The 124,777-nt window shown below is 40.4% G+C and overlaps 4 protein-coding genes across 15 annotated transcripts; 1 reads left to right on the forward strand and 3 right to left on the reverse strand.

Annotated features, from left to right (window-relative positions):
* The first annotated feature begins 251 nt into the window (after window positions 1-251).
* Window positions 252-18,827, forward strand: lyrm2 (LYR motif containing 2). Of its 3 annotated transcripts, XR_011239322.1 has the most exons (5): window positions 252-406; window positions 1,914-2,054; window positions 3,328-3,586; window positions 11,485-11,615; window positions 15,877-18,827. XR_011239322.1 is itself a non-coding variant. In XM_020091826.2 (3 exons), the coding sequence occupies exons 1-3, from the start codon at window positions 362-364 to the stop codon at window positions 3,406-3,408; spliced, it is 267 nt and encodes an 88-aa protein (XP_019947385.1). In that variant the 5' UTR covers window positions 252-361; the 3' UTR covers window positions 3,409-3,675. The 3 variants fall into 3 exon arrangements, 1 of the variants encoding a protein (XP_019947385.1); XR_011239321.1 differs by lacking the exon at window positions 11,485-11,615; XM_020091826.2 differs by lacking the exons at window positions 11,485-11,615; window positions 15,877-18,827 and having other exon boundaries at window positions 3,328-3,675.
* On the reverse strand, window positions 3,667-39,817 carry ankrd6b (ankyrin repeat domain 6b). 9 transcript variants are annotated; one of them, XM_069514851.1, is made up of 19 exons: window positions 39,678-39,817; window positions 26,714-26,807; window positions 23,943-24,269; window positions 17,830-17,928; window positions 17,359-17,647; window positions 15,883-15,981; window positions 15,142-15,240; window positions 14,535-14,633; window positions 13,966-14,064; window positions 13,567-13,665; window positions 12,907-12,984; window positions 12,552-12,626; window positions 11,478-11,582; window positions 11,097-11,210; window positions 10,784-10,954; window positions 9,648-9,800; window positions 7,816-7,929; window positions 6,456-6,756; window positions 3,667-5,925 (listed from the first exon to the last, which is right to left on the reverse strand). In XM_069514851.1, the coding sequence occupies exons 4-19, from the start codon at window positions 17,925-17,927 to the stop codon at window positions 5,339-5,341; spliced, it is 2,580 nt and encodes an 859-aa protein (XP_069370952.1). In that variant the 5' UTR covers window position 17,928; window positions 23,943-24,269; window positions 26,714-26,807; window positions 39,678-39,817; the 3' UTR covers window positions 3,667-5,338. The 9 variants fall into 9 exon arrangements, with proteins under 9 accessions (XP_069370952.1, XP_069370956.1, XP_019947384.1 ...); XM_069514855.1 differs by lacking the exon at window positions 17,359-17,647; XM_020091825.2 differs by lacking the exons at window positions 12,552-12,626; window positions 17,359-17,647 and having other exon boundaries at window positions 6,456-6,753.
* Window positions 39,818-51,503: 11,686 nt separating this feature from the next.
* LOC109632360 (gamma-aminobutyric acid receptor subunit rho-2-like) lies at window positions 51,504-74,609 on the reverse strand. 2 transcript variants are annotated; one of them, XM_069514737.1, is made up of 9 exons: window positions 73,958-74,609; window positions 70,549-70,655; window positions 62,403-62,470; window positions 60,383-60,606; window positions 60,166-60,248; window positions 58,812-58,952; window positions 56,489-56,641; window positions 55,395-55,603; window positions 51,504-55,300 (listed from the first exon to the last, which is right to left on the reverse strand). In XM_069514737.1, exons 1-9 carry the CDS (start codon window positions 74,518-74,520, stop codon window positions 54,992-54,994), a joined length of 1,857 nt encoding a protein of 618 aa, XP_069370838.1. In that variant the 5' UTR covers window positions 74,521-74,609; the 3' UTR covers window positions 51,504-54,991. The 2 variants fall into 2 exon arrangements, with proteins under 2 accessions (XP_069370838.1, XP_069370839.1); XM_069514738.1 differs by lacking the exon at window positions 73,958-74,609 and adding an exon at window positions 71,322-71,434.
* A 2,878-nt stretch (window positions 74,610-77,487) lies between these two features.
* ube2j1 (ubiquitin-conjugating enzyme E2, J1) lies at window positions 77,488-111,668 on the reverse strand. Its single transcript, XM_069514739.1, has 8 exons — window positions 111,314-111,668; window positions 98,850-98,923; window positions 97,567-97,698; window positions 96,954-97,038; window positions 91,723-91,828; window positions 85,029-85,158; window positions 84,067-84,195; window positions 77,488-80,372 (listed from the first exon to the last, which is right to left on the reverse strand). Exons 1-8 carry the CDS (start codon window positions 111,342-111,344, stop codon window positions 80,094-80,096), a joined length of 966 nt encoding a protein of 321 aa, XP_069370840.1. The 5' UTR covers window positions 111,345-111,668; the 3' UTR covers window positions 77,488-80,093.
* Between the last annotated feature and the right edge of the window lie 13,109 nt (window positions 111,669-124,777).

A 124,777-nucleotide genomic window follows, 5' to 3' on the forward strand; every position in this document is an offset into this window, starting at 1 on the left:
ATCTCTGACAGACTAGTTGTTATAATGAAAACAATAAGAGTGACAATTATGGATGTAAACATGTTATTAATGATAGCAACAACAATTCATATAATATAATAATAGTGGTCTGCATCCTGCAGCTCTGGAGTCACAGATAGAGAGAGACACAGGGAGAAACTACAAGTCAATCAGTCAATCAGTCAATATTCAATCCAAACCTGATGCATCTGAATATTCTGTGGTCACTTCTCTTGTCATTGCTCAGCCTGTTGCAGAGTTCTGCTGCTGCTCTCCTCCGCTCCACTAGAGGGCGCTGAACACCGACTTAAGCAGTAGGTTACCGTCATCACAACATCCGCCCGTATCCACACGCTCAAAGATGGCGGGTCCCAGGTTGCCTTTAGCTGCCCTCTCTCTGAAACAGGTGAGTTTAACGTGTTTACCATGAACGGTGATTATTTCCCGCATGTAAGGTTAGAAAACAGATCCTGACACAGCTCCCGGTGACATGTCAGCGACCACACTCTTCTTTTTGTCCGCGTGAGCTCTGAACATTTAACCCTCGCGTGACCTGATGATTGATCCATGTGGTCAGAGTAACAACTGAGACATCGCCCTGCAGCTCTGATCTGCAGCCGCCCTTTAAATCCAACTGTCTCACCTTCGTGTTTAATGCGTGCGCTCTGATCTGACGTTCTCATGTCCTGGTTCTCATCACAAGACAACTGATTTCACTGTCAGATGCGATGTTTGTCCAGGACATGAGGAGAAGTCTCTTCTAAACCACCAGTGCTACCATCACTTTAAAGCTCCAGTGTGTCAGATCTAGGTGAAAGGGATCTATTGGCAGAAATGTAATGTAGAATAATCCTCATGATGTTTTCACTAGTTAATTTCATCTAAATTGTATGAACTGTATTTTTCTTTACCCCAGAAAAGGTCCTTTATATTTAAATACTTTATATTTACATGGAGGGGGTCCTCTCTACGGAGGCCGCCATGTTTTTTACATTAGTTCAGACTAGGGTTGCAAAGGAGCTGAAAATTTAATTTAAGGTGGGGAATTTTGGAAATATTCCAAATTGGGAACTTTCCATGAGAAATATGGGAATTTATGGGAATTAACTTACAGTTAATTTGAAATAGGGTAATTTAAACAAACTGGATCATATCCAAATATAAATGTAAGTATTTTCGTTTTGTCATAAGCAGACATCCATGCAAAGTAATACAATTAAAAAACATTTCAACAGATTTATTTGAGTTGAGAACTTTAGTTTTATTTCTTGTATGAACAATTCTTTAATGAACAACAAAAACATGTATGAATGTTGAGTAGCCTCTTAAATGGTCAATGAAATGAAAAGTAGCTTACATTTAGCACCTATTTTTATTTAATATTTCCAAGTTAAACATCAATACTATTATAGATCAAATATATTTACCCCAGAATATTATCAAAACTTACTTGACTTCAGATAGACCTCGGGCTCAAATGTGTGGCTTCAATAGTGTTGAAATCAGATGTGCATGTGCTGGAGGAGTGCACAGTGCATGTAGGGGGTGTGGCCTCAATAGCCCTGCAGTAAGCTGTGTGCATGTGATTGAGGAGTGTATGTGAAGTAAATCTGGTTGTTTTAGCCAAGAGTATGCTGCAATATATTTCCCCAACTATATTTAAGTTCCCTGTTGAGGGCCAACCTCCAATATTGTAAATTTCAGATTTATTCCCGTTAATTCCCATAGAAAGTTTCCAACTTTGAAAATTCCAGGAATTTTGCAACCCTAGTCCAGACTGAACAAACTAAACACCTTTTGAGTTTTATGACAATTAAAGGCAACCACAGGTTCACTAAATTCTACTCACTGTACCTTTAAAGCACATTGTTCATACAGTCAGTGTGGAGAGTGACGTGGTGATTGTTTGTCAGTTCCTCCAGAGGCAGAAGGTGTTGGGGATCTACAGAAACATGCTGAGGACCATACAGCAGGTTCCAGCTGAGGCGGACAGGAAGTACCTGAGAGACTGGGCGAGAGAGGAGTTCAAGAGGAACAAGAACGCCACGGAACAGGTAGAGAGACCAGTCACCTACTGCACAACTGTCCTGATGTGTTACTGTGGAGAGTTCACTGAGAGCAACAGAGGGCTCAGTTTAACTTGACTGTTAGATGTGTTGAAGCCAGAATGTTATTTCAGTTTCAGTCATAAAAAATAAAGTAGGTTAACTTAAAGGTCATGTGGGTAAGATTTAGGTGAAAGGGAACTATCGGCAGACATTTCACAGATTTTACAGGTTTCCCTATAACATCCTGTTACTATGGGGGGGGGGGGGGCTTATTTTGAAAATCCAGGCTCTTGTTACGATGGGGGGGGGGCTCCTGTCCTCACGTTGAACTCTTGACGTTGCATCACTGGTCATGTGATTTAACCTCTCCTCTGGGTGTGTATGTCGTTGCTATGGTTACTCACTGACTTGATTGCATGCATCTGTTATCTGTGGCTCACCCCTCAAACAAATGCTTCTATAAATAACTTAAAGTCCTGTCTGTGAAATAAAACCACCGTGAGAACTCCAAGAGCTCAGAACGTACAGATATAGTTTTTCTTAAGAGTTAAGTAATGTGACCGTGAGAGCGAGTTAGAAAAATTTGACTCTTGTTCTCCTCTCTGACCTTTTTTTATTCCAAATTAACATTACAGCCAATGGAGAGGTGAAAATGGAAAACCTTTTTCAAAAAAATGTTACAGCCAAAAGTATCACAGTGTCTGTGAAGCAAACAAACTCTAATTTATTTTGATCAAAAAATCATCAACCTCAGTTTGCAGCTTTGAGAGCAGTTACTCTGAACACACCAAAAGTAGGTGGTGCGTGCACCAGTAGGCAGCACCCATAGTAAGCCAGAGCAATAATTAATATGAGTGTGATGCATTGCAGGGAATTCACCTAGAGGGTGCCACCTAGTGGTGCACAAGGTGCACATAATAATAAGTAGCACGCAATACCTAAGTGTAAGGAAATATAATACATATGAATGGAATAAAAAAATAATACATGCATTTTAAAACCAGAATAATATGTACAGTGTGAGAATGTGTAGTGAATGAATTGCACATGAATCATTGTATTGCACAGACAGAATGAATATTGCAGTTAACTTCATTTATTCAGTCACATCTGAGGCTGTTTATTCAGACTTCAGACAGTTTTGGTTTCACTCTCTCCTCTTGCCCGACATTTTCTTTCATCCAGCACGAGCGCAATAATCTTTTATGAGACTGTGAACTATGTATTTTCCCAGCATCCTCTGCTCTCTTCAACGCTTTTCCTTTCCCGTTTCCTCCAGGACGCCATCCGGATGATGATCACACAGGCCAACAACCACCTGGAGGAGCTGCAGAGGTCTCTGGCGTTGGCCAGAAGTTAGCGACCCTGAGCCGCTACGAGTCCTTGCTGTGGACTTTACTGAAGAGACTCTGTGATGGAGTAACCATGGAAACAGGGAGCCCCTCCTCCACACCGTAGACCCATCTTTAACTGCTTCTCAATGACGGATGAATGGACGTTATGGACCTGAATGCATCAACCTGTTTCCATCATGAACGGTGAGCCACCTGGGAGCCACACTCTTCTTCATGCCGTACATTATATTATATCTGTTATGTAATAAACAAGGAAGCTGCAGGAGGATTAAGAACAATCTTCTTCTTTTTAATACAAAATAGGTTTTTCTGGCTTCATCATACAGAGTGCATCGAGGTCATATAAAAACAGTCACTACAGCAAATGTACAGCAGACAGTAATACTGCAACTCAACTGTGAGCGTTCTTCATGCAACAGGTTCGGACTAAGTTCAGCGTCAGGATTGTGCTTTACAGGTAAACATGATCGGCAGGGCAGAGGGCATTCTGGGAGAAAAGACTTTAGGTAGTAACAGGATGAGAAGTCAGCTTGTTAAGATCTGCAGGCAGGTTTCAATGTTTCATAATGTTAGTGTCACAAGTGTTGTGATTGTAAACACTTTGTTCCCGCTCACTCTTACTAAGACACTAGAGTTAAAATATCTTTCTACTGTCTATGACACAGTTGATGTGTTGAATGGCGACAGTGTGGGTGGCAGCAGGAGGATTGATAAGACTTTTTAAAAATTGTATTTACTATATGTGACAGCAACTTTTCAGCTTGAATTTAAAGTAGTGCACAGGTTTATAATGTTGAGTGTGGAGTTCACTGTGACACCTGAGTAATAATAAACTTTTACACTTTAGTTAGAATCAAAGTCGTCCCTTCTTTTAGTCTAAATACAGATTTCTAAATTAATGTATATATATTTTCTTTATAACTAAAACTAAGAGGTACAAGCCTGTTTAATATATTTAATACTTGAGTTTAAATAATGGAAACCAATTGTGTATTTAAATTAAAATGTCGATAAACCAATTAAGTTTAAAAATGCAAAATACATTGATTAATCATTTTACTATGAAAAATGTATCTCTGTATTTGAACTAAAACTGAAATGCCTCATTCAGATGTATAGTTATTGCTTATCGGTTTATGATTTAATCATTTCTTTAGGAATTGTTTTTAACACGGTAAAAGTCTGTAATTCTTCCATCGTCACACTCCAGCCTCCGCACAGATCACCACGCAGCAGAATCAGGGATCCATGCAGTTAAAACAAACCTTCACTCTAGTTCTATGTACAGTGTCACTTCAACTACATTCTCATAAATAAACAGCAGGTCGATCTTTTAAATTCACAAGACTGATTCCAGTAAATAGACACCAACAAAAAGCTTATTACACTGTGATTCCCTCCATGCAGGCGGCTGTCACTGTAATCTAATGATACCAGTGTAACACACCAATTACGTCTCATGATAACGTGGTGTCACATGACTCAGTTTTAGTGTGTGGTCGGCCAAATGTGTGAATATGTTTGTGTGTTGATGGTGTTCATCGTGTATCTATTCTATAAATGGCACATTAGTTCAACGTTTGACAACTAGCTTTACATTTACTGGTTTATTTACAACACAGTGCACAAGAGCTGCCCCTGTTTTGATAGTAGTGTTCATACACACCTCAGCATACCAGGCCGCTGCTACCATGACAACCAACAGCTGTGGTTCATGTAAAAATGGGTTGACTGGATTCCAGGAGGACGTGATTTACAGCTGTGAACGTGAACTCAATCTGTCAGTGCTGGATGTGAAGACTCGTCTCAGTTCTGCAAGAAGAAAACATGACAGTTCAGTTTTGTGTCATAAATCTCTGCTGCTGCGAGAGGCTAAGATCCAACCCAACCACATGTGGCTTCTGGTCAGTGTCACAGTGACAGGGGAGCTCAGCGTCAGCACCCGTCGCGCTTGTCAGTCCTCAGCATGCGCAGCTCGTCCTCCAGGTAAGAGATCCTCTCCACCAGAGTGGCTCTGTCGGCCTCGGCCCTCTGAGTGGCCTGCCAGCGAGCCTCCTGCACCTTCCTCTCGTACCAGCGCTCCATCTGTGTCGACACCGCCTCGAAGAAGTACTGCGTCACCTCCAGGGCGTGCATGTTTTCCCTCTCCTGGGCAAAAGAGGGCTCGCTGGGCTGCTCCCCGAAGACCTCCAGGACCTTGGTCCCCGTGGCCCCGCTGGAATTAGTCCTTCCCTGGGATTGCTTTTTACGCAGCTTCCCTCTGTCTCGGCCTCGCTCCCTATCTCTGAGCGCACCGTCAGTCCTGCAGCGGCGTTCTGTGGCGGGGGACAGACTGCTCGCTCTGTGGACTCTGCCCCCAGTCGCACCGTACTCCACTACATCCACGTTCAGCAGGTCCGTGTTCTTCCTCTGGGTGTCAGTGCAGATCACTGAGCGCTCCTTTGGCCGGACCACCTGCACAGATGGCAGCAGCTTCTTGGCTGCAGTAGGAGAGCTGACTTCAGTCTTACGTGCCTTATCATCTGTTAATGTTCAGAAGACATTCAGTGAGCACGTTACATTACACAGACATCAGTTGTTAGCTTATCAGTAGCATGCAGCTTGTCTGAGTTATGAGCAACTCATGATGAGTTGCGTCTGGCAGCAACGTTATTCCTTTCACAGGAAAGGAAAAGTGCACTTTCAGTGAAAAGTCTCTTTTGGCAACAGAGCGGAGTTCATTTTGAGTCATGACAGAATAAGATGATGGGAACCGTTAAACTGAGTTACAGTGAGTTACAGTCTAAACAAGAAATTGATTTCAAATAAAAAAGGTTTCTTTTTACTTGACTTATCAGTGAAATGCTAATAATCACTGTCGGATGGATCCATGGGTGATCCTTGTTTCTTAAGTATAACAGCAATTGTAATGTAATAAAGGTATGGAATGAATGAATGCAGATAAATCCCTGCTCTATATTTATTTATTCATTTACTTATATAAACTTGTAGCATTGATTTCCAGGCTGTAATTTATAGTTAACAATTGACAAATCAATGATATTTATTTTACCTGGAGAGCTCTCCACATGAACCACAAAGTAGTGGTTGGCTGATCCACCCTCTGCCACACTGGGATCCCTGCGGTCAGAGTCCAGGAGCGTGGGGCTGCTGTGCACCTCTGGACAATGGGAGCCACCTTGATCTCCAGCGGGCAGCTCAGTGAGCTCAGCTCCCTCTGCTTCGTCCAGGCCCTCGGTCATGGAGGAGGAGCGCCGCAACTTGGTCCTGCTGGGGTCTCCTGTGAAGAGAACCTCCATGTTCTGCAGTTTTGACAGACACCAGCTCTTCAACTCATTGATCAGAGACGCCTGCTTAAAAGACACATGCAGCCAAACAGAGGAGATGATGTTACATGCATCAAATCTGAAGCTGAACAAATGGAAAGTAAGCTGCATGAAGAGCTCATTGTCTTGGTTTAACATTTCCTGTTTTAGTCTCCAGCAGCAGGCAGATGTTTACATTCTAAATGCTCTGATTAAACCCCCCACACCTTCCCTGACCAGCACAGTTAGAGACGTGGTGAACATGGCTGAAAAGGAAGGTCAATATGAGATTCATCAGAAGTCTGGCTTTAACTCCAGCCATGACAAATGTACATTGTGATACTGTGTCAAATGTGTTCTGCTGCCCTCTAGGTGCCAAACAAATACAATCAATGAATTAATGATTTTTTATGCACTGATGAATTGTTAATATAAGTTCTGACCTAACTAAAAGGAATAACATTTTTGTCCTGCTGACTCTGTTTTCAGTCACAATGGAAGAAACTGATCAGAGATCTGTTTCTTCCATTGTTGATTAAGGAGGATGTCCAGTCCCAAAGAAGTTTGTAATATTAGTTTTATAGGGTGATCTTAATGTTGTTTTGCCAGTAAACCAGGACAGTGAGCAAATGCAGCCATGAATAATGTAATTAATTATAGACAAAGCAAAACTGTGAGAAACGTTTCTAGTGAACATCTAAATGCATCATTCACTTTAAATCTCAATAAATTCCATCAATAGCTTTTATTTGCTTTCTTGACTAGCCAGGTGTAATCAATTTGGCACACCAATTTTCATAGAAACTGATATTTCAGTAACATTTTCTATATGTCATGCTCAAGTTTCATAGCACTCTGTAGCTGCCAGGCCAAAAACAGTTGAGACAGTTGCTGCCCACTGGTTCTAAAGGATTCTTCCTGTTAAAGGGAAGGTTTCTCGCCATAGTCCCCACAGTGTTTGCTTGTGAGAATGTCTCTAATGATTTGGTGCTATACAAATTAAATTGAATTAAATTATTGGTGGTATACAAAGTCACTGATCAATATCATCATCGATATGTGGCTGATTTGATCAGCAGACGAGGGTAATGCTTCGGTGAACGTTACCTGTCTCTTCTCTGCCTCCAGTCGCTCCTGCAGGGCCCGCTGCTCCATCCTCTGCAGACACTCGCTCCTCTCTGCCGACACTCTCTCCACTGTCATCTTATCAAGAGCACAGATCTGATGATGACAAAGAACTTATTAGGAAGGAAACGAGGAAAAGATACACAGATACACAGATACAAGCTGTCTTACACTTTCTATAGAAAGTGTGTTAACATACACATTGTATATAGTAGTATTTATATATATTTTATATATGGTCACTTCAGAAAGAGTTTTCCACACTTAACTGTATGACTACCACCATGAGCAAGTTTTAACAGGGAGCACTGAATCTGATTTCGGGGCTGCTCCTCTGTGTATGACAGAGTCCGTCCAGCACACAGTGTTTTATCAGTCAGGCTCAGTGTAAACATCGTTTGTTTTGTCCCTCGATCTAACATTTGTTGAAATTCCCATGTTCCTCTTTTGTGTTTACCAGCATACCATCTTCTGTTGGTCTGATCTCACTGATAACACATTCTTGCCTATTTTCACTGATGGGTTTTCTCAAGCAGCAGTGATGCTCAGAGTACATGCATGAACGACTACCTGCAATCTAACAGAGGCTTTTATTTAATGCATTGTACAGTATGTTATGGGAGAATGTGTTATGTATTATGAATAGAGAGTCTTCAGGGGAAATGTGGTTGTAGAGGGGCTCGGCTTGATATAACCTCTCTCCCCCTCTGCTCCACCTCCCTGCTATCTCTCTCTCTTCTCCCCCCTCTTTTAAACCCATCTCTCCTCTCTTCCCCATTTTTCCATGCTCACTCCAACCGGTTGAGGCAGATGGCCACCCACATTGAGTTCTGCTACAGGTTTCTTCCAGTTAATGAGGATGTTTTTTCGCCAAAGTGCTGCTCATGTTGGGACCTGTTGGGCTTCTCTAAACTTTTTTAAGGTCTTGACCTTCTAAGTAAAGTGCCTTGATATAATGTTTATTATAATTTGGTGCTTTACAAATAAAACTGAATTGAACTTCATCTAATAGTAAAGTATAACAGAGTTACCTACTGTACGTTAGATGTGCAAAATAAGATTAGAGTGACTCCAGATATTTGATTTGTAATTTGTGCAGTAGTAGTAAACACTGACAACCTACATGTCATAGTGATAAAAATGAAATGAATTTGAGTCTGTGTAAATCTTATTGTATTGTTTTATAAACCCACACAAGTGTTGTGTAGCCTGGTTGTTCCATGACTGTGGGAGGAAGAATGACTGAATCTGGAAATTGTCTCAGGCGCTGTGAGATCAAAGTTTGATTTATTAGCTCAGGAAGGTTCACATGAGAATCTTCACAGTTAAAAAGATTAATTTCCTTTGTAAAACGAAGACAAAGGAGGTGAGAACCTTGCTGATGGACCGATTGCTTAGAATACAGAGTCAAATTGTATAGTATATTGGAGTTCTCATCCATATTAATGCAGATATCAGTCATTTCTTATTAAAAAGTTCCTAAAATGTTTTTACTCATGCTCCAACTATGCAGTAGAGCAGAAGAACCCACTCAATATAAACAGCACTGTGAGAGGACCCTTTTGACTTCCTCTCATTGTCACAATATTCTGTGTGGTGATGAAAAATCAAAGGGAGTGAGTTTAAACAGTCATTTGCCAGAGAAAGGGTTCGTGTAGTGACAAGTCTGTTTCATGTGAAAATATAAAAATGAGGATGTGAAGAAATTATGTATTTTTAAGAAATATAAACTCGAGAGGGAGCTTCAGACTAAATATCTACTGTACTCTGTAGAGCGGCTGAAATGATCTGCTGTGTGTTAGCATGTGTGCTACCTGGTGCTTGTTCTTGCGGTCCAGCTGGCCCATCTTGCTGTTCATCAGGTCTTGGACTGTGTTGATCTCAGTCTTCATCTCCTCTTTAGTGGCCTCCAGCTGGTTCTCCAGTTTAGTGATGAGAGGTTCACAGCGGCAGCCGTTCAGAGGAGCCTGCAACGCAGTCAGCGGTCAAATGAGGTTTGTTCATATTTGCCGTTGGGCAGCACTGAGGGAGGTTCAGGCAGAAAAAGGACAAAGCTAAAAACTGCACGTTTGGAATAATGCATTATAAAGCTTGGACTGCAAATCATTAGGGTGATGGGACGATACTGCATATACTGTAGAGGTAACTGCCTCTCAGCACCAATGCATATAATATTATCACTGAATGACTTGTCCCTTAATGTCCTAATGTAAATTGACTTGACATTTCTATAGGTTTCCTTATCTTTAAACTGTTTCTCAGATTTTTCAGATAATGCACTGTAACACAATATAGTGACATATAAAATAAATAGTGTTGTAGCAGATCTGATAATACCCACTACTATAGGAGGAATTGGAAACTGTGATTTATGTCTGGAGGGAATGTGCACTGTTAATAAATCAGACACACATTGAGGAGTATTTTAATGTGTGAGAGGGAGGCAGAGTCAGTTCAGAGCATGAATTAATATTTTTCACACAATTACTGTAAACGTTTCTCATGGAAACTTTCTGCTTGCATTTGTATTTTTCCCCGACTATATTATAATAATAATAATAATAATCATCATTATATTGAAGCCTATCTTATATAACACTGTGTGCAATGTTTTCTTTATGAGAATTTCCTCATGGCATGGTGTTACATCATTACTGACACATTGCCTTTGGAGGCCTGCTATTGGCTGACACAGTTATACTCAAACCAATCCAAGGCTTATTAAGCAACACATCAATTACAATGCACTCTTGCCCTTTGGTAACTGGTACAAGGTTTAGTATTTGATATTCCTATTAATCTCTGTAGTGCTGCTCTTCAGTTATGGATGATATTCATCTATATATAAGGACAGGGCATTAAGAATGAATTTACAGAACACTACAGAGGAACTACATGAAACTAATCTTTCTTCTTACTCAACTGGGGAGGATTTGTGCTCATTCAGTACCTGCATGATCTTGCCATCCTTGCCGCGGTACAGCGTGTAAAGCTGATAGGCTTTGAAGTTGTGTGGTGGGATGGCTGCATGAGGAGAGACTCCTCGCAGTTTACCCTTCCTCCTATGAATGGCTTCACTGGGTCTGGTCTCTCTGCGGCGAAGTGGTTCAGACAGAAACGGCTGCAACAGCAAAAGCAGTTCAGAATAATAGTCTGTCCAACTCTTACATCAGAAAATAATGTTTATTAGGAGAAGCATGAGCAGGAGACTCGTCCACCTCTTCTGAGCAGCAACGTCTCAAAACTTAAAGGCAGGGATCTACCTTTTCCTTCTGCTTCCTGTTCTTGCCCCTCCTGGTGTTAGTTTCAGTCACTTCAGTGTGTTTGCAGGCAGCTCGGTCACTGCTCTGGGTGTCATCTGCAGCTGAAGCACTGTCCTGCAGGGAATAAGGAGGAAAATCATTCAGAGCAGTGAGTCAATAAGCTGGTTCTGCTCAAAAATAGATTGGACTGTGGTTGAGACAACTCAAACATCCAATTAGTTTCCTCGTCTTTAGAACATCTTTCTTCAGTATTGCTTGACTCTCTCTGCTCTACTCTTCTCACTGCTGCTTCCCACCCACTCATTAAATTTTTTTTACATAGTTTTTCTTACTTTCCTGTTTAAATTCAATAGCTTTGACTCAAAAGTCCAGTTTTTTTACCTTACAGGGCAGCATCTCATCCCTGGGCACCGACTGAGCTCTGCCCTCTGCCTTCAGCTTGTCTCTCCTCTTCCTCACACTCCTGCCACGCACAAAGCTCTGCACCTGAACACACCCAGAGGAGATCATTCATGATTAGCAAGTACAATAAGACAGTTACACAATTCATTTCTAAATACACAAAATACACACATAAGAAAGGCTTAACGTTGATGGTTTCACAATAAAGTGGCTGGATTTTTTAGAAAGGAAATTACTTGTTGAAACAGATTTCTCTCTGGATTTGTTGTCCCTTTGATGTTAAAGCTGCTGTGTATTTTCCACAGCAGACATGTTGGTTGTCATTAGCAGGGAACAGATGAATTTGATAACGTCAAGCAACTGTACTTCTGTGGTACTGCTATTGTGCACCCTGACTCACTGAAACACACCGGACTGAACCCTTGAGGACTGGTACAGTGACTAATGGTTGATCAATAAGAAAGTTGGGACAAAAAATGATAGAAGAATAATACTATGATAATTAAAATGATGTGTTGATCTCAATCAAATGTAATGCTGAAATATGCTGGATAAACCCAGTGTACACAACCTGAAATACACCAGGTCCAGGTAGCACAATGTTATTTTAATATGTCGATAAATGACTTCAAATCAGCAAATTCCCTGCATAGCTTTTTTCGTCTACATTCTCAATGCCAATTTCTAAACAGATATTGTGTTTGAACATCTTTTAAACATACACTTATTCAGATTTCTAGTCGTTATTCACATATATTTGTGGTTGTAACTCTCATCAAAGCAGAGTTAAACTTTCTCTAATGTGATGAGTCCAGGAGATTGAGGTGATCAAAACTCTTAAAGGTAGGGTTGGTCATTTGTTCCTGAAACACTCTCGGTTTTATTTGTTGAAATCCTCTTTATGTTCTTATAGCCATCAATAAATACACTTATCTGGGGGGGAAAAAACAAAAAAGCCAGTGTCTGTGGCCCTCGCAGGACTAAAATAAACCAATCATTTTATTCAGATCGAATGAAATGATTGGCTGGGGTACCTGTCTGTCACTAACCAACCTGCCTGCCTGCGCGCACCCTGCCCGTGCTCTCACTGCGCATGACCAGAGTCTTCAGCCGGGGAGGCATATATCGCTGCAGCAGAGATGATAGCCAGAAGTTAGCGAGTGAGTCAGGGTAAAATCTGCTTCTAGCACTTATCAGTTAGTGCACGCTGATGTGTTTTGGGGGCGTAGCTTTGATGAGAGGGCTGATGGGAGGGGATGGGCTGTATCGGTTGCATTAAGGTGTAGCCTGCTCTTGCAAGCATATCCAGGATTACCAACCCTAGCATTAACACATGTTTAAACAGCCACATATTCATAACAAATGCAGAATCAGTTGTACTGGTCAGACTGGAAGTTACTGGTTTCACCTGTGGAGCTCTGGTCAGGAGAAGAGCCACTTCTGGGTTGTTATGCTCTCTGGCCTTATCCAAAGCTGTTTCACCAGCCTGTGGAAACACACAAATACAAAGACAAATGAGACAAAACCCAACTTAAAGGAATGACCCTGGATTCTAAAACAGCCTCATATTGGAGATAGTGCCTTATTACTATTGCCAGGGTATATATAATAGCATGTCTTCCATGCTTACCTGTTGTCTCAGCGTATTCAGTGGACATTTGTTTCGATTGCACTTTATTTGATTTTAAATTATCAGTACAATAGTATAAATTTGCTACAGCAAAGCATTAAGACTTTAGTGCAATATTTTAACATGCCCAATGTTTCCACTCCATTTTATGTGCAAATGGAAAATCTGCATGAAAGCATGTGGTTGGAAACCCACCTGAAGTAAAATCTCTAAAAAGCAATTATCAGACATTCATGGTCTTCCTTTCCTCATAACGTGGAATGAATGTGATCATGAATTCCCCTAATTCCAATACAGCTTCAAACAGCTGACAGGAAGCTGAGACAGTCAGCTGCTCTAAGAATAACAACTGAGATCTGCTAACTTGAAGATGAAGAAAATGAGCGCTCACTTTATTATTGAAAATTAATGATGCAGAAAGAGACTGCGGGCACTTACATTGTTGCAGATGCGGCTGTCTCCCCCCGCCTCTAGCAGCAAACGTACAGTTTTCTTATGATTCAGAGCAGCTGCAACATGTAGTGGAGTGTCCCCAGCCTGCACAAACACACAAACCAGATCTTTTATCTACTGAGAACTCCAAAAACATCTGTTGTTTGTATAAACACTTTATTCTTACATTTCAACCTGAGGCTTTCGTGCAGAGTAACACGGATTTTTTTTAGTGTGTCATGTTTGCGAGTGAAATTCTGCTCAGAAGATTTCATCAGTTTTATCCCTTAGTTCATAAAAACAGCACCAGTTACATTTACAAACCATCTATGATGACATATGTTAACATTGGTTACGGTAAGTTTTCAGAATGTAGCTGTGATAAGTGTCCAGTTGGTAACTCACCAGGTTCTTCTCTGAAACAGAGCAAAATGCCCCCAGTAGGATGCGGATCATTGACATGTGGTTGTAGCGGGCTGCCACATGCAGACATGAATCCCCCAACTAGAAAAAAAAATATTTAGCAAATTTTCAGAGATTTTGTTTAAAATTGAAGCATTTGCTTAAATTTAAAGACGTGCTGCAGTCAAATGTGAAACTATGCAGGAAATTCTATCATTTTTATAAGCTGGATTCTGTACATTTTAAAAAGGCAATGGAAATTAATGAACTCCTTAATGTGAGAAGTGGGGGAACAACCAGGGCTATTGCTAGAGCTGGTCATTATGAATGTCCTTAATGAAAACCTGCTCCAGAGGCTCAGGACGTCAGACTGAGCCATCTGTCCATCACTACCCATCGAGTTTGCTAAAGCCAGTCAGGTGAAGAGCAAAAACATCTTTTCTAATCAAGAAAAGCCTTTAATGTGTCCTAGCCTGTATCTCTTGTGATCAAGGTGATAACAGTGAAGAGCAACACTCATGAAAATGATGAAGTGATGTTTAAATGTGGGAGGAAGAGGAGGAACAACATACGTGGTTCTTGCTGTCTGGCCTGGAGCCTCCCAGGAGCAGAACCTTGGAGCTCTGAGCGTGACCATTCTGACATGCGAGGTGGAGAGCTGTGTTCCCTGCCTGAGAGAGGAGGAGAGAGGAGGAGAGACCTCATTCAGGTTAGCTGTGCATTAAAGACTGAGCAAGACACAGAGATACATAAACACATTTAATCCTGAAAAAAGAGACAGTGAATAAAGATGAAAGTTTTTATCTCTAACAGTCAGGGCCATTTGCAGTGTAACAAACAACTAGACTAAAATCCTGATAAGTGAAGTATAGTCATTGATTACAGTTTATATACAATAATTTTACTGGTTTAAAATGTAAATCAGTGTTAATAAAACTTTCTCCAAACAAGATAGTAATATTTTTGACATTACGATAGTCACAGAATTTGCACGGGTTGAAAGTTGCAGAAAAGGCTCAGAACTGAACCTTGAGTTAGGATTTTGTGGAGGAACAACCAAGAATGAACTATTTCTACAATTCACATGGTTTAGCTTTTACTCTCTTGTATAAGAAACACTGAGTGAGACCTGAATATTCGAACAGAGCTTCTAGCAAACATATTCCCCAGTAGAATCACCTTGTTTTTTGCATGAACGTTGGCTCCAGCTTTCACTAGCAGTTTGACGGACTGGCTGAAACCGTGCCAGGAGACTTCATGGAGCGCAGTGTTTCCATCCTGAGAGGACAGAAAACAAAAAGCCACATTTACAACATCTAAACTGATAATACGAGCAATTCTGATGATTCTATTCCTTCAAAAACTTTAAAGCTAGTGTCAGTCAACACTACACTTCTGTGGTTGAGCTCGTTTTAAAGGACACATCATGTGATCTTCGATTAAAGATGAAATAATTTCAAAATAAATGATGCTGAACTGCCTGTTATGTCTTAAGGTGGTGAGGAGGATATCTTTCAGAATGTTAATTAGTATTAGTACAAATAATGATCTAAATAGTATTGTAAATATGAAAAAGTCAAGTGACAAACTTGACCAATTCATCTGTTGGCTGTTTTGAGAGCAAAGGGAGGAACTTCCCACAACTGTATAGTGTTCCTAATAAAGGGAGTGTACTGCTGACTGAAAGTTTTTTTTTTTTAATACAGTATTTGTTATAAAAGAATAACTAATCTGTCCTCTCACTGTGACTCTTAATACTCTACATTTCATAGGCAGGAAGAAGGTGAAGCAGATGACAGACGCACTGATTTCTCTATTATCATCAAATGGCTCATAATGACTTTGTTCTTCTGAGCGACTTTGGCAGAGGCAACATTAACTTCTATGTGTGTGTGTTTGTTTCTGTCCTTTCAGCTGCACCTTGTCCTGTCTGTCCAGTGCACACCCTTCCTGGATGAGAGCGCTGATGACGTCACTGTTTCCCACCACGGCAGCCCGATGTAACGCCGTCTGCTCCCCCTGCCAGCAGAGAAACATGCAACACTGACTAACACATGACAACATGACAACATGGCAACAGAACAAGAAAACGATCCACAGAAAGAGCAATTCCACCATGTAGAAATCTTGGAGCACCAATGTGATATTTTTAGTATAATGTTATTTTACAAGTGCTCTTGCAGGATACAAACATTCATAAATCTTTTTCAAAACTTTATTACTTACAAAAAATAATGAATTTTAATGTGAAAAAGATGCATTATAGTGGGAAATGCAATTTCCAAGAAATAGTTTGGTTATTGGGGATTTTGGTTTTATTTCTACTTCCTAGTAGAACAAACACATTGGTGGATGTTCAGCTGAATGAATGCGTTTTAATGGGACCAATACTGCTCAAAAGAAATACACCCTTCAACTTTTACACAGAGGAACAACTGGAACCCATGCCCTAATGTGCTGCTTCTCAAATGGCACACTACTGTGACAGGGGGGTCTGTGAAAAGTAATAACAATTCAGCACATTTGTGGCAAATGGATAAATTGTCTCCATACAATTTAGCTTTTTGCAGAATGCTCAGGGGACCAAGGGGCGGCTGCTCAAACTGCTTCTAACATTTTGAAAATCTCTCATTTTACAGTTAAAACTGATTTACTCTGTAGCATCACTGTGGGAACTTTAGGATCACAGAACCTTTCACGATTAGCTAGAAATCTGGCAGTAAGAAATATCAAGTCCTCAGTGCTACAGAAGGTGGGGTTTCCCATAAGTGAGCAAAGAAGTGACTTCATCCAAGTAACTGGACTAAATTAAGCTAATATTACTGTTAATTTTATATTCAAAACAATACAAAATGCCCCAAAACAAACTATCCCTTTACATGCTGAATGTTTTGTAAGTGTGTCCCAAACCTCTGCAAAGTTATTATTACTTTTGCAATAACAATGTTAAGAAGATCCCAATATAACAGTTATACAAACCACAGCAGATAATGTCAAACAGCTGTATATGCAGTCTATTTGCTGGAGTCCACTGTGGTCCATATAACCATGTGAAAACAGTGAGTGTACAGTCCCAGGAAAAAAGGTTCAGTTCAAAATTATACCCAGTCATAAATGGAATTCCTGCAGACAGAGCAGATTAGTGGTGAATGAGACTTAGCCAGTCAGGTTTGAGAGTGCTAGAAGCAATAAGCAACTATTTCCATGAGAGAAAGAGGGGAAACGGGAGGAAGAGGAGGAGGAGGGGAAGATCATTCCGGGCCAGATAAGAAGTGAGCCGAGTGCAGCAGCAGCAGCAGCAGCAGCAGAGGCATTAGATGAGCGGCATTTGTTCAGGGGAAGGAAGGACGGGGGGGACAGATTTCCACTGGCTCAGTAGGAGCTGTTTTGTCTAACCTCCTTCACTCTCCCTGATCCTCCAGGCTCTTTCCCAGCCCTCCTTCTCTGTCTTCTCCCCTCCTGCTCCTCCTCCTCCTCCTCCTGCCTCAGTGTGCACTTCCTGCTTCCTCCAGTCCTGGAGGATGTATCGCAGCCTGTGGAGCTCACTGACCACAGAGAGGGAATTTGGCAGCGCGATAGATCTGGATTGTCTCTATCTGTGGGGAAGGGGGACTTGCATCCTGAGGGCAATCCCACAAGCGGGAAGTCCAAAGAGTCCCACTCAAGGCCACTAGAGGTCATTAGACTACAGTTGTGATAAAATAATAAAAGTCTAAAATTAAAAAATTATTCCAACATTAACAGCGCGAAAAGCAAAAAAGAGAAGTGGCTGTAGATATCCTCTAATCAGGACTGCAGTGGGAGGTGGAGGTGGATGAAAAGCGGGGTGATGGTCGACGCAGCAATCAGACAGATGATTCTACTCACGTCGTCTTGGATGTCCAGGTCGCATCCAGCTTTGAGCAGGATACGCACAACCTCGATGTGGCCTTTATAGGCAGCCAAGTGCAGCGGGCCTCTGCCATACTGTGAACACAAAACATCAACAACTCAAGCCGCTGAAAAAAAAAAAAACACCACAGTGCACCCAACATACGCAGAAGCAGACTAAGTCAGGGAACCCACCGCTGCTTCCCACACACCAAGTCAGATACTGCTGCAAAGTAACTGTGGTCATAGCTGATGGTACGACTGAAGACTGAGTACAATACATCTCAGTAATGAGTCAACTGAAAGCAAACAAATCCTTAATCCGTGGTTTAAGAGAATAGTGCACAATCTGCACAGCTGTTCATGTTAGCTGGGTGGAGGATAAACTCTGCATCCTGCCAATATAAGGATCTGTGGATAAAAGCAAAAAGGTCTCTTAACGTAGGGGAGGTTAAAAAGGTGTTCACCCAAGCGTGTTTTACTTTTCACTGGCAGATTTATTTAGTTTTATTCAACCATGTCTAAGATTTCTGCTTTTATCCAAATGTAATGGAATTTATTTGGTATTTTTTACAAAACTCCTCAAAGACATTGGAATGTCCAGAGACGTATGTTGCTGTTAAATGTATGAATCTAATTTTTCAATCTTTTCTTATAGATAGAGCTGGATCAGTGATTAGTTATGCTGCTACCAGCCTAGACTGTCGGGGGACCACTATCATTCAGTGATAATACATTGTCATTGCTGCTCCCTTCATCTCTTAAAGACACTTGTCTTTTCTCGTGAATGTTGTAAATATTGTTATTATGTTGATGTGTTACATGTGAAATCTATAAGAGGGATCTGTCACATGCAGCTGTCTCTGAGGTTTCTACATTTGTTTCCTTGTTAAGATTTTTCAAACCCTTTGTTGATAATATCTGTAAACATCTTTCAATATTATCTGACATTTTTTGTCAACATGAATAAATGATAATAAAAAAAAAAAAGAAAAGAATCTGCAATTTATTCAATAATGAAAATATTTGTTAGTCATAATCCATCCCACACAAAATGTGCTCCCTTAAGCGCTGGATAAGCCAATAGGAGGCCTCCAAAGGTTGTGTGCCATGCATTTCATCAATCATCACAGATCCATGCACACTACGATTAATTTGTTTGAATGACAACCCATCATTTATTGTATCTGTGGTTATTTTTGATTTTCTGTCGGCCTAAAAAAGTTTACAAGAAAAAGTCTGTCTATAAGGAGTCAGCATTATTTGTCACGTGCTTTCTTATTTATGGTTGCTTTCTTTGAGCAGTTTTAGCAGCCTGAACCCTGCAAACGCCAGAAAAGAATGAATACAAAACAATTATCAACAGGAAAAAATCATTAGAGTTAAACATATTATACAATGGATTGTATTGGTGTCTTAACACCTAGGCTTAGCAATTTACTGCTGGAGCACTTGCCTGGGTAAATAAAACCAAAACTAAAACATCCCTCAGTGAGTTACCTCCACAACAGACCCTTTATATTTAATCAAGCTGCACCAAATTGAACACAGTCATAGAAATCAGTTTCCTAAATGTGCCTGATTTTTTCATCAAGATCCATGAATTATTCTCTAGGTAAACAACCCTATTTTCACAATGCTAAAGAAAGTGAAACAAAATCTGAACCAGACCAAAATGTAATGGGTTCTTTCCACTAAATTCAGTGGAAATCTGTTCAGTTGTTATTGTGTAATTTTACTTCCAATATAAAAACAATGTGCAAGCCAACCAACAAACAATACCTAAGAAGAAGATATCTTTATATCTTATTTTTGTTTTAGTTGACACTATAATGGACCATAAAGAGAACTGAGATACAAGAATGCTTTGTGTTTTTTGTGGAGGCTGAGCTGACATGAGAGACATTAGCAGCAGGAAATGTCTTTCCAGCTCTAAACACATCCTGAAATTCCAAACATTATATCCAAAATAATGAGCGCTGCTTAACTGCATGGAGACGAATGACAGAGCAGGAAGTCAGTGTGTAGATAAACAGTCAAACTTCAAACACAACATCCACACAATGTCATTTAATCTGGAATTATCCTGAGTAAATACAGTTTAATTACGGATCAAGTGTGTTTCCCACACAACAGCACAAACCACATCACACCCCTGGTATTATCTCTGCCTTTGGAGGTGTGCACTTTATTTGGGAGTGGCTCAGCTCGGCTCTGTATTCATGTGGTCCCCCGGATCGAGTTACGCTGGGCCTGACTTGGAGGGGAGCCACCAAGGGAGCTCAGGTAAACACAGCAAGCCTCAAGCTATCAGGGCGACTCTGTCTCCAGACTGACTGACGGTCTGTTTGTGAGTCTGTGGGCTGGATTGTCAGGGGCAGGTTCACATTTTCAACATAGGTTCAAACATAGTTTGACAGAGTCCTCACTCTCCTCTCTGCAGAAGTGGGATAATAGATTACTGTGACAATACAACCGGTTTATGTTGAAGTCACTGTTTACCCTTTTAATTCAGTCAAATTCATCAAAAAACGAACTCAAACACTGAAAGTTAAGTGACTTTAACCGACTTTGGTGGTGCCTGTAAAAGAACTTCACGAAGAGAGACTGATGTTTCTCATAGTTTACTTCTATCCAACTGATTCACATTCTGTCTTTTCATGAAAGAAAAAAAGAATTTCCATCTTTTGTATAGAAGAATAAAACAGAGAGTTTCACGTTCATGCTGCTGTAACTGTCACCTTATCTTGAATATACAGACAGTGATCGGGCCTGTTATTTCAGGAACCCCGCATCCAACAAAAACAAAAGTTTATTTTCAAACTATAAAACGTCACAACACAACTCTTTTTAAGCCTATAGAGGTATTTTCACCAACTATGTCTTCGTAGATAGTGTCTCTTCTTCCCTCTGTGTTGGTGTGTATATATAGCTTGTGTTTAACATCTCTCTTATTCTCTTGACAGTCATTTGTCAGGATGCTTTGTAAACTGTGTACATGTAAGTCAAGGTCCACTATCTACCTCTCTTGTGGACTGGACTATGTACCTGCTCAAAGGTGGAATTTGAGTTGAGGGTGGGTCACACTATTAAGAATTCGACTAAACAACTTGTAAAATAAATGCAGTTAAAAAATAATTGTTTAAATACTCTCCTGAATTGTTTACAGTCTGTGTTACGTTTGTTGTCACTCGTTTTAAATGAAAGCCTCAATGAGCAGTTTAAACAGATGTCTTCTGAACTCTCCGAATTTTAAACCCAGCGTTGATCAGGCAAAAACATCATCTCCTATCTTTTTTTCCTTTCATTATAAAGCTCATCTGACGCCTTAACGCCCAATCCTTCTTGCCTCCCTTTCTTCATCTGATTTATGATTTTCTATCTCAGTCCCATTCATCATATTACCCATCAAAAAAAAATCCCTGCATTCCTTTTCCTGAGCAGAGGAATGTTTCGTACGAACTCTACCCCCTTTATCCTAGATTAAGCTTCTAAAATGGCGCCTTGCCAAAACACCCAAATGCAGCTGGTTGCAACACAATCGTACGAGCGAGCAGCAGCACATGTAATTTTGTTATAGCTGTTGCAGTTTGATGCCATGTGTTCGTGTTCCCATGGAAAACTGGTTTTGCAGTGCGAGAATAGAAAACGCAAAGCACATGATGCACAACAACAAATCCAGTGTGAAGCGCTAACACATGAAAAGAACTCAGAGCTCTTTTATGCCAGGCATCTGACACAGAGCCTATATTTTAAAAAGTTATTGATTCTACATGTGTGTCAGAAACATCAAAACTAAACAAGACAAAACTTGAACTCACTTTTGTTTCCAGGAAACATGCAGCAAGAACACACCTGTCATTGCCGTTTCTAAGGAAACAAATTTATGATGGCCACCCAGAGAAAAAATGCCAGCGTCTCATTGTACTGTAAGATCATACTGCAGTAACGATATACGTTACGTGGAGATGTACAAGCTTGATCCTGAGTCTCCTCACTGAGGATACTGTTTTCTCTCATGCAGATACAGGCTGTTCACATCAATTCATCTTCTGTTAAATGAAACTGCCTCACATGTAGCTGCGAAAAACAATGTGATGTTACAGCCCTGAAAACTTAAAACATCTAGGGGGTGATGTAGTGGTGCTGTATTATTGTTCCAGACAGGTTCCTGGCAAACTGTAAACCCCCCCCCCACATGGCTAAAGTACCATCACACATACTATACTGTATATTAAAGCCTGAATTGATTTTTTTTTTGGGGGGGGGGGCGATGAAACGGACGTTAGTAGGGAATAAAACATTTCTGATATTGATATATCAGCCAATACAAGTTGTCGTAAAAACCCTTATGACATATTTAGGTCCGTCTGGCAGACTGACAGACGCGCACATATGCTCACACACAAATCAACTGAATGCCTAATTCTCACTCTACTCCAACTCCCATGTAACCTGACGCACCAGATGGTTAATACACAGAACCTGTTAAGAAGAGGGCAGGTGCTTTCAAAATAAAACGTGGCAGGTGATGGAATGAACCATCTGTCTCTCACTGTCTCAGTTGCTGAAGCCAGTCACGAGACGAGTGAAAGCACCTTTTCTATTGAGAAAAGCCGTCAGTGTCGTTCTTTGCTCTTCTTTCAATGAATTACTAAGTTCTGATATAACTGATGCTACAGCAGCATCTACGCTAACCTATTTGTCTGATATAAAGTACTGTAATACAAGTGTTGTTGCCTGTTTGCCTGGGACACGTGAACACACACAAAACACCATATGTGCATATAGACAGCTTGACAGGCATGCTAAGATTAGCTCAAGGGGATGGGGAAAGGGTCGGAGACAGACAAAAGCTTCCCTCCCCACATACAACCACCTGTTATCACATCACTCAAGTTACATAATTGATGAACCCCATAAGATGTAATTAAAAAACTCTGGAAACAGCTAGTGACTGGAGCTTGGAGAAATTATAGTTTGAATGATTAAATATCAAATCAAAGAGTAAGATAATGAATCCGAGCAGCTAATCAATGATGACTTTTAGTAGTAGGGCAAAATTAGTAATTCTCTGCTGCCGAGACCATCTTGATTTGGTTTGATATCCAGCACTGATTGACTACCCATGCAAGAGGTTGCAAGCCTGTTCTCACTGTGCATCATCTAACATCCAGGCCATTATTCTACATGCAGATGAACCACACAGGCACTAAGCGACACAGGCGAGGGTTACATCACATCTTTGTAAAACGACCTCGGAACTTTGCTATGTTTATAGGATACATTAGATCTGGGATGAAAGAATAAAGTAAGGCCTCAGGCGACACTGTGTGTGTGATTGTGTGTGTGTGTGTTCCATCTGATGTTGTTAAACATACAAGTCACTGCCTACTCTTCAGCATGGAGAATAGATGCTGAGTCAACTAATCAGATTGAACTAAATTTGTTTACTTCACTCTCAGCGGATTTAGCCGGTTAAACTCTTTATAATACGACACACAGGGACAATGGAAATGATCAGTGCAAGGATATCAAAATAAAGTTTTCTTCCAATTTCTGATATGCAGGTGAGTGTGAGAGTTTAAAAAAAAAAAAATGTTTTTAATGGGATTGGACCTTTTCTAATATTTTCTGGTGTTTCAGTGTCAAAATGCCTAAACTGAAATCTGTGAACTGATTAAGACTTATAAATGTGGTTGAAAGCTATAGAAAAGCTTATAAATACAAACTGAGTCAAATGTTAATATCTCTTTCTTGTAAGCAACTGAAAAAAGTGTTTTAACCTAAAGGTAAATAATTAGGTATCAAATTGGCACTTATATCACATTATATAGAACAATACAGTCCAGTGGGCCAGTTTTGTAAGTCATGCAGAACAGATGTTCATAGAAGGAAGGCAACTGATTCCTCTGCAAGATCTGCTCTGCTTTCACACAGACAAAAGGCAGGAGATCCAACTTTTACAGCAACCTCGGTCCAGTCATTTTACCTGCACCAGACAGCTTCACCAAACCAAAAAACACTAAGAAATTGTTCTTGTATTATCCAGACATAAACCAAAGTGTGGCGGAAGTTAGACCTGACTGCAGCACAGCACATTGACTCACCTTGGTGACAGCTACTTTTGCACCCTTGTTGATAAGCTGGACCACATTGTCGGCCTGTCCCTTGTGTGAAGCTATGAGGAGGCGCTCGGAGAGTGCGAGGACCTCAGCCGCATCCTGCTGGCTCATGAAGCAGGGCGAGTGATGCTACTGTCTCCAGATGCTGAGGAAGGCAGCTTTGGCAGTGCTCTCTGATGCCCTCTAACTCATGGTGAGCTCCGTGGCAGACAGAGGTGTCAAACAGGAGCTGGACAGGCTGCCAGTGTGTCTGATTCTTCTTTTGCTAAAAACCCCACAAAGCGCCAGGATTCCTCCCCTTCATCCTCTTAGCTGCAGGGAAGAGAACAGGAAACACATGAATGGAGTGAAAACAAGTCAGCATGTGCTCCGCTCATAGTAAGCTGGCAAACAGGAAAACAAGGGAATGGGTAGAGCGGACCTACATCACTACTGTCCAGCCCTTGTGTGATCATGTGAGCTGGACTGAAATAATCTGCAATGAGAGCCACAAAGACGGGTCAAATCTGGTCACTGCTGTACGGCAAAGCAAGCTCTTCACTCACAGTGAGAATGAAAAAAAAAAAAAGCAAAAACATGGTTCTAATCGCTGCAAACATCACACACACACTCCTGTGGTTTGATGAGTTCCTCTGACACACTTCTGTGGTTTTGGTCTAACCACAGGAAAGAGAGAGATAAAAAGTTTAAAAAAAAAGCTGCCGCACCTCAAGAGACTCATCTTATTTCTCATCATCATTAAAATTGACGTTTGACAGACACTGAGCTGTCATGCAGTGTCTCCGTCTCTACAAGCTCAGCGGAAGGCATTGGCGCCTAATAAGGCATTTAATGAATCTCTAAAATAGATTCGGTTCGTTACGTTTTCTGCAACCTTCAGAAAATTGCCTAGGCTGTGAAAATGGATGTCACTGGGAAAATACATGAACTTCTCTTCTCTTAGTAAAATTATTGATTGAGTTATGAAGTTTTACAAGAAATAATTTAAGTTTCCTACTTTTGGGTATTGATTCAATAAGTTATGATCACAAATAGTTGTTCCTCGGATTTAACTACACACAATGTTTAAATTTTAAAAGAGCAGCAAGATGAACACAACATATCTGTCTTCATTAGTAGTTGTGATAAGCCTTAGTTGTCTGACCCAGTTACAAGAGCAAGACCAGCGAACAAGTCTATCTACTGTAGGTGAGGATACTCAGGCCTTAAAATGCTGTATCATTAGCCAAACCTGTTGAAGTGCAGCTACTTTATGTGTGGTGAGTCGTACCAATTAGTAGGACTTTACTTGACTAACAAAGATCACCTTGCATTAAGATCATTGTATTAAATGTATTATCAAATGTATTATTAAATGTATTACATTTTTCCTCTGAGAACAGTTTCAGCTCATCCAAAATGGATACAGCTAGTAGAACCCATCTATGGCAGTGTTGCAGGTTTCCTGAGGTATTGTTACTTTACTGTATATGTATTTGGCCAATATGATAGTTTAAAGTTGCAATATACTAAATTACGTATATATCAAATCACTAGAATCAGATCAAACTTAAAGACACAGCAGCAAAATGTTTATGTGTGAATACAGAATAATAAGTAATGGTTTACTTGTAATGGAGTATTTAAAATTGTTCCCTCATGTACTGAACACCGTTTTATGTCACAGCAGGCATTTTGGCTGTTTATAGCTACACTGCTACACAAAAACATTTGTGATGGAGTAGTTACAGCAATTACTGTCATTCAATTCAGAAAATTAATCACAAAATGTCAGGGTATCCGTAGATTCACTGCACGTTTTGCATCCTGAGATGCCTTCCCAGCAGTGGCTCTGCAACCTTTCAGAAAACCTCTTTCCAAATCACACTGACATTGATAATAATATAAATTAGACAAGCCTAAAATATTAAGTTGCATTGCAAATACCACTTATCTAGAGAAGGGTGGTACATTTTTACAGAATAACACTAAAGCAGCATGGTGAAAAGGATTAGCACCTTGCAACAGATAATTTCCACAGGAACATGACAAGGTCATATACGCACAAACTGGTAACCTGAGATGAACGCAGGATGTGAGAGATGGTGAAAACAACGTTTCCAACTCAACACTGATTATACAGCTCTACGCTGCAGAGGAAGAGGCATGTCCCATCTGATCCCTTGAGTCTAATCTGTGATGACAGTCCCTCTAATGACTGTATTTTTTCATTACTGGAAACACAGCAGAGAATGAGACATGGTGCAGATGACAACAAGACCGATTCATAGCGCCGCAGGCATACATGGCTACATCCAGAGAGAGAACTGGATTATTTCCAAAACATTAACCTTTCATTTCAACTGAACTATGACACCTTGCTGTACAGTTTGACTGCCAAATCATTTTCAATTTTGGAATAGGACTTATAACACCAATTACTCTAAATCTCTGGTAAAACAGGCACCTCTTTTTGTGCACAAGCCCAAAAACTATAAACCCAAAATGTAATGGGTACCTTCCTTAAACAATTTCAATATAGATAATATCTTGATCTCTTTTGAAAAGTAACTCCAGGAGATTGCTTTCACAAAGGCACAGCTAGCCTGTAGAAGTGCATGATGTGTTTGGAAATACAATGGACACATCCTGTTCCAAATGAGGTGAAGACAACACTAAAACCGACCAGTCTTCTATAATCTACATGCAGCTTCCTGCACATAATCTTCTGTAAGGGAGGGTGCACTGTGTCTGTAAATCAATGTGTACATACTTACACAAGCTGTGCATGCGATGGGTGTTGTGGTTGCAGTGGGCTCGGTGGACCAGTATACAGCAAACACAGAGGAAGGTTGATGTTGAAGGAGGAAGCTGGTAAAGACAAAAGTCAAGATTTTTTGGTTAATTTCTGTACACCTGTGTTGTACATCACAAGTTTTGAGTTCCACTTGTTGCTACAGGTCTTCATGAATGCACTCATTATCTGATCACCATTGTATTTAGAAAGAAGGCGGAAAAGAAAGTTGTTATGGAATTTTCATTGACACTGTCCTCTCGGGCATAGTGCAACAGCTGTTGTGTTTGGGAAGTACGAGAGCTTTGCTATGATATGAGACTGCGTAAGCAGGCATGGCTGTCTCCATAACTGGAAAATACATTTGATTGTTTAGGAACGAGCAGACCCGTAGATTAAATGATCTGTTGCTGTTTAAAGTGTGACTGCAGGAAAGCAGACTTCAGAATATGAGAGAGCATCATGCACAGATGTTGTGTGGATGAATTCCGATTTTCTCCTCGGCCGAGCTTCAATAAATATTTCAGCATAAGACATCAAAGGGCTCCTGAACGCTTTCTTCACTGATGAGTCGACCATTGATCAGCAGATTGTCCACAACAAAAGTGATAGGGTGCAGGGTTCACTGCGTATGAAAGCCATACGAAAAATACAAGGAGATCAAACATATTATCTAAAAAGAAACTAAAAGAGACTTAAAGAAACACAGTTACAGCTCGTAAATGCAGGAAGGAGAGCTGGTGGAAAAAAAAATCTATTAGGTGACCACGACATAACAATGAGTGTGAAGAAGAAAAATAACTTGGGGCCATGAGATATGAATCTATTCTTTACTAATGAGACCAGTGGAACTGAACTGAAGAAGCCTCTTGGATGAGAGATGAAACGTTTCACTTAATCACATGATGTAGCTTCTATAATGAGCTTTAGTTTGACACACAGTGTCTGCACTGACTCTGAGGACACACTCTGGTGGAAACATTTGCAAATACTAGTCTAAAAAACATATACCTATTTCCATGTGCCATGGTGCACAGAACCTGACTGCACAACAGAGTAGTGTCACTTTGGTGAGGGCTCTCTGATCAAGTCTCAGAGAGAGAGAGAGAGAGAGAGAGAGTGGAGGAATCTGGGCTGCCACAAGGTGAATCTGTAAACTGTCTATTCTCCATTCCAAACAAATATTTAATTTCATAGAATAAACCTACTTAAAGAGAAGGATAAAAATATAACACTATGACAGGTTATCCCACACCTTACACATTCACTACATCAATATAAGCAAGTCCCACAAATATAGAAACATAGGGCGATGCAGACACTGTGAGCACATCACTCCTACGTGTCAGGTTGGTGTTCGGCTCCAGCAGTTGACAAATATTTATAATTCCCTATAAAGATTCTCATCAGAGAAGGTAAAAAATGTTTCGGTCTCTGTAGACCCTTGTCCTCTTCAGAGACCCTCTAACAATCCACACTGAGCTCCAGGCATCCTCTAAGAACAGTGATGCCATGTTTCAAAGGAATTGATTGGTCAGTGGGCTGTGCTTTTATACTGCTTCATCTTTTATCTCCAACTTAACCTTTTCCAGAGCAGGTTAGCTGTTCAGCATAAGTAACCATGGTGATTTACTGCAATACAAAGTGAACGAGCTTCGTGGGACTGAAAACCCTGAAGTAAACCTGAAATGACCCCAATAACTGCAAATCCTGCTTCGTAGTACAGGCCCCTGTTATGCAAAAGGAGAAAGGTAGGTTGTTTGTATTGTTCTCTGAATTGGTGGTATTGTTTGGACTCACTGAAGCAGGATGGTGGTGATAGAATACAAGGATGGATGGGCTCGTGAGGTGAAAATATTGTGGAGCATAAAGTGATTGAATCTGCCCTTAAAAGGTATCGTATAGAGTTTAAAAAATGTGTGTGTTTTAAGAAGTTGTACAGTATATCTAAAAAAAGAGAGTTAGGTTGCTGTCAAAAAGGCTGCTTGTGATTGAAAGTTTTAAACTCTCTTTGCTCTCTCCCAAATGTGCAGATTAAATGTCCCCTGACAATAAATGAAAAATTGTTCCTTGATTTCCTTGGTAATGCTGGAAAGTATATCATCTATTTTAAAAAAGGTCCAAAACAGTATTAACAGCACAATGAATGTTGTATTCATTCAGAAAGACATGCAGAAGTGACCAGAGGTTTGTGTCTGACTAATTTCATAGAAACGTTCCAAAATGTTTAAATCGGACCACACAAAGTGAGGAGTGGCAGATATGCATGAAAAAACTTTCTGCAAGAAGCGTTTGAATGGCTCCTTCCTGCCAGCAGAAAATGAACAAGATTAAGAAAAGGGGGGGGGATTTCTCTACCCGGCTGCATTCCAGTTGATTCTAAAGAAGATCTTTTTCAGTGAGAGACCCACACACACAAAAGCAGGCCTCGCCGTCACAGTGAGGGTTCTCAAACGCCGCTAGGCAACAAGGCTTTTGTGCAAACTTTTAGGAACTCAGGACTTGGTTCAAAAACAAGAAATGCCAAGCCCTCGCTTTTCACATGGCTCAGGGAGGAGACCCGGGAGAATACTTATTAACCTGCTCGCTCCTGAAAACAACCTCCCTGCCACACTGCTTTGTAGCCGTGTTGGTTCCCACCTGGAACAAGTAGAGCTGGACGGTATTCTGTCGTAAATGATTTACAATCAAATTTGCAGGGACCAAGAACAGAAAAATATGGCAGCAATAGATTGGTTTGTATGTATATGTGTATGTTTTTGTTTCGGTACTGTATGAAGGGTTAGAGTCACAACTGTTTGGGAGAGAAGGGTTCTTCATCAGGGTATTCAGATGAGTCTCATAAAATCAGTATCACAAATTCTGTCCCATAAATTAGTTATCACAAATTTTGGAATTTGAATCATTGAAATTAACTTATTTTTTTATTAAATAGCATGAATAGCATTTAAATGTATTATAATTATAATAACAGCATGAACAACAATCAAGAGGGAGGGAGAGTTGGTTTAAGAGTAGGGCTGGGTGATAATATAAATATTTATCAAAATGTAATTTTCATCTATAGCAATATAACAACAGCAAAAACTATTTCCCTTTGTTTTGCTCAAAAAAAACTAAGCTCGCATGTAAATCGTAACAATAGTGACAATGGTTAACAGTCACAGATATTCTTTTCTCCATCCTCATGGTGATTGAATTCCGAACCCTGTTTATGAGAAAGTGCGGCCAGCCAAGCTAAACTCCTAATATATTGTTTGGTTACACACCAAACAATAACCAAGATGTTAATGCGACAGTGGGAATCATACTTTCTCTAAAATCTTTTGAACTCAACCTAACCACTGAACCACTCAGGTGTTCCACCCACACACAGGGAGCATCTGTAAGTTGAGGACAGAGGTCAGGAACACATCAGCCTGAACTTTATATGGCAGTGAATGGCAGCTTGACTGTGCTCTTCCTAACAATTAAGGCTTAGATGTCCACAGCTAGAATTGCTGAAGATAACTCACAAGCCTTTCAAAGCTGTAATCAGTGTCATGATAAGTGCTGAAGTATTGTGGCAATTTAAGTCAAAAATGACTGGTTTTACAGCTGTTTTAAAGAATACGTCATGTGACCTTGTGACCAGAGAATTGGTCATTCTACACCAGAAAAATGCAAAACTGTCCTCTGTCCCACCGTTTTCACTCCAGCCACAAACAGTGACAACAAAAGCCCTTTGAAATTACCTGATTTACTGTATTAATTAGAGGTCAAATGCGATATGGGGCCTCATTCACTTAACATCCTGCAGCTAGAGGTAAGTGGCCAAGTTAGGGGAAACTCCTGGAAGTAAGGGATGTGTCAGGTCTTACATTATGTGCTGACTGTTTTCAGCATTGATAACTTAGGATATCTCAGCAATCTGTTTGATTTATTCACTAAACTAAAAATGTTCTTCAAACTTTGCTCATTAAATGCAGCAAAACATCAATCTGGGCTTTGTGGCAGACTGTGCCAGATTGAGGCCTATCCTCAATGATAGACACAAGAAAACACTTAAGGAGTCCTAAGGACTCTGGGACTGTGAAAAAAAGATTCTCTGGTGTGGTGAAATACAGACTGAACTGTTTGGCCTCAAGTCAGCAAATCAGGCACCACTCATCATCTGCCTAACGTCACGCAAACGATGAGGCATGGTGGTGGCAGCATCATGCAGTGGGCTTGTTTTTCAGGAGCAGGGACATGGAGATAAGGGAAGTTAAGGGAAAGCTGAACAGAACACAGACAGATATCATGAATGAAAAACTCGGCCAGAGAACTCAGGACCTCACACTGAACCAGAAGGCCAATTTCAAGAATGACAACAATCCTTAACACACAGACAAGACAATGCAGAATTCTGTGAATGTCCCTGAGTGACCTAGCCAGAGCCCTGCATTGAATCCATTCACACACTTCTCAAGAGACCTGTAAATAACTGTCCACCAATGGTCACCATCCAACCTGATAAATGTGGAGAGGATTTGTGGAGAAAAATCCCCAAATCCTGGTATGCAAAGCTTCTTGCACGATACCCAAGAAGAGTGGAGGCTGGAATCACTGCCAAAGGTGCTACACTAAGTACTGAGTCAAATACTAGGTTTTCCCTTTTTAATAAATGTGCAACATTTCTAAAACTCTGTTTTTGCTTGATTATTATGGGGTATTGGCTGGTTTACCATTTAACACTACAATAAACTCCTAGATTTTCCAAATTATAACAATTATCTGTTGACATAATGTAATAATTGGACTGATATAGTGACACAGCCTCTGGTTAGATGCAGTTTCAGAAGTGTACCACTTAAATCAAATTACCATGACAGCCCTGAATAGCACCTCTCAAAACAGTGTTTAGCAGATGAATAATGCTGAGTCAGCAGAACACACCGTGGTTTGAGTTTGGAAGATTACAACATTGTTAGCAAGGACAGACCCTGAAGTGCAATTGATATGTCAAGTATGCCAGGAATTTAACCGCTAGTGCCCATCTGTCAACATCAGCATCCCTGTCCAAAACTTCAATCAGGAAACACTTAATTTAAATGTTAGTGGGTGTGAGATTAAGATCTGACAAACAAGACAGTACTGTGACCAACTGAGTGACCCCAAAAATACCCCAAATTCCTTAAAAACTCAGGGAAGGAATCCAGTGTGGAAATGGAACATATTTATGAATACAGGTAGATGGACAAACTGATCTCATAGAATATGCTGGGGGGATTAAAATCTCCAATACGATATATTGGTCATATTGGCAATAGGCAAAAGGTTCATATCAGCCAATATTCTCAGCCAACTAATATATTGGTCAGGCTCTAGGTAAAAACAAGGCGCTAATTTGGAATTTGGCTTTCTAACTAACCCCCCTTCAAGGAACAAGTAGTGCGTCAAAGGGTCCATCATATGTTTTTCACTGTGCACACTTCAAACTAAATAGTTTATTTTCTATATCTGAATGAAAAAATTCCCTTCAGGGGGACATTAAACTTTAAATGCTCTCAGTTGACTAAAAAAATTAATTTTTCAGGAGATAACAGCACTGCAAATTCAGCCTTAGAAAAAGATATCTTTCACTGCAGGGTGGAACTCTTATCTGGGATGGAAACATTAAAAACTAAATCTGTATTACCTTTGTGCAATGAGCCAGGGTATGAATGCACTATAATTAACTTAAGCGCTCTGAGCTACATCCCTGCCTGCTGTACATTCTCTGTTATGTGGGTCAGCTCTTGTATGTGCTCTCACAGCCCCATAAAGAACACCTTCATGACTTTTCAATTCCATGGTTCACTGCAGGAGCTTTTACCACACTGATGCACTGTAAATTCTCCGACCCAGCCACAACTCTACAGCACATCTCATGTCTTATACATGAAGTGTATAAGCGTTCATCTACCAACATTTTACCAATTTCTGTCTGTTTTTTTCTTTTAATGAAAAAACTTCAAGCGTTAAATGAAAACACAAACACAGCAGCAGTTTTAGGAGAGCCAGTAATGATTAACTAGCTTCATATGGAGCAGTCTCTGTCTTCTGACATCCTTTTCTATGTTACATTACATGAAGAAAAAGTTGGAACCTCACTGCAAGGGCAGTTTAGCACCTAAACAATTTACAGCACCCGAATGCCAGGGTTTTAAAGAGGATGGAGCACTTTCTACTTATTTGTAAAGGCTTATACTCACTAAGGTAACCAAGACAAATCACACTGCACACACATGCTGACAATATTAACAATGATCATGTCAAGAATGTCTCTCCTGATGCTGAGGTTGATTTGCCAATCTTGGCACACGTCCACTCTTGACTGTCCTAGAGCGGAACCCCTCCCAAGGTTTCTCCCTTTAGAAAGTACTTTCCTGTTATCAAAATATCAAATAGGCAGGAGAAGGGGAAAGTTTGTGACATAAGGGGACGAGCAGTGTTCCCCACAGAATTAGATTCATACTGTGGCGATAGAGCTCGCTCTCATGTTACGCATGACAGCACAAAGTTTGCTCTCATGCACAACAGAGGCCCAGTGACAGGTACACAGAAAATGTAGGTGTAAAAACCTAGATCTGCCTGCCTGTTGAGAACTGCCCATCGCAGTAATACAGCTGGAACCATGACGAGGTCTCCCTGCCTGAGAATGAACATTAAAAACCTCCATGAAATTTTTATGGATGTTTTGACAGCCCAAAGACTTGACGATATGATACCAATCCTCAATCTAATTATTACTGAGAGAAAGAAAGAGTATAAAGCACAGTCAAATCAAATATAGAACTCTACAAAATGTATTATGGTCCAGCATTGAATCTGACTGTAAACGACAAACAACAAAGTAAGAGATATACAACATGCAGCTTCCACTCAATGGCTATCAACAGTGCAGCTTTTCACTCAGCAAGAGGGCTTTTCCCATCACAAACATGATTATATGATTTACAAGTGGCCAGAATGGAAGGTCCCCCTCAACCCTTTCCTCTATCCCCGGATTCCACTCAAATCTCAGCCATCTGTCTTTCCTTTCACCAGTCACGGACAGAGTGCCAGAACCAGGTTAAAACAATCCTTTGACCCATTCACTAATCCCGAGATTTGTTTCAGTTATAGCTAGCTCAAAGCAGCAGTGAAGCGGAGAGATCTGTGCCGACTGAAGCGTTTATGACGGACAAAATGGAGCATAAATACTCCAGAGAATGCTGGACAAATATTTACGTCTATATAATCAGTTTAATCACCGTAAAGTACTTTTGCGTTTTGTGCAGAGACATAGGAGGCTGACTTGCTGCTGGCAAATCCTGAGATCCATGCTGGAAATAAACCTTCTGTCATCCATGTGACAGCTGAGCCAGATGTGATAGCCGTCTAAATAACTAGTACAGAGGTCAACTTAAACAAGATAGGGCTAAAAATAGCATTTTGAACATGTAATGTATTTAAGTGCAACTCTAGTATGAATCAAAAAACTTTTTAATTACCATTAAAAATCTGGTCTCTTGGGGTCACACATTTTCAGATTTGATTTTTGATATTTTCAGAGTAAAAAATATATTTTTTTTAGTAAATAAACACAGACATTTCTTACCCTGGTAGCTGCTGAACTGATTTGAACTTTGTAATATTTTCTTTCTCTTCTTTGTTTCTGTTATGTATCTTCATTGTATAATACCTAATTGTATGAAACTGACCTTGTAAAACAAAACACTCCCAGAGGAAGTCAGACCATGGTTTACTTTTGTGGTCAGAGGGACCATTTCTGGCATTTGGAGGATAGTGATAGTTTAAAGGTACAGTGTGTAGAATTTAGTGATATTGAGTGTAGAAGTTTCATGTTGCAGCTGAACACCCCTCACCTCACCCTCTCCTTCCAAACATGAAAAAGAACCTGTGGTAGCCTTTAATTGTCATAAAAACTCAAAAGGTGTTTAGTTTGTCCAGTCTGGACTAATGTAAAAAACATGGCCTCCGTAGAGAGGACCCCCTCCATGTAAATATAAAGTATTTAAATATAAAGGGCCTTTTCTAGGGTAAAGAAAAATACAATTTGTACAATTTAGATGAAACAAACTAGTGAAAACATCATGAGGATTATTCTACATTAAATTTCTGCCAATAGATCCCTTTCATCTAAATCTGACACACTGGACCTTTAAATGGTCCAAAATGAGAAGAGATGTTATCAAAGCTACAGAGTACCGGCTGAACACAGTAAGACACGTTTCAGAAGTCACCCTTACTGTCTAAGCACCCACATGCTGAGAGGGCACTATTTCTCACCAATCACTAATCCTCTCCAAAAGATTCAGACTAAATCATAGTGACCGAAAAACTACGTTGACTCCCCTCTATGGCTCCATATTTGCTATGGCTCCATATTTGCTGCTGCAAATTTCAGAGGTTGGTGTCATTGGGTTTCATCATAATGTGCTCTATTGCACCATTTGTCGCACTGGAGCACAGTTCTGCACACAAAATGGTTCATGTCACTTGTGCTCATTTGAACCAGTGGCTCTGTGTTGCATGTAAACAAGAGGTGAACAAGAACAAGATTAACATTACTGATAACCTCATTCATCCCACAGCATGAGGCAGCAGGGTCCTGGCGTGAAAGAGATTGAATTCAAGCTTAGCGCAGCATCTCTGCCACTGCTGCTGATCATCACCTAATGGAGATTCAAACAGTGACCAAATTCATCTTAATCAATTTGATAATGTGCCGCGAATACACACAACACAAAGATGACGTCTTTTTGCACTTGCACACAGACACATAAATGAGACAAAGACGGTGTAGCTGCTCGCAATGCCACATCTCCTGCTGAGTGTCAGCTGAGAGGGGGCAGATTTTCCTGCACTCCCTCCCTTGGAACACAGACTATTCACTAATTCATCTGCCGTTGTGATATCAGCTTCATATCCGCAGGCAGCTGGTGGCTGCCATTAGCTAAAATGGAATAAACTAGAAACCACACCCTGTTTGCGTGATTCTATGGCCTTACGTCTCATAGAGGGTATTATATCAACAAACACAAACCAACAGCTTAAGTCAATCTATTTTCATTCTATTCCTCTCACAGATACAATCTCTAGATTCACAACAGGAGAGCCTAAAGCAGGCTGACCATCCTGTCACAAAAGTCCCATAAACTGCAGCACAGGACAGTGTAAATAGCTGGAACTCAAGTTATACCCAGTCATTATCTATGTTACTTTTCAACTTAAATACAATTTTTTACATGTTGTTGTAACTAACTTAATGCAAAGCAGAGATTTTGCAACTGATCGAACCCTGAGTGAACCACTTACAAAAAAAAGTACTGCGAGCACTCGCAAATGAACGTGGAAAAGACGCAAATACAGAAATCATTCTTGGCAATGGGTCACTCAAACAAATATTTTTTATCCAGCCCTAGTGTCTACACACCAACAGTTCCCTCCACTTCTTTAATCCTCTGCACACACGTAGAACTTGCCGAAAGCAGGTGCAGTGTCTGAGGGAGAGCAAGTGGCTGTGCACGGCTATAGAGTTCATTGTTTCAAGTCATAAAGACTTTAAGTGGTATTTAGAGCTCCTGCAAGGCAAAGGGCTGAATAAAGCTCCTTTTCTTATGGCTCAGAGATATTCACTTGCGGTGCCTCAGGAAGCAGTACTACGAAAAACTGTGTGCTAATCCCATGATTTGTCCTACTACACTACCACCAGAGGTTAGGCTTAAAATTGTAATGTGTAAATCTGATTACAAAGTGATATTATCTCCTTATACATTTCAGAATCAGTTCAATGAGCACAGTAAAACTTATGTGATGCTTCAACATTGATTTTCACTCACAAAGCAATATGGGAATTGGCAGCCCTCGTCATCTGTATTTGCACTCTGCAGCATCTCACCATCTGACGGACAAATCTAATAATCACCTCTCGTACGGTGTCTAGTTTCTGGATCCTGTACAACGTGGCCCCAAACCAGCCGCCCCCACCCTGTGACCCATTAAACTTATTATGTGTCCATTATACACATGGTGACCTCTGACCTCGCCAGCACTGTGCCGTGCTCATTAGCTCCCCCAGGACAAGAGCAGATGGACACATGGGTGAGGTTGTTGTTCTTACTCTAACTGCGTGGATGCACTCATCAGCTTCACGCAGACCTCACACTGAGAGGCTGCATTACATGTCTCTGTATTTGGGTGGAAATGTCACCTGTCACCTAAGAAAAAAACAGTTCAGGATATTATGCATAGTACAGATTGTAAAATAGCAGATGAGTATTTGAGTAATATAATAAACATCTAACCCAATTTACTCTACATGAGTACATCTCAGCCTTGTATAATTAGTGTGGGGGAGAGTTTAGGAGAGTATCCCCAGGCCCTTGTGCTGTGATTTCCACAATTTGATATTGTTGTTATTGTGTCCCTTTGTGTCAGGATAAACAAGCCAAGTTCACCTGCTTTATCATACAATTATCCAGTCTGCTAATCATGTGGCCGCGGTTCTATAACTAAAATCACGCAGATAAAGGTCAGTAGCTTGTGAATGTGATCTCAGTGACTTCGACCATGACATGATTGTTGGTTTGGGAATTTCAGAAACTGCTGATTTGCTGGGATCTTCACACACATCTGTTTGTCAATTTTCTGACTTTTGACAAAATAAAATCCAGTGAGCAGCTCTGGGAAGGAAACACTTTTTTGACGAGAAAGGTCAGAAGAGAATAGAAGGACTGGTGGGAGCTGACAGAATTGTTAATGTAACTCAGATGACCAATCTTTGTAACTGTGGTGAGTAGAAAAGCATCTCGTGTCTCTGAGCCAAAGACTTCTCAGACCGGTTTCATGAACATGAAAGTGAGTTCAGTGAACGTCTGTGCCCTAAGTGAATCTAACGTCTTTGGGATGTGGTAGAACAGGAGATTGGCAGCATAAATATGCAGCTGCACAAACGATGATGTAGTCATGTCAGAACCTCGAAGGAATGTTTCCAACATCTTATGGAATCCATGCCCTGCCCAGTAAAAGTAGGGCATTCCTGATAATGTGAGAGTATATTAAAGGTGTAAGGAAACAGAAAGTGAACACTCAAGCTCTGCATTCTCAAGCTGTCAGACGTGAACTCTAGAATGTTCACACAATTAGAATTGAGAGTTTCTCCAGGGTTTGCCTTTAACATATGAACGAAGCAGCCGCATTCTCAACAACACAGAAGTCTCCAGTCAACCTCTGTAGAAACTATTCCCTCCAGGCTCCCTGGACCCTGACTTCACCCGTATACGACACTAACAACTCATAAACAAATCCTACACACCACTAGGTGACAACAACCTCTCCTGCCCTCTGGGTGTAAGTTGCTGTACTTAACATATGATCATTATAGCACATTACTGACCAGCTTCTCTTAATAAGCTCATATCCTCAATGGCTAAATACCCTCAATGTGAACCCTTGTAGTCTTAAATATCTAGGTTAAGCCTGAGGGCAAGTTCCGTGCTGCAGAGAGGATTTCACTTAAGCCTCCTTTATTTCACATTTTCCTGGTATTATTTTCCAGAGGCTGTAGCCTAATTTGCATCAGATACAGCACTGGCTAATTTGCATTCATTGTACTAATTCATTTTTCTGCTGCTTAATATTCTGTTGTTCAGATACTTCTCTCACACACGCACGGTTACATTATATTCACACGAGTCCAGGGCAAATCCTTCGGTGTCAATAGTGGCACATTTTTGCAGGATATAATATGTTGTGCAACCGCAGTAACTGAAGTAATGGGGGAATACAGTGAATATAATGAGAACATTGGATAACTTGGTCATCAATAGCGAGCAGCACACAAACGACTACGGCAGCTTTCTTAATGTTTGTTGGAGAGACATTTGAATTTAAATATGAATATATTTTTTAAATGGCATATTTTACAAACAATGGGATTTTAAAATGTGATTTCTATTCAAAGCAGAACTAATATTAGACCCTTTGGGGTATTAGAGAAAAGAGCAATGAGACGTATAGACAAGGTTGATGTAAAAGAACAGACTCTTTATCAAGTCAGTGTTTAAAATTAAAGATTTCGTTGACTTAAACAAAGGGTTATGTGTAAAGCCAGAGGTGGTTACTGCTACCTGAAAAACCAACAGGAGCCGTTTTAACATTGACTGACAAGGATCATAGAAGGAAGTAGAATTTTAAAAATCCATATGCTACGTTAAGCAGTGTGTATTTCTATTTATGGAGTGTAACTTGGGAATTCTCCACAAAATGAATTAAAATGTTGCTCAAATATGATTCAACTGTTGACAAGTGATTGATTTATAATAATTATGGACTCTACACTGTACACATCATTTCTATTCCATTGTTTTTTTTATATTTCCTTCTTTGCTGCTGTAAACACAGCAAATGTCCCCACTGTGGGACTAAGACAGGATTATATGATCTTATTTAACTTTATCTCATCTTAATTGATTTGTTTTGTTGTGTGTCTTAAGAAAGGAAACCAATTTGTATTTCTGTCATTTATAAGAAAGGGTCAGTGGATATAGGATGTTTCTCTCTGTCCATCATGGAATGTGTATAATTGCTTGTTGTGTTCTGACCTGAAACAACCAAAATGAACTTACCTCTAACTAAAATAAAGTCTCCATAGAATCAACATAAAGTCCTCACTCAGGCAAACAAGATGCTGTAATATTGGAGGTGTATTAACGAGACAGAAGAGGGAAAATAAAGATGTCGCAGTGACTGGAAGCCGCAGAGCAGACTCCCAGTGAAGTCGCTGTTAGCTGCGACTATGCTAACACGACCTGGAATTAGCCGAGGTCCCGCCGCCTCCAGCGAACAGAGGCAAGGAGCAGACACACAGAGACACAGAGACACGGTGTTTAGACACAGAGACACGGTGTTTAAACTCACGAGAACAAACAGAGACTCACCGAGTGTCGAGTGGAGTGAAGGCGGAGAGTTAGCTTTAGTCCCTCATGTTAGTGACACACTGAGGAAACTACAAAGTGATCACTCACACACACACACACTCACACTCTCTGCTGCTGTCTTCCACTCCCCTCCTCTTCTTCACCCTCCTCCTCCTCCTCCTCCTCTCCGTGTAATTTGCATGTCAACAGACTGTGTCGCTGCTTTGAAAATGAGGAGGAGGAAGAAGGAGACACACATGGTCAGATGCAGTCCGTCCAACTTTCTCCTCTAATCTGATCCCCAACTTCTCCCACTTGGCTGCTCCACTCAAACGAAACCTAATGGAGCCTATCGTCCTTTACGGCAGGAGATCTGCTGCATGCACCACAGGTGTTGAGCTGACAATTATGAACGGTTCATTTGAAAAGGAAATGTTTTATTATATTTTATTATAGCATCTCAGATAGTGGACATTTCATTAATGCACTAGTCTCTTTGCCCATGCTTTCACATTCCACAATAACTGCACACAGCATGTAACATATGAGAAATAAAGTTGACTTCTTATTCCAGCTCTGCAGCTCCTTCATTCTCATAAAGATTAACCCAAAGTATCTGAAGGAGAGGTGTCGCAGGTCTGTTCTGTGCAATCAGCACATTCCAGTAGTGCACCTTATATATATATACAGTATCTCCCTCAGGTTTTCCAACTAACTTAATTGTCGAATAAAAATTCATATGTGCATTTACCTTGTGTGTATTTTACTATTTCCTTTTTGCTGCTGTAACACTGTAAATTATTTTATCTTTTGCAGTCGTACACAAAAAGCATGGTGTTTGTTTCACTCCACTACAAGGAAACAATGTAATGCATGCACCAACACATCTCAGTCAAAATACAGAGGGCAATGAGATTTGCTTTCCCCCCAAAAATGTTATACTTACGTATTCTTTTTTTCTCATCATCATGTGCTATTGACAGTTTGAATGAGTATACTTTAATTCTGTAATTTTCAAGTTTGGAGTTCAGACTCACAACCTTAGGTTTAGTGTAATGAGGAATTTGGGCACAGCTCTTGAAAATGTCACATGCTTTCCAATACAGATTTGTACTCTCCCTGAGAAGCCATTTTAATGTGTAATGGCTCACTAACTAGTCCTTGGGGACTCCCAGGAGCAGGTCCTTGAAAAGTGAGAAAGGGCGGCACAAGTAAATCTAGGTTTGTGAAATGCAAGATAATGAAAGCCCTTGACAGATATGGACAAAGGCTTTAAATATTTTTACAGAGATTTGGAGATTCGTTGGTGGTCTCCATGACTGATGACAACAAATTATTTTTGTGTGACCACTACATGCCTGAAGTAGAAGGCACTGGTATCTGTTCTACATCCTGCTTTTCTGACAAAATACCATAATTAGCTTGAACTCACTGCTGGTCTCAACTTTTTTTAAGTGATGGAGAAATCTTATTTCATGGGCAGAAATATTTTTAAAAGGTCTAATTAAACAATGGTGACACCCGAGTAAGTCCCTGTCCTGTGACGACTCTCTGTATTTAAAGTACGGACCCCCGAGCCACGGAGACCAGTGTGGGCCCCTGTCCTGAGGAAGAAGGGTGTGTCTGCAGCAGCCTGCATGTTTCATTCCTTCTTTCTTTGTGCTCTCCTTCAACTGCTGTCAGCCTAAGACAATCGCTCCTCAAAGAATGGAAGCAGATATTGGAGTCGTGCGGAATATCTCCAGTGAAACTGTTGCTTCGAGATTCTGCCGTGACGCCCCTGCCCACGCTGACACACTTTCTTCTTCAGCTGTATAGATCATTGTCTGGTACTGTGAGTCAGTGGAATGAGAGCAGATTGAAATTGTGTTGCGCTCACCTTAGGGCTTGTTCTGATCCATCCACAAAGCAAAGAGCCAAGGCCTATAACCTGCACAATATATTTAGCAGGATTGATTTCAGCAGGAGAGGATAAAGCAGAAACTGGAGGATAAGTATATCCTACATGAAGGGAAGAGGGAAGTGTAGATTGTGAGAGCACATGAAGATTAGGATTCTGTAGCAACATTTAAAAAAAGGTCTGTTACAACAATTCAGCTCTTACTTATTACTTATTGTTATTGTCTGTGTGTTTTGTTGGCTTGAATGTACAATAATTATTGACTTTAAACACTAATAAATGCAAAGTAAGAGTACATGCAACTCCTGCACATATCAGTGTCTCTGAGGTGTCTCTAAAATAAAGTTTTATGTGGTTAATGCATCTATGAATTAGAAAGAGCTGCCCTCAGATTACAGAAATACATATGTGTGTGTAAAATGTAAATATATGATACGCAAAATTAGAAAAGTAGATCGAAAAACTGCACATACAGGGGTGGATCCAGGGGTGCACTGGCCCCCAAAGTGTCCCCTGTCCTGTCAGTAGTTTTTTTTAATAAACTAGTCACTTACAAACAGTACTGACAATGAATATGACACTTTGTGCTTTAAAAAGGACACATTTTCAAAAAAAATTCAATGATGTGTGGTTTTACCCCAAACTATAGAGCCAAACATATAATTTAAGGCTGTTCTGAAATGTATTTTAAAGATAATAAATACTTAATTAGACCTCTTGTTAATTCACAAGTCGTTCAAATGTTACTGTACAGCTCTCTTTTGTAAACCAGAGCAGGAAGAAAATTCACCTCCAATGAAAGGAGGAGGGGTTTGTGTTAGGAAGTGGAGAGCCTGTGAGCTGCACTCCCACAGATTTCAGAGCAAAGACCTCTGAAACCTGATCGGCGACATCTTTTTGGCCCGGCAGTCACACATAAAGCCCCGAGTCATTTGTCAGCTGATGTTCGCAGCTTTAGTTCAGTCACAGTAACCTTGATGAGGTAAATCCACCCACTTCACCGCCTCTGACCTCTGATGGTCGGCAGACATTGTTTTCAATTCTCTTGTCTCAATCTGCAGGGCAGAAATCTGACTCCACATTACTCGACAATTGTCAGGTTTACAGGCTCTTTGGTTTTGCCAGAGGAAAAAGTTTTTTGTTTTTTTGCCATTGACGGTACATCACGTCACCCTCTTTGGAATGTGATACATGGTGTGTTTACTGCTTGTCAACAACTCTCTCTAAAGCTTGAAACTGAAGGAAGACAAACAGCCATATGTCATCGTTTCATACTCTGATTGAGCAAACAGGAAGACCTCGCTAACACCGGTTGCTCCTCACTTTGCTCACAGCCTCGCCTCTTCTCGCCATCGATTCCACAATCCGTTGATAAATGCTTATTTTGACTTGGATCAATTCCTCAGATTTGTCAGCTGCACATTCATGCTGCCAATCTCCTGTCGCACCACATCACACAGGTATTGATTCAAGTCTGTGGGGGGGACATGAGTTCCATTAGACCAGGCTGCGTCTTCATCTGTCCAGTGTTGGTGAGTCTGTGTCTCTGCAGCCTCACATTTCTATTCTTAGCTGACATGATTGGAACCTGGAGTGGTCTCTGCTGTTGTAGAACCATCCACCACAAGGTTTAACGTGTTATTGTTCATTCTGAGATGCTTTATTTTAACCACAATTGTAAAAAATTGTTCATCTGAGTTACTGTAGCATTTCTGTCAGCTCCAACCATTCTGCTCTGACCTCTCTCATCAACACAGAACTGCTGCTCTTTGGATGTTTTTTTGTTTTTTGCTTGGTTTAAAAAACACTCTAACCAGCCCGTCTGACACCATTAATCATGCCAAAGTCACTGAGATCAAATTTTCAAATGAACCAAACCTGCGTCTGCAGGGTTTTATTCAAATCAGAGAGCCACAAGAAACATTACAACATTTTCTGCACAGATGTTTGGTGAAAAATTGCTGAATTTATAATTGTTGTTCATTAACTCAAAAAGCCTCAGTTGTCTTCACTGAGTTGTCCTTTGCAGATTTTTTACATGCCAACAGTCAAAGCAAAAACCTTTAAATACCATAGAAACCATGGGAGGGAGCAGATAATATGTCTGGGTCACTCGAAGTCAAAACAGTTAGCATTTTCTAAAGAATGGAGACTCTCTCTCAAAGTTCATTTTATCCCAATGACACAGGATGAAACTCCTCACACGAAACACAGCACATTCAAATCTGATGCATTCCAAGGTTTCCCATACATGAGATGAATATAATAAGTCACAAAATTTCCGACAAAAACCTTTAACAGGGCCAGGAGCTGGAGATATGCATAAACTCCTCTATCATATGGTATATATTATTATATAATACCATATAGATCACAGTTTTCTCCTTTCTGATGTTTGATGTGACCATTAACTGAAGCTCCTGACCTGGATATGCATAGTTTATGAACTGCTGTCACATAATTGGCAATAAGGAGGTTTCTTCCACTACTTACTTTACAAACCAGGTTGATATGACTGTTAAAATTGTGTTACGAGCTTAAGTTATCCCTAAAGGACAAAGGCTGTATGTGTTGGTGTAAAGTGTTTTGTTAGCTTTGAGGACTTGTTGTGGTTTTAAAGCCCAGAACACTCAGGGAAGACACAAAACAGTGAGCTAAACAAGGCTTAAAATCTATGCTAGAGAAGAAGGGATCTGCAGAGATGTTTCATGATCATGATCCGTTGTTGATATAAAAACATTGATGCTATCAAAACATCTGTAGTTCAGTCTAAAAGAATGAACAATGTCCTTTATATCCACCATGACTATCTAATAAGGGCACAAAAGGAAATTAAAGTAAAACACTGAAGGCTACATTAGAATTCAATGTGAGACAAGTTTGAAAACATCTGAAAAAGAAAAATCACACAGCTGGTTTACTGGCTGCAGGGCTTCAATCGGCCACCTACTTTGCCTCTGCCCGAGGGCCAGCTTCTACCTGCATGATGAGGTTCTGTAAATCTGACAGAGCTGCATTTTCTCTTTGAGCTGTGGAATGTTCAGACGATGATTTATGGGGAAATGTGACCAGCAGATTTACTCTAGCCCTGCAGCGCTTATATGTATGTCACCAAGTGTCTTTATTGCTAATTAGTTTGCGTGCAGGCAAAGACGTATCCTCCTGAAACCAAAGTCCTTTTGAAAAGTTTATATTCGTGATACATTTGTAAGAAACAATGTAATTTAAAGTTCCCTGAGGCTGCAGCACAAGGAAATGAATCATTACTATGCAGTGCCGCTATGTGGTGAGATGAGGACATAGCATGATAGAAATAACCTCTTACAGTTTCCTTCCCCTCTGAAGGAGTTGAAGAATAAAGTACCAAAAGCATCAAAATACTCAAGTGAACTTGCCTTAAAACTTTCCCCAAACATTGTATTTAAATATACATTTATTTGAATACGCATCTTTAGCGTCTATACTTTGTATTTATTCAGAAAGAGTCAGATCAGCACATTATTCCTGCAGTTATGAGGTGTGAAGGGAGGGAAAGACAAACCACTTTCATTTGGATCCAAAACCAGCATCTTCTGATGTTTCAGAAAACAACCTGAAAATAACACTCTAACGCTCTGAATCATGGTAAAGTGTCTCTGACAGAAACACTGATGCTTTTTTTTATCACATCACTCAACTGCAGATTTCCTCGCCAGCCTTTCTCAATGCACTGCAACAATAAATGATTGGATGCTTGATGCAGAGTGACTGTTTTATTTTACCATCATGCATTGTGTGGCACAGATCCGCAAACGCTCAGGGACAGAAGATGTTTGCAAAACGTCAAAGGGATGTACTTGTGCTTTCAGCCATGACATTCCACTTCAAAACCTCTTCTTTCAGATTGCCTTTCATACGCTGTTAAAACCATTAAGTGGAAGTATGAAGAGAATGATGTTCAGGTTAAAATGGATGAAGGGGCATGTTTCAATTGATGGTATAAATATAATATATATATATATTGATAAAAAAATATGATCTTATCTGATTCATATTCCTTCAATTTTCACACATTATAGTTATAAACATGCACATGACAGTTTCATGGCAACTGAGCAAACTCAATCTGCTGATGAGGACTGTGAAATACAACTGAAAGATCAGAGAAATGCAAACAAGCCAACCTTGGGTTGAAAGTGTTTTGTCAGATGACTAGACTGCAGACAAGTAGGAAATGAGAACATCAAGAATTACTGACATCCTGAGATCAACACTATTCTACTGACAGTAAATCACTGATTATGCAAGGTCACTAGGTTTTGAAAGACATGCTCCATCCCAGGTACTGTGAAGTATCTGGACTCATCTTGTCACAATGACAACAGGTCTCTGCTGTTCTTACGTAAGACAAAATATAAATGATACAATCTTAGGCAGAGTATGTAAGTGGGGGAGTTTTCTGGCAGTTGTGCAAAGGGATTCAGACAAGAAACAACAAAGAGTCTCAACAAATCCAGCAGGTGTCAGCAGAATGCTACTGTCACTGAGTCATCAGCATGAATGTGGCTGGGTTCAGCATTCAAGGCCTCAACTGTCAGAAATCTTCCAGTTCTAATTTAACTTGTCATGTGTTTCGCTGATGGTGGTATCATCATGGTTCATAGAACAATAATAAGTGTTTTCCACATTATAATTCATATCACAGTATTTAACATTCATTTAAAGGTGGGACCCATGAAACCAGGTAGTCATACAGATAATGATGTTGTTAGTTGTGAACGTCGTCTTTGATCTTTCTCCATTTATCCACAGAGCTCTCTCTAGTTAACAACCTCTAAATTGCTCACCATCTCAAAGCTGCAGGAACCACTGCAACGTCATGGTTAAAGTAATACTGACAATCAAGATGAAGAAGTCATTAATCCACACTCTGGGGGTTCATACACCTTAGGTTATGTTAACTCTAATGGTGACAGTTTCTGAAACAGCAATGGTGTCAGATCAGACCACACGTATATTACTGTATAACTTAGAAGATTTGTTGTGCAGAGAACTATCACCAACTCTGCGGCTCCCTTCAGCTCTGTGGAGCCATCCATCCATTATCTATACCACTTATCCTTTGAGGGCTGGCTCACATTAGGATAGAGGCTGGGTTCACGCTGGTAAGTTTACTATTGTATCACAGGGCCAACATACAGACAAACAACCGTTTGCACTCACATTCATTAAATGAACCAAACCTATCTGCACGGAGGACCTGGTGGCTTTTTAGCATCTTTCAGCTGATTGTTTTGCAACTGTAAAGGGAATCTTTTTTTCTCCACGGTGGCCACGTGTTTGCTCGTGGTGAGAAATGTTTCTGTCAACACATCATATCCACATTTCCTGACAGCATTATTCAGCAAGTGTTTCTCATCTGAAACTTGTCAACACACAGTCCACAGAACCGAGACTTCTCTTAATGACATTTCTGAAACAGCACAATTTCCCCCAGTTTTATTATCTGCAAAAATCAACAGTCATGAAGAAGTTTAATTTTGTGACAATATAAATATTATTACTCACATTCTGTTAGAACAGGTTCACAAATTGAGATAATTGATTAAATTGTATGCCTCCCTTTAGCTATATTACAGGTTGGTGCTTGGTGATACGTGGAAATCAAATGAAACAACAAAACACTTAAGCCTGATAAAGAGATTTGTTTGTATGGGCCTGAGCTCTGGAATGTCCTTGATAATTAAATGTTTTTGTCTCATAGTCTCATAGGGCAGTTTGTGGCAGCTACCATAAATGCATCAATAGACACTTGACAACGTGCAAACACTGAAGGCGTGGGCACTGGAAAATACACTGGGCCTCAGGAGCAGAACAGCCGGCATCGATTTTCAGTGAAAAGGTCCCGATAGACCAAGTGTACACAACCTGCCCAGCACCATGTCTGTTCCTCTCAGGTGCTCACGGAGACTAAAACAATTCTTACTTATCAGCGTGACAAAAACACAGCTCTACATGAACGATAAAGTTTACTAATTACAACTCAAAGGTTCAGTGTGTAGGAATTAGGGGCAAATGGAATACAATATAAATAATCATCAGTGTAAAAACTAAAACTTTGTTGTGTTTTGTGTTTTCATTAACTTGAAATGAGCTCTTGTTATCGACATCAGGAGTGGGTCTTTATTGATAACTGTGTCTCAATTCCGGGGCTAGATGTTTCAAAGGCTGCAATTTAAGACTGATTGTGTCACAGCGGTGCAACTCCACTGTTCCATTTCAAGGCCTTCTTCAAATGCTGCCAACAAATGAATCCCTGAGAAACGAATGGGTGGATCCTTCCAAGCAAGAGGTAATGACACCTGCAAGTAACAAAACGTCCAACATTTGAGGATCACACTTTAACCCAACTGAACAGCTACCAGAACACGTTAAAAAGAAACAAGGGGCTTTCAAACTTTCTCATCGTCTCCAACTTCAGCTCTGTCGCTAGGCAACAGCAATAAGGCAGGATGAGCTGGAGACCCAGATCAAGGAAATCCTCTGTAGACCAGACCGTCTCTTTTCGGCTGGGCCTTCTAGCCCTGCACAGCCCATGAAGACTGCCTTGTACAAGACCTCTGAAGGAGGCAGCCCCTGAATTGAGAACCAGCTAATCTCCACAATGTAGCACCACCGTGTTTCTACAGTCGCCCAGAATGGGGAAACCAAACACTGGACTTGGAGAGGGCCTTTTGTGTTTTAATGTTACCTGAAGGTCTCTGTAGATTCTCTGACACATAAGATTAATACGCTAGTATAAGGTAAAATCTTTTCAGCATATTCTCCCACCAAGTAAATGGTTTGTATTTATAAATGGTTTGTATTTATATAACATTTTTTATAGTCTTGACCACTCAAAATACTTTACAGTACTGTTTTCTATTCACCCATTCACCCAGACATTCATACAGTGCCCTCCACGGCTTTATTATATGAACTTCCCCTTGCTTTCTGGAATAAAAGGACAGGGGATGTTCATATAATAAAGCCGTGGAGGGGGGGAGTGGATAAACCCAGTTACTCTGAAGTAAGGCAAACGATCCCACAATGAGGCAGGGATCATATCAAGAATTTCATTGGTTGACCAGTGGTCAACACGACACCTGGCTTTCTATTGGCTGGGGACTTTTGACAGGGTTGTAACACAAAAAAATCCACGAGCAGAGAAGAAATCTGAGAGCAGACGATTCACGAGCACACAGACAGCAGCCCGAGTGTGGAGAAGGGCTGAAGCTGGAGCTCAGGAAATCCATGCGAGCAACAATATATCTGAGTGCAAGCACACAGTTTGAGCAGAAGCAGAAAGTTCAAGTGCAAACAGGAGCTATATTACTGCAAGGGCAGGGTTTTCATGAAAAGTAATACACAATCTGAACATAAATTCAACAAGTCATGCATTCAAACTGAAAGACCACACTCTTGAATAAAGATAGGAAAAAAAACTCCATAGCTTCACCAGTGAAACAGCATGGATCCTGAACAAGAGACTGAACAAATACCAAAAACTGACAACATCAGCTGTTTGAGAAAGCCACTCTAAAAATCATAGCTTCCAACAGTGTTCAAGAAGAAAAGAGCACAGCTGGAGGAAGCGCAAGGAGGACACTTAGCAATCCAAGATAATGGCAACATTTTGTATGGCTTTACTCTTTTTGCAGTGATGATTGATAGATGATTGTAATAAATCAATTCCTGTTGCTGTAATCAATCAATACTGCTACAAATGACCTCTCCTTACTGAGGTGCTATGATTAATGATTACATTTCGGGAACCAACCTCTTACAGGCCTGATGAAGACAACTTGGGGAAGTTTGTTAACGACAGAACCGCTGAGCAAGCACAAAACTATAAATAAAGCTGTGATCGGTCTGCGAGCTACATTTGAGAGGCTTCTGGGATGTTTGTATGCAGAGGACAAGTTTTCAGTGCAAGTGAGGACATCATTAACATCAAAGTTGTAAGGCCACAGGAGGAGCCGTCTCAGTAGATGCGAGCAGCAGCGGGGCTTGATGTGCTCACTGTCTTCAAAGCTGCTCGTCCTCACTTCTGGCTCTTTGTATCTCTCACATTCAAACTCCAGCTGAGAACAGAGTAGACTCTGTTGGATTTGGCCCATAATTGAATTGACATTCTGTAGAGTAACATCAGGGTACATCACAGTGTGCTCAATTAGCTTTTTTAATTGGTGTATAGGAGGGTCATTTTACAGCACTAGTGCAGTACCCAGTCTGTACAAGTTTGGAATGGGCTGGTGGCTTATCCTTCGTCAATGCTCTTGAGCTACTTGAGAATTACTCCTTGTCATTAGTGAGTCCTCCTCAAACAGTTAAGCTATACTGTAATTATATATTGTTTGTGTGCTGGATGTTGTTCATCCTACCTGGTTAATCAGCAATTAATATTTTATAGTCAATCATAAAATGAAACTGAATTTGCTTTATTATTGTTCATGTGTGTGGTTTCTATATATGTTTATATAAGTATATGACACAATCTTCAGTCCAAACCGATATAAAACATTGCAGCAACAAAGTGAATGTTTTTTTACTCTGAAGACAAATCACCAAACAGGAGGTGATTATGGGAATTGTTTTGCCATGATGGAGATCAGCACCCCTCATGGGTCAGTCCATCTGTGTCTGTTTTTCAGTCCGATATGGTGCAATAAAAAAATCAAATAATTACAATGATCTGGCAGATTTTGAGCTGTGGTTTGACTTAGATGCTGACTACTGAAAGACCAAAAGATTGAAAGTACACCACCAGCCCCCGCTGACTGCTATAGAGCATTGGTCACTTGTTTATTCAATGGTTATTAATGTTGAACATATCATGTGTCCAAATTGGACCAAAATTTAACATTGCACTTCCCTGGGCAATTAAAAAACACACACGCCAAGTGAAACCAATAAAATGAATGGTTATTGAGACTTTGCGTAATTAATAGGTATGAACCTTAAGTTGTTGCAAAGCATTCGCTCCTCTTCAAATGGAGATACAAGTTAATGTTTGTAGATTTCAGAGAGTAAGATATGAAGATTGACATGATTCTCATGTCTGTGTGTTGATGTACGGAGCTGGAGCCGGGACGTGTTCTTTAGCTTTGCATAAGCAGGCGGGAAAGCACCGGTGATGTAAGCCATGAAGCCGTCGCCAGTCATAATCTTTCACTGACATAACTTAACATTCCAGTGAACACTTAATTCCTGTGATGACGGGGGCCTGTATTAGGGTATTAAATAATGGCGTGTACCTCTATAACCCAGATAATGTTGACCGAGCCATGATTTAAAATAACCCTCTCAGATGTGGGTCATGCTGAGTTCACATCAGATCCCTTTCCTTCCTGTTCAAATCCAACCAAACTACCCAGGGGTGCCGGCTTTGCACACACAGGGATTTGTAAAACTATTTATATCATGTCTCCCATTTTTTTTGGCTTTTCAAAGACATATGTGAATATTTCTTAATTTATCCCAGACACAACATATTATATATATGTTATGAGCTACCAAAGACTTCTGTAAAGGACACAGTTCTCAGGGAGCTGCCTTTGGGTAAAGCCAGACATATTAGAAGATGAGTCAGTGTATTACCTTAGGGCAGATGCATTAGAAGCAACACAGATAAGAGTGTGGGGTTGCTTTACTCTAGCATTATGGTTTTAAAAAGTGATGGCATAGGTATCTGAACTGATTTGTTTATTTAGAGATTAGATGTCCCCTGAGTTCTCTCTAAAATCTATATACAATTTAAAAGTGCGTCACACATGAAGATTGTATCTGATAGATTATTCTTGGAGTCAGTAAAGTTGCATCTTAGACAGAGATGGAGGAGCTTAAGGACATTGTCACTTTTCAGATTCTGCATACTGGTGTTCAGGTGTGTGGAAATCTTTAAAGCAAGAAATCAAGACTCGTGTAAATGCATGAAAGAAAGACTTTATTTATGAAATTTGCTCTGAAAGCATTACATTCTGAACATTTTCTCAGGATGAAGGTAAAAGTGATGTCGGTTTGGAAGCTGTAGCGTGCTTGTCTCGTCTTCTTGTTTTGAGTTGTGGGAGAAAGAAAAATGTAATTACATCAAAGTGTGCCTATGCCTCTATTCAGGGGCAGCATCCTTCGGAGAATGTGGTCTACCCAGTCCACAAAGGCTGCGTAGATCATGAAAGCTGAACCGAAATGAAACAGATTTACGCGATCAGGGTCCCCAGCTTGTCCCACCCTTATTGCTGTTGCCAAGCAACAGATCTGAAGTTGGACACAACAAGGAAGTTTTTAATGTTTTAATTTTTTAACATTTGCTCTGTTAGCTGTTTGGTTGGGTTGAATCGTGACACTCAAGCATTGGATGTCTCATCGCTTGCTGGCATCATTACGTCTTTGGAAAACAGTTTGTCACTGAAGTGCAATGAATTCAGGGATGGGTTGGCCCGGAAGGATCCATTCCTGAAGCCTTCACTTCTCAACGATGGAAGGACGCATTTTTCTGCCACATTTTAAGGTGCCTTTGAAACAGTATGACCTAGTTGGGCAACTGTGATGCAACCGGTCTTCAAATGCAGCCTCCTAACGATGCAGCCCCTGATTGAGACATAGCCTAAATCAATTTATTGATGCTTTGAAGCCAAAGCGCAATAATGGTTACTAAAGGTTTAGGTTGAGACCTTCCATTAGAAGAGCAGTCTTGTTTTTTAAGAAATGCAAATTTTTGCTGAGGATGTCATCAAAAGATCGACACCGCTCTCATATCTGTGCAGAATGTACGGATCTAAGGTGATGGTCGCCAAGCTTCGCATTAGGAGAGGGACAGAGCTAGCCTTGCTTGCTGAATCAAATGTCTGGGATTGTGTGGACTGCACTGCCTCCACTGCCTCCAAATATTTGACGAAACTCAAATGTGAGCAGGTCAAATAAGGATGGGGACCCATCTAACTCATCAACTGTGTGGGATGCTATTCAACTTAGCAATAGTAATCGCAATATTGCAATAAGCATATATGAAATGGATACAATTGGACAGTTGTAAGAAAAAAACAAAGATAAATAAAGCAGACAAAAGAGCTAAAAACTTTCTTTCTACGATCGATGTAAAAAAAAACTTTGGTGTGCCGAAATCACCCACTCATGCATCAACCCTTACTCACTATATAGGGTCTTCCATGTAGTAGACTATATAGTGAGCTCATTGGCAAAAGAAAAAAACGCTCTTAGACACTACTCTGGTTCTTAATGAGCCAGTTATTACGTCGTAATGTCAGCCGGTGGAAAAACCCATAGGAAAGTGTGAGAATACTGTCAATGCCTGATGGTATATATTGCCATGGATTGTACACTACCTTTCACAATGCAATGTGTGATACAATGAGTCCACTTTGTAGGGAATAAAACATTTGAACATTCGAGCCCATTCGAACAGCACTATATTGGCAAATTCACTATATAGTGGACTATTCCAGTGATTAGTGAGTGATTTCGGACACAGTCTTTGATTGATTCGAGCAACTACCATGGCTGCCTCAGTGTTCTCCTCAGAGAAATTTAGAGTGGAGTGAAATTTAAAGTGGTTGGTGCAGTTTCCTCTGCTTCCCGTCTTTGTGTGAGGCTAAGCTCACATCCCAATCTAGCTCTGTACTTAAAATGCACAGACATGAAATTAATTTAAAGCTGGATTCATACTTTGTGCAAGAGGTTAATGGTATTCCTTCTGTACTTACATTTTGGAGCAAACCATAGCCTCCAGCGTGACAAGAAGCTAATTTTTCATGTAAAACTATTCATTTCAAAAGTGGATATCTTTTTAAGATAATTTTTTAGAGTTCATTTTTGAAATATTGTCTCATAATAAACTTTTGGGGAATGAAACTGTGATGTCTGAATTCAAACACATCCCAGTGCAGTTAGCCTAAAGCCTATTATTACACCCACATGATTAAATAAAATGTGAAACCAGAATTGAATACTGCTGAGAAAACCTTGAGGTTAACTATTCAGTCACTCATTGTACTCAAACAAACATATTGAACAAAAAAACATCTATTCGAACCATGTTGGTGTATAAAAAAATGTTCACTTAAGGCGGTTCAAGTTGGTTTACATCACTGCTAAAGCTTATCATGTTTTAAACTCCTTTCTTGGAAATATACAACTCAAAAGATACAGTATTGCACGTCTTGCAGCATGCATCAAGCAGTTTTGTACAACCCGTTTCGTGCATCTTTGCCAACTTAAGGTATAATGGCACGTGTATCTATTGACGCTCAAGAAACTAGTAAATAAATATTAAATAAAAGTAAGTCAGTGAATAAAGAAGCTCGCAAATCCATAAATAAATACACACGTCACCAATCAAAAGGATGCCATACAGTGGTAGCATCCTGTTTAGTCCTGGCTTTATCAGTAGCTGTCGTCTGGAGAAAGTCAACAGCAGTCAATGAGTAACACGGGCAAGGAACGCAGACTGTCAGTTGAACTGAAATGTTGTCACTGTAGTTGGAGTGCTGTTCAGAGAAGAAAGCCTGGTATTTAGCTCACTTACTGCCTCATTAAATGTTCAGTAATGTGACTCAGTCAGCTCCAAAGGTTCCACAGACAATAGCAGCCAAACGATATGCTGTTATTATTCTGACAGTTTGATCATGAAAAATAGAGAGCTGCAGAGCGGCGAGTATTATTTAGGGACGTCTAGGCAGAGGCTGGTTGCACAAAGACAATAGTCTGAATATGGCTCAGATCACAACAGTCCATCGTAGACATACAAGTTCCTCAGTTTTCCAAAGCTGGAAAGCTTGGCCAATCAATATTTTCTGTATCAACCATAGATATGATTATATGCAATTAAAGGGAAGAGCTAAAGTGATAAACCCAAAGAGAATTACGACATCACAGAGCTGTTTAGTCTCTTTTAACAAATTGTTTTGGTTTTTTGGCCTATATTCTCTACACTCACCAACCTTGCCAACTTTTTTTTCTTGGGAGATGGTGGAGACCAAAACAGAGAAAAATGAGGGTAAAAAATCTGGTATCTGGCAACACAATCAACAGTGATTGTGTTGCCAGACACCAAATAAATACAATGATGGCAACTGGCATTAGACTGGTACAACAGTATTACTTGTGCAACTAGCCCCACCAGGTTGTTGGAATATGATTGGGGTACCCATGAGCTTGTGATATAATTATATAAAGGAGGAGAAACTGCATTAGTGGTCGAGTCCAGTGGTGACATGAGCGAGAGTTGGTGAAATTCACACCCAGAAGCCTGTGGTATTTTTCAGCCATCTGGCCGCTCCAGTTGCTGCTCCACCTGAGCATGCAGAATAGAAACAACTATCTCTCTTCCAATGTCAATGAAATGGTTTTGCAGTTTTTTTTTCTTTCACTGCTTCAGTTTAGACTGGAACACAAGCACTCAGCAGTACACACACCAGTAGATCAGGTTAAAAAGGATGTAGGCACCAGGGAAAATCATGCGAGAGTAGGTGTCAATGGCGTGGGTGTTCTGGATTATCCGGAAGCCGCGGATGCCCTTTTTCTTGGTCCCCGTGGACTCGTTGTCCAGGGAGAGATGCACCACCATTCGTTCTTGTTTTTCAGACGCGTCCTCAGCCATCATGGAGGCTCTGGTGTACCCTGCCAAGCTGTTAGTGTCTGCCTCGCTGTATGTACCGTCCAGCATCATGGTCCTGGTGTGGGACATGCCACAGGTGCAAGGGAGGTTCTGGGATGGAAAAATGAAAGGGATCAAGACTGAATAAAAAGCTAAAAAAGTTATAAGCAGCATTTGGAAGCATGTGCCATTTCTTAAAAGGTACCTGTTCCGTGACTTTTTCCCTGAGCTTCCGGTCTTTTCCGTCCCTCACTGTTGTCAGGTAGTTGACGGCAGCATATTCAAGCACAGACAGGAAGACAAAGACAAAGCTGACCCAGAGGTAAATGTCCACAGCTTTGATGTAGGAGACCCTGGGCATGGAGGCGTTGACTCCAGTGATGATGGTGGACATGGTGAGCACCGTGGTTATACCTGAAGCACAGAGAAAGCACAATCCTAATTTAGCATGGCGGTTAAAACGTCTTTGGGTGAAATATGAGGAAGTTACTAAATGTGTCAGCGTCTATCTTGGGGTCTTAAAGTCACTAAATCTAGCAATTGTGCTAACTTGGTAACGCTGAGTCTGTTATTCCCAGTAACACCAGAAATCATTATTTTACACTCTGTATTTGTTAAGATGAAATGAGCAAAAAGTCAAAGGGCCTAATTGTATAACTGGAACAAAGTGGCACCAAGCACAACACAAGTGCTTTTGATAGCTTCAAACCAATGCAGCAAATGCACTTCATCTGAGTACCCACGATGCAGCAGAAAGCAAATGTACAATTTACCAACAAAAGCCTGGTCTGAAGTCAATGGCTCAGTCTTTCACTGACATTTAAAGAGTACATTATCCACCCATTCGTCCATCTATTAGCTGTACCACTTATCCTCTGAGGGTTGTGGGTTGTTTTTTAATAACATCAAATAACGAGTTGAAACTAAATTTAGGGAAAAACTTCGCCCACTGAGCGTGCATCAGTGTGCCGAAACGCTTTGGCTTCACAATTGGGGAACAGTCATGTCATCCATAAAACAGAGTCCACAGTGTAAAGTACTGGCTTTAAAATGTTGGTGGATAATTTAAATTTTCTTTTGGACAGAGCAAGGGAAGCTGTTTCCAGTCTTTACATTACACAGTGTATAAGATAATTTTGATCTACTCATCTCATCCTTAGAAAGAAGCAGAAAATTGTTGAACTACTCCTTGACACTAACCCTCTGGGGTACTCCTGTGCTAAGTGAGTTATGCTTTTGAATCACTGTCATGTGCTTTGGACCCATGCAAGACAGTGGTTGTATTGCATATCCTCTGACCTAATGAGACTCTGGCAGGGACGGCCCTGCGGTCGATCCAGAAGGACACCCAGGACAGCATGACCATCAGAGTGGCGGGGAAGTAGGTCTGCAGCAGGAAGAAGAAGATGTGACGCCGCAGAGTGAAGTTGATGTACAGACGGTTGTACCAGCCTGGAGACAAGAGAGGAGGAAGACATAATTAAAGTTCACAAATAGCTTCATTTGTCAGTGGATAAGAAGACGAAGGATGTACTAGACTGGAGTGACATTATAAACAAAGAACAAGGTGAAATTACCAACTAATCTGTATGCCATGCACCTGCCAATCGGCTTTCTTCAAATCGCTCTCTCCCATCCACCTTACACGATTTTCTTTATTGATTCTGTCTCCATGTTGTCCCATCGGTGTTTTTGTATTGAAACCCCCCCACAAAACATCCTCATCTGCACAGGGATGATACAAATCTTGAGGGCATATAAACCAAATAAACAAAACAGCAGCTGAGTAGAAAAGAGGTCATTGTGCTGGATCCAAATATCTATGACAGAAAAACACTACAAGGTAGAAAATGGTGGAATAACAATGTGAAGGAAATTTATGCAGTATATTAAAATATTCCAGTGGCGTGTTTTTCAGAGCAGTGTTCCAGCTCCCGACGTTCAAATATTCTCCAGAGGGAGAGTTTTCTTTCTATACACTGTTAATCTCACTGAAGAAAAGAAGGTTTTCTTTAAACTATGTGAACAGCTTTTACCTCACGTAGAGCTATTTCATATCTTTGGTAAGTTTGGTCTTAAGTCATCAGTGAGTAATCAGGTCATTGTTTTTGGTGAGATAAGTTGCAACTGACCTCAAATTGAATTAAGAACTTATTTACTTCATTCCCTAATGCCATATTTTATTTAATATATTTATATATTAAATAACACAATATTTAAAATTGAAAAAACAGATGTTCAATCTTTAATAATCTGCTCTAGTTAAATCTTAGTGCGTAAAGTGCAACTGTCTGTATTCTCTGCACACTCACGTTGTTAATAACATTAACAAAGTCTCGGTGCTATTCAAGTGTCCCACACAATGCCAGCATCCTGAAGTGGCTAAATAGAATTTTTTTTTTGTTATTTACACCTGTGTGTTTCCTACAGTAATGAAAAAGCCCTGAGATAATGTAGAATACCTGCAGCCAAACCATCTGAGATGTGTGGAAGCATTTTGGATTCACAGATATACAGATACTGTCACAAAACAGATAAGTTGAGGACATTTGCTGACTTTGTAAGAGAATAGTTCTACAATATAGTTTCAGAAAGTTTACCTGGGTTCCGTTAAAACCCCTTTGAAAAAACATTTAACCTGTTAATTCAAGTTCCACAGAGAAAAACAATGACACCTCTCAATTCTCAGGTCTGTGCATAATAATGAAGACCACTTGGGTCAGAAATGAGTTTATGTTTGACCCTTTTGGAGTCAATGTGGTAAAGTACAACTCATGATTTACCAGAAAAGGCATATCATTGGCTAGATCAGAATCTGACTTTAGCTAGTAAATGCCTGATGCTGACTTCTCAGTAGCCTTCATTTTGTCCCTTGGTTTCTGTCATTTTAGGTTCACCTTGCTAGTAAGTGTCTGATCGCTACTTCACAAATACACAGGTGGCAATGTTTGTATTCAGGATATTTTGGCTTCATTTTCTGGATAGTGGGAGGATGTACTCTAGGTATCAGTAACCCCCACTGGGCAGCTAGATGGAGAATTACCTCAACGCCTCACAGCAATTTCCATATATTGTATGTTGTCTTGACATCACAGTATTGTATAGCCTGACCATTCCATTACAGCCAGTCAAACTTCTGCAACATTTACCTCTCTCCTGCCTTGCTGAAAAACTGCCACACCCACAGCTTCACCTCAGCGAGAACATTTTGTGTCTTTATTTTCTATTACTGCTTTTGCCTCTCTTCTGCTGCCATCCTTACAAAATGTAGGTCAGAGGAGACTGTTTTACATGATAAAGGAGATTCTGCAGTGCCAAGTGTAGAATAGGAGATACAAACCCATCAAAATGTTTTACTTATGCATTATGAATATGTACTGTGTGGTCTCGTTCTACCAGCAACTTTTCTTATTATTTAGTAGATTTCGCCACAAGTCCCTTAGACAAAACAGGATAAGACATGGTATAAATGCAGGGGTAATGTGAAGGTTTTAGTTTATATTAATCAGTTCATTCATTGCCACATAGTAAATCTAGAGACTTGGCGGATGTTGCCCGATGGATCTATTCTTTTGAAAGTATCTGTATAAAACTCCACACAGCCTTGGTTTAGTTACTCTACCTGTGCTGCTGTAGAAAGCCAGTCTGGAGGTAGTGTGAAACTTCTGGATGAGGAACTGCGACAGGGAAATTCTGTCGTCGGTGCTCAGAGACTCATCACCGCTTTTCCAGTACAGCATCAGGTCCTCGTCCGTGTAAGCATCTGATGGACAAATAGAATTGAAAATTGCATGAAAAAATACCGAAAATTCTTGAATAAAAAATGGAACCAATGCCTGATTCTAAAGTCAAAGAATAACAAATGGGGGTCAGCTTCTCATGATGCATATAGTGTTACCATCAGTGAAACTGAGCACTTCCTGCAGATGTTTTTTAAAAAGTAAAAGCCTCATGTAATAACAAATGTCTGCATAATGAAATGATGGCTTACAGGTGCAGTAGATCAATTCACTGTCTGTACAGAAACTGTAGAACAGGAACATTGGAAGAAACTGGAAATAATTACTGAATGAAAATATCTATTTCTGTTAAAGAAGAATGTGAGGACCTAACGTATGAGCATGACCTGATTAGTGTATCATGCTGTGCTAATGGGGTTGGTGCTGTATTACAATTGTAGTGTATACTGAATCGACAGGCAAACATGGACAAACCTGTGAGTACATTAAAACCAACAAGCAATAAAATAATCTGAAACGTTCTCTTGAACAGGTGTTTTGGAATGAATTTGGCAGAGCTTAAGGGTGAGATATAGAGACAAAAGGATTGAGAAAAAAGTTGTAATATTAGAAGAATAAAGTCATAATTTTAGACTTTGTGTCATTTTACAGGTTTCACACATAACAAAATGCTTAATCTTTTGTCTCATCAGCTCCATATTGTTAATATATTTATATATTTATATAAAATATATGTATAAAATGATATAATACATCATTAAGCATCTTTATTGGACAGTTGTGCAAGAGACTCTCTATTCAGAAGAGGGATCTACACAGACTTGAAGGAAATTGTCTCTTTTGTGGAGGAGAAAAATGTTTGGTAGTGGGCGAATGTTTGGTAGTTTCCTGGATTGGAAAAAGATAAACTATTTTGTTGTTAAATTAAGACTTTATTCTCGTAATATTATTCTTGAAACCATGCTTCTATTCATGCTGTTTGAACTAAAGGCTGCTTCTCTCCACTATCATGGTAAATTAAGCAACTATTTTAGAAGTGCTAGTAACAAACGGTATCATTTATAAATTCAGTAATTCATACTGTTAGTAAAATACACTAGATTATCATTCACTGCTTCTTACTGATAAATCCCAATTGGATGTTTGTGTACGGTGTCAGGCAACATGCTGCTAAAATGCCATGGGCCATTAGTAATTAGGAGCTAAATATAATGGTCTGCATATATGAATACTTACAGCTCTCCAGCTCCAGCGTGCATGTCTGCGAGTCCAAAGGGAAGCGACTGAAATCCATGTTGCATGCAGCAGTAACTGTGACCCTGGGGAATTATTGCAGAATGTAAATCTCACCAGCTCTACACATAAGGCCACACAAGGTCCTGCCCATCTCATTTAGTTTGTGTGAGAAAAACCCTGCGAGGGCAGATGTCTGCAGGGAGTTTCCTGTCCTCACCTCAGGCTGTACAGGACGTGACCGTCTGGGAAGACCCGCAGCATGATGTTGTCAGTGGTGGTGTCGTGGATGAAAGACCTCTTGGAGTGGACGAAAAACACGTCGGGTACCCAGATTTTCTTCACCAGTCGCCCGTCGAAGGTCATGCTCTTGTTGGTGGAGCTCGGGAAGGCCAGCCTCTCGTCCTTCCAGTAGTGCCTCAGATACAGGGTCATGGTGAAGTCCTGGGGGAGGGGTGACAGAAAACAGACTCTGGATTAAGTCTCACTACAAGGTCTCTCTACTCGCAGAATCTGGTTTATTACATTCCTCTGGGATTACACCACTGCAGCCTGTGGATGCTGGATTATATGGATTGTTTATGACTAAACATTCATGGTCAACTGAAGTGCTGAACATATGTCGGCTAAGCACAGTCCACAGCCTCCATTGGTCTTAGATCACTCTCTTCTTCACGCCTCTGTCCTCCCTGTTGCTATGCAGGCTGGAGCGTCTGCACTACCCCCTGCCACGGGAGATCATCCTCTATCCCATTCTCCTCATGGCATTACATAAGACCAGATCAGTTTATAATAATGGCTGCAGCAACACATTGTACTCTTGGCACTCCCCATCAAAGTACCTTTGATGTTGCGTAAGATGAGTTCAGTCTGAATGGCCCCGGATGAGTAATAACTGTAATGTATTACAAATGTACTAAATAAAAAAGTTGTAGTTTGACCAGAAGCTAATGGTGGCTAATGCTAGAAAACCTTTGCTGTATAGGTGAATAAATGTACAAATAACCTTTACTCTTGTTGCCATTATTATACAGTTAATCATTAATAATAATACTAATAACAATAATTATAATAATATCATCATTATTATTAAATATACTCGTGTTGCCATTATGATACAGTTAATCATTTATAAAATAAATTAATACATACAATAAAATATTATATTATTAAGATAGAGGGTTATTTCTCTGTTAAGATTGAGGGCTTCTCTTCCCCTACTGCCCCAACACGATGAAGCTCAGACAGGGTAGGAAAATCTGAGAGTACAGAGGTGGACTACCATGTTGTTTTTGCTCTCTCTATATAATTAGTTGACTTCAAGAAAAACATAGAATAAGTGTAATTGTATCGTTTAAAATCAAATTTTTCGCAAAAAATATAGTTTGCTGTGTAACTGTTAAGCTTCCTGGAGCTTGTTTAATGACATAATGTCATTAAGGGCACCCGTCCTCTGGAAATCATTTTTGTTCCAAAGCAAATAAAGACACAACCCTGGGATCCAATTGGAATGTAATCCGTGGTCGTCCTTGCAAACAGGAGCTTACACAACATCAGGATGACGGTTTTGGATCTAACTTATGGTTCCTGAACAGAGGGGTGATTTAATTACATTACTCAACATTAATTTATTCTGACTTTGAGCAAAAATAAACAGTTACTGCCATTGAGCCTTCGTAATCTAACTCTGATTATCCAACAGAAAGCATTTTAATGACTATAACTAAAATCAGCCCTCAAATGCCAATGGCAGAGCCAATATAGGCCTTTGCTTTTTATTACTTTTATTAATTAAACTCTGTTTGGCCTCTGGTGTATCCAATTTAAAAAGTTACATTTCTGAGTTTTGTTCACTCTGGTGCTAAAGTGCTGTAGAGGCAATGTAAAATGAATATAACACAGACTTACTAGAGTTAATTCTTCCACCAGTACCATAATCCACTGGAGGAGTAGTTTTAATAATGAAATTATGCTTTTACTTTTACCATAATCTCCTCATTTTCAGTTTCTGTTGGCCTTTGCTTTAAAACCTGATTGAATTCTTAGTTAGAGAGACAGAATAATCCATGTAATTCCATAATTTCCCCCCAGACTGAATCTATTTTAGCTGCTGTTGTTTTCGGTATCTGCAGCAGATTGAAGTTATGTTTTGCAGAATGATTACAGCTTCTTGTAATCCATTTTTACCTACAACCTTACCATTTGTACCATGTGGCATTTAACACATTCAAGCTGCTTACCATGTCGACCTCTGATATGCTGTCCAAGCTCTCCACCTGAACATCCACGCCGACGGGGACAGCAGGACCTGCAGATTTACAGCAGTTAAACAGATTAGAGTTGCATTCTCACTTTTCTCTGGTTTAATATCTGGTTGTGTGTCGTTTGAACATATGTACAGGTGACGATTGAAACTATTGTCCCAGAATATCTCACAAGTAGTGTTATGACCGTCCGATCGGGACAAAATGTTCGGGCACATTCTCCTTTCGTCATGGAGTCGAACATGAAGGAGCCTGTGGTGAACTCCTCTGACACACAGGTTGGTTAATGAGTTACATATAATAGCAGCGATGTTTAGTGGGCCGCATTCTGATTGGTTAATCAAAGGGAATCGTGCTGATTGGCTCGTCAGCTCAAGAGTAAAAATAGGGTCATGGTTTTTACTTGTAGCTCGAGGACTGTAGCTGTAACTTCAGGGTCGCATACATAGATGGGAAACTGGAGTGTCCATCCGTAAGACTGTGAAAACTTGGTTAAAAATATCCCTGCACAAATATGAATAAAATAAAATAAATAGTTCTACAGCTTTTATTCACGCAAAAAGGTGATGTGCAACCACATCATTATTTTACAAGCACAAATGATTAGTGACCCGAATATGATCCCATATTAAAGTGGCAAAAAGCAAAACATGTAACACAACACCCACCCACACTAACAGCTAGATGAAGTGCAAACACTGCAGTGGTATAGAACGTTGGGAGTAGGCAAACCTACTCACAAAAACAAGTCCGAGACAAACTCAGCTGCTGTTATGAAATAGCCGACTACCTCCAGGTAACTGTGTCTGGTCTAGGTCATTAACTTATCATTGTCCCTTGAGGATGTATCTTTATAAAGGCTTGATGACCTTTCCTCCAGCCCCACCAGCAGAACAACATGTTCACTTGCGCTGTGAGGTAAAAGACCAGAAATGCCTGTTTGTGTAATGGTAACTTTGCTCCTTGTGGAAGGTGGAGACAGAACTTGTTGAGTTATACACAAGACATGTCAAGAAAGTGTCACGGACGTTAATGAGCACATTCGTGTTCCACAGAGAATGAAGTCTTTTGGTTTTGGATACAGCATGATTTTTCTTCTGCTGAAATTCTGTCAAATGTATTCACAGGCTGTCTCTTTTCTGAGTATTAGATCGCAATGAAATGTGTTACACAGGGGATGAATGATACTGATTTGAATAATAATATGTTACCCCTCACTTGTTCAGAAATGATAAAAACATTTCAGAATGGTTTTCTTTTTGCTTTAAGAAGAGAAAGAAGAAGAGGGAATGGAGAATCAGTCAGGTTGTCAAATTGGCTTTTTGGGGCGAATGAACTGAGTCTGTTTGATATACAATATGTCTACTCAGATATTCTACCATTACTGACAATAATTCCTCAATTCATTTACCTTCCATCGTGCTACAAACTGTTTACTCTAACCAATGCTGTAAATACTGTTTACTCTACTTTATTTTTCTGATGTTCTCCATTACACGTGGCATCTATGTTCTTTGTCCTCTGTTTAAGTAGTTTTTCCTTGCTCCTCTAGAGGGTTACGGGCAGAAGATGTCCCACCTCGTTAAAGCCCTATGAGACAAATTGTGATTTATGAATATGGGCAAATAAAATTTGATTGATGGATTGAATGAACATGGACTGCATAAACACTGTTATGGGGAAATTGGTGTAAATAAAAAGAGGTGAGAGGAGAATATTTTTTTAAAACATGCACAAGCGGATTTTATGGAGTGTGTTGAACGTGTGATTTCATCCAGGTGATCAATGTGATGAAAGTGTCTTCTAGCTCTGTTTTGGTCTCCACCAGCCCCTGAGAGTAATGCCTGGCTTTTTGGCTGTTCAAAGCTCTTGACGCTGAGCTGGGAGTATTTTTACTTTGAAAACATCTGTCTTCTGCAACTAAATACCGTTACAAGTTAACCAAAATCAAGACTCAAAGTAAAGTTGCAGTAGGACAGCTTAAGATGATCCACTTTACAGCCATTTGACAAAGTTAATAAATAAATAAATAAGTTTGCAAAGAACTTATTTGCAGTCACTGCTGTGATCTGTATCCCTGCCACAGGCCCATCCTCTTTATCACAGTCCCAAAATAACAGCCATAACAAGCTACACCATGACGAGCACCTCCAGTCATTTCATATGATTACTTGTAATAAATAGAAGTCAGTATTTGCATGTGTGATGATATGTGTTTATTTATTTATTTATGTGTATAGTATATATTTAAAGCCATCTTGGGATTTATGGGGATATGGAAGAGGATCCTAATAACCTTATTATCAATGGCAAAAAAAAAAAAACCCTGCACATCCTTCTGTCATTTGTGTATTAAAAGTCACATTGGCTGTGATAGTATTTTTTAATCTGCGCAGCAGTAATGGTGCCAGCCTTACGTAACTTGTGGCATAGCAAAGCTGCTACCTGGAAGAGGGGATATTAATTCGTGCCCAGTCCCAGCTGTCAGCAGAGAGTCCTCCCCAATCCCTCTCACACCATATGCCTCACATCACGTGCCAGACTCGGTAAAAGCCAGAGCACCTGCTGAAAGCGAGGCAGCAGACGTAACACCAGACACCTGCTCAGAGAAAGAAAGTCTGGACCAGTGGTGTCCATGGAGTTGAAATGTCTGTGCCCTCTCTGCAGCTGGGGCACAGGAAGCTGCAACCAGAGCTGAACCTCTCTGTAAGGACATGGCAGAGGAAAAAAGGTCTGTGCTGAGGAGGGATATCACAGTGTCCTAAATTATAGTTTGGAAGCCTATTTTCTCTGCTTTGGTGGTCAAAACGTTGGCTGCAGACTGAGGCTGAAAAAGCGAGGTTAATGTGTTCAGACGGGACAGTCGGGCACTGACGAAATATCCTACGTGTGGTTTTGCCAGAAGATTTCCTTTTGCTATTTTGAGCTTTTGAGCATCAGCGAATGATTCTACGTCACTGATTATCAGATGAGGCCCATGGATGCGTCACGGAGATGCTCCACTTCATAATTCTAGTTGCCCCTCTCACATCCTGCAGTATTCTTCTGTGTGGGCTGCTTTCAAATAGGGCATGAAGGAAGAATGTGTCAGCCAGACATTACAGTCCCACACACAGGAACACCACAACACCGAGTGCCAACGCCACAGAGAAGCAAACACTGGAAGTCAAAGTTCAAACGCATAACTGCCCACTTAATGGGCTCATGCCGCCTGCAGCACAGACATATTGACAGTTTCTCGGTTCTGCCGCCCTGAGTGCTCCACTGAACCAGCAGCTTCATTTAATGCCATGCCTTACTGTTAAAGATGGAATCATTGTCAAGGCATGAGGGAGAAAATACAGACAAAAGTGCCAAAGCAAACATTTTATCAGTTATGTGGGGATTTATGCAGCAACAGATTTTTTACGGCTGGTGATGAGTTTATTTGTTTGCTAAGTATTTGAGTCACTGTGTAGTCAGGCTTGTATTTCTCCCTGTGGAGGAAACTTCTTTAATTAAGAGAGTTTTAATTATAGGCTGAATAATTAAAGGTATAATATATAAATGTTCTCCATTAAAACGTCTAAAAACTATGAGATGTGTGTTACATATGAGATGCATTCTTACGTTATCACACATTTCCAGATATTTTCAAACACAGAAAAATGTGATTTAATCAAGTTAAGTGTCTTTTTCATTTGGTCACCTGTCCATGGGTTTTGCACACACCTCAGTGATGTGTTTGTCTGCCAGAATTATCAAAATTGACTTTTGAACCCTTTTAAAGCCACATTTTCAAATAATAGCTTTTAGGGTTTTAGGGATTTTAATGAGCTTGTAACCTGCCTGTGTAGAATTGGAGTTATGAGAGAAACAAGCTGGGCAGCTCAGCACTGCAGCCCCACACAGAAACACTGATTTTACATTGGAACTAATGTTATTTATTGTTTTAGCTTGATTAAATCACTGGATCCATGTTTCATGCTACTTTACAATGTCACAAACCTCTGTCTTTTGTTAGGGTTTTAATTGAAAGAAATAATCTAAGAGCAGACATTCTCTTAGAAATGAAAAAGGTTTTGATGCATCAGTCCATCTGATCAGTCATGGATATCCATCTAATGTCTTTGTGTTAAGCACAGCTAAGCTTAGCATCAAATCTGGATGCAGAAGCTATACGGCTAGGCCGGCTTTTGTATTGTGTTTGTGCAGCAGGGCCGGCTCAAGCCTAAACAGAATGGGATTTCAGGATCCCCACCTCCTCTGTGCCACCAATACTACTGACTATTGTTATTCTAACACAGCCATTTTTTCAGTTATTTTACTCTGACAGATGTAGTGGGGATTGATTATGTTGTAATTATGTTACAGCCTATTATAATCTGGCCAGTTAATAGAATAGTTAAAAAATAGCTGGCCAATACTATACTAAAAATGTGTTGTATTCATAGTAATACTGTGTTTTTGTATAATATAATATACTATAATAACATTTTAATGTGGGGAATTTCAAGGGATAATGGAGGCCCTCTAGTGGCCACAGAGGGAGTGAGTTATGTTCCGGTGAGTCATGCTGCGTTCACATCTTGTTTTACTTTGAAAAGAAAAGCAATAAAAAATGTAATGGTGACAGGCTGAAACAAAGTAGGATCCAGCACAAATAGAGACCAGCCATAAATTCAGTTAACTGACTCAGTAATGTTGGTATTAAACATCAGATAGATAAGCAGTATATTAAACAAATATAATGATACATGCAGTCTTTCATTCCTTGCGCCGTACAGGATCTGAACCAACATTAACTGCATCAGCAACATTTACTGCTCGGTAAGATTTGCTCCCTGGGTTTATTTAATCTCTTATTCATTTATTCATACAACTTGCTGCTACCTGTCCAATGCACCTTTGTATGATGCAGTATTGTATTTTATATTGTATATTTTGTATATTTTTAATATTCATGTATGTACGCTGTATTTGGGAGAAGCCAAAGCCAAATTTCAACCCATAAAGTGAATCATTCTAAAACAAAACAGTTTTATACTAAAGCATTTAAGGCTTTAGCAGCAAAACCTCTAAGCATACTGAATCGATTAAAGGTACTTTTTTTGTATGTTTCATACTACTTCTTATTTGTTCTTTTCAAAAGTTGCATAATTTGATTTTAAGGGGTATCGGATACATTAATCATGCCATCATCCTCCTCACACGCAACGCAGGGGATCCTGGACCTCGTGTTTAATATAATAATATGAATCAAGGTAAATTACTTCTCAGAAGCTTTTAAAGTAAGTTAAGTTACATATCTCCAGTTACAGCAGCTCTTTGTCTTAGACGTTCATATCCTCAATCACTGTGGCCGTGGCTGAAGGGGTTGAACGGTCATCCTCTAACAGGAAGGTCGGAAGTTCGATTCCCAGTCTTCCCCATCTAAATGCCGAATTGTCCTCAGGCAATATGCTGAACCCCCGAATTGCCCCTCACAGAAAAAAAGAAAGTGCTGCTAAAAGTTGCACTGTGTGAATGGGTGAATGGGTAACTGAACTGTAAAGCGCTTTGAGTGGTCATCAAGACTAGAAAAGCTCTATATAAATACAAACCATTTGCCATTTACACTTCCACTGATCGAACTGTCCTCATGTAAATCCAACACATGTGTTTGAGAATAGAAGTAGAAACCCCCCCCTATCCATTCCGCCTCGTGATACCGGACTGCTCCTCTCTACATGGATTAGCAGCTGTAAATCCACAGCTGGTTGGCCCTGACTAGATTATGCAGCTGGCTCGTCCATTAGGCACCACACTGCTAAGTCTGGAGATATCCCAGTCGGAGGGTGCGTTTTGAGAGAGCGTGCTTCAGAATCCACAGGCTGGGATAAGGGTGAAAACATGCTGCTTCTTTGATGCAAATGTGACTAATGCATGACAGGCCCATCCACCCCATCAAATGTATTTTTTTTCCAAACATGAGGCAGACAGGGAGGTGTAGCTCCATAAATAGATGTACCAAGGAAATCAGAACTAGGTGGGATGACAAATATGCTGTTCCTCTGCCTGTATGTGCCACAGTGGGGGGGACCGCCCAATGGCAACCTGCAAACTATTGATAATACAAACCGCACCCGCTGCTGCTCAGTGAAGCGCATTGTACAAGAGAATGAATCGTAACCAGACAATTAACATCCCCCTATGCATGCTCTTTGTTCTTCGGGATCAAGTTTCACCACAAAGCGGTGTCTTGTGAGCTTTTGGACAATAACATGCTCCGCTGTGAGGATTTGTCTGATTGTAACTCGGGAGTTTGCTCCGTGTCTTCACTGACATCCCCCTAAGAGCCTCATTCTCCGTACTGTTCCCGGCAGCAAACAGGAAGTGGCTGTGTAAGAGGCTTTCATTAGTAACACTGCAGCCGCTCCTTTTGAAGCCCCGGTGGATCCATGGCAGCCGCTGTGCACACTTGCTTCTTTCCTTCTTACACGAGTCAGCTTTTGGTGAAGTTTGATTGAGGCGATCCCATTCTTCTTCTTCTTCTTCTAGCTTCTTTGTCTTGAATCTGCTGCTGCCGCCGCTCCTGCTGACGAGCCTCAACACAAAACAAGTGATTCTCAGTGGGGTCTCGGTCCCATATGTTGCTGCAACTGTGGCCCCAGAGGAGCACGAGACTCCCTGTGGGAGGATTCATTTAGCTCACCGCCTCCTCTTGTATACACATGCAGGGCCTGTTTATGCTAAACACCAGAAAATGCAACTCTTACGTTCAACAAATAAGCTCCTTATTTCTAATTGCCTCCTGAAATCCCAGAGGCAGAGCCATTGTCCTGACATTCAGGGTGGAAAGCAAGGACGCGGCGAGTGCCCTGAAGTTGACTTTTGCTGCTGCCAACACGGCTGATCGGTGTCAGTGCAGGAAAATGCACGCAATCACAGTTGACGAGTAATGGCTTTAAAAACATCTGGCAGAGGAATAAACTCATCAGCAGCCATAATTCTACAGCAGCGGGGGATTTTTATTTTCTAATAGAACCTGCTGAGTATTTCTCTATTTGTTTGTTTCTTTTTTTTCTTTTTTTTTAAGCCTGGGGGCTGCACGCTTTACATCGCTCCTATTTTTGTCTCCATAAAGATTTGGCAGTGGAGTGGAAAAGAAGACAGGTGGGGAAAATAAAGCAGTTTCTCTTCTTTTTCCAGTCACACTCAGGTTCAAGAGAGGGTGCACATCAACAGCGGAGACACAGAGTCAGAGTCTGCTAGTGTGAAATATCAGTCAAAAATAACAAATACCTATTATTCCACAAACGTCTGTCTGTCTGTATGTGGAACGCATATCTCATGAGCTATTCATCTAATCGGCTTCACACTTGGCATGTCTATTGTGAGTTGCCCAAGGACGTGCAGTACTGAGTGTGGAGCGATTTGAAGGTGTGATAGGTTCAATTTTAATAAAGATGTGAGTGAGGCCACAACCAGCGCTCTGTGGCAGTGGTGGTGGTGGGGGGGGGGGGGATTGAACATGTGGTCTTCCAATAATATCTGTACCGCCATGATCATTGGGATTGGATAATTTGATTATTTTTATGTGATCATATCAGACTGAGACACAGACACTAGGTGTGGAACAATTCCTTCCTCTGAAGCAAGTGGTCTTCAAAATAATAGCGAGATTTTCGTTTTATTGCTGTGATGCTTTATATTGAGCTCAATTACAGAGCTTTTATTTTAAAAAGTTGCGAACTTGGGTCTGAAGATTGTGTCAATTGCTTAACAGACTTCTGAAATAGCCGACAATGTCTGAAAACATTAGAACCAGAACAGTAAATCATTCAAAATTGTGTATAAACCACACGTGAACAGTAATTAAACAAATACAGTTTCATTTTATGAAAGACATTCATTATAAAATCTCCACTGCTGATAAACCAGGTAGGATGAACACAAAGTTTTCTAGCTTCACTCTGCAGCATAGACTGTTTATCAAAAGCTCTGTTCACAACATCCAGCACACAGACAATAAAAAGTGACAGTCTATTGCAGACATGCTTGAGGAGGTATAGAACGGACACTGCACTAGTTTTGATTTAAAGACAAAAGAACAATGGACAAATATTCCCTGTGTGTCACCAACATAGCTCAGTGATCTTACCTGCGAAGGCCGGCCTCATCGTGAAATCATGGTCGTCTATGCGCAGGAGGTGGCTGGTCTTCACCTTTCGGGTTTTTGTGCCATCCGAAAGCTTCTTCGTCAGAGGACTGATAACAGACAAGACAGACGGACGGACAGAGAGAAAGTTTTTAAAGCCACGTCAGAGTTTGACCTCAAAGGAGAAGCACTGTTATTCCCTATTTTTGTATTACTGTTAGCAGATTGCATTAAAGGACTAAAACATTTTCTTCTTCTCTCCATCAGCAGAGATTAACAGTGATAATGGAAGATTCTAAACCTCTGAATACATCTAATACATACATCAAACCATGTAAGTATAGTTAAGCTTCAACAACTAAAACACACGGATCAGAGAAAAATGATTGTGGTTATATTCCAAACACATTCACTGCAACACTGTGAGAACACACATGCTTAATTCACACATGCGTGTCAGATGTGTTACAAATATCAATGCGTGTCAAAGTGGGACTCCGAAGAGGAATGGCAGCATCAACCAAACATGGGGGGGCTTCTCTTCGTCCATTATTGTTCCAATTTTTTTTTTTAATGAGCATTCACAGTTTTGCATTCAGAAAAAAAACCCTGAATGGAAACACAGAAAATTCAACAAAATCTTAAACTATCGCAAAAAAAGATTTGAATGCTTGGGAGATGTGGCAAACTTTATCGATAAAACGTAAAAATGAATGAAGTGCAACAGAAACTGATTCAGCGAATAAATGATGGTGTATTGAAATCACATGACTTACATGTCACTCAAGCTCCAGGAGAGAGGAGGGAGAGAGGGAAAATGGCGACAGATAAAACCATTAGCGCCACCTATTGATTACTTCCATGAAAATACTCCTAATATTCACATATAACACTAGTGGATGGAAACGAGCCTAAGAATCACCGTTTTGCATATTTTTGGACAATTTGCAATACATTTGGATGCAGAAACTTATTTTAACCGTGTGCTATGGGGTGCTATCGAACCCAGACCATGATCTTTCCCCAAACCAAACCTTAAAGGTTCAGTGTGTAGAATTTAGTGATATCTAGTGGTGAAAGTTGGATGTTGCAGCTGAACACCCCTCACCTCACCCTCCCCTTCCAAACATGACAGAGAACCTGTGGTAGCCTTTAACTGTCATAAAAACTCAAAAGGTGTTTAGTTTGTAGAGTTTGAACAACTGTAAAAAACATGGCGGCCTCCGTAGAGAGGACCCGCTTGATGTAAATATAAAGTATTTAAATATAAAGGGTCTTTTCTGGGGTAAAGAAATCAACAATTCATGCAATTTAGATGAAACACATTACTGAAAACATCATGAGGATTATTCTACATTCAATTTCAGCCAATAGATCCCTTTCACCTAAATCTTACACACTGGACCTTTAATGATACATTTCCACAATGTTAAACAGATTTATTTCGTTTTGGAAATCTCTGAGAGACAGTGTTCTTCTGCTGATACAGGCAGAAAAAGCAGAAAATGTTTCCATGTGCCCTTTTAGAAAGACTGAACAAGCTATGTATTTTGTCATTAAAAATTGGGAGGACATGCTGCAATATAAACACCCTTCAGGCAAACATGCACTGGCATCGTGAGTTGTGCATCGGCCTGTCACACTGTCTTCCTGACACGCGTCAAATCTCTAGGAAAGCAGCGATTTGAAGATGTTCACCCGAGCAGAGCAGAATAATGCAGTGCTCCATGATGTGGATGATGTAGGCTGTGTTTTGCTTTCCCCCCCTCTCTATATAAGGAGTAGACCTCTAAAGTGGCACTACACGATTCTTTGTAATGGGTGTAAATCACAAAGGAGCAGCATTCTAATGTGGACATATTTCCGTGGATGCAGAGACGGATTCCACAAATGCACTACAGTTTCATTAAAAAGGGACTAAGTCATTTCCACTGGTCATTATAATTCTTCACAAATGCAACACAAACACGAGGAAATAATGCAACAGTTGGGGACTATTTTTAGCGGTGGATTAATCCACATTTGGTTCCCTGGTGACTATTTCAGACAGCAGGATGATGTATGTGGGATTGAGTCCAAATGCACTTCAGTGTATGTTTTCACGGTAATGACAGCACATGTCACCCAATGCAACAGCGATGTGCTTTTAATGATAGTTCTTTGGAACAGCACCATTGACGCAGCGAGGTAACATTATCAGGCTTTAGATACACACTCAACACTCATTAGTAGGAGATTTGTGCCGCTGATTCGGTTCTGCACGAGATTTGCAGGAGAAGAAAATAATGGAACATCACCAGACATGTTTTATCTCTATACTTAAAGGAGGGGGAGGAGGAGGGGAGGGGGGCTAAACACCTGTCCATGTTGCGTAGTGGCTCGGAGAAATGTATCTTGTGGGGGTTTTTTTTGGGGGGGGGGGTTCCTTTGCACTTCATAATAACATATTTGTAAATGTTTGATTGATTTCTAATGGTCCCTGATTTGAATTGTAGGTGATTGTATATTACACTACATATATAGTGTGCAGAAAATATTACAAATTAACAATTTGTATCAATCTTTTGACACATTTCATTCATTTATAATAAAATATGTATAAAACATTCTTCCAGCTTCTCAATAATGAATCTTACAGAAGATTTAAGGGACAGAAGAGACTAAATTTAGGAGGGAAAAAATGGGATGATGGATCATTAATGAAAATTTCAGTTCAGTTTCAGTTTGTTTCAAGATTAAATCCAAGTTTTGCTCTTTCTACCAGTTCATACACTTTATATACCAGAATGAGTGAAGCTGCTGCTGGCTGGATGTTTGATGCTCTCGGGTTAAAATAGGAGCAATACAAAAGGCTTAAAAGGAAATATCCCTCCACTCTGTTCCCCTCACAGCCTCCTCATGACGGACTGTGTATGAAGCTGAAAGAACAGACATCACGCTGTTGCTGTGCTGAGGGATGGATATGATCCGCAGCTGTCACAGGAGACAGAGGGACAGCGATCCCTGCGCTCCGGCTGCGTTTTTACGCACGGTTTGCTCCCGACATATAGAAACCAACAAGCGGCAGTGAGCCCGCTGTGTGATGGTGTCAGTGGTCGTGTTAGTGACCACCGCCTCAGAGAAAACTGATCTGGACCACAGATGATGCGCAGATCGCACAGACTCGCACGGACTAATCTGTGCGTTCTTGGAAATGAAGTGGGGGTGAAATCCGCCGAGCATCTGCCCCATTCTGATTCCCTCACTTTCTTTAGGGCTGAATTGATTCATTTGCTGTCACACTCAGTTCCACAGAGTTGTCAGCTCTTCCAGAGGAGATGGAGAAAGCGCATTCTCCTCCACCTGCTGCTGTTGGATGTCTGAGGATCCCTGAAGGTCAGAGTTCAGTCACATTAAAATCTCCATCACTTACTTGCCCTGCTTGTGAATCTCCGCCGGCGATGACCACGATCGCTTTTTCCTGCTTTTGTGTCTCCTGCACTCCCCGATGAGGATCAGGCAAAGAAGTAGAAGCAGGAACCTGACGTATCCCGGCATGATGAGTTTAAAATTCCCGCAGCGAGTGGATGTGTGACGGCCTGGCTCCGCGTACAGGACGCACTGTGCACGGTACCATCTTCCTCTCAGAGGCAAGAGGACGAGACTGAGAGCCCAGGGACTGTGTGTGTATGTGTGTGTGTATGTGTGTGTGTGTGTGTGTGTGTGTGTGTGTGTGTGTGTGTGTGTGTGTGTGTGTGTGAGAACAAGTGCGTCGGCATGCTTCCCAGAGAGAGAGAGAGAGAGAGAGGGAGTCAGAGAGAAAGAGATTGGGTGGTGAAGTCCGATAAGCTTTCTGATTGGTTTGCTCCAGAGGGCGCGCACAGCATCAGGACCACACACACACACACAAACACACACACACACACACACACACCATAATGTCAACAAACAAACAATCAAATAAACAAATGGATGCGCAAAGATCAACTGTAGCATCTCCTCCAACTACATTTACTGTCGGCATGTGGAGGGCGAGAAAGACAAAGTATACACCGGATTTCACCTTAAAGAACCAGCGTGTAGGATTTAGTGGCATCTAGTGGTTAGTTTGCTGATGGCACCAAAGTGAACAGTGCTGGCTTCAGCCCTCACCTTTCATGTGGGAACCTGGTGGCCTTCAGGTCAGTGGCAGCTCTGAAGCCCTGGGTGTTTTGACTGGGAGAACCACTCAGGAGGCAGAAATCTGCCGAGCACACAAACTAGACCCGGGGCACACAGTCCATCGAGGTTATGTTACCCACACTCCCCGTGTTCCATTGTTCCATTAACGTGGTGTGCCACTGAGAGATAGAAAACATATATGCCGCCCACATATGAACCCAACACAGCTTCAAGTAACATAAAAACGTGCCGGTGTTTGTTCATTCAGGGCTAATGTAGAATCATGTTGGACCCTATGGAAGAGGACCTGCTCCCTCTGCACATACAGACCAAGATAATGGTCACACACTGACTCATTTTCAGGTGATTAATCACAAATGAAAACACAGATATGTATATTACATCCTTATGATATGTATAATCGATCCCACTCAATCCTCCACATGGACCTTTAAAGTCAAAGTCATTTTCTTTTATAATGTTGGCTGGGTGAAGTATTTACCTGATCAAAATGTGTATTTAAAAGGTACAGGACTATCACCGAACACGCCCAAACTCTTCTTTTCCTTCTCACTTTTTGCTACATTCAATCTTTTTGTCATGACAATCCAAATTAAGGGACACGCTGAGATTATGAAAAAAAAGAACGTGACCGTCTTTTGTTCGGCTGCGGGGAGAAGGATGTGAAAAACTAAAGTGCTTCTGAGGATTTGTGTCTGTGCGAGACGTAACTGATTTGCATCACAAAATTAGGCTGAAAAAGTGAAATTATTTCCATCTCACTTGGAAGATTCTCTCATTTCACAGATTGGAAGGCTCCACTCAGATCTTTTTGTCAGGATGAGAAGTAGTTAGAGTGGGACAGTGTCGGGGCGTCATAGTTTTAAAGTGACATCAGGACTTGGATGTCCACATGTGTCTTCTCCTCCCAGTCTGCATGGTATGAAAAGCAGTGGATATGAAATTGCATTAGCAGCCAGTGGAGTATTTCCATCTCAAACTCACTTTGTTCAGGAATAATACTTGGGTTTCCTACAACAGTGAACAGATCCTCTTTTCACTATATGCCCACGGACAAAATGAGATGTTTCTTTTTGTTGTTTTGACCTTCGACCTGCGTCACACAGCTCTGACTCCTTATGGGAGCTCTGACTTTAGTCTTTGTGTGGGCTGAGGAACATTCTGTTCCTCCCGCTTGACAAAGTGCTTTTTATCTCAAAAGATTAAAAGGTATTATCAAGTAAAAATCATGTTTTCTCAACGACTGTGTCCAGTCAGATTAGTTCTGAGCATTCAGCGAGAGTTTCATCAGCATGAAAAGATTTAACTCCTTTTAAAAAAGGAATAAATAGGGCTTTGGGGCTGACGAACCAAACCACAGTTTTACTAATGTGATTTTCTTTCTGTCGAGCCTGATCATTTTATTAAACTTGGGAAAAAGACTTCTCAGAAACGACTTTTAAGGCAATGTAAAGGAAAATGTTGTATCTATAATTTGAATGTGTCTTCTCAGCTATGACTGAAATATTAATTCAGGGAATAATACATTAAAATAATTTATGTGATATAAAAGTTAATTAAACCAGAGTTGATTTTGAGCAGATATGAAACCAAAGTCCGAAGTGTGGGATCAATCAAAAAAGTGCAATCTTGAATTTTGAAGTCTCAAGGTTCCAACTCTTAAAAAGTTGTGAATTAATAAAAAAATAATTCTTGATCCGTTGAAACAAAACAAGACTGAAGTCAGATGTTGAGAGTGTGTTCCAGTTATGTCTTCATTGTTCATAAGCTAATTTCAAGTCTCAGTGTTTATTCAAATTAGACAGAATAGAACATCCTGCTCTCAAAACTATGTTAATCGTGTTTTTTTAGATAGTTATTTCAACTAGAAAATTCCTCCCGGGAAATTCTGAATGTGTGCCTAATGCTTGGTGCCGGTTCCAGAGACAGACTCTCAGTTTGAGAGACACAGAAAGACACATAGAGAGAGAGAGAGAGAGAGAGAGAGAGACCAAGAGAGACAGACAGAAAGAAAGAGAGAGACACAGAAAGACACATAGAGAGAGAGAGAGAGAGAGACCCAGAGAGATAGACAGAAAGAAAGAGAGAGACAAAAAAAGACACAGAGAGAGGACTTTGATTAGTTTATATTAAGCAGCAACAGCAGCAGAAAAAATTAAAAATAAAACTTTTGCCCCGAGCTGGTTTTGAACCCACAACCACTTTTTCATTGTGAAAATCCAGCCTCCTTTCAGGATTCCTGGCAACATCCTGTAACTCTCTAGGGTTTTTTTTTTGTATCATGCTTCTGATTGGGAGATGCAAGGGGAACTGAAGAGGAGGTGGCTGTGACATCACTCCGATGAGATCAAGATGGCTGCGGCTGAGCAGAGCCGGTAGTTGGAACCCCTCTGCAGGTGAAGGCTAATAAAACTCTCTTCAATGGGTTAGGGTTTTTTTTTTGTCTTTTCGTGGGATTTGCTGACATTCATATAGAAGAGTGTCACACTCATGCTTTAGGTAATTCTTGTTTTTGTAGTAGTTTTCCATTGCGGAGCAGAAGGTGAGAGAGGTTTCTTGATGTGTGTTGGGGTCATGGGCCTGAGATCTTTCGCCATGTTAACCTCATGGCTCTGGGGACACAGGGTCTGTTAGTCCACCACTTGCATCCTGATTGAGTTGTGTCAGCAAATAGTTCCATTGCCATTAAACTTGATTAAAACTGACAGTTATGATAACCATAGGGGGAATCCAATATCTGTAGCTATAATTAAGATATCATAAAACTTCACACATTGCAAATACAGTTTATCTTTCGAGTCATTTATTTTCTGTTCATGTCAGTACACCAGCCTAACTGAAGAGGCAGAAACTGAGAGATTGTGAGAAACTCTGCTGCCTTCAAGTAAAACCTGCATGAATATACAGGTCAAAGAAGAAAAACTACCAAGGTATCGAATCCACAGGTAGGTTTCTACGACCACCTATGGATGTTTGTATGGTGTGGTGCTGCTGTAAAATCCATCGGAATGAATTATAAATTGCTTCCCAGTTCCTGTGATTCTCATCAGAGTGGAAAAAAAAAAACCCTACTCAAAGTTTATCAAAGAGGGTAAACGCTAGACAGTGTTCAAGTCTATTTATACAAGCAGGGGGAAATGAGTGTTTGCATACAGCTTCAGAGAATGCCAGTCAAATGAGATTAATGCACAGGGACGTGGAGTGAATACTGCGAAACAGCAGGGGAGAGAGGCAGCAAGGGAGGAGGGATATAAACAAATGGATTTACAGTGTCAGCAGAAAAAAGCCCAGATTCAAATGAAAATAAATAAAAACTGATGTAGGTGTGAAAGCAGAGCCAGGCTACAGATCCGATGAGTCAAACCTCAACTGAACCTGTCAGTTTAATGGTGCGAATAATCCCCTCAAATGATCTCGTCGTAAACGTTGCCATGGGGATAATAGCTATATTTCAGTAGCCAATTCTGGAACAGTTACCTCATCATCCTGACAGGACTGATGGGAATTATAACCCCAGGTGCTGTTATTATACCAGAGCAGACAGTTCGACCACCTTCCCTGGAACACCTTGAAATTTCCTTTTTGAATTCGGTATCCTCGTGTCCGGCTCAGGTGAGGGTTAGAAGACTTTGTGCATTTCGCAGACGAAACGGTCACTCTCACACGCAACTGATCCTGAGTGACAGGTACACAGACTTAAGCGAGAGAACTGCAATGATGATGAACTTTATGGAAGTTACAGACCTCTTATGTTATTCTGAGAAGTGTATTATGAAACTGTGGCGGGAAAAATCTGAATATGGCAGGCCGCCACACTCTAGATCATTAATTTATATATATATCTAAAACATATCTGCATTGCCCACAATGCAACTTGAACACCAACAATTTGGTTGGAGATTTAGGTGTCGTGCTCGTAATGGTCACCCACTACCAAGAAAAATAATAATAATTTTCAGTCTTGAGGCCCATCCCATGACATTTATCAGACTTCACACTGCTCCATACGACCCCAACACCTGCAGACACACTTTGATGTGTGAAGCCGCTGGTGTGACCCTTTAATGTGAGACTGCAGGACATGTTGCAAGGATGCAGCTACACCTCTTACAAGTGTCATTACATGATATTAACATTATTATTCTCTCAAAGCGGGAAGAGACACATGATAATATCTCAACTTCACATATTCTTTATCTCTTACATTTCCAGGTTTTCTATCCCGGGGACAACAGGGTCACATTTTCTCATGGCCTGCGTCAGAAAGCGTGACCTCATATGTGACCGCGCCAGTAGGAAGTGTGATACAACAGCCCTGCAGTCACACATTTGCACCAGGTCACAGAATATGACGTAGCTCATGAACGTTAGTGAATCGGTCCGCAGTGATCCATTAACAACTGTCTGATTCTTAAAGTATGTAATCACAGCTGCAGTATGCTGGATGGAAAATACTTCAGTTCATTAAATCCCTGTCGACGTCTGAAGGCAGCAGGACACAGACTGCGTGTTGATGAAACTTCAGCCTCTGATGTGAAAGGTGCAGCCACACACACACACATACACATCAGACTGGTCAGTAGTAACCCAGCACAGCGTCCACTTACACAGGACACGTCAGATCACCAGGGCTCATCAATGACTGCCTCCTTTCCTTTTGTTTCCAACACACTATAGTGGCATGTCCTGCTTTATTCTTGAACTGCACAGCGCTGCTGTATCAGGTTGGCTACTGCTCAATGATGAGGCCAGTTGCACGGCGAGGAATTAAGACTGAAGTATCACATCAGCTACACCCACATGAGCTAAAATATCACATTAGACTGGATGTTGCACTGTTGAAATAAAGCCCTGTGACGAAGAGGAAGTCAAAGCACATTAAGAACTTTACGGTACATTGTCTGTGCAGATGCTTCCATGATCAAATAACTACTCTGAGACAAAGATTCCCCATAATTCTACATTGTTGGCATATCATATTACAATTTTAATAAAATAAAAGGGAATAAGCGGTAGCCCAAGGAAAGACAGTTACACAGAGGGAGACATTTGGTGAATGTGGCTGCTGAGCCAATCACAAAAGAACAAAACTTCCCATTCTTAAAAATTCATGATACTCTGGAGAGTAGGATTCACATTGACTAAAAGACACCCTGGAGACACTGTGGTAAGTGGAGTGGTTCCCCCCTGAAGGAATGACAGTTCCTGGCTGCACCGTCCGCTGACGGGAACGGATGCCGTTAAGTGTGTCGGCCGCTGCCCTCGGTCTTGCTTCCACTTCAGCTGGTCGAAGTTCAGTTGTGGTGGCGGCAGGAGGGGGCTGACCCGTAGGTTTGGAGGGGGAAGAGGTGGTGGGGGTGGGGGTCGCCTAGTGTGTCTGCGTGTGGTCACAGCTCGTAGTCAAACTTGTATTCTTGTGCCAGGTAGATCCTGCGGAAGATGAGTGCAGCCAGGGCCAGGGTGAGCACCACAATGAGGACGGCTGAGGCCGCGTGGCTCTCATCCTGAGGCTGACGAGGGACCGCGGGGAACGCCGGCCTGCTGTCCCTCTGACCCTGGTGGCTGTGCTGCTGGGAGCGACGCTGCCGGGGACTGAGAGGGCGACCAGTGCTGGGGGCTGTGTGGGTCTGCGATCCCTCTACGCCTGTGGCAGGAGACGCCTCAGGCTGTGGAAGAGGATGAGGAAAACAGCATCGAGACTTATTATCAGTGAGAAAGAAAATGAGGCTGTGGGGGTGTAGACAATTAGTCGATTCGTCAGGTATACGCTTTGTGTCCTGCGGATCCAGCTGCGCAGCTCAGTCGCTGCGATGTTGGAATGCAAATGTATTGTCTAACAGAATCACATTTGTTCTTCAGCAGCCATTTCTGACAGTTTGCATGTTGTATAAACATATATAGCATAAATACATGCTTGCAGCTCATTTAGATTTTTCATAAACCTCCACTAAACAACCTCCTGCCTGAACTATACACTCAATCTTCTATGCCCCTGCCAACCAGTCAAATTTATGATTACATCCATATCTGTCCAGAATTCAAATAACATATGGAGTGAAGATTAAGAACCTTTTTTTTCCCCCACAGCAATAAACTGATTTTAACAACTCACATATATAAAAATACCTCTGCAGAGAATCATAGTAGGGTGCAATACTATTCTATATACAGCTTAAGTAGATCTTGAACCAATCACAGATGGTCACAGATTGACAGATTTGAAGGGGGGGGCTTTTTTATACATCTTCATTGCTTCCATCGTTTGGACTAAGACCCCGTTCAGAACTGGTATTAACATCTGTCCTGAGAGATCTGATCACAAGTCGACAGTGTTAAGCTTGTCGCTGGTACTTAAATTCATCCTGAATGTGTCTCCTCTGACCACTTGTGATTAGATCTCACTTCCCCCGCTCTATATGCAAATAGTCACAACTGTGATTTGTGTTCATGAAGACCAAGTGTTGTTTTTACCCAGTTCAAGTTAACAGATGAGTCTGATGACAATGTTTGTGCGTGTGTGTGCGTGCGTGGGCGTGTGTGTGTGTGCACATGTCTGTTTGACTGGTCCTTACAAATTCAAAGGGTTGTTTGAGGGTTAAGAATTGGTTTTAGGATTGTAAGTATTTGTGGAACTGAGTGAACTATATTTATATATCAGCAATTTCTTTTAATGACATCGGATGCTCACTGGCAGGATTGTAATTCTGTTTGTTTTTAGTTCCCCTTCATTGCTCAAGTTTTAAATCCTTCATCAGACCTTCGCTGTGAGGGGGAAAAAAAACTATTTCTCTATAATGGGCTAAAGAGCGAGAGAGGCAGTTCCCTCCAGATGTTGACTTGCTGCCACACACCAATCATGTGTCTAATCATGGGATTTTTCATCTTGTTTTTTTAAGCTTTGTAACATTAAAACACAATGGATAATCTCCAGCTTCTGTAATGGAGCTGCGATGCTGGAAAGCCATTTTTAGCAAAAGGGAATCGAATTTTCTGGATCAAGCATAAATGTGAATATTTTACCAGTTGTGTTATTCTTTTATGACAGTAAACTGAATATGATTGTGTTCTTAGCTAACAGGATTATTTGACATCAGAGACATCATCCTGGGTTCTAGGAAACCGCGACGAGCATTTTTCACTATTATCTTCTATTTTATGATCCAGGCGACTGATTAAATGAGAAAGTAATCAGTAGATCAAACAATAACTGAAATCATCATCATCAGTTGCAGCCCTACTCTGCATTAATGTGCTCAAACACACAAACACACAAATAGTGTCTGCACAAGCTGTGTGAACCCTGCATTCATCTTTTCCAGATTTTTGTGAGGCGTCGCGTTCCATCCCAGAAATTATGTGTAATTCATGAATTTCCCTGATCAGCACAATTAAAAGTTGCTCCCATTTTCATCATAAATAACTTATGATGCCCATGTTCATTAAATGTGACCAATGCACATGGAATGAGTTGTGAGAATGAGGCTGCGAGGAGGTTGACTAACCAATGAGCTGTGCTCATGGCCTCAGCTTTTTACATGGCAAACACAAAATTCATCCAATTAGAGAATGACTGGAGGGAGCCAGGAGGAACTAGGGGAGGCAATAAGCAGCACACAGTCATCTCAAATCCCTTTGGTACCATGTACAGCAGCAAGGCACTGTGGGATACCATGGGCTGGCTGGCCTATCTTACTCCGTACAAGTCTTTTCCCTCCAAATTCAGCGACAGATGGCAAGTCTAGTTCATCCAAAGTGGAAAAAAACACTAATCTAAGTTCACTGTCAGACTGTCACTGTGGTTGTCTGCAGCTCGCGCCAAAATCAATCCTCTTTGGGCGACCCAACTCTCCCACACCATCTGAAGTGGTGAAAAGAAGCAGGGGAAGCACGGGCTTCGAGCGACCACGACACATTCGCGGTGACGTTAAGAGAGAGCACTGATGTTGGTGCTCGATTTTACACACCAACCCATCATAAATAAAAACACAGCTGGCCTGCAGAGCGATTTCCTCCCATAGAAATTTTAAATGATTTTGGAACTGTGGGGCATCAGCAGGTGATGGAGTGTGCCACCAATTAAAAGGAACAATGTGAAAGTCTGGTTATTGACAGCAAACAGACAGCACCACGTAATCCGTGTGATTGCTCACTGTTGAGCTTCAGAACACCCACTGGTCCGACCATTACTTCTGGTGGAATGAAAAGCAAAACACAGAAAGCTGAATACGGAAGTCTGTTTTTTAATTATGCTAAACATCAGGTGAAGGAATTAGCGAAGACAAACAGACAGCACATATTTTCAGTATGTGAACTCTCTTTCTGTCCTCCAGTAACGACAATGAGGAAACTATTAACACAATGAAATCCCAAATGAAATTTTATGGGCAAACTGGTAGCTTGTCAGTTTTTTTAAACTATATGTACCATATATATAATATCTAATTGTATTAAGACATTGCTGTAAATGAAAGAACTGTAATTAACAGTTTTATTGTTGTCATTGGATTTTATATACGTATTAATAAAGATATGATATCTCCTGGTCTTGCAGAATATTTTAATAATTTCATGTTTTCACTTTTTTCTCATCTGTAACATTTTCTATTTTTGTATGTGCGCTCTAACGCAGTGTGATCTTCAAACTGCTTTTAATAGTTTTCCATTGTTTGCCTTTTTCTAAACTGTTTCCTATAGTTTCTCTTTAATTTTCATAAGCCAGCGTTTTTGACTTGTAAGTACCTTACCTTGTAAGTATGTTTTGAAGGGTGCTATATAAATAAAGTGCATTATTATCCTTATTATAACAGGTATTCAATTTGCTGTATGAGGCGAAGATTGTATAACTTTAGTTTGGTAGATATAGCACCATCATAACTGATTGAAATGATATGATATGATGTTGATGATAGAAAAATATGACCCTGGTTTAAAACAAACCAGAATTACTTTGTTGAGATTCGTTGTTTACTTTGATCCCTATTGGTTGTTACCCAGGCAACGACTACTGCAGTGAGTTGCAGAGTGTAGTGAAATATCTTACAGTCGCAGAGACACGAGACATGATTAGAAGAGTAAACCAACAAAATCTAACTAAACTAAAAATACAACCTTGACAAAAATGATGAACTACTATAGGGAATTACCTATCTCAGTCATACATGAACTAAAATGATTGGCAGGTTAGCAGTGACTGAAACCATGTGACAAAAGTGTGGTTTGTGAAATGGTTGCCAGTCACGTTACATAATTTGTGTGACTGACCACATAAAAATGTTCTAGAACGGTCTGTCCTGCAGGTGCTCTGTTGACTGTAGGCAGGTTACGTGCTGTGGAACCTGAAAGCACCAGAATAACACCCACCTGTTCAGCCTGGGGACAGTCAGCAGCTTCCTGGGCGGCAGAAGTGGAGGTGTCTCCCTGGCTGAGTGAGGATGGATTGCTTTCAGCACCTCCACTCTCACTTGCTGGTCTGGATGAACTTGACTCTGCCTTTATTGACACACAGTGAACGGTAGTCATCACTATGACGCTGGATAGCATGACCTCAAATCTACACCATCATCACATTAACATTGATTATTTCATTTATATCATTTAATTATGATACATCAGTGAACGCCATTTCCTTTTATCGAGAACATCAGATGGGGCTGTTCAAATACCTGAATCTGAAATAAGAGTTTGGTAACCAATCAGGATGTGACCACAGAGAAGCAATTCAAGTAAGCAGCTAAATGAAGGACCGTTTAAAAAAGACTTAAGAAGACAACAGTCATGTCACAATAACAAACAATAACTGCATATTTATATTATGTTTATATAGATGTAAAAGCTAATAAGAAAAAAGAGGGATTATGCTTTTATTGTGAAACTGTCAAATTTTGTTGTAAGGAGCTAAACAGATACTGAAAAACATGTTAAACAATTCAGTATTTCTGTATTGTGACAAGTATTTACTATTAATCATTAAATGTATTAATGTTACTATTTCAGCCCTGCTACTGAATATAGACTGTTTAGATTATTTTGTCAACAGCTGTTTCAAAGGCAAAGAAAGAATTTCAGCCAACCTGCATGAAAAGTCCTTGAAGTGCTCAGAAAAGAAAAGCTGAAAATCTGCCCGTCCATGACAACTGGGCTTAAACAAAAATCCCCACACTCTAAGTGGACCCTGTAGTGGATTATTTTGTTAACTGCTGTTTCCAGAAGAGGATGTGAGAGCCGCAAGGGGGGGTTGAGGATGACACGGCTGTGTTGCTCTTGGAGTTAAATGTCCGACCTAACTGTGAGTGGAACCTCATGTTAATTGCCAGGATCTGTACCTTGAAGTGGATTTGCTGAGCCAGCTCTTTGGCCTTGTGGTCCTCTGCGCTGACGTGGCTGTTGGGAGTCAGAGCCAGGAGAGCAGAGCGCATGGAGCAGCCACACGCCTCACAGCAGAAGTCCTGGGACCTGCCGGAGAACAGGTAGAACACGGCGAGGTCAGTTTGCTCCAAAGGCACCTCTCAAGAGAGTAAATTATTTCACTTTTTTTTAACTGAAGTGTGTCACACCACCTCAATGCAATGATATGGAGGGTAACTCATCACAAAGTGCATGTTTGGTGTAATAACAGACATATTTCACTCCACTGCACAACTGCAACACCTTATCTCAAACACACAATGTCATAGCGGCATGCTTCAAGGTCTATTCTGGTATTTTTCAACCAGGGTATTATTCTCCTTTTTATTTAGCAACATAGAAGCTGTGGTAGTACCTGCCAAGAAAGACAAGTAATTTCAGAGCTTAAGAAAGTCTCTAGGTACACTGACAGTGAGGGCAATGTGGCTGGGTAGCTAGTAAGGTAACCATGAAGGATGATGGCATAGCCCGTTCAAATACAAAACTCTAATTAGGTGACGTGTTTTCCAAATGCTGGCAGACGTCAAAATGAACAAAACATCCTCCATTTGAATCACCATCTAAATAAGATGTGGGCAGCAGTCCACAGATCTGGAAGCAGACGCGAATCTCATTACTTAGGTGAGTGAAGTGATGATCGCCTTAAATGTCCTCACTATGGCAGCACAAATATCACACACACACAAAATTACTATGGAGCAGTGTACTGGGAAGACAGTCATCAGTGTGTTTGATACAGAGCTACAGTGAGAGAGCTTGCCATAGTCGACATGAACAAAGAAAGGGAAACTAGACAAAGAGCTCTAATTTCTCATTTCAAAGTTACATCACACCAAGTTAGTATTGGGTCAGTCATTGATTCATCTGCCAAACAATGTACCATCATCTGGTGCTTGGCCAAATGCGACACCTTGATAATGAAGTTTAAAATATTTATTGAGCTTGCCATACAAGATGAATATTAACCCTGTACAGGCAGATAAAAACTGTTTCAAAAGCTTTGTGCGTTTGCATGTACAAGTTTACGGTATTGGCCTGTTGCCTGCACCTTCAGGGCCCTTTCATCAGTCCTGAAAGTGGGATCCAGCACAGTAATGTAGAAAAAATGTCTCACATAGGATATTTCTGTGGATTTTTCTTCTAAAAGCTAATCTCCCCTAGCAGCAGCTAATAAACAGATGTTATGATAAATCATGCTCTGAGGAACACCACATCTCGACTACACAACTCCTCAGGCAAAAGGTAGCAAAGATAGATTTGGATACATTATGGTATTAAATGATCCATCTTCCTCTGTAGCAAAAAGGAAATTGGTTTCTATCCAAGTGAAGTTAAGATGTAGATGGGGAAGAAGCTGGGCTTAATGGGCATCAGACATTTTGCAAGGCACAGCAAATGTTTTCTTATGCCCCAAGTCATCCCACCACTGGACTATGTTTAGCTTGAACATGACCCTTTTAGACACTGATCATCAAGAACATGTCTCAGCTCAGAGAGAGGCCCAAACTGGATACAATCTGAGAGGCATACTGAGAGGAGTGCATGCAACATGTGTCAAGAAATGGGAGGGTTTTCAAAGGGCAGAACTGTCTAACAGAATCTGAAAGTCATGTTCCACGAAAAAACTATTGGGCAATCTTTGTAATTTTCCAGAACAGGCAATTCAACAGATGTGTGCACACACACAGGTGTTCAGTGGAATCTCTTCTGCTTCTGTCATGTTTTGTGTGGCTTTAAATGTGTTCACTCTCATGATTGCTCACGTCAAGATGACAATGATGCGAAAAAAAAGTGTTCTGGGGGAGAGATTGTGGAGGAAGCAGGATGCAGCCAGGAGGAGGCTGTGATAGCTGGCCTTTGCTTGGCCTTTGAGAGTGGCCTTTCAGAACAATTTGTAACATTTGTTAACGTTAGACTTCCCGTATCTGCTCATCCATTTCACATTAGACACTCCTGGTAGGGAAAGTCTACTGATAAACCTTGCTACTTTTGAGTTAAAAGATACAATTACATTTGTGAATGAGTTCTAAGATTCTATTTTAGCTGATTATAAGATTGTCTCTGCTGAGGCTATTATCAAAACTGGGCTTCCTGGATTGAATTCCATCATCTCAACTATTGCAGTGGCATTTTTTATGCAATGCCATGAACACTAATTAATTTAGACTGTGACAACTGCCCTGCCGGCCCACCACAGGCAAGTCATTATAGTCTATTGCCAGACTATTATTAATAATGCTGCAAGATGCATTTCTTTATGGAAATGTTGACACCATGAAGCAAGGGTAGAGGAAATGATTAAGTACTGAACTGCTGTACATAAACATACTGAATTCAACAAGGGATGAGAGAATACACAATTTGTGAAAGCAGTCTTTCCAATGGGTTGAAAATATCCTTTGTGTGGAGATGCACACAAAATATCTCAGAGTAATCCTTCACATGCTCTTTTTGCACAATCACTTTTAAAATATATATATATTTAAAATATGTACCTGTGGCAGCCTTCAGTTGTCATAATAACTGAAAAGGTGTTTAGTTTGTTCAGTCTGGACTAATGTAAGAGAACAAGGTGGCCTCCGTAGAGAGGGTACCCTTGATGTAAATATAAAGTTATTAAATATAAAGGACCTTTTCTAGGGTAAAGAAAACTACAATTTTTAGATGAACCGAACTAGTGAAAGCATCATGAGGATTATTCTACATTGAATTCCTGCCAATAGTTCCCTTTCACCTAAATCTTACACACTGGACCTTCAAATTATTTAATCAGCAGCAAAGATTTACAGAAATTTCAATATTACCATATAGTAAATAATCATTAGAAAAAGCAGACCAACACTTATGGAGCACTTTATTAGGAGCCTTGTACTAAGTAGGTTCTCAAAACAGCTGCAGTTCTTCATGGCATGAATTCCACATGATGTTGATGAGATGCTGCTCCATGGTGACATGACTGCATCACATCATTTCTGCAGCTTCATGCCCATTTTCTGTTCTGCCACATCACAACAGCGTTTAAACTGGATTCTTATCAGGTGATGGGAGGTCACTTAACTTCACTAACCTCACTAACCTCACTGTCATGTTCATAAAACCAGTGTGAGAGGACCTTTTCTTTGTAACATGATGTGTTAATCAGTTCAATTAGCCCGATGGAAGTAGCCATTAGCAGATGGTAAACCGTGTTCATAAAGGGATGAACATAGTCAGCAACATTGGGACCTGGTCTTCTGTTCACTTTCAATCTGTGAGAGCGAGAAGTCAAATAAGACAATTGCTTACTGTTGCGAGGCAAATCTATTGAACTTTGCACAATACTCAACCCAGCCAGTCTGCCATCAACAATCAGGTCCCAGAGATCACATTTCTTCCCCAATTCTGATGTTTAATGTGACCATTAAGTGAAGCTCCTGACCTGAATCTCCACCACTGAATGCATTTTACTGAGGGATTGGCTCCCTGGTGAATTGCATGAATGAGCAGGTGCACAGGTGTTCCTTATAAAGCGCTTGGTAATTGGATGTATGACATGCAGACATTTAGTTTTGTATTATGCGGTTACGTTTTCAAGACTATTCATGTAATAACTGTATTGCAGCTCAGTGTTTGATGGGAAGAAGATGAAACGCTGATCAATTCTGTCAATGTTGAAAAATGTGTCCTTTCAAAAACTGTGACAAAGGTCCTGTACAGTAGAGAATCCCTAGCCGATGCCCGATCTGTCCTCATACACTGTGCTGTTGCTATGGGACAGGCTACGACAAAAGACAATAAAAAACAGATAAGGGAATTATATCAGTTTGAGCTCAGCTTACCTGAAACCTAAGATTAAAGTAAACTGATCCCCAGACTGTCCTTCACACATCACCTACCTAAACATAGCCCCACCAGATCTTTGCTTCCATCATAAGAGGAAGACGTCTAACTTTCCCTGGAGGCAAACGATAAAAAGTGTGCTGAGTCCTCTGAAAACATTTAATCAAATACTTCACTATCAGATAACGTTGATCATCAATTTTAACAGGTGCAAGTAATGTCAACTGTCTTAGCACATTTGAATCATTTGCACTAATTAGTCAGAAGGAGCCCCCCTCCTTCTGACGTATGTTCTATAGTTAAGATCTTTTTTTAACCACTCAAACATGTGCGGTGTCTGTCTAAGGTGCAGGATGCAGCTACAACATCTTATATTCTTACCACTAAAACCCTGCAGCTAATACCAGAGGGCTCTGAGATCAGACCACAGACCTAACATGGTGACTGAGAGCAGGCAACTTCTAATACAATGAAGGTATGCAGTCAGGGCCTCATTAAAACCAGCCCGCCATATAGTGACAAAAATCCTCTGTTCCCACATATCAGCTTCTGAAGATCTTCATGACATATGCCAAGTTGGCCTCGTTTACATGCAGCAGCCTGTGCAATTATTATCCTTCCTTTTGACGGAGGTTTCAATATAGACCACAATTTTATTCCTTTTTTAGGCTTTTAAAAAGACAATATTACCTCACTGGCTGAAAGTCTTGAAGCTGAGATGAGAAAAGTCTGCCGATAATCATCCAAAACCTCAAAGCAAACCAAACCAAGGTCATTATAACTAAGAGTGGCAAACACTACCCCACTGAGAGCTTTACTAATTTCCTAGCATGCTCACTCACTAATTGCAATAAGCGTTACAATGTTCACAAACTACATTGAAACACTGTGATTAAGTATTAAAAATACCCACATAATGTATACTTTGGAGATCTCAGCCCTGAAGCAGGTAATATTACCTTGCTATGAAAGCTACAGACATAATTACCCACGCTCTCAGCATTCACTGCGTTTATGTAGCTGCATCTCCTTTGTGAATTACCAGCCTGCAGCTGCACTCGGTGGTGTTACCTCTGCTGCTTGTCTAAAAGTGGGATTAAAATAGTGCAAAGTGTACTTGCATGTCTCAAGTTGAATATAATTCCTGGGAGACTCAATGCACAAACAAACTGCACAGCCAGGAAAGCAAGTTTAAACTTGTGCTGTTGACAGGTCGTCATCGGAACTTTTCATTCAAGTGTTTTCCTGAGAGTTTTGTGAACTTAAGTTATGGCAAAGTAAAAAAAAAAAAAAAAAAAACATTTTCAAAACAGGAAATAATAAGAAGTTGTAAATGTGACAGTTACTATCTAAGTGTGATTTATATACTCCAGAGGTTATGGGGGCTGATAAATGTCTGCCTGAAAACAAAGTTTCTGCATTTTCTACTTGTAGGTCATCTTTTTTAAAGCTTTATTGTCTTGGCTTTATTCAAATCCTTCTTGTTCTGAACACAACATGATGTTTTAAAAAATGTGCTGGTGCGAAGGCATCTCCTGGTAGTCTCCCACCGCGGAGACAGCTCATCAATGTTCCTGCAGGTCTTTACTTTTTCATTATTTAGTAATCTTGTTTAGGTTGGCTGAATTCTGTGGTTCAGCAATTAGCATTCTTAGGGCTACAGAAATTTACTTTTGGTGTTTGGGAAATTGAGCATTCTTTCTTTACCAAACACGGAACCAGGGCTGTGTATTTAAACCAGATTTCTTTCCAGAAAACACAGAATGTACCATAGTGCATTCTGAGGAGATATTAGCAGAATTTGAAGTGTATTGAATTAATAAGGCTTACCCACATTTAAAACCATGCTACATGACCACCATTTTGGTCGTCAACTAATATCATGATATGTGAAATGACAGCAGGTCTCCTATTGATGAAATGGCTGCTTGGGTGTCAGGAATGAGTGACATCTTTCATATCTATTTCTGTGATTTCTCAGACCTCCACTGGGCCCCATGTTTGTTTTTTCCAGCCACATCTCCACCTGGCCAACTTCTATATGATAAACTTGGCAAACTCTAAAAAATATTGGACAAGGAACCCTGTTCTGCTGCGCCTCCTCTGACTGACAGCTCTCCCAATCACCAGGGGCATAGAAACAGGAGATGAAAAAACCAAAGAGAAGTGCTGTCTCAGCCCTAGACTGAAGGGAAAATAAAAGTTTTCCATCAGGGAGATAAGCAGCCACGTATTTATAGCAAAGTGCGTCTTAGTGTCTATCTCATCTCCATGTGCTAATGAAACAGCCTGCTGATCAAGACCCCCGTCTCTTCTGCTAATAGAAGAGTGACTTTAGCAGGAGCCTCTCATATTCAGGCATTGCACCATGTTCTCGAAGGGAAATGCAGTGTGAAATGATGAGCTATGTGCCCACTCATGCTCCCTCCAGAGACCGGGTATTTTGGCGATAATGATTTTGTCATCTTGCAATGTCGGAGCTGGCTTGACCAGGCTCCTTCCCTTTTGTGACTGGGGATTCATTGGTGGAGGTCACGTCCACCGAGGCTCAGGTGCTGATTATGTTATGCATGTTTTTACAGAGTGTTAATGCCATCTACCCTGCATCAAGTACCGATCATATGCTCAACCTGTTTTCTAATCCAGTGTAAGATCATAATATTTTTGCGACACACATTGTCCCACCAACATACATTCCCCTCCTTACCATTCTCTATCCACAGCACTTTATTCACACAACACATGCTCTGCAGAGAGTGAACATCGGAAAGATTTTCATGCACCAAATCTTACTTTTTGGCAAGGGCCCTCCTCTCCTCTGGGGTATAATCAAGAGATCCTATTGCTCCTTCTCCTTTTGTTGGCATGAATCCAATAATAGCGATTAGGGCAGTTCGGACTGGAAGAGAAACAGGCAAGAAGAGAAAAAAAAAACAAGAGAGAGAAAATTTTTAAATAGAGCATGTTAAACATTGCTTGTCAAAAGGGAGGAGGTTAAATTACATGACAGGCTGCACATGTCGTCATGTTCAGAGCCTGTGTTACATAAGTGGGTATGGTGCTTTGTTTTCTGAGTGTAAGCCTGGATTTACCCCGGTGCCTGCGAGGACGTCCACCACGAGTCTGTGCTCACACATTCTCCAGCTGGCAGGGGACACATTTTACAATATGGTCTGGGTCAGGGGTTTGTCTGTGCTCCGGTTGATCCAATATACTGAATAAAGCATCTGGAAGCCCATTATATGTGTCTGTGATAGATACGCCTTCTTTAAATGCTTCGCACATTGGATTTTATTTTAACCACCAACCATTCGCACTGACATCATATGCACAGTGGTATTAATAGGTTTGAATTTAAGGAACTATCCCAGTGATGTTGCAGTTATAGGTCCAGTAAATCCTGTGTGCTTGAAACTTACACCATCCACAACATTCAACAATTAACGTGAAGGCGAAATTTTTAAATTGAGTTTTCCAACGGTTCAGGTGCTCATTGGTTTGAGCTGATGACAGTAAACTGTCAAAATCAACTCAGACAAAGTTGAAACTTACTCAACATAGCTAACATCTCATAGTGAAACACATCTGCACTGGTTCCAGCTGTGAGTGTATTGTTGTGAGTCTTTGAATGTGTTTATATATAAATGTGTGTGTGATCATGGGATAATGTGGTCCAGGAAAACGGTAGGTTAAAGTACTTGGGCAGTTGATGTTATGTCTGTGATGATCAGTGTGTGTGGTTCAAATGGGAAGATGGGTGTGGTGAGTACTCAGCAGTGATGTTGATGTTGTAAAAACCACTTTCTACTCATGGGTTGGAACGTCAACAGGTTGATGGGTGCTGCGAGCCCATTGCAAGATGGCATCTATATCGTCATCTTTCTTTTTGTTAAAATTACTTAATTTTAATTGTATTATTCTCAATCATGTGAATCCTTCCTCGTGGTGCATTGTGAACGCTTCTCCTCTAGGCTGCCGCATGGCTGTGATATTAGGAATCTACTTATCAGGCATGTGTGCTGCAAAAACTTTTTTTTACTGAATTATGCAAGTTTGTAGTATTTTTTTCAAAAATAAACACGATAGCACATACAGTAAATGCACCATTCCTCTATGTCCAACTGCCTGCTCTTTCTGGATGATCAGACTGAGTGAGTTTGCATAGTTAGTAAGTAAATAGAAGTTAGCCAAGGATGAACTTTGCAGAGTAAAGACATTTCGAAAAGAAAAGGTCAATCCGTGGAATGACTTGTTCTTTATCAGTTTGGGCCTGAGTATGCGGGGGCGGCTGAGGGGTAGAGCGGTCGTCCTCCAACCAGAAGGTCGGCAGTTCCCCAGTCTTCCCTATCTGCATCCCGAAGTGTACTTGGGCAAGATGCTGAACCCCGAATTGCCCCAACGAACAAGAAAAGTGCTGCTAATGGATGCACTGTATGAATGTGTGTGTGAATGGCAAACTGTAGTGTAAAGCGCTTTGAGTGGTCATTAAGACTAGAAAAGCTCTATATAAATACAAACCATTTACCAAGCATTTAAGCTGAAGAGGAAATTGTGCCGAGGTGAGCAAAGAGACATAAGGAAAGGCCTAAGAGGGGACACTACCGCTACATCATTCAATCAACCGTAACGCTGCATTCTGGAGCAAACAGATGCCAGCTGGTGGTGTGCAGTTGTAACATATGTCAAACTGTGATGGATAATTTCTGAAGCTAATTGATATTTGCTGAATTGCAAATGAACTTGACATTTATATCAGACAAGTCTAAAAAGCTGAATTGAATGTATCTGTGACCTATTGCATTCACCCTGTGTAGCAAAAGACATGTCCTGCTTTTGGAATAAAAACACACTTAGCATGAAATGATGTCCTAATTTTGCTGTGCTGCAATTACCACTAAGTTGTTTGACATTTTCATTGATTCCTCTGAGAATAATTAATGGATCTTAATGAAAAAAATAGGCATGTTTGCGAGAGTTAGTGCGCCCCGTTATAGCGTAACATAAAAATATTTGAATATTCTTACTTGTTGTGAGATCATGTAGGGATTCTCAAACCTGTGAATTGTGGCGCATTTGATTATTTAATTTAATTTAATTATTTGATTACAACGAATGTATTTTATGTGAAACGTAAACAAATCTTTGACAATAAAATATTGTAGCAACTTCATCACGAACCTGTATCTGCTGAAAAATCCTCCCCTTTTTAAACCGAGCCGCTGTGACTGACACTGGAGGACAGAGCTCTACACGCCATGTCGAAATATGTTATATGCAGACTTATAACGTAAATTGGACTCCACAGTCATTAAATTAAGTCACAAGGAAAATCAAAGTTAAAGTAAAACGTCATCTGAAGCAGCAGCCGCAGCACATTTTACTTTAAAAACAGCAGTGTCTTTTGAGATATGGGCCAACTTTCTAACTTTTGAATCTTCTCAGCTTCTGTAAAAGATGAATGGATCAGTGTCTGTGTGTGTCTGTGTGTGTCTGTGTGTGTGTGTGTGTGTGTGTGTGTGTGTGTGTGTGTGTGTGTGTGTGTGTGTGTGTACACTATACACCTGCTTCTCCTCCTTTTTGACATTCCATGGGAATGTAAATGCGTGGCAAATTTATTTCAGAATAAATATTAAAATTCTAGCACTCTTACCATATTAGTACAAACAACCAGGAAAACAGCCAGAGGAAAAATACATAAACATATTCATGAATAAATATATGTGTATGTATGTATGCATCTTTCTAAAGAAATAGGAATACGGAAAATGTGAAATTATAAATCTTCTTTAAAGTGACATCAGAGGGAATTTTTGAATTACTTAGGCACACTTCATTAAATGCGTTGGCGTAGCACACAAAGTGAAACAGCAGCCAACAGTGGTGAGCATGAGCAGGGAATCACTGCAGCTGGTCTCCCTGTGACGAGCTCAGAGTAATCATCCAGCCAGGCCTCCTGCGCTCAATCCAAACAGGATGAGACACAACTTGTACACACAGGAGGGGAAGTCAAATCTCTAAGGCATGGCCAGCCATGTGACCAGTGGCATGTTGGCAAAAAGAAGTGTAAAGCATCCATTGTTTTTGAATTAACCGCGTTATTGATTTTGACTTTTGTTTTTTAGTGTTGAGAGGAAACTGGTCGGGAAAAAGAAAAAGCTTTGAGGTAAAATGCATCGTCTCCCACAGAGTTCCCGCTGATTGAAGTCCCACACTGGGAAGTAACATGAAAGCAAAACTCAGCAAAAGGATGGATTACCAGTAAAGAACGAAAATAAGTTTTCGGAAGAAACATTTTCTTTGACTTTAAAGGTTAAAAAAAGGAAACCTTCCAATGAGCAGCTTCGCCATCAGGAATTCAACAAATATTCATTGCTTTAGAATGACCGACACTAACGATGTAAGTTGAGGTCCAGAGAAATCTGCTACACACAATACCATGGGGAAAATGATTTGTATTGGTGGTGGGTGCTTTTTCTTATTTTCACATACTGTATTTGAATATTCTGTTGGTCCATTTTGTATAATATATGGCAAATAAAACATCTAAAGTCCAATTTAAGACTACTAGACCTTTGACTCTTCTGTTGTACCTGTTCATTTGTCAAATTGTATTTCATCTATTTTATCAGCCTTTATTCAGCCAGGTTAGTCAAGCAGTGATTAACAACATTAAAACTTGTTTATTATAATAAACACTTGCACACACATCGAAAAAAATAATAATATGTACTTAACTCAAATGCAGGCTCAAAAACAGAATCAATTAATTTTTTTAGTTTCATAAATATGTAATTTCATACTTTACAAACTTTTTGTGATGGCTCCTGGTATAATTTGCTTATCAGTGCTTTTCCATGTTTGTTTTGTTGTCTTGATTAATTTTCCACAGCACTACTGGCTTCAGTCAAACAACAGAGCCATGGCTGACTCAACACTATGCTGCTTTAATTACATTTTTCTGACTGGAAAATACTCTGTATGCATAAACTGTTTGCCATCGTTTCCATTTTGCCAAATTTTGAAAATGCTGATATGCTGTGCAACACTTCTTGCTGAGACGTTTAAATAAATAAGCGTACTTGCACCTCAAAGAGCCCAGTTTCTTCTGTTCCTTTTCCTTTGAAATATTGGAGGGACTGTTTAGTTTCCCTGATGTTGGCAGTAACGGTATTGAAATAAAAATAAAGCGGAGCAAGGCAATGACATCTTGTTTCAATGAGAAAGTCACAAGCAGAAGGACAAATTTGAAATTACGTAATGAGTGCATGTTTGTTATATACAACATGCAGTAATACCAAAGTTATTATTTTTCCTGCTTTTATTAAAAACTCATTATTAGTTTGTGATGGCACATCCTGATCCTGTTATTAAGTCTGCCAAGGAGGTTATGTTTTTGCTTCTGTGCTTTGGTTTGTGTGTTTGTTTTTGGCAGGATTACGCAACTACTACAAAATGGATTTCAAAGAAACTTGGTGGAATGATAGGACATGAGCCAGGGAAGAATTTTGGTGCAGGGCCAGAAAAAATGGTGAATCCAGGAAATTGTTATTCTGTTGCTTTAACATTGTTTTTTGGCATTTTCAGTCATTTTCCAGGAAATAATTGATGGATCTTGATTTTCTTTTTCCGATCAGATCAGTGTTCAGTGGAGTGATTCAATTTAAGGGGACCGTCGGGCCTTGGTGGAGGATTGTGCTATTTTGAGTGCCATTCTAGAGTGTCATTATCTGAAAACTTTTCACAAGAGAATTGAGTGTAGTGCGATTTATTAGAATAATAGACAGCATTATCTGTGCTACTTCAAGCCATCACTCAAGGTTCCTCCTTATAACAAAATATTTGTATGGAAAAATACAAAGAGCCAATGCAGAGCACATCTGCAGATAACATTAACGGATTTCCTCACTTCTGCTGGAAATGTCTGTGAATGGTAAAATTTGTGAGCTCTCAAATATGAAATTTTTTCCAGAAGAACTTTTCAAGAGGAACTCAGGAAAGGGGAAGAAGAATCTGGGTCTACTTACTACTCCAAGACGGCTGCCAGGTCTCTGGATGGTGGCCAGAGATGCTCAGGCAAATCTTCTTACCAACTTCGAATCTTCCGTTCGGCTAGGAGGGAAGGTAATAAAGAGGAGGTGGAGGTGAGTATGTGGGTGGGAAGGAATGAATAAAACATATATGACAAGCAAAACTGACATGGGGGGGGGGGGTTTGAAAGAGTTGAGAGTAAGGAATGAGGAAATGTGGTCTGCACTTTTGCAAAGTAAGAGTTTGCAAACTGAAAATATCTGAAACATCATAGACAATAGGAAAAGATATGTTTCAATCACAACATTTCAAGAGTGCTCCAGCTTTTACCAGGCAGCAATTAGTGCAAGTGTCACACAGCTGTCTGAACACAATGACACGATCTCATGTTCTCTTTAAAGAAGTGAGAATCTCTCTGACGGTTTGGTGACATCCCGCGCTTTACTCTGACAACTGTCACCACGTGTGATGCAACTAGAAATGGCTGAAGGTTAAATGACACGCTGTCCTATTTCAACTCTTTGATCACTCGATGTGATGTCTTCCCGTTCTGCTTCCGCAGGAGAATAATCGGATGTGAGTGAGCCGTGGCCTTTGGCTGCTGCTTACTGTGAGGAGGATGATGCTGGGGGGCTTCATGGGGTACTCTGGGGGAAGCACGATCCTGCCGTGGTAAACACCACCATCAAAATCGGAATCTGGAGGCCCACGTACAGAGAAGTGCCATTCGAAGAGGTTATCCTGCAGAGAGAAGAGGAGGGAAATGTCACATCGAGCACATGCTACGGACACAAGTACCCTGTGACTTCTCATGGCTGTGTGAAGTGACAACACCTACACCATCTTCAACTGTGCAACGTGAAAGTTTACTCCCACAGCTGTTTGATGTGCTAATGCTAAGCAGTTATATAAATACTATTGATATTCTTCAATTTAAAAAAAATATTACACACACACACACACACACACACACACACACACACACACACACACACACACACACACACACAGGGGTGTTCTAATTAGTTTTCTCTTTCTTCTTTAACTAACTTGGAAAGTTTGTTCATGACCATTGTGATCTTCTGACTGTCTGTGTTTCCTGACTCACCTGACTTTCATTTTGTGATCATGTCACCATGTTCTCGGATTAGTTTGGTGAGTACAGTCTTATTACTTCTGCCAGGGAAGATATGTTTTGATTGCAGTTTGTCTGCTTGTTTCTTTGTCTGTCAGTGGGATCTCTTAAAATCCACAGAACCAATTCCCCTTAAATTTTGTTGAGGGATGGGAGATGACCCGAGATGAACCCATTCAATTTCTGAGCTGATCTGGAAAAACAGGCCCAGGATTTTTTTTCCGCTTACTTTAAAATTGGAGATGGACATTAGCCTAGGTGGATATACACCCCCCCAGACTGGTGTCTGAGTGATAAGAGATGGATATGATGAACAAAACTTCAAGACAGAATTGAACTGAAAAAGAAATTTTAACACAACATTCCCCGAACTAAAAATATTTGGTTCTTGCATTTACTAAAGACGCTCTAGTATGATACGTTCATACCTAATGCAAAGCGAATAAACCTGCTGTGTTACTCTGCGGGGGAGGCGAGCATAGTTGTGTGTGGATCCACCCGATCACCCAGAGGCGCCACTCGCTTCCAGCGCTACCTGAGGCTTTTGCGACATCACATCACGCATATTTTTTGTTCAAGTTCTATATGTTAAGTTGCGCGAGCGTGGCAAATGACTGAATTTAGTGTGTTCGCGTCCGTTTGCATCTTTGCGTCATGTATGTAATCTCACTGCATGAAGAAATTGATTGTTTGCTGCTAAAGTGATAGCCTACAGTACAACTGCTGACAGGTGTGTTGGGTTCTGTGGTGAACTTACGTCCAGTGGCTGGGCGTGGTAGTGCTCTGTGGGATCCCTCAGTTCAGCAGCCTCTTTCATCAGCCTCTTCACCGCTGGTTTTTCAAAAGACATGGAACAAAAAAACCTGAGGTTAGTACCTGCATGGTGAATTTTGATCATTAGCGCTTACATCATTAGTCATCACTATTTTTTTTCCATTGGAACGACACTGGCAGGACCGAGTCAAGAGATGAGACACTTTTACCTGCAAACACCAAATTACCACATTGTGTTTCAAGCTACTTCACCTGAGAGCAGAGAGTTGCATTATTCAACACAAAAGGTTGGATCTGTGGAGGACAAATAAACAATTATGTCTCCCCTATATTTGCTCTGCTCATTTGTATGGCTTGAAGCTTTCTTGTCTTACTCTGACCACCTGCAGTTTGCCTGCTATTCCCCACTGTGACGTCTTCCTTTTGATTTCCGGCTGCTACATGCTCTGACTCTTCATTTCTCTCTCTCTTGCCACAGAGCCTTGTTTCTCCCCATCTGGCATGTGACTTTGATTAGAAATCGATTGATGTTTATTGTTCATGCAGTGCACCTTCACAAGCGTTAGACGTTGCTTTAGCTGATATATGACCGTGCTACATGAGTGAGCCAAGTTGGCGGATTGTTTTCCTCTCCTTTCATATATTTAATAAAAGCTCAAATAAACATGTGACATTTGTATTTAAGGCCAACAAGTTTTTGTGCCATATTACCATAATACTTTTTTTAGAAAGTATGTTGGCTCCATTGTCATATTATTTGCTGCCCTGCCTGTGTCACAATGACAAAACTCCATGGTTCATTTTAAGAATTTGCACCACCATTTCTACAATTCCACCCAAATGTTTGGGCCAAGATTCCTGAAATCCCTGATGCAGAGAGCTGCAAATGTGCTGTTCTTCTGGCTAACAGGATGCTAACACAGATGGACAGATGATAGAAGCATGGGTGGCACAAAAAAACTACACTCACAGTCACACTCTTTCAGACAGCGAGAGGAAAAGGCTCGAACAACAATGCGCGTTTAAACATGCAATTCAATCACCTTTGGAACTGATGTTTTTTTCACAACTATTCAATTAAACTCTTTTGCACATTTTGATCCAACTAAGCCTTTGGGGGGGGGGGGCAGACTGGCTTCCTGCATGATTAAATGCATCAAATCGAGTATGTGACCAAGAAAAACAACTTGAGAGGAAGGACCCATTTAGTCACCATGGATATCTAAGCTAAGAATGTGTTATTTTATCAACATTATTCATAATTTCCCTTGTTTCTCAAAAATATGTTGTTATATTTATAGCCTCCCTGTTTTCTGATTTACTTTTGTTTTAATTTTCTGTGAATACAAAGCCACCTCTTCCATGTTTACAAGAACATTTCCATGGCACTAATTCCAACACACTCATATCATACTCACCACTTGGCTGCTTGCAATTAATCTTTTTAAAAGTTGACTAATTAATTCCGGTCCATTCAACTTGGCTGTTTTTTTTTTTGTCAGCCGTTAAGCTGCTGTCACAATACAAGCTTTCCAGCCTCCCTTTCCCATATGCTTTTAAGGTCTTCCTCGTAAAGGTGAGCAACACTCAGCCAGACAGTTGCCAGATAGTTTGGAAGAACTGGGAACAAGACAGCTGCGTGGTTTTATTGTGCTGATAATTGTTACTCAGTCTGAAAAGTCTTGGATGTTTCTCTAGTGGGCATTGAAGTATCTGCTGCAAGTATTGTGCCTTATTAGCAGGGACTTAAGTTTGAATAACGAGAACAAAAATAAAAAAGAGCAAAGTCGAAACCACTCGAATTATCAGCATGATTAATCGATTGATCAATCAACTGTATGTCAGGTTACTGAATGTAATAATTACCCTGCACGCTGAAAAACACATATTCCAATTTATCTCCTTAAATAATAGCACTAGAGACACGATCTAAAAAAGAGAAGTCAGAAAACATCATGCATAGTTTCAAGGTGTCTCAGCATTCAGTAGGACATAGACTAAAGCTTATAGAAAGATGTACAAACGTCAACTGTATCATGATATCACTGTGAAGTTAAATATTCTATACCTTTTGCAACCAATAAGATTTAGGATCCACAGCTTATATGAACCATTTATATGTCCTCTTATCTATAACTGATGTCATAATTTAAAATATACAGGTATATACAGCACACGCAGGATATACATCGCCCCTCTGATGGATTTATTTTTTACTGTCTTTATAGTGAAGATATGTCCACGTTCGCTCATTGCTATTTCATCTTCAAACATTAAAAGTAATAATTATAAACCTGATCTAAATTTGCTTTTGCAACAACATGATATACCGTATTGTTGGTGTCAGTACTCTTGCCTATACACACACACATATCACTCAAGTTGAAAGATTGCTGTAAATTGCTCATTGGGGATTAGTGGATGATTAGCAGATGCTTCGTGCTACAAACACAGCTGAACTTGTAACCCCGGCTCAAGGCATAAAGAAGAGTAAACAAGCTTTTTTTTTTTGTTGTTGCTGTATTTAAGAGGTCAATCTCTCCCCATGGCGGCATTTGAATAAGTTGATGTGCAGATGCATTGGGTTTTCAGAATGAGGGGGCCAGAAAAACATCTGCTCAAATCAACCCTTGTGTCATGACCTAGCCCGCAACACACTCAGACCTTCTGTGTTAATCTGAATACAAACAACCTCATCACTCGAGGAAGGAGAGTTATACAAGTGTGGTGGTGGTGGTGATGATGATGTAACACTGACCACCATGATGTGAGTACTTGGGGGTGACACAACAACAACAACAGGTGCTGATGTCACAGTCTCAGCCTCACGTTCACAGCGCTCATCACAAGTTTCAAAGTAGCTGATGAGCTAGAGGAAAGCAAGGTCAGTTTGCTTGCTTTTGCTGTCTTGTGGGATGCCTCTAAAGCTCCAGCTACCAGCTACCAGTGCACAGCAAGAGGAAACAGAATGGGGCTGACAATTGGAAAGTAATTGTGACAAGGAAAGCAGAACTAAGAGGTATTCATGGAGGCAAAATTGATTCGGAATCCAATCGAGCGTGGATTGCTGGGGAGTTGAGCTAGAAATGGAGACTGCGAAATGAACACAGGAGAGGAAGATGAGGGGCAGCAGTGGGGATGGGTGGGAGGGCAAATAACAGGGTGGAAGGCCGGGAAAGCTGGGAGGATGTGGAGGCTGCAGAGGGGAGGGATGAGGCATTGGAGTAGAGAGATGGTCTGACACCACGTGGCTTTCAGGGCACATGCACTTATTCTTATTCCGCCCAAGGACAGACACTCTGCAGTGTAGATTTTGACCCATCGCAAAAAGTCCACACTGGACATACATGGAGAATGGCGGGGGGCATTCATTTTTATGGCTTTCCCTACCTCCTCTTGTTCTAACAAGCAGCAGGGGTCACAAAGTGCTTGCAATCTTACTCAAGCTTAAAATTATTAAAACACAAGAGCAGATGAGAAACTGATCTTATGTAAATAAATCTAACCTCCTTGCCTCAGACTACTCGTGTATCTTGACCCACAGCTGATCACAATACAACTCATGTTTGTTCATTTTCATTGCATAAATCTTTCCCAGGGTGATAAACTTTGCCAGCCCACATAGGTGTCTATATCCCTGAATGAGAACTCCAAAGCACAAGATAGCTGAGCTACATTTCAATCAGAATAATAAAATAACCTGCTTGAGGGATGTTACTGGTTTGGTGTGATGGCATGCGCTTTGAATGTTGTGGGTTTGATTCTACCGCCTCGTGTCATCGCTGCTCTCAACACACATATGCAAGCATACGTAATTCCTCCTTCCTCGATGACAGTCTGTCACGTTCTCAGAAGAAAAACAAGCATAAAACCCGCCACATTTAATAAGAGACAGGATGCTCGACTGCAGAGAATCATCAGTGCACCTATCCGCGAACAGCTGAACATGTGGCTGTGGTGCTAAACCGTGTGAGGTCCATCCATCCGTCAAGAGTGTCAACATTTCACATTCAGAAATTATGAGGCAGCTGCGGGGCGGCCTACTTGTTCACAACCTGTAGCTACAAGCTTAAATTGAAATTGGCAGCAAAGGAAATAAAATTTTCATTAAATGTATCTGAAACCACTGCATCACTAACTTTAACAGCCTCATTTTTCATGGGCAACTTTCTCAGCTGCATTGTGAAACTGATGCAAAAAACTCTGTTCATCTTGTTGAACTACAGAAACAAAGTCCTATTTCATTCCTGATTGCTAAGGGACGGTATACATTACAACAGATTCATCAAAACAAATTGTACTATTGAATCATAATACATATAGCATAGGTCTAGGTATCATGATAGTATTAAATCAGGAGATAAACGCATCGTTCTAGCCTTTTGCACACACAATAAATTTTCTTGCTTAACACAATAAAATCCACCAGTAGGACGAGCAGTGTGTATCCATTCAGAGATCCGCTCATGTGACTGACTGTCTTTCAACTATTAACATCAGTTTAAAGGTGATCCAATGAATACACTATCATTTGTGGTGATAGTATTCCACAGTTTTGTTTCTATAATTGACAAAACAGTGCAAGCAGTGCTTTGTATAAATCTTTATATCACTCTCCTCATCTTATTTCACCAAAGCATTCTCTTGCTGGTTTCGCTGATGTCATCCCCTGCCCCTTGGGCGAGAGTGTGTGTATTCAAACGTGACTCCGGGCTGAGGATAACAGTGGACATTAAGGCGAAAAACATGGTGTAAATGACACCGTTTCTAGTCAAATTTTAATGTCGGGACTGACAAACACTTGGATGACACCACAGCAGCAGTATGGAGGCATTTTATGTTTTCTTTCTGTTTTTTTACGTTTGAAGAAGTGGTTGCCCTGTTATTTCCATTTTATTTGGATTTGGCTGCAATGCTGTTTACCCCTGAAACTTCAAAAGTGTTTTGTGGACTCCTCCGTCGGCATAGTAGATAATGAGTGAATTTTCATTTTGGGGTGAACTATCCCTTGAAGGTATTTGGCTGAGCGCAGACACAAGTTTGCAAAGACAGTATTTTGGTGATGTACTTAAATAACTGCACATATAAAATCTTAAAACTAAAAAAAAATACAAGATACAAGGTAAGTTCTCCAAAGGCAGCCTGGAGCCTGGACATCACAAACTATGCATTGTGCAGACAATCTCACAACACTGTAAGGGAGATGGGCAACTTTAATGTTGCACAAATAAACAAGTGTTACTGTTAGAATTCCTATAAAAACCCATGAGCACAAACAGCTGGTAGCCTGGAGTGCACAAGTCAGTGTTCTCAAGATGTTCCTGTGGACACAGGATTGTTATTCAAGAGAGAACAAGAGAGTGGTGCAAGGAAAAGAAATAATTACTGAGGGGAGGGGACGAGTGAAGGACGGGAAAAAATGACAGCAATTAAAGAGAAGATGATGAAGGAGGAAAGGCTGCAGGACATGTGTTCATAGCGGAGAGTTTGTGGAGGAAAGTAAAAGCTGTGGAGGTCTAATTCTTCTGTGTCTGTCTTTGTGGGTGTATTCCTTTCACGATTGGGTTCCCACATACTCCCCGTTTTTTAATTCCACACTTTATTTATGATCTGCTTGCACTAAAAGATTTAAGTCTTTGCTCGATGTTCTATGCTGATGAAACAGTAGGTGGCATTATGGATGCAAACTAGGCCAAATTGCTCTAGTGATTTTTCTTCAGAACAACAACATCTAGGTCGATTAAGTCAAGAGCTTACCTTCTTCACTTTCAAGCACAATTAATATGTAATTATGTGTGTGCTGGGAGTCTGGGACATATCGGCAACATTTTGCATATTTTACTTTATTTTTTAAAACACAATTCTCCCTACTTAGAGCTGAATGATTTAAGAGAGAAAAAAAGAGAAAAATACATTTTCTATAAAGAATCATTGCCTGAAATATTGATATGATATGATTTGAGGTTTCACTTTTGGACAACGGACGGATGGATGGACGAAATAAAAACATAATGCCTCCATCCGGTTATCTTTGGTGCAGCGGTGTAAAAATAATGACAGATTTTGCCTTTTCTATTTTTCCAAACCTGTGTAGGAAGCAATGAGTGGCTCAAAGTTACCATGTGTCCATTCTCACAACAATTTTAATTTCAATAAGTGGTTTAAGATGAACGGAAGTATGGCCAAAGTTATCCTGACAGCATAAACACCAATGATGCTGGGCCTCATTACCATAGCAGCAGTAAATGAGGCATTAAGCTACACATTGTGACTGTGTGAAGGAGGACTGAGTCTGCAGAAAACACAGACTCAAGAGTGCTGCTGTGAGCAGGAAAAAACTATGTGTGTGATCATTCTTCCCAGTAGTCAATCTTCACATATGATATGCACATATGCTGTTTATGTTATCAGTTTTATGAACAATAGAATGCATTTTTTTTTACATCCAAAAAGACAGAAAGTTTTACAATTTAATGCATTCTAGAAAATCTCAGTGGCATGGGGAAGAAAGAAAGACAGGGACACTTTTAGGCGGTGAGTAGATGAAGAGGAATGGAGTCTCTATGAGAGCTATAGCTAAAAGCTATTCAGGTTAAACCATCCACTCTATCTTTTGGCCACAGGGTAGTCATGATTTCCCACTTTAGGAATCTATCAGTGCCCTGCAGAGGGGAATCAGGAGTGCTCACAGGTGTGATGGGCTATCAGGGCTGGACAGGCACTTCAGACTGAGAGATGAGCTACTTTGGAGAGCCAGCTTTGAACCTTATCCATCAGGATCTTCTGGGACAGTGGCCAGCAGCTCCAGCTTTGATGGCGGGGCCAGCTCTCCCTTAGGCTGGAGCTCTTTCAGCTCCGCAGGTCAGGGACATGATATCCCTGTGTCTCATCCAAATCTCAGTGGGAAATGTTAGATCTGTACTCTCAAATTATCCGTCAGTATACCTAGCCACCCACTGCCATGACTTCTTTATATGACTGATACGGTGGGTTGCACTATGAAAAGGGCATCTACTTGCCACCACTACAAGAAGTCAGGCTGATGTAGCATGTGCTCCAGATAAATACTGCATTGCCCAAAATTTTGAGACATTTAAAGACACATTATTCTGAGAAGGATTAGGTGCTGTTGTTTACTCAATCATGTATAACGGAGCCAGCCTCGATTTACTGAGGGGAAAGGGGACTGAAATTTTAATTCTGAAAAATAGACAGAACCTGTTTTTCTACAGGAAATGAGGTTCTTCAAGGAGAGATGATGTGGCAACTGGCACAACACAGATACTGGGGAGGGAAGCAACAGCAGACATGAAATCGGAGAGGAACAGTGCAGTGCTCTAATTAAACCATAAAAAAACATGGCTTGTGGAAGGTAAAAGCAGACGAGAGTCATACCAGTAAGGGCAGTCCAAACGAGCAAACTCATCCAAAAAGGGAGCAAGCAGGAATCCAAAGTCCACAGAGTACAGTCCAGTTATACAAACACAATTGACACAAACCAAACGCTTAAAGCACAGGGTGGAAAACACAACAGTCACAAACACAGGCTATATGAGGTAAAACTCACAATTAACAAAGGGGAACAGATATTTCAAAGTAAAATTAAAAAGGTTCGCAAGGGAAACAGATCATGGCAGACAAGGGCCATGTAATAATCAAATGGCAAATTTTAAGAGAAGAATTAGAAACCAGGCGTAGTAGACAGAAACAGTAACACATGGAATGGCGGTGGAAGGTGCAGCAACAGGTCTGCAACAACATATGGAATACAGGTGTATGGACATATTTTGCATTTGACGCAGATCATCATCAGGACAAATTACAGACAACTGGCCAGAGCATTTCCAGCAAAACACCTCCAACCCACATATCAGGATCTGTACAGAGAATTCAGGTTGAGTGAGTTCTGTTTGACAGAATGTCGTCAAAATGACATTCTGTCAGCTGCCATCTGTTGTAGTGATGACACACACACACGCACGCACACACACGCACGCACACACGCACACGCACGTCATCTTAAGCTGGGAGTTTATAACATAAATAGGTTACCATCATTCTGTCTGTCAAAATCTAATCTTAACTTGTTAAATTAATATTATCCCACTATTAGTCAGACACCTTGCTGGTCAATTTTAACTACTGCTTGCACACTAGCTAAATGGAGGTGTGTGCGTGTTAGCTCACTGTGTGAACAATAGCCTCTGTTATATTGTACTATTTGCTGTGATAATTAATTTGTTATTGAGAATCATGGAATTTCAATGACACTGGTGTCACCTAAGTCTCTGGTATTTGACTTTACAGAGCCTCTCTTATATTCTGTTAGAAGGACTTGAAGGCCACAGGGTATTAAGAGGAGAAACTCTATCACTAGAAAAAGCAATTTTATGGAAAGATTTTGCAAACCCTTAGATCAGTATATGATTGTATGGGCTATTTGACTTAAAAAACTGAGAATAGCTAACTTGTTAAGACTAGATACTGTATCTGAAACATTGTCTTATTTACACTGTTTTATTTATCACAGACTTTACATCTGATGAACAAGTCTCAAGTATTAAAACAAGACAAAAAGATGTATGCACAAGTGCAGAGGTTGGACTAAAGAAGTAGCTTTTCAGTTAGCTTTCGGGCAAACCTTAAACTACCAACATAAATGAGCGGCACGTCCTTCCACACCTGTCCTGTGGAAAACAAGTCAGCTTGCCTGTAGCGTGGCTCTGACTACAGGGGTTCATAGGATCTGATGTGAGGTGCATACAGTCTACATTCACAGTAGTTATTCAACATGAGTGGCTGTACGTTTTAACATATATTCAACATGTCAGACTTGATGGCTGCTCCCTATGGTTAGTCTCTCTCCTCCACCACAAACCACTATATTATGACCTTCACAACATTAGTTTGCACATCACTACAAAAAGAGAACAGAACTACCTGCATTGACAGGTCATATAGATAATACATTGCACATTGACTGTCCAGTGTGAATGTACTGTAATTCCTAGGGATGCTGAAAAGGAAGAGTAGAGGGGAAGGCGTTCAACCTCGTCTCTGCCAATCTCTGGATGCACTTTGACAGCCGCTTCATTTCCCATGCCCATTTTTGGTTTGTCCTTCCGGTAACAGTAAGCAGAGATGACAAGGAAAAGCCCTTTCCCACACTAGTGCCTCTGGCCTCTGTTGAGTTTGCAGAGGTCCAGTCAGTAGCTCAAGGCAATAGGGCGATAATCCTTGTGTGCCACATCATCTTATATAACACACATTTTGAGTGTTTGCCACCGGGGATGATTCATAGTTGGTCCAGAGGGGAGAGAGGAGATACTATTGCGTAATAATAAGCCAACTCCAAAGATGAAAACAGCATAGAGCCCAGGGGAGGGGGGGGTAATAGACTCTTCCAAAGTCTGAGCTTTTTTTTTTTATATTGCTTTTCAGCTGCTGCTGCTGCTTTCACGACATTCAGCTAAAAGGTAAAGCCAGGGGTACAAAAAGGAACTAATCCCACTCTTTGAGTCAGCTCCTGAGTTTTGTGAAAAGGAGTATGATAAGGTGCAGTTAGGGGGGGTGAATTGAAGTAAATTTTACACGCCAGGCTAGACAGAGCATCAACTGCTGAGATTCAAATGAAAAATACACCCAACAGCACTGTGATTTTGACCGTCGGGCTCACGCACAAAAAAATTCTAAAGCCAGCCAAGAATCAACAATTAAACAGCTGGCAAACTTAGGAGTCGTGTGTCAAGGTTACAGCATCAGAGAACGATTATTTTTCGAAAATATAAATGTTCCTAGATCAGGCTGTTAAAATCTCACACAAAGTATGTGTTCCTGTTCTGTGTCCCTGTTTTTCTGGTCTCTCCTCTAGCTCCACCCTGATTAAACCGATCAGTCATCAATGAGGAGATGTAACTGGTCAGTGAATTGAGGTTCTTTAAAAAGTCCTGTGATGATCTGAAGAGAGGCTTCCAGTTTGGGAACTGCTGGTTCCGCTGGGCCTCAGCCTGGGATTTTGACATTGTGTACTATGTCATTTGATGTTAACAGAACCTATGGTTTGGGCAGTTTTAAAGGCTTTCTGTTGTTGATTTGTGTCCGTGGTGGTCAGTGATCTAACATGTTGTGTGCTCCATAGAGCCACATAATGGTGGGGTGTAATAATATTACAAAAACATCTATTATTTCATATTGTCTATTACACAGTGCCACAAATCACTATATTTTTCATCCTTTATGTTCTTCCACGTGGATGCAGGCAGGAAATTTGACTAAACACGTCACAGTATGGGCAGGACGACTCTGGAGCACTGCCCTCCAGCAGTAGCAGACTCAGCAGCAGCTTCATCTCTGCTGCAGTGGGTGATCTGGCTCCTTTTATTTGGTTCATTCTCAGTTTCAATCATGACAGATTGTAATCTGTCATGATTTGCAACTTCTGCAATTGTAATTCCCTTGTAGGGTTTTCATGTTCTCCCCAGGACAGCATGGGTTTTCTCTGGGTACTCTGGTTCCATCTCAGAGTCCAAAGACAGGCAGGTTAATTGTTCTTAGGTGTGAATGTGAGCATGACTGGTTGTTTGTCTCTATTTGTCAGCTCTGCAATAGACTGGCAAACTGTCCAGGGTGTAGCCCATCTCTCAGCCAGTGGCCTCACCCACAACCCTAACAAAAGAGAACTACCATTGATAATAACAGGATGATGCACACTGCAGGGCTGAAGCAGTTGACACAATATGTTATCAGGTCAATAATTAAAAGATTAACTAAAAGTTTGGAATGAAAGATTTTACTACAAAAACACTGTTTGGGAAACGGCCTTGTGAAATGGAAGCGGCACAATCTTTTCTTGTCACACTACTTATACTACAACAAAGCACTGAATACCATTGTCCACCATTCCATTTGTACAGTCAACACACGTTTCCCTATGACTTCAGCAAAAAGGTCACAGGTTTTCACTAAGGCATCAGCAGGCATGTGTGGACTTTGTGATTCATGTTTTGTAGTCGTGAAGATTTGGTTCTACATATGAATTTTACAGGAAGTGGAAGTTAGCTGTAGAATACAGAGGTTCTGAAACTGAATATTAAACTGAAACCTGAACAAACCAGTTCCTACCCAGTGGCTTTAAACAAATAATGTATGCCTGTGGGTAGTAAGCACCTGCTTGTGCAGGTTTTGGTATGCGTGTCCTTGGAGCAAGAGCTGTACACGAGTAGAGCAAATAGTCAGCTTACACGATGCACCAACTTGCGACACGTGGCGTGAACTCAGTGCTTTATTTATTTTACTTGATTTTTAGTCTACTGACCTCATAGCTCCGGCTGTCAGTTTGGTTATCATACGCTAACTTTTTGAATAAAGTGCACAGAAAAAAGTTTTAATGGCGAAAAATGAACCCGATCATTTTGTTGACTTCATTGCTACTGTTATATAGTTAAGGCATTAATGCCAGCAAAATGAACATCCATTTAATTTCAGCATCATATCGTTAGTAGGCAAGACCACGCGCAACCCTGCAAACCACGTTGGGTTCTTTTTCTTCTTCTGTTTAATGGTGTCTAAACCAGCTGCAAAGTGTTTTAACACTGCAAACATCAGAGGCAGATCAGAGGCTATTTTCACATCTGTTATATTGGTTTGAACTAAACTGATCAATCTGAAAGTCAGACCAAACAAATCAGATATAAAGGTGTCCTTTGGATAAGTCAACATGCACATAATGAGTTTCAATCTTGTCATGGCTTGGATCCTATGCAGGACTTTTATCGTTTTGACTTGTCTATAAATCTTCTTGCCACTGTGGTAGCAAACAGAAAGTCTTGATTTACCTTCACTAATTTGAATATTTTACTCATAATGCCTCATCTATTGGTAAAACATTTATGACACTATTTTGTTGCAAAATCACAATTTAAAGAGTTAAGAAGAAATACACATTTCAAAGAAAATCAAGCGTTGTTTTATTCTCAAACTAATCACGACGAAACAGCTTGATAGTGATGAACAAAGTGAGTTTTTAAACTGTGATTCACTAAGAAAAGCACTGTACATCAACCACTGCCAGTAAAAATCATGACAAATCAGTGATGACATGGCAGACGTGTCGTAAACAAAGCATAACACACCTCAACACAGCACAAATCCAGGAAGTTGTGGTTCCTATAAAGAATGAATATACAGAATCATTTTGATCTGAACACTATATACTGTAAAAAAGTATTCCCATGTCCTTCACAAGTGGGCAAGCAAACATATATACACTCTAGGAAAGAAGAAACTTAGCATGAGGCTCGTGTCAGTGATGTAATTGGATTCTTGGGGACGCTGTCCACAATGACTGCACATAAATAAAGAAAGTAAATACATGTGTTCCAGGTGTGTGAGGTGTTAGCAAGCTCGCTGACAGCTGCAGCGGAAAGAGACATCTGAAAATGAGCCTACCTGGACTCTTGAGGTTATATTTATTCTCCATGCTGGCAGACGATGAGCTCAGGTAAGTGCTGCTGAGTTTCTTTAGCTGTCTCGCTAGCTGCCTAGCTACCAGCTACCTGCTAGCCCCGGTTAGCTCTCTTCGGTCCTGATCTACGGGCAGGGACGGTCCTTCCGTCTGTCCGGTGCCTCGGTGCGCTAGAGAAGACGGAGGCTAACTGAGACGAGCCGCCACCGAAGTACTGGGGAGTTTGTTTCTCAAGTTATCTGTTGTTTCGGTTCTCAAACTCATCCGTGGAAACGTAAACAGGAAGTGAGTGACTGGCTTGTCGGGCTTTTTTTAACCAACCTTAGTGACAGAAGACCCACCCTACCCTGCCTCTGATTGGCTTACCTTGACATCCGTCTCTAATTTTGACCAATAATCAGTGTCCATGTCCAAACCTAAGCCAATCAGAGACATTGTAGGGGCGGGACGGCTGGGGTAAGGATGGAGGGATCGAGCAGTGGTTAAATGTGTGTCCTTCCTCTGCTGCTCAGATCTTATTAGAGACACTGTTTGTGATTGTGATTGAGTCACACTTTATTGTTAACAATGACCACAAGTACAAACCCTCAAGGCACATGTCAACAGTTCAAAACTAATGCAACTTATGCAAACAACTTTACACACTTGTCTCTTGTTCATAGTTTGTCATCTCTTGTGTTTAGTCTCTTGTGTATGGGATTATTCATTGTTCTGTTATAGTTAGTACTTCACTGCGTATTCTAGTACTTCATTGTGTATCATTTACTCAGGGAGTCACATTTATTACATTCTATTTTGAGCTATTTTAATTATTCTTATTTGTTTTGTCGTTGCTTCGCTTTATGTGCAATGCTCTTGATAAAAAAAAAGTTACATCTATCCATCGATCTATCCATCTGTCTGTCTTTCTTTCTGTCTATCAATCCATCTATCTATCCATCTATCTATCTATCTATCTATCTATCTATCTATCTATCCATCTATCTATCTATCCATCTATCTATCTATCTATCTATCTATCTATCATCCATCCATCCATCCATCTATCTATCCATCTTTCTATCTATCTATCCATGTATCTATACATCTATCCATCTATCGATCGATCAGTCAATCTATCGATTGGTCTGTCTATCTATCTTATTTCAGTGTTGATGCTGTTTTAGGAACAAACTAACACAAAAAAATAGAGGAAAAATTTGAATGAATAAATATACAGCATATATTTTTTTACAACATGCACTATACAACAGGGTGCGTTGAAGATATTTTGCACATATATTTAGTTCACTGTTCAATCCATTGCTATGGGGCTTGACATTTAAATATTAACGTCTAAAGCCTAACAAATTCAAGTTGTTTATCCAAGTTTTAGTGCTCCAGCTGTCAGGTTTCTCCAGTTTTCAACATTACATTTAAAGGGTCCTTGTGTCTGTGGATTGGAGCCAACCCTGAACTGAACACCAGATTTCTTGTAAATCCTTTTTGCATAATCTCAATGTCCCCTACATGGACATTATTGATTGAATACATGTCTTTGAAAATATTAGAATTTCACTTCTTTGGCTTTAGGTATATATCTATGTTTTTTTTTCATCCCTTCTTCCTTACCATCAGCTCAAAGATAATAGTTTTTAATTGATCAGGGTAGTATTGTGTTGATAAAACATATCTGATAAACTTATTAGAGAGTTGCTTAAGTTGACTCCTTCAATAGAAAGTGTCCTTGTTTCTGAAACAGTATGAGAGTTCAGTGCTATAAACTGTTGTGCTGTTAAGATTTGAATCTTAACTGAAGCCATCAAGCCTCTTAAAAGGCCTTTTTGACACTGAATGATTGTCGAACATTTAGTGTTGAAACAGAGTGTGAAACAGTGACATCATTTACTCACCATCTCCCTGAATTTATTTGGTCTGAATTTCTTTTTCTTATTTTTCAGTTTTGTCAGTTTAAGAAAGGTAATATTTTGAGCTCTCAAGACTGAAAATTCACGTACCCAATGTGATAAAAATGTTGGAAAAATATGTTTATATACAGTATGTCAAATGTATTGCATCACTGGTTCTGGGTACCTTGTAGTCGTGAAAATGTTATTCTTAATTTATTCCAAGGAATATAAACTGGGGAGCAAGCTGCCTCAGGCTGAAGGCAGTGCACACATGTAAGGACTTTGCATTTAGGTTAAGATTGTCATGGTTACGTGGTAACAAAGTCCTTACATGTCATAGTATGCACAGACTTCTGCCCAAGCCTTCTTGCACACCACTTTATATTCCTTGCAAAAAATAGGGATTTCAATTTGTTCAGACTTATTAGCTGTTTAACAAATAATAGATTTTGTGCTCACTAACCAAGAACACTTTATCCATATATATGCTTCTCTAAAATTTGATGCTCTATAGATTATGTGAAGATTTAATTATGCAGTTTGTGCAGATACTCACACACCATATGTGTAAGAATTAAAATGTCTTCTTGCTGAGTGCTGAGGGAAGCTGGTGCCTAATCACTGGGTGTTTTTGGAGGTGCTGTCAAGTGAAAATGGAAAAAAATAATCCCATGTCCCATCTTTCCTCTAATGTTGCCTTACTTGTTACTGCCACTGGCGCCATGTTGATGGCAGGCTTGACATCTCCCAGGTTGATTTTTAAACCACCTCTGCACGATACACTGCTGACACCTTTCAAATCCCACAAAATAAAACACTCTTGCTCAATTTCTCTCTGTGTATACAATGCATCTTTATGTTTACAGCAGTTTAGACCTCATTGCCTCCAGCCTCTCTGCCTCTTCCTGCCCCATCCTCTACCAAACGGTGACAATTTTAGCATATCAAAATACATCTTTTGCACTTTAATGATGCAGTTATTCAAAGGATGAGATGTCAAGAACCTGTCAGTTTGAGGGATGAAGCAATACACAGAAATCTGAGTTGCAGCCCAGAATCTGTGTGACCTTTTACAAAGATTTTACAGGTGGCTTAGAAGCTCAGTGGAAGTGAATGGTGGTTACACTGACCTACAGCTGTTAACATGCTCTTTGAGTGTTTTTTAAATGTTAAAGCAATTTGTTAAAATCCAAACACTTCAGCTTTGTATCATAGAAATTCAAAGTGAAGTTTTTTACTACAATAATTTATGATTTTATTATGTATTCGTACTTTGTATTTGGCAAACACCCTCAAATATCTGCAGCTCTTTTAAAGCAACAGTTTTGCTTTGTGCCATGGTCAATTAACCTGCTGGAAGTAGCCATTAGGCGGTGAACTGCCGCTTAATGTTCAGCAGCGGTATAGTCTGATAGGCTGTTGCATTGAATCCATGATTAAGGGCCCAAAATGTCCCATCCATTCTGACTCTACCATCTGCAGCCTCAGCAGAAATCCACATTCATCAGACCAGGCATCTGTCCAGTGTTGGTGGGTCACTGCAGTCACAGCTTTCTGTTCTCTGTCTCATGGTCTTCTTCTGTTGTTTGACAGTTATTTTATATTTTCTCATCATGATGACTTTGTTTTGAAGATATTTGTCCATAAAAAAGATGGGGCTATATCCTTTTATGTATTTACAGTACATGTACATGAGAATTAAATCAAATCATTTGATTGTTTTCAGCACTGTATTCTACAGCAGAACAGCATTGGCTGTCGGACAATAATAACTTTAAGTGAGTCCTTGATTGCAATCAATTTACATCATCATTTCAAACCAACCACTGGGAAAAGCTAACATCAAATATCCAGATCACATTGCACAGCAACAAGAGGATGCTTGACCACTGACTCATGTCACACCACATCAAGTGAAGTTAAGTTATTCTGCATGTGTGCCCACGCACTTCAAGCGTCGCAGTCGATTGCTCTGGTCACATACTGATGCCCGTGGCGTTCAAAACAAACCACTGCAATGTCAAAGCCCTCCGGAGTCAGGGGCATGACATATACTCCACATGTCTAACCTTTGGTACGTAGTATAATATTCAGAGAAGAAATGTCTCCCTACAGCTGAAAGGAAGTATAGGGGCTGCTTAAAGATACAGAAGACTTCAATGAGGTCTTGGAAGTATTGTATCTGTAGAGAGAAGACAAAACCTAGAATATTTCAGGTCTTTATTTAGATAGGATGGATGGATATATAAATAGATAGATCGAGCTTCAGACCCGAGAGACCATTTTTAGATTTGACGGTTGTCACTCACCCCCACTCCCCACCCGTATTGGCCCACATTTTATTATATGACTGAAATTAAGGAAACTTGTTTGAACTCCTCTGGCTGAAGAAATAAGTTGCTTTAAAAGAAACAAATGGATTTTGGTTACGGTAATTTTGTTGCACATTGTGCTTTCCTTCTTTGGAATTTTTATTTGCGACAGCATTCATTATTTGAGAGCTGATCGTATTTCAGGAGCCTTCAAGAACTTAAGGACCCAAGATGACAATGGGTTTATAAGAATTCAAGGACACTTCGACAAGGCAGAGGATTACTCACCTCAAATCCGAGCTAACCTCTACTTCTATGGAGACATAAGAAATCATCTCAGCATCACAAATACACAAATAGCAGGCGTATTGAGCATTGTTGAAGTGCTCACTCACCATCTCATGCTACTAATTGAAATGTCTGTGACACATTCACAACTTATCTGCTTGTTGATCCAGCGTGACACAACAATTAATGTGCATTATTTCTGCAATTTCCTTGATGCCACATTAATGACAAATTACAGCGTAAGCGAGTGTAATTGCCAGATCCTCAGAGCATTCGCAGCCACCATCAACTGTTTCCTTTGGCTCTATCACTCCTGCTTTTCTAGACACTGAGGACTGAAATGTGGATGTAAAAGGAAAGCCAACACTTAACATTCAAAGTATCCCACACATTAGCATGCAGGCCCGATGTTTCTTTTTTACAATGTGTGTCATGTGCAGACAGGCGTGCATTTTCACACACACACACACACACACACACACACACACACACACACACACACACACACACACACACACACACACACACACACACACAGACACTTTCTCATACATACACATAACCCAAAGGACTAATGCGCCTCATCAGTGTTCTGAATAAAACAGTAAGATGTGGTTGCAGAGGATAGAATGGAAATTGATCGGGGCTGATTTCGCTTGCAGGGGATGTTTCAACAGTTGCACCAATCAGTTTAAACTTTAAACTCAGGGATGGCTCACACAATGAAGTGCAAACAATCAATCCATACTACTGAAACAAGAAGAAGTCTGGTGGCATCTCTATGTCATGTCAAGTGTGATGGTGAGAGATAAAGAAGATTCCCATGTTTACAATGCTGGGATTATTGTAGCAGCTAATGTTTGACTACACCCCTCCTATTTGCCTTTAATTATACAGAAACTAAGCATCTTTAATGTATGCTGTTTAATGATGAATATCTCCAAAGGCCATGCTTGTTTACTAACTTGTCCCCCAAAGTCAATTGCGAGTGCTCGAGCGCTTCCTTTCCAGTGATGTCACACAGAATTCCTGATTGGAGTGCAATATGGAAATAATTTTTGTCTCTATAATCGCCTAATCTGACACAGTAATCAGACAAAAGGATCCTGTAGTCTGACCCCGGTATTAGGATAACCTTTCTAATTCATAATTTAGCACATTTAAACGTGTAGTCTCAAACTGAAAACTTACTGCTGCTCTGCTAATGTAAACGAGCTACCTTTTTGGCAGGAACATAGACCATGCCTAAGAAGCTGGATGAGATCTCCCCAAAAGTGAGGCCAGAGCATCTTAATCGCCACCTGGTGGCTGGCTGTAATACATGTCATAAATCCTGCCTCCTCTATGTTAGTCGATGGGATATGAGCCAATTTAAAGGTCAAAGTAGCCTATACATGAAATTGGATTTTCTTAAAGATGCTTTCTTTCTTTTTAGTTGTATTTTGGCTTTGGTGGTTTTATCTGAGCTTGTTCAATGCAACCTGTGGTAGAGAGAGGTGAGACAAATTCTGACTGGGAGAGATTAGATATATCATTAGCATTAAGAGTTTAACAGCTACACCTTTTATTTAAACACTTGGTGCATCTCGTTGTTTCCCTCATCAAAAATATGCAGGAAATCATTGTACCTTAAACAGCTTGCAAACAGACATTAAAGCAATAGTGTAACATTCTTTACAAGTTTGCTTATTGAGTTTCTTACTGAGTGGATATCCATCACGCCTAGAGGCATCACAGAGGCATTGCAGTGAGTTTGCAAGGTTCTACCGTGTCTGCTGTGCCCTGTAACAAGCTTCACTTTTGATTTACTGCCCCAAGGCTCTACCTCAGCACTCTGAAACAGATCTTTGAACTCACTGCCCAGTCAGGGGGTAGACAACTACACACTCTAAGTCCCCTTGTTGCCAGTGCCAAGATGGTAGAGAATTCTTCTGCTAATCAGCTATAGTCGCATAGGCTGTGTGACTGGTCAGATTGCAGCAGTCGCTTTCTGCAGTCACTTTCTGCAGACATATCTGTGATTTCAAAATCAGGACCAAGGGAGATGGATTGACTGCTTTCGAATTCTTTGTTGGACTTGTCGAAGAGGTACAAGTGAGAGCCTACTGTATCTGCACTGTAGCACACTTTGGTAATACAAATTCTGATTGGATCCTACCCCCTGTGGGGTTGCTTTGAATTATATCACATCCACGATGCTGCAACAAGCTGCTAGTGCATTTCATGGTTTGGTTGGAAGTACCTTATAGGGTAGAACTGAGGGTACAGTCTGATGCTTGTTCACCTCTGGCCTCTCTCCCTCTTGCTTGCTGGATATCCAGAATGATGGGTGCACAGGGATGTGGGGATGTCTCTCATGTCATGATGGATGGAGAAGAGGGTGAAAGTTTTGGCGTGGTGCTGTGGGTGAGTTTTTGTCTCTGTCAGCATTGCATGCTAACAAGATTGTCCACACACCGGCTGATAGTACTCCAGACCTTTGGTGATGCTATGAGTTATAACCCATGTGATACTACTCTACTCTATTTATTCCACACAGATATGGAAGTGATGAAAGGAGAAGTAATGTCTCTGCCCACTTCCTTTATCAGCCTCTGCCTCTTTGTTCAGCCTTCAGTGCACATAAGAACAAACAACTGCCCCCCCACATGATAAATCAGTGATGATTGTGTTCGGGTCCATGATCGCAGAGGGTTTCGTCACTGGGGCATGGTGACTATTCGCAATTTCACCGCAGTCAAATCCCTACTATTATACACACGCTTGGCAAATAAAGCTGATTCTAAAAATAGGTAAGATAATGGTGATCGCCCTCTGCTGGATCGGGAGACAAAAAGCCTTCAGATGGTCCGTTACGTTTCTAAACTATGTATTTTGAACTTGAACAGATCGAATATGAACTTTTCAGATGAATGTTCGAATATCTAATAAAAAAGTGACCCTTTTCCTGGTGAAACTATACTCTTCACAAGATATTGGTGGTTTCATATTTTCAATTTGAAGGATTTGGAGACCAATTGCAGGGCTGGAGCTATTATGGAGCCAATTTGCCAAAAAACAACTCCCTTCCACTGCCATCATTTAGCCCCCGTTACTGATTACAGGCATTCTGCAACACTGTGTGTGAGGATAACGACCTTGCCTATCTCCATTACACATCACTCACACATTTGTTGTTCGGGGTAATTTGGGGTACAGTGTCTTGCCCAAGGACACTTGGAACGATCTGAGGATTGAACCACCTACCTTCTGGTTTGTGGATGACCCACATCTCTTTAGCCACAGCCACCTGTCTTCCTTCTCAGCACATGGGTATCAATATTCCAAACTTACTTTCCTCTCTAGCTCCACTGGGAAGGTGGTACTAAAAGTAGAAATGAGGAAAGCAGTCCTCCACGCATTATTTTCTTTGTATGGATCCACAGCTCCTCTGATTTTCCGGTTCATGGAATGCCAGTTTGCCTCCAGGGAGATTTTAAGCACTGCCGCCTCCCTGTTTTTCACTGTTTTCCGTATGTGAAAACTGTGCCCTAATCAAATCAGTCTACATTCTGCATGGAAGATTACTGCCACTTGCCACTTTACTTTATTAAGCCAAAGCCACATGTCTCTGATGATTCTACATCATATGTCAGGACCTGCCTGCCATCACAGGGAAAGTGCTCTCCAGCCATATCAGTGAATTCGGTCTTGCTCTCTGCCTGGCTTGATGCACCATGCACATACTTTTGAGAAATAATGTTTGATAGCTGCGTCTGCTACAGATGGAGACAGAAGTTGGAATCACAGCAGAGATAGTCATCTCTCTGTGATGTGCCGAGGGGAGCCACACAGTAGGAATCCCCACAAACGTGACAATATCTCTCTCAAATAGTTCAAAATGATTTTGAAAGCACCAGGTTAGAGCGCAGTTAGTGGGTGGTGTATTATGATGGAGGGGATGTTTCTCCCATCAATTTCTTCACTATTAGTATGCTGGCTGGATGGAGATGTTGCACATGCTGAGATATTTGAGATGTGAATTTATATAACTATATCTGATTGATTTTTCTCTCAGTTATCTAGTTGGTGGTTCTGGATTGGTTGTGCTCAGATTGCCAGGAGAACATCACATCCCTGCTGCCTTCGCTCCAGTGGTAACCAATAAGGAAGCCTGTTAAAGGTGTACCGTGAACAATATAGAAATAGTTGTAACTTGGATGTTTTTCCAGTTGTATGAGTAGCTGTGTTATCCTCTACCACAGGCCCAGCTGTTCTGTTCCTGTACTGTGATGTCAAAGAGATACAAGCAGCTTCTGCACTGGAGTTTTATAGAATGTAGTTTCCACTTCTGTGCTTGATGGTGCAGAGGTGGAGCTAGCGATAAACAAATCGCAAATATAGGACCAAGCAGGTGCTCATAGAAATTGTCTGTATAGAGGCCAACACTGAGAGGTGAGGTCAATTCTGTCAGACCATACTGTCAGAGATGCTGTACCAATGCACTGAGCGGAGATTCAAACAAAACTAGAAATTGTAATAGTTAAATCTCTGAGTGCGAATGGAATACTAATATGATTTTAATATAATTATCTTTAATAATAATATCAATATTAATTCGTATTAAAATATGTTTTTGTCTGAGTTTCATTGTTTGTTAGTCTGTTACTGAGCAGGCTTATGCAAAACCACTTTTATATATTTTCCTTGATTACTCAGAGGATAATAATTATTTTTTTTATTTTTAAAAAGCAGGCATCAGGGAATGATATTTATGAGTTTGTGCAATTTAGTTCAGATCCAAATAAAAGTCGAGATCTCGTGAAATTAAATGTGATTTCATAAGGGGACTTTTGGGCCTTTGAGGAGGCGTGTGCTCTCTGAGTGTCAATCTGGTTCATAATTAATTAGAATTAGAGGAGCTGGAATAGATGTAGTTTTGTGCTGACGACAGAGCCCAGTTCTTCCCCCTAGGCTTTATGCAAAGTTTCTGACAGAAGATTATAATTCCAAATGACTTAGTCTGGTTTTTAGTAAAGATTAATGGAGAATTTAAATGTATCAAAATGTTCCGGAAGTTCTTTTAATGGCTTTTACATTCTACTGAGAACAGAATTATACTTCAAATACTGAAAATTATTACACTCATGACTATAAGTATTAGTATAGACATCAATCTTAATCAAATGTTATGTATTAGACACAACGTTTTTGTTAAAATCACAGTGAGAAAAGCAAAACTCTCTTAAATATTACAGTTAATCTGTCGGTTTATTCCTCAGTGTGCACCTCATTCACAGTCTTGCAGTCTATTCACATTGTGGCTCTGCCAACACGTTTTTCTCTGTCAGATGAATAAAAATGATGAACAGCAACAAAAACAGCTTCTCATGGTCTGTGATAATGAGTTAACACTTCTGCTACGCTGCTTTAAAAATGATGGTATTTGATTTTGACACATCTGGACCATCAGCTGACAGTTGGTGTGTGCACAGATGAATTTCTAATGAAGAGAGACGGATAAAAAGCTTTATGTAATGTCATGAGGTTGGCTCTCCATCAAGTGCCGCAATCTTCCACCCACCAAATCCAGATTAATTCTGTGTGTGTGTGTGTGTGTGTGTGTGTGTGTGTGTGTGTGTGTGTGTGTGTGTGTGTGTGTGTGTGTGTGTGTGTGTGTGTGTGTGTGACAGTGGTAAATCTGTCAGTTTCTCATGGCAACTAGCAAAGAGTTTATGATAATTATTTGTGCTGTGTGATTTACAGTACATAGGTCTTGAACGCATCATGTTGCTGACACACATACACATACATAACATATATAGATAGCTTTAGAAATGGTCTCTTACATGAGTCACATGATCTGGTCATTAAAATAGATTTTTTTTTTCAAGATGGCAGACTGTCACTGTCAATATCATGAGTCCACTACACGGTCCAATCAGGGTTTAGCCTTTGCTGCCCTCTATTGGTTTGATGTTCACAATGCAAAGAGACAGACACCCTAGATTAATCCGGCGTTGTCACATTCTTCTTTTGAAAAAATAAACTCCTTACAAACTATAAAAGCAAATCATAGTGATGATACATGGACTAAAATGCATATAAAAATAAAATGTAAATTTACAAATGAGATCCATTATACAAGTTTAAATAACGTAAATTCAATTTTTTATCAATGCAATTTGTGCTATATATGTTGAAATTGATGTCATACAGTCAGTGTTTTTATTATTTTATGACAGTGTTTGTATTTGTTTTTATGTTAATTATGTTTTTGTACATGTGGGGTTTTTTTGTGAAGCACTGTATTTTGAAAAGTGCTGTATAATTAAATACATTCTTATTGCAAATTTGATTATTACTATTATTATTGTGTCCCTTTTAGACATAAGGCCTTGAGAGCAAACAAACAATAATATTAAGACACTCAGTTCTCCGCAGACATCACAACAGCATATAAAAAGCCAATAATAGAAAATTGTTGCAATTATTATATTATTAATTAAAATCATCCAAAATATCTGAGCTCAAGTTCCCTTTTACCTTTAAACAATATTGCACTGAATTCAGATCAGTTTGATGTGGGTTGAATTAACCTCTCTAACATCTGATAGAATAATATTAAAGACAATTTTCCCCTGTTTTTCAGAACTATTTTTATTCTGGACACATCACAGCTGAAATATATCTCTGTAAAATAATTTGTATTAAGTGTGCAATGCACCATCACATGTGTGTTGACCTGATTCAACCTGTGATGATGCTTGAAGATACAATTTGCAGAAATCAACAGTGGGTGGTGCTATACTGTAAAAACACTATCATATCCTGTGACATGTTTTGGCGCGACAAGCTCTATTTCAGGTTACATGATGATTTTCTATCCATTGTTCAAAAGCACTGTTAAAAACAGGTCTAATCCTCACTCTGGATTAACAACATGGGCCATGTTTCAGCTTGTTTTGATATGAGGCCTTAAATATTTAATGGAGATGTAGCCTCCTCATTGGATTCTTCTCACTCAGGACACTGGGGGGGGGGTTCAGGGGAGTTGGAGTATCTAGTGTGTGATCTGTAGACCAGGAGGAGGTTTATTCAACCACACACCTCAGGGTGTGGGTCAATGTCCAGAGGGAACAGCAGGGCTCTGTTTTGTTACCTTTTCTGATTCAAGGATTTCCATGGACTGAATCTCAAACAGAAGGGATGAACAGCGTGACATCAGGATGAGATCTGTGCTTCAGTTCTTCTGGCATACAATAAAGCACTTCAACAAAGCTTGAATTTTTATGAGGATTTGCCACAGTTGAAACCACAGTTGGACACTAAAAATATCAGAAAATCAAAAGTATCAATCGTCCAGAAAACCTTTCAAAGAGCAAACACGCACACACAACAAAGGCACTAAAACATTTTGGACACTGCATGCAACATTCTTCAAAACTATAGTAAAGGTCCAGTGTGTAAGATTTAGGTGAAAGGTAACTATTGGCAGAAATTTAATGTAGAATAATCCTCATGATGTTTTCACTAGTTCATTTCATCTAAATTGTATGAATTGTAGTTTTCTTTACCCCAAGAAAGGTCCTTTATATTTAAATACTTTATATTTATACACTGTACCTTTAACAGCAAATGTGAAGATGCCACACACCAACTGCAGGTCTGTGCTGAACTATTCAATAAATGCACAAACAAATAGACACAAAACACTGAAGAGTTTAAGCTGTTAAGTTAGGTCTGTCACGTGTCACCCTTCCATCGACTGGTCCATGGGGGGGCACAATTAACATAGACTAACATAGATCAAACATTAAACAAGGAGGCCCTTACTGATATTTCAGACAGGGCGGCATCAATAGGCCCCGACAGCAGAGACAAGAGGAGATCATTATGAATAGGGCATCTTGTCAAAGGGGTAAGTTGTCCTACTGTTAATATCTTAATCACTAGTGGGCGTTACTTACAAGCAGAATGCTAGGTTTCTGCATCTGCTCGGTCTGATGTCATATCCTCTCTGGGAAAGGCAAGGCACACTGTTCACTGAGATGAACATTGATTTATCGTTTTTCTTGACATTGAACTAGACATTTTTTGTATTAATCTCCTCATTAAAAAACTTCACAATTATAAATGCGTACGTGGTAGAGGAGATAATAAAGTCTCTTGTTATACCTTTGCTGAAGTTTAGCTTCAAGATAATTTGAATATATGGATAACTTGGGCAAACGTGGCAGTTTAGGGTCAACTTGTCTCAGTGAATTATGGGTAAGTTGTCTCATGTAAGTATACTGCCTTTCTAGGCTCCAACACCTATAACTGGCCCTTCCAGACCCTAATACCACCCCAGCCAATTAGCATCCACTCACCTTGATATGTCACTTCCACAAACCAATCAACTCCAGAGGACATTTGGCCATCCCCGAAAGTTGGTCCAATTCATCTATAGGCGCCAACAAAATTCTCACTGATTTACCAGTGAGAGAGGCAGTTGAGGCAGAAATGCAGGTATAATGTGAAAGAAAGAAAGAAAGAAAACAGCATCTACTCGTTGGCATTATTATTGTTTTGGACTGATTTAAAAGCTAAGTTCCAGGATCAAGTTCACTGATTAATTCACTTTTTTGTCTGTAGCGGAATAAAATTTTGGAAATACACTGGGTCTTGTTTTATTTGTTGCAAAATCCATTGTGACATCTTACCCCACATAGTAGGACAACTTGCTCACTCATGGGGAAATGTGAAAAGTGTGACCAGATGCCCCGGTCTAACTAATGTCTCAATAGTTCACCTCTTTACAACAGGTATAAGTGTTTGGGGTCTGATATATATATATATATATATATCAGTCCTCAAATTAAGTTTTGTGCTATGTGCATTTTCTAGCAACCAACAAAAGAATATGCAAGATATACTTCTTTCTTTGGCCAAGATTTCTGGGAAAACTCTTATGACATAATGCAGCGGCTCCAACACT

The sequence above is a fragment of the Paralichthys olivaceus genome, chromosome 19 (assembly GCF_024713975.1).
Source record: "Paralichthys olivaceus isolate ysfri-2021 chromosome 19, ASM2471397v2, whole genome shotgun sequence".
NCBI lineage: Eukaryota > Metazoa > Chordata > Actinopteri > Pleuronectiformes > Paralichthyidae > Paralichthys > Paralichthys olivaceus.

Excerpts from the sequence above, each read along its gene's own strand:
- lyrm2 (XM_020091826.2), top strand. The coding sequence starts at position 362 with ATGGCGGGTCCCAGGTTGCCTTTAGCTGCCCTCTCTCTGAAACAG. Across the intron at positions 407-1,913 it reads CTGCCCTCTCTCTGAAACAG|TTCCTCCAGAGGCAGAAGGT; the intron begins GTGAGTTTAACG and ends ATTGTTTGTCAG. Across the intron at positions 2,055-3,327 it reads ACAAGAACGCCACGGAACAG|GACGCCATCCGGATGATGAT; the intron begins GTAGAGAGACCA and ends CGTTTCCTCCAG.
- ankrd6b (XM_069514849.1), bottom strand. The coding sequence starts at position 17,996 with ATGTTGGGTGCACTGTGGTGTTTTTTTTTTTTTCAGCGGCTTGAGTTG. Across the intron at positions 17,648-17,829 it reads ACCTGGACATCCAAGACGAC|TCTAATGACCTCTAGTGGCC; the intron begins GTGAGTAGAATC and ends TCACAACTGTAG. Across the intron at positions 11,211-11,477 it reads ATGAGATGCTGCCCTGTAAG|GACAGTGCTTCAGCTGCAGA; the intron begins GTAAAAAAACTG and ends TATTCCCTGCAG.
- LOC109632360 (XM_069514737.1), bottom strand. The coding sequence starts at position 74,520 with ATGCTACAGTTGATCTTTGCGCATCCATTTGTTTATTTGATTGTTTGT. Across the intron at positions 60,249-60,382 it reads CACGTCCTGTACAGCCTGAG|GGTCACAGTTACTGCTGCAT; the intron begins GTGAGGACAGGA and ends ATAATTCCCCAG. Across the intron at positions 58,953-60,165 it reads CACGCTGGAGCTGGAGAGCT|ATGCTTACACGGACGAGGAC; the intron begins GTAAGTATTCAT and ends TTTGTCCATCAG.
- ube2j1 (XM_069514739.1), bottom strand. The coding sequence starts at position 111,344 with ATGGAGAATAAATATAACCTCAAGAGTCCAG. Across the intron at positions 97,039-97,566 it reads CCAGCATCATCCTCCTCACA|CCGAACGGAAGATTCGAAGT; the intron begins GTAAGCAGCAGC and ends CTTCCCTCCTAG. Across the intron at positions 91,829-96,953 it reads CTGGCAGCCGTCTTGGAGTA|TCCGAACTGCCCTAATCGCT; the intron begins GTAAGTAGACCC and ends TTTCTCTTCCAG.